Source organism: Vipera berus (assembly GCF_964194415.1).
Source record: "Vipera berus genome assembly, chromosome: 1".
In the NCBI taxonomy this organism is placed as follows: domain Eukaryota; kingdom Metazoa; phylum Chordata; class Lepidosauria; order Squamata; family Viperidae; genus Vipera; species Vipera berus.
In genome coordinates, this window is record NC_138202.1 from 155,345,758 (window position 1) to 155,489,936 (window position 144,179).

The following is a 144,179-nucleotide window of genomic DNA, read 5'->3' on the forward strand; positions in this document are numbered from 1 at the left end:
TCCCTTGTTGTGATCTATTACAGATCAGTCATTTTGGCCAGACCCATTATTTGTATTCAGAAAAGAAAACATGCATCTATGCTCTCAATTCAAATAGCAGGGTATAGCGCCTTCAGTCTTGATCAGAAACCCAGCCGAATGCAAAGTATTAAAGTCTTCCTCTCCCAAGGTCTGTAAATCCTTCTGGACTTGTCATTTACTTTTTTAAAAGCTATTTACCCATTGCTATGCAGTATGTACAAAACAGGCTGCATCCAGTTTGGTAACATACATTTGGCCAGTCCGGAGACATACCATATTATGAACTGCTTCATAATAACTTACTGGTTCAAAATCCTATTTACTTCCCATGTACCAGAAATAGAGATTTTAAAAAACCTACCAAGAAAATAGCATATATACAACAGGAAATAAACAAAGGAACATAACAGCATCATTCCTCTAGAAAACCCCAAAGTATGCTCATGTTTCTCATCCTCTGGTATTCAGAAGCATATCATTTGTCATTTTGGGAAAAATAGCATGCCTAACTATTCATGTTAGTCTTAATGATCTGCAGGAGACATTTTTAGAAGAGCCATGCAAAGTACTTCCATTAAGAAGCGCTAAAATTTACCTCCTCCCCTTAATGCTTTACAATTTTGATTTTACAGCAAACCAAAAAATATCTTTTCCAACCCCAATGAGAAAAGTGCACCATGGCATGGAGATAATAGGGACCACTCTGAGTTGAACTAGTTAAATTTTATCTCCTCTACATCTGAGTTAGACAAAGCCATCAAAGTTGTTCCCTATGGTGATAAGCTTGGGAAGTAAGCTTGACCATTTGACTGCTTGAATGTGTCCTTTCTTTAAGCTTCATTGGATGACACTAGGTTTTAATATTATGAAACAAGCAATAAGCTCTTCATAATTCCATATTTATTAGTGAACCATTGTTAGATTAATAATAAAACATATTTATTATTTAAATACCCACCCTCCACTTTTGCTTTCTTTGCTAACTCTTTTATGTCCTAAATATTCTAAATAACTGCATATGATCACCAAATACAGTCACTGTATTCCTCACAATATTAATTAACAAATGAAAAGTGAGTATCAGCTTTTTTAGAAAATAGCACAAATTAAATGCAAGATTACATTATCCATATTCTCATTTTTTCTTCAGACAGCCTTGTGACTGAGGAGAGATTGGAGAGGAGGAGAGAGCTCTCCTGTTGTTGAACAAGTAGACTTTTGCCTCTACATCAGACATGTCAAACACAAGGCCCGGGGGCCGGATGCGGCCCACGAAGTGGTTTCATGTGGCCCGTGAAGCCATCCTGGAAACAGTGAGGGAACGGCCCCCACTGCCTTGGCCCTGGCCCAGAGACCCTCTTCCTGCCAGAGACCCTCAGATCTGTCCCACTCCTGCCCAGGCCCCCATAGGCACCCTTGATGTGAATGATGTAGAGCTGGCCACGCCCACCCAGTAGGCCATATGCACTCTAGCCATGCCCACCCAGTAGGCCACGCCCACCCTGGCCATACCAACCCGGCCCCCTGAGGGCAACCGCAATGCTGATGCAGCCCTCAATGAAATTGAGTTTGACACCCCTGCTCTACATCTTGACCAATTTGGTTATTGGTCTCTCCCTCTCCCTCTCCCTCCCCCCCCTCTCTCTCTTTCTGACTGGATCCTGCATTACTACAGTTTTGAGGATGAAGGGGGTTCTGGGCCCGTGGATCCATTACTTACATTTTAATTGCCTCTGCAATAAGGAGATAAGAGTCAATACTCATCTGTTTTCTGCTTTGTTAGTCTTATGGTTCTCAGTAAAATGGTTAGGGCTGGTCCATGTTCTTTTCTTGCCTTTGGGTGCCATTTGGGGGAGGGGGACAGAAGTGGTAAAGCCTGTTGCAAGCTGGGAACTTATTTCGGTGTGTGGCCCGTCCTGGCTCCTGCTCCTACACAGTTGATATACATCGGTGTTATTTAGACTCCCCTACAATCCTGGCTGATGTAGCAAGAAGACTTTACTAAGGAACGTTTTGGGTCAGGATTGGCTCTGCCCCACATTCTCTCACTGCTCTGCACTATCAAGTCCCCAGAGAGATACAGTTGCAGTGACTGATGCTAAAGGGACATGCTAAAGAGATGCGGCACAACAGTGGCTTCCTTCCTATAGTGGAGGATAGCTCGCCCTTTGAAGAACACGCCAGCCTGATATGCCCTGAGAGCCAATAGAAGAAAAGAAGAGGGTTCTTTCCAAGTTTGTTGTAGGAAGAGTTTTGTATGTGGTGAGAGAGGGGTGATCTCAAGCCAGGTGGAAAGTTAGTTTAGTTAGAATTATGTTAGGGGTTTTTTATTATTATTTAAACTGTTATGTTTAAGTAACAGTTTGGCGGGTCAAATCCCGAGTGCTGCGTAACAGTGAGCACCTGTTACCCGTCCCAGCTTCTGCCAACCTAGCAGTTCGAAAGCACGTAAAAATGCAAGTAGAAAAATAGGGATCACTACGGTGGGAAGGTAACAGCCTTCTGTGCACCTTTGGCGTCTAGTCATGCCAGCCACATGACCATGGAGACGTCCTCGGACAAGTGCTGGCTCTTCAGCTTTGAAACGGAGATGAGCACCGGCCCCTAGAGTCAGAAACGACTAGCACGCATGTGCGGGGGAACATAAACTGTTATGTGAGTGGAAACTTTCTTTTGGTGCCTCTCATAAAGTTGATCTTTGTTTCAATTGGCCAGTTGCCGTCTATCGCCCGTCTCAGCTGGGCTGAGCTAATGACCCAACTTTTTTGTTTGGTTTCCTTTCTGTAATCAGCCAGATCTGTGCTGGGTGAAGGTTTCCCTTCTATCCTCTCTGGGTTCCCCCAGAATGCTGGTGTGGTGGGAGAAACCCATTTATAATGGGGGGAGGGAATGACATCAAGGAGAGAGTTCAGCATCCGATCATTGATCACCCGTAAGTGGGGTTACCTCAGAACTGAAGGGGCTGATTCAACCTTGAGGGTAGCTTTCCCCCTCAGTATACTTCCATTTCACACAGTGGTGGTGTGTTAGCAAGAGTTGGTAACCACACACCATGCTCAGATAAGATTGACTATTCTTTTTTATGGTAATTTTATTAAACATTACAATTAAAGAATTAAAACTATTATATACTAAAAAAAGATTAAAAAGAAAAAATAGAAAGGCCAGGAAAAAAAAATAGAAAGAAAAATAAAAAATAAAAAAATAAAAATATAGCAAAGGAAAAGAAATATATACAGAATGTCTTCCTCTTTCCTTATAGCAAGCATAAACAATTTTAGTAATTTATCCGTTTCTCTTAAAATACAAGAAATGATCTTTTCTTTCCATATCCCATCTCTTATCTAGAAACAAATCCTTAAAGTCTCATTGTTCAGTCCTGGTCAGCAAAAATCTGTTAAGGATTACTAAAGATAACAACACATAATCAAATAATCAAACAACGAATCAGCAAACACCTAGAGGCAAACAAAGTCATTACTAAAAGCCAACATGGGTTTGTCAAAAACTGATCATGCCAGACAAATCTTATTGCATTCTTTCACCAAGTGACAAAATTAGTGGACCAGAGGAATGCTGTGGATATAATTTATTTGGACTTCAGTAAGGCATTTGATAAAGTAGATCATAACCTACTACTTGATAAGATAGAAAAATGTGGGTTAGACAGCATCAACACCAGATGGATTCGTAGCTGGCTGAACGGCCATACTCAGTGTGTAGTTCTCAATGGAGAGAAGTGAGTAGTGGAGTATCACCAGCCGCCTAGCAAGGTGTCAAAGACCTGATGACCCCCCCAAAAAAGGAAAAAGTCATGAAGTACAGGTGGTCCTCAACTTACAACAGTTTGCTTAGTGACTGTTTGAAGTTACAATGGCACTGAAAAAAGTGCCCCCAAGCCAAGTGCCCCCCAAGCATGACACTTGCCTGGCTGCTCGGTGGCGCTCTTCCTCCTGTCCGAGGTTTTCATTGTTGTGAGCATTTCTGTTGAGGATTGGTAGCAGGGTGGGGTGGGGGGGAGTTTGGTTTTTATTCCCCCCCTCTGCTGGGTGATTGCAGCAAGTTTTGGTCACTTCACATGACCCTGGTACACTGTGACTGTCATAAATATGAATCAGTTGCCAAGCATCTGAATGTAAATCACAAGACTTGGAGATGCTGCAACATTCCAGCTGATCGATGCTTCTTCTGGGCTCAGAAGTGCCAGGATCAGCACCAAGCTCCAGCCTTGCGCTGATCCTGGCGCTTCCGCTGAGCCCTGACAGCCCTGCAGCTCAGCCATCTCTTGCTCAGGCTTGTGCGGTGCTGCCACCGGTTCAGTTCATTCCCCTCTCCCGCTACCACTTTTCTAGGATGGTCACATACCACCTGCTAGGTGCTAATTTACCACAGGTGGTACCCCTTACCACTGGTTGAAAAGCCCTGCTCCAGAAGATAGGCTTAATATACAGGAGGATCTGGACAGACTTGAACACTGGGCGCTATCTAACAAAATGAAATTCAATGGTGAAAAAAGTAAGGTTCTACATTTAGGCAGGAAAAACCAAATGTACAGGTATAGTATAGGTGGTACCTTGCTCAATAGATCTCGGAGTCCTAGTGTACAATCACTTAAATATGAGCCAGTAGTGTGCTGCAGCTGCCAAAAAAGCCAACACAATGTTAGGCTGCATTAACAGAGGGATAGAATCAGGATCACGTGAAGTGTTAATACAACTTTACAATGCCTTGGTAAGGCCACACTTGGAATACTGCCTCCAGTTTTGGTCACCATGATGTAAAAAAGATGTTGAGACTCCAGAAAGAGTACAGAGAAGAGCAACAAAGATGATTAGGGGACGGGAGGCTAAAACATATAAGGAACGGTTGCTGGAATTGGGTATGTCTAGTTTAATGAAGAGAAGGATGAGGTGTGACATGATAGCAGTGTTCCAATATCTCAGGGGTTGCCACAAAGAAGAGGGAGTCAAGCTATTCTCCAAAGCACATGAAGGCAGGACAAGAAGCAACGGATGGAAACTAGTCAAGGAGAGAAGCAACCTAGAACTAAGGAGAAGCTTCCTGACAGTTAGAACAATTAACCAGTGGATCAACCTGCCTCCAGAAGCGGTGAATGTTCCAAGACTGGAAGTTTTTAAGAAGAGACTGGACACCCATTTGTCTGTAATGGTATAGGGTTTCCTGCCTGAGCAGCGGGTTGGACTAGATGACCTCCAAGGTCCCTTCCAAATTTTATTTTATTTTATTTTTATTATTATTATTATTATTATTATTATTATTATTATTATTATTATTATTATTATTATTATTATTATTAAACTTTTATTCATTAAACATGAACCTCAGTCAACTGAACACTCAAATTGACTGGCACTAATGGTTGACACGTGTTGCTGCCAGCACCTAGGTATCAATCAGGTATCTGTTTAAAATGTAAGATGTTCTGAGGAGTGCAGTTTTTTGTAGCTTTGCTGGAGTTGTTGTTGTTGTTGTTGTTATCTATTTTAACCCTGGTCAAATAAGCAAACTGTCAACGCTGTAAACATTGGATGTTCCCACTCTGACAACTGATGAAAATCGCAGCCATTTTCTCTTTGCTTTTAACATGCTTTTTCTTCTATTTAGAAATCAGGTGCAGAAGCGGGGTTGGGATGAATGCTTAAGCTCAGCTAGCCCATAATAATAAACGCTGCTTTGTGGGAACCCAAGGACAAATTGATAGTGTTTTGTGGGCTAATTGGAGAACGTGATTCATGACTGCTTATTTGGGGTGGGAATTGCAATTTGTTACTATGTATCCGGGGGAAGGGAAACTAGTTTTGGCTTCAACTATGTAGTGCCGATACTTTGCTTCCTGAGTAAAATGTTCTTTGAGGAACAATTCTTTTTTTTAAACAAGTTTTATTGGTTTTTCAGTTAAAATCTACATATTTATAAAGCATCATGATGACTGGGTAATCAGAGATTCAGTAACAGAGTTTTCAGTACATAGTTCAGGTTACATTATCAAAACATCCTTCTCAATTTCCCTTAACATTTCATACAACCAGATTAAACTAGTAAATTTCTAGAAATAGCATGGTCAGTTGAAAAATTTGTCAATTCAATTTCATTGAAATATATCTATGTCCTGTTATTAAAGTTTACCTAATTTTAATTTTAATTGTATTATTCAAATTTAGCCTTTAACATCCCAAATAATGTTCACAACCCAAATTTCCCTTATTTCATTACAGCAAAAAGTATAGCATCTAACATGTTCGCAGTGGCTGAGTAGCTATGTTCTACCTAATAAACATCATCTGTTTCACATCTTAATACATCACACTTTACTGACAGGACCACAGCCTATGTTTATCAATCTACAACTATTTATACACAACCAGATTCTGTTTTAAATTTTAGCTAATTCTTAATTCTTAAATAGAATAATCAAATGTCTTTTAACATCAAGTGGGATCTATAAACCAAATTTCCATTATGTCAGTGCACAAATTATAATGTCTAAAATAAGCCTAATAGATACATAAACACATTCTAGTTCTGTCTCATAAACATTTTCTATTTTAGATCCTAATAGATCACTGATTACTAAAAGAATAACCTTTAATGGTTCTCTAAGAACTCACTTTTTAAATCTAACTTTGGGTTTCCTTTTTTGCCAATCAGGTTTCCAAACCAAAGCCTTTGTATTGCCAGAAAGGTCTCCCTTCACTCCAATACATATTATTTGAATTGAAGGAGGCCATCTAGCCATCAGTGAGCCACAAAACCCAAACCATTTGTAATCATTATGTTGTTGCCCTGTTAGTTTTAGTCTCTGTATTTGCTCTAAAAACTTTATCTTCAGTTCAGTCTGGATTCCTCTTCCATCTGGGTTCATCTGCTTTAAGTAAAGAGTCTTATCCAATTTTGTAATTAATGCTTGGCTATTCAGGCTTTCAGAAAACTGTCTTTGTTGATCTTCCACGTCCTCTAAGTTAGCATCACTATCTTGTACATAGTATACTTCTAAAGTTATAGGCTCTTTTGATGGAGTCAAAAGTTGAGTATTAAGTTTTCCCATAGTTTGTTGTTGGTCCTTAAGGTTATTTGCCATAGTGATAGTTCCTTGTACTTTTAGAGTTGTCAGTTCTTTGGATAGTTGTTGCTTATATTCCTCTGTCTCAATAGTAATATCTTCCAATTTTGTTATATTCTGAAGTATAAATTCTTTAGTTGCAGTCTGGGTTTCAATTTGTGACTTAAGGTTGGCATGTAAATTATTAAATCTGGAGATAGACATCTCAGTGATTCTGTAGATTGTTTCAAGTATGAGGTTATAATCAAGCAAGGTTTGAGGCTGATCCTTCTCCATTTTGTAATAATTATAAACAGTCCTTGGTGGAGGCTATGTTTCAAACAAAAGTCAGTAAGAGTCCACCTCCACAAGTCTAAGCCAAATTCATCTCCAACTGTTTCAGGTTTTTATCTTAATGCCAAGGTCAGTCCAAAATGTAAGCAAGCTTGTTTGCCAATAGTATTTACTAGATGTCTCCAGAATACTTCAACCTTTTCAGACAGTGTTGTGCACTCCTGGCCACTTTCCTTCATGACCAGAGACAAGCTCGCCTGACCAATAACCAGCCAAGACACAGTGAAGGCCTTTTGTTTAGTTTATTGCAATAAGCGGGGAGAGAAGCTATCAAAACTTTGTTCTCTACAAAGTTTCAACCCAAAATATTCCCATTTTTATAGATCCCTGGCCCCGGCCGCACATTCCTCCTCTTTCCCCTTTGGCTGAGGTACTATGAGGTTACACTCTTTCCGACCACCTCCTACATATTTCCTGCTACATACTAAATCATACATCCCATGTACATTAAAATTAAGGGATAATTTATGTAAGGTGTGTCAGTTAATATTAATCAACTAATTGCACATGCGCAGTTGCTTGAGTTCTAGCCCCCTTTTTGTGACCTTTTAGAAAAAAATAGGTTCTTTCCTGTTTTGCTACTTATCTTCTCTTACAGATGTATTGATAGCTTGTCTTCTTCCTTTCCCACTCTTAAGACCCAGCTAATTTTTGCCTACGTGTTTCACTTAACATCCTTTCTTTGTGCTCTCCTTTCCTGGTTTTCATCTTCTCCATTCACCTAGTAAATTTGTACTGGAGCATATTTATTCAGTTTTAAATTTCTCTTTCAATATTAAAATTTGGAGACCTTTCATTTACTTCTATCAGACAGTATCTTTTTATTTATTTTTTTTGTCCCCTTTTTTAGACTAATAGGTAGAATAGTCCATTTCTGTAAATATAGGAACTTTGGGCCAAAAGTAGAAAGGCAGTAAGTCCAATAAATCAGGTTCGCATCCCACCAGGCTCAAGGTTGACTCAGCCTTCCATCCTTCCGAGGTAGGTAAAATGAGGACCCAGATTGTTGGGGGCAATTAAGCTGACTTTGTAATAATGCCGCTTGGGGGTGTGTGAAAGCCCTAATAAGCAGGCATATACATAGAATGAAGGCTACTGCTAAGCTTGTAAGCCTCCCTGAGTCTTCGGAGAAGGGTGGGATATAAATGGAATTAAAATTTTAAAAAAATAAAAAAAATTAAAAAAAATAATTTAGTAGAAGGCTGTTTCTTTTCTCTCTCAATGTAGACAAAGGCCGCTCTTAAGGAGGGTGGGTTCCTCGCAGGGGGAACCAAATTCAAGAAGCTTTTGACAGGGAAAGTAGACAATTAGGAAAACAAGAAGGCAATTCTCATCCAGTTTTCAACTGCTTTCAAGTGCTTTGTTGTGCTTTTGGCTTCGGCAGGAAACGGCTAAATGATGGGCCATGGGAGTGGCCGATCCTTTCTTCTTCAGTTTGGAGAGTAGCTCCAAGCCAACGGGAGGGCCGCCGTCCTTCTACCCCGACTGGAGAGACCTCTCCCCCGCTCATCGCCTCTCCAGGGTGACTTTTGACCCCTTTACAGGGGCTCCCTGATGAAGAAATCCAGGCGACATGAGGAGCGATTCCCTCACGCGTCTGGGAGCACCAAAAGTCCAGAACCAGAAGCCTTTGAGGAAGAATTCTTGCCTTGAAGTTCTTAAGATGGGTTTCATCTATTGGAACCATGGCACTATATTCTTCTTTTTACTTTTATCCAACTTAAACTTTAGCCTCTTCAAATAATGTCCTAGAACTTTTCATTTTTGTCTGTCCCTGCAATTGTTTCATTGCTTACAATTATTTTGCTTGTTTCAGTTTCTAATTAAAAACAACATGGCAAAAATTAAAGGATCTTTTGCATTACAGTAGATAAAAAAAAATCAGCTAGCAGGGGCATGAAGAAGCATAAAAAATATTCTCTTTTCCAAACTGGAAAAAATAAAATGCATACATTTGTAAGTAAAAAGCGTAAGTCATAAGAAAGGGTTTAGTTACCCACCCTCTGGACAATCTCCTAATTTCATAAAGGGTTTTTGAGAAAAAATGACATAGTGTTATAAAGCAGGGAATCTCAAGGATCCAGGCCAGTTTTCCAGATACTATATATTACTGCAGCTCCTTGGGGAAGAACACACAACTGCCTTTGTTAGGTGACAGTAACAGCCTCCAGCTCACTAAATTAATGAGGCTTTTCAGAGGCCTTTAAGTGACTGTAGTTGCGATGCTAAAGAAGCCCCGAGGTGCATTCCCTTAGTTTTGGACTCCAATATGTAAATGTTTCTTTTAAAACAATTAATTTTTTGATTCCACCAACTGGTGAAATAGATATGTTTATTTTTGCCTTCGAATCAGTTTTGACTCCTGGCGACTGTCTGGCCTAGTCCTTTCAGTTTTCTTAGCAAGATTTCAAAAGTGGTTTGCCCTTGCCTCCTTCTCCTCAGGCCTAAGAGAGAGTGACTGACTCAAGGTCACCCTGCTGGTCTTGAGCCTCAAGCAAGACAGTCTGCCCTCTAGTCCACTACACCAATTTACATTTGAGCTTGGTAGAACATTAGCTATGTTTTTCCAATCTCTTGGGATGGTATTCTTCCTGTGTCAGTTATACTTTTTCATGATCTGACAAGCTTTCCTTCTGACTCTTGAGTATTCAGCATATACCATTTGAGTTTATGTCAGGAAGCTTTTTAGTACTAGCTAAGATCTGGCCAGATTTCCTAAGTAATAACTAAGGTTAGTTGTTATTTATCAGATTAGAAAAAATTAATTAGATGTGATCTGTGGATACATTAAGTTGATGTATTTGAGCTGTAATATTATTGCCTTCAAATTATGCAACTTTGTTTTAAAGTGAGAGGGGTAAAAGTTGAATATTGGTTTATCTGCTTATGCTCAAAAATATTCTGCTTTCACCAGCCGCCCAGTAATTCAGAAAGATTACTGACAGTAGTTGTGATCTCAAAACACACACAAGTAGGTTAGAAAAGACCTAACAGCTACATTTGCTTGTTATACTAAGCATGGTTACTGTTTTCATTGGTTATGTTATGCAAATCTAGCTAATTTGATTGGGTTATTATTAATTAGGATACGGATCAGAGTAGTAACCAGTTAAGCACATTGAGTGAATGTAGAGTTCTGTATTTGAATTTTAGCAGTCTGTAACTCAGTTAAAAGGGACGCGGTGGCTCAGTGGGTTAGGACGCTGAGCTTGTCGATCAGAAGGTTGGCAGTTTGGCGGGTCGAATCCCGAGTGCTGCGTAACAGAGTGAGCGCCTGTTACTTGTCCCAGCTTCTGCCAACCTAGCAGTTCGAAAGCACATAAAAATGCAAGTAGAAAAATAGGGACCACTACGGTGGGAAGGTAACAGCGTTCCGTGCGGCTTTGGCGTCCAGTCATGCCGGCCACATGACCACGGAGACGTCCTCGGACAAGCGCTGGCTCTTCGGCTTTGAAACGGAGATGAGCACCGGCCCCTAGAGTTGGAAACGACTAGCACGTATGTGCGGGGGAACCTTTACCTTTACCTTTACCTAACTCAGTTAAACCTGAATAAATGGTATTTTTTATCAAAATACTATTTGTACAAAATGGAATAAACAGAATAGTGGATATAACTTAAACATTTGTAGAGCAGACCAGTTGGAATCAGTGGATCCAACAGATGTTTTCTATTTATGGCATCATCCAGATACAGTGTATCTCAAATTAATAATATGTTTTATTACACTTTACTTTTCTATTACATTTTGTCTTTCACTGATTGAATTTAAGTAAGTTTTTCAGGGTGGTGGCCTGTCATTAGCTGAGATCTAGATAAAGGCACACAGAGTAAATTCTTATGCAAGATTGATTTCGTGATTTGATACCAAAATTATTGAGCAATGTTGATATATTCCTGTGATAGTGGTATTCTATCTGAGAGAAAATGACATATTCATTGCATCATCCAGATACAGTGTATCTCAAATTAATAATATGTTTTATTACACTTTACTTTTCTATTACATTTTGTCTTTCACTGATTGAATTTAAGTAAGTTTTTCAGGGTGGTGGCCTGTCATTAGCTGAGATCTAGATAAAGGCACACAGAGTAAATTCTTATGCAAGATTGATTTCGTGATTTGATACCAAAATTATTGAGCAATGTTGATATATTCCTGTGATAGTGGTATTCTATCTGAGAGAAAATGACATATTCATTGCAAAATTCTATGGCATTACTGCCTTACATCTATAATGATTATTTCAGTTCTAATTGGAGAGATTTTGATCCACCCCATTTCCCATCTTTTAGGATCTAATTATAATAGTATGGTGGTATATGCAGAATTGCTGGTATGTCAGCATTGGAAATGTTGAATACAACAGAAGTTTGCCATGGAGGATGTATAAACCAAGGAATACTAGCAATTTATTTTGATAAGGGTAAAGAAAATGTGTTTCAACTTGGGCTAGAAACCATTAAGTGAGGTACTCATTTAGTGGTCTGGAATTATTGTGATCATTTACTGGCTGGCTGTTCTCTGACAGTTATAGCTATGTAACTATCCCTGTGCTTGTCATGTTCTAATCATCAAATAGATCTGCATTTTGTACTGAATTCAGACAGACAGAAATGCTGGTATTTGGAAGTCTCCTAATAAAGTACTCTGACTGGATTTACACAACACTGTAAACCAAAGTATGGCTGCTCACTTGTGCTGCGGATTGCAAACAAAGCTGCTGTACACTATTATTTTAAAAAATAGGAAAATAATGTGTTCAGCACAGAGCATTCTTTACATCATTGCCAATGCATTGCTGATCATAAGAAAGCTGATTTTCTTGAGAATGAATTTGATTTCCTTTGTCTTAGGTGTTTAAAGGATATAAGAAAGAGGAGGAGAACTGGTTGCTAAGAAAATCAATGAATAAATTGACAAAAAAAGCCCTACTATCCCTTTTGTAACCTAGCCAATTGAGTTCCCTGAAGAAAAATAATAAACAAGCATTTCTGTGTTGATCCAGAGAGAATGATACCAATCTTTTTATATGTTTTTTCTGTATCCTAGCATTTTTTTATGCATGGGGCACAACTGTAATTAAGAGCTGCAGGATGAAAAGATGGCACAGTCAGTGCTGGTACCACCAGGACCTGACAGCTTCCACTTTTTTACGAAAGAGTCACTGGCAGCTATTGAACAACGCATTGCCGAGGAAAAGGCTAAGAAGTCCAAGCAAGAGCGCAAAGACGTGGATGATGATGAAAATGGACCAAAACCGAACAGCGATTTGGAAGCTGGCAGATCACTGCCCTTTATATATGGAGACATACCTCCGGGGATGGTGTCTGAGCCGCTGGAGGACCTGGACCCCTATTACCTTAACAAAAAAGTGAGTCCTCTGCTGGGAGTTTAACAAAGAATTTGGGAGGAGGGAAATTCTGCAGAGTCCTCTTTAGCCAGTAGGTTGGAGGGTAATTTCTATATCTCAAATTATTATCACATAAGTAAGGATTACTACTTTTGTTCATTTATGCTCACAAATAAAGCATTACGTAGGGGGAATATTACAGTATTCTAAATATGCTGTTCCCCACCTCCGCCCCATTGTATGTGAAGCGGTTTTATTATATCTTTAGTATTCACACATCTGGAGGAAAAGGATTGAAAAAAAATATTTAACAAAAATGATTTGATTTCTATGCTATCCTACAGCTATCTGGGTTGCTGTCAGATCTTTAGCATTTGAACAACCTGACTCTGACTTGCTATTTTAAAAAATGGGAAGGTATTCTTGTAGGCAATAAATCTTATGAAATAATCCCCTCTTCCTGCTTTCAATTTAACTAGTCTACAATTAAAATAATTCTTTGGCCTGGTCCTCTCCAGCCCGCTATCCTTCACGTGCCTATCTCCCAGAATTCATAGCTAGAAAGGTAATGTCAACCTTTCTGGGAATTCCATATGTTAATGCAGCATTTGGAGAAGGCCACTGTAAGCTTTAAGAGCAGAACATTATTTTTCCTTATAATTTCTTCTATGAGGAAATGTGTAAGAGCAGCAAGATACATGTTTTTATATTCTCAGAGGATACATACCAAATCCTGCTCAATGAGTACTTTCCAAAACTTCATTCCACTTATTTATTCTGAGTAGAGCTCTTTTGATAAAAAGGGCTAAACAAAAAGTAAAAGGTAAAGTTCCTTTTCATACAACCCACTTAGCAGGATGTTTGTAGTATTGTTTGAATGCCTATAACTCTTGCCTAAACCAATTCCTGGTTCCTGGGTTCTTGAGATTTGAGCAACTCTTTCAAAATAAAAATGATATAATGGCTTTTTAACTTCACTGCATAGAACAACTAGAGGTTTTTTTTTAGCATAAGATCATGGACATAATCACCCCAGCAGATGCATGTTTGACCCCATCTTTAGCGCAGAATAATTGGTATGTGATCTGGATATGGTGACATTAGACGGAGTCCTTTAACACATCAGATCATTTCCTGGTCCAGATGGCATTTTCACAGCTCCTACCCTCTACAAGGAAAATGGGCCCATGAGGAAGGTCTTCCTCAAGATCTAATGGACTTTGATGGATTCCAGAAGGTTCTTGGAGAGTTTCATATGATCTGTTAGGCTGTTTCACTGAGTGCCTGATGGACTTCTGGCATGAAGGGAAGCTTAGTATGATTCTTCCCAAGCAGCCTCTTCCTATGCTGGTTGACACTGGGATTGGAGGTGGGGGTGTTCCTTGTTTTACCAGGACTTATGGGACAAGATATGTTACAAGCTAGAGTTGAAGGGCCAGTGAAAGGAAAGTAGATTGAAATATAATCTGACTGCGCTGGGGTACAAACTACAGGAGGTTCTCACTATAACTGGATCCAGAACTTCTTTCTCTAAGCAATGGGGTTGATAAGTGAGTCATGCCCAATTTTATTACCTTTTTGCCATGATTGTTAAATGAATCACCACAGTTAAGCAAATCTGGCTTCCCCCATTGAATTTACTTGTTGGAAGCCTAAATACATGTCAGTTGCCAATTCTGATCACATGACCAGAGGGATGCTGTGGCAGTCATGAATGCAAGGGTCAGTCTTTGCATTTTTAAAAGAACTTTCATAACTTTGAATGGTTATTAAATCAATGGTCGTAAATCAGGGACTACCTGTATGGTCAAGCCTAGCACCTGTGACTTTAAGTGTGGGGAGGCACTTGTTTAAATTTGACTGCTTCCTGATAGAGAAATAGGAGCAGGAAAATCTCTTGTGACTTTTTGTCACAAGATTTTGCAATTAACGCTGCTCACATTCTCTGTAATCTTGATTATTCACGGGCAGAATCAGAAGTGATGCCTGAAGCACAGCCAGCAACATTATTGAGGACCCCTTTTGATCTGTGAATTCTGATGAAGTGAATAGGGCGCTCATATCCTCAGTTTGGATTCAGTTGTGGAATAAAAATGCATTTTACCCTGGTAGATGACCTTCAACACTTTGAGGGAATGCATCCATTCTGGTATTATTATATCTCTCAGGGGTATTTGATACTATTAAGCAGGTCACCCTGCTAGGCTGCTTAGAGGACTGGGAGTTGGATGTGCTGTCTTTTATTTTATGAGGGAGCAGGTCCAATCTGTGATGGATGGGGAATTGAAATCAGCTCATCAGGTAATCACTTGTGGATATCCTTCCTCTGCTGCGGTTCATTATAGACAGGAGACTGTGAAGAGAGGTCATTGATTCACTGGGAGTGAGATACTATCAATATGCAAATGATACCGAACTTACCATCTGTCAGCTTCTTAGTAGGATAATTGTAACTTTAAATTCATACCAATGGGTTCTAGTTCATGAATGAGAGCTACCAGGAGACTTTCTGAAGATTAAGCAACCGCTATATATCACAATTACCATTCCCCTATCATATGCTAACAAAATACAGAGTATGTCCTGAAATTGCTGGAATTTGAGGGGAACCCGAAATAGAAAGCAGAATATATTCACTACAAATTTTCCCAAACTCTAGTAAAATTAGAGTTCCTATCTGCATTTATTGGGTTTGCAAGACCCTCCACATATTACATAATTTTTACAGAGATTTTGGAAGGCATAACATTTTTTTAAAGTATAGTCACAGTTACAAAGTGAAGTACGTGAAGCATGGTGCACCATATATCATCATTTCTTTATGCAGCTTTCCCAGGCATACAAAAGTCACCAACTGCAGCTTATAATACTGTTTAGTTTAGTTTAGTTTAGTTTATTAATACTTCTATACCGCCCTTCTCCCGAAGGACTCAGGGCGGTGCACAGGGCAAGAATAAAATACAAAGTTACAAATATTAAAAGAAGATTAAATAGTTGCCCATTAAAACAATTAATACACTACATTTATAAAAACCCCAAAAATACAACAATAGAAATACAAAAATAAAAACCCCACCAATCCCCCATCAGGCCAGGCCGGCTTGTTCGAACAAAAACGTCTTCAGATCGCGGCGAAAGGAGCGAAGATCGGGCGCCATCCGGAGCTCTACCGGTAGCTGATTCCATAGTTCCGGAGCGCCCACAGAGAAGGATCTCTCCCTGGGGGCCACCAATCGACATTCTCTGATCGGTGGCACCCTGAGGAGACCCTCTCTGTGGGAACGCACAGGGCGCAGGGAGGTTGATGCCGGCAGCAGGTGTTCCCTGAGGTACTCCGGACCCCTGCCATGTAGGGCTTTAAACACCATTACTAGTACCTTGAATCTCACCCGGAAGACAACTGGTAACCAATGCAGCTCACGGAGCAGAGGTGTAACATGGGAGTATCGGGAGACTCCCAGCACAACTCTCGCGGCTGCATTCCGTACCAGTTGGAGCCTCCGGGTGGTCCTCAAGGGCAGCCCCATGTAGAGAGCGTTGCAGTAATCTAGACGAGAGGTCACGAGCGCATGAGTGACCGTGCATAAATCATCCCGGCTTAGATAGGGCCGCAACTGGCGCACCAGGCGAACCTGGGCGAAAGCCCCCCTAGTCACAGCCACTATGTGGTCTTCCAAGGTGAGCCGTGAATCTAGGAGGACTCCCAAGTTGCGAGCCCTATCTACAGGGGGTAATAATTCACCCCCCATAGAAAGAGATGGAATATCCGAATAGACCCGGGATGAAGGTATGCAAAGCCACTCAGTCTTGTCGGGGTTGAGTTGAAGTCTGTTCCTCCCCATCCAGACCCGAACCGCCTCCAGGCAACGGGCCATCACGTTGAGGGCACCACTGGGGTGGTTTGGGGTAGAAAGAAAAAGCTGGGTATCATCAACATACTGATGATACCCAACTCCAAAACCACGAATGATCTCACCCAGCGGTTTCATATAGATGTTGAACAGGAGAGGCGAGAGGACCGACCCCTGAGGAACTCCACAAACGAGAGACCTCGCGGTCGACCTCTGCCCTCCTGTCAACACCGACTGCGAACGTCCCTGGAGATAGGAGGAGAACCACTGTAAAACCGTGCCTCCCACTCCCAATCCCCTGAGACGCCGCAGCAAGATACCATGGTCGATGGTATCGAAAGCCGCTGAGAGGTCTAATAGGACTAGAACATAGGAATGTCCCCTGTCCCGAGCCCTCCAGAGATCATTCACCAGCGCGACCAATGCCGTCTCCGTGCTGTACCCGGGCCTGAAACCCGATTGGTACAGGTCTAGATAATCCGCTTCATCCAGGACCAGAGGGAGCTGATGCGCCACCACACTCTCAACAACCTTCGCAAGGAAGCGAAGGTTGGAGACCGGACGAAGGTTGTTCAATACAGCTGGGTCCAAGGCAGGCTTCTTGAGGAGAGGCCTCACCACCGCCTCTTTCAAGACGGCAGGGAAGATACCCTCACTCAAAGAAGCCGATATAACTGCCTGGAACCAGCTGCGCGTCCTTTCCCGGGCTGCATAAACCAGCCAGGAAGGGCACGGGTCCAATAAACATGTAGTGGAGCTCAGCTTCCCCATAATCCTGTCCACTTCCTCCGGAGTCACAGAATCAAACTCCTCCCAGGTAATATCGACAAGACCGCCCGTGTCCTGATCGTCAGACTCTGCCCAGTCAGAGTCCAAACCGGTCCGAATCCGAGCGATTTTGTCCGACAGATGTTGGTTAAACTCCTCGGCACGACCCTGCAAGGGTTCTTCCCTCACCTCTTGATTCAGGAGGGAGCGAGTCACCCTAAACAGGGCGGCCGGGCGATTATCTGCGGACGCGATAAGGGTAGCGAAGTGGTTAGACCTCACCTCCCTTATCGCAGCGAGATAAGACCTAATATAGGCTCTTAGTCGCAATCGGTCGGATTCGGATCGGCTGGATCTCCAACCGCTCTCTAGGCCCCGTCTCCGACGCTTCATCTCCCGGAGCGCCGCGGAAAACCATGGAGCTCGACGGGATCTGCACCGGGTCAGGGGCCGCAAGGGTACAACTCGGTCAAGAGCCTCAGTGGCTGCCCTTTCCCAGGCTTCCACTAAGGCATCTGCCGAGCTGTGAGCAAAGGAGGCAGGTGGGGACCCCAGTGCCGCCTGGAACCTCTCAGGATCCATTAAGCGTCTGGGGCGGTACCATTTAATTGGTTCCACGCACCCACGGCGGGGGGTGGCAAAACGGAAGACCAGCCGCAGGAGATGATGATCGGTCCATGACAGGGGCATAACAATTGGGGAGCCCCCACCAAGATCATCTAACCACTGTCCAGATAAGAAAACTAGGTCAAGGGTGTGGCCTCCCTCATGAGTCGGTCCCGAAATTACTTGTGTCAGGTCCATGGCCGTCATGGAAGCCATGAACTCCCGAGCCAACTCAGATGATCCTCCCAGCGATGGTAAATTGAAGTCCCCCAAAACTATAAGTTTCGGCAACTCAATCACCAACCCAGAGAGGACATCGAGAAGCTCAGGCAGGGCTGCTGCTGCGTGACTAGGCGAAAGGTACACCAGCAGCAAGCCCAACTGCGCACCAGGGCCGCATCTCAAAAAGAGAGACTCACACCTGACTATCTGGGGGACGGTGGCCTCCCGCGGACACAAGGTCTCCCTCATAACAACAGCCACACCCCCACCCCTACCCTGAGCCCGAGGCCGGTGTAGCACCCGGAAACCTGGTGGGCAAAGATCAACCAGAGGAATCCCGCCCTCTGGGCCCAACCAAGTCTCCGTGATGCAAGCCAGGTCCGCCTGCTCACCCTCGACCAAGTCGTGGACGAGAGGAGCTTTATTAGCGACCGACCTGGCATTCAAGTACACCAGCCGGAGCTCAGGAGGCTGCACATCCTCACTCCCGGGACCTCGGGGCGGAGCTAGAGGGTCAGAGTGCCTCACCGCTTGTAAGCAGCGGAGAGGCCTTCCCTGAGATCGATACGGCCCTCTGCTCCTACACCTGCTGCCATTCCCTGACATCGTGGGAATAGGTAATCCCACGACCAGCCCTGGGGCCCCAGAGGCAACCGACCCCCGCTCCTCCCCCCCGCGATCTACCTCGGCACTGGCCTGAACAGAGGTTTAGTTGTTGAGACTCATGTCCTGATAAAAAGAAGTTTTTAATGAGCTTTCCTTATTTGGTAGCGAAGAACTCTGCAGTGTTACTAGACTTGTCTAAGCCATTGATCTCAATAGATTAAAATGTTGGGGGTGGGGGGAGGAAACAGCTGAGTTACTGACCGATGCTGAAGCTGTTGAGAAACTAGTCTATAATTAAAACCACAGAAAGAAAAAGTTTTTCTCATGCTGTCAAAATCTAGCTTTTGCTCCTTAATGTAGTGTACAATATTTAGATTTTTAACTGGTTGTATAAGTCTGGCTCCATGTTAGAGAAAGTATTTGCTTAGTTGATGAACCCACTACGAATCATGTTGGTTGAATAAGATTAGATAGTGGGACAGAAAGATTACCTTCTATATTTGTAACTGCTGCTTTAATAGATGCTTTTGTATATATGACAGACCAATGCAGAACCCATTTTACAGGTTCTGAGTCCAATTTTCTCCATTATTGTTACATTTTTTCTAGACATTTATAGTATTGAATAGAGGAAAGGCAATATTCCGATTCAGTGCCACATCTGCTGTGTACCTGTTAACTCCTTTCAACCCTCTTAGAAAAATAGCTATCAAGATTTTGGTACATTCATATCCTTTTCAAGTTCTTAGTTCATAATGATTGAAATAATGCTATTTCTGTTTTCAGTATTTTGATTATTTAAACTATAGGGGGTTGTTTGTTTATTTCCTGTTTTGCCCGTGTATTTTCTCTTTTTGCCTCTTACTCATTTCTTCATTTTTTATTTTATTTATTTACCCATTTCTGCTGATGTTGCCCTCCACCCATTCATGAAGTGCAGAGCTTTAAAAAAAGATGTTAAAAAGCCTTCCTTTTTAAATTTCTGTTTCTCTCCATGATTTCTTGTCTGCAGCCTTTATTTCTCTGAACCTGCTTTTGAATTTTGCTTTATTATACTAAACACCAGTGATTTGAACTCTTGACCCTGTGATTTTTAGATGGTTATCAGGAGGTCCTCAGTAAAATCAATAAGGATATGTGCTTTTTCTTAAAATGAATTCATCTGCCAATTGTTCTTTCCCTGCAGTGAGATAAATGGGAGATTTGGCTTATATTGGAAGAGCCATTTCCAATTCCTGGGGCTGTAATTATGCATATCAAGACAAATCAAATTTCCATGTGAACTGAGTGTGCCTCTTGAAAAATATCCCCGAATCTTCTGCTAAATTCTCAGGATCCATGCTATATATAAATTGATTTATTAGATCTTTCACAGTTATTTTCAGACAGTTAAACAGATGTTCAAAATATAAACTTGGAGCAGTCTAGAAGTTATGTCTGCTGAAACTCATCCATAACTTGTAAGATGCTGCATTTTGTATTCATCCAATAAATCATGAGGATGTCTCCTTGTTATCCACTGCATAAATGATGAACATTCAATAGACATTCTTACTAAGGTGCTCCCAGTGTTTTGTTCTGTATGTCTACGGAGATTCTCAGTCATCCAGGTCATAGTTGTCCCAAAGATGCTTTTCACAAGGCAACTGGACTTTCTTTTCTTCTGTATATTCTAATAGCCCTCAAAGCTTTGCATTGTGACTCAAACCTGTCAACTACACTTTGACTTTCTCTAAAAAAAAATAGTTGAGGTTTGCTTTATATATACGCACAAAAGTTGTATATGCATTTAATGCAACCTTAGGTGCACATAGTAAGGCTTTGTTTTCCTTTTTATACAGAATTAAATATTCCTTTTCAGGTAGAAATCACTTGTGTGTTTTCATGTAATTTTAGTATGGTATAATTACTCTGAATCTATATTACAATTGATCTTGAAAATTGTGAGAGAAGTTTGATTACCGGTTCTTAGATAAACTAGAGCAAATGTAATGTGGAGAAGAAAATTATACTACTCCATTCATCTGTGAAGTTTGCAAGATTTTGTGCAAGGCAGTTTCTCTCTAATTTCAAGGCACACAAAATATTAATGAACAGCCAGTGCTCATGTCAATCAAGCAGCATGACCTTCATTTTTTGCAGTTTTTATACTCCTAACCTCAGTACCTTACAGTGGAATCCTATGTACATCAGATCCATATAGTCAAGTTAATAAATTTTATTGGTTTGTTGTTTTAATAAATTTATGTATGTCATTTTTTTTTACTATTTGAACATGTAGTACATTGGACCAGCTGTAGAGACTGAGTAGATTCCATTGTTTCAGCACCATCAACACATACCTATTTTAAAATGTCTCATGTATTTCATGTTACTTATTCTCAATGTAATATGAATTCAATATGAATATGAATATGAATTCATATTTTTATGATTTTGAGAGCTATCTTTCACAAATATTCTTTTGAGCCTTACAACCACATTCTTGTCCTCAATGGCTATGTTCTATAAATTTCTTAATGAACAGCCTGGTTGTACCTGTGTGGGGAATGAAACAGACTTAGAAGGGAAACATCCTATAAAAAACTAAATGTTAAGATTCTCTTATTAGAAGAAGGAGGCCCCCAGTTCCATTCTTTACATCCCCATGAATTTTCAGAAAAGGCCTCTGGTCGTTGAACCAATACTGCTTGGCAGAAGCCTCTTTCTTCTTAAGAATCATCACATTGAAAATCTTTAGTAAAATGTGAATAAAAATTGTGCATGCTAATTTAGCAGTTCATCCCAATAATCCCTTATATACTGTTCTGAGCACCCACTAGGTAGGTGAAATGCATATGTAATACCCAGCCCTTCAAATAAAGCAGCTCTCAACATGTTTTATTTTATGCTGCCATCATGTGGCCATTTAATGCCTCATAGACAAGAAAACATTTCTAGTAAGATGGTGACAGGGAAGAATTCTATGCTGTTGATGGTAACACAAATCTTGAATTATTCTTTGCATGACTCAGCCTTTACCTCATGAAGGAAAGCAAAAAAGTCAAGATGATGGCCATACTACCAGTGTACTAATATTTTTTTTTACCTGTGTAAAAAAAAGGGTAGGGTAGGGCTTTAATCACCTGACTGTGGCCACCATTTTGACTTTTTTGATCCCTTGCAGACACTCCTGGAATTGCTGTTCTTCTTACCACCACTTTCTTAAGTCCTTCTATTAATAAGCATACAACTGTTGTGAAACCAGTCAAATGCTTGTTGATTTCTCCCTAAAAGAACAAAAAAATGATCTAATTATTCCACCAGGACTACCTTAGAAGGGTGAGGCTCATACGAGGTTGCCTTTGGAAAGTATAAAATCTAACTTTAAATCAGTTTCCAGAAGATAAAATGTTAGAGTATATTTGAGCCGTGAAACATTAATGGTTCAGAATTATTAGTGTTTACTAGTAATCAGTGTCTTACAGAGCATAGTTTTGCCCTATAAAAATTCAGCAGATGTTGAGCTGAATACTATTTTTCCTCCATGACAAAATGTTCTTCCCTGATTGCTTGTCCTTTCTGTTTTGTGGCCTTGTCAACTTATTTGTATTCTGGTGTTATACTGGCCCCCAACATGTTGTTGCAATTACCTGGTTTGACTTTTAATAAAGAGGTAACTTTTTTCCCCATCTTTCATTTCTATAAAAATCTATTTATTTATTTTAATTTCAGCTTATTTAAATGTTTACTGTTAAAAAAACCCAGAACAATGTAGAAAAGTTTGGAAATTCTCTTTGAGCATTATCTAAATATAGAAAAGTTACTGATTCTGAAAATAAGCCAAACTACATTGTTGATGTGATAATTTTTAGAATGTGTTTTCAACTATGTTTTCCTTAATTATTAATACATTATTCAGCATGCTTATTATGTGCACTATTTTGACCAACTGTGTATTTATGACCATGAGCAATCCTCCAGAATGGACAAAGAATGTAGAGTAAGTCAAATTTTATTTCCATTCAACATGTTAACAAATCCAGAAACTGTGTTTTTACATGCAGTAATCAACTGACTTATTCTAATGGCAAGCAAACTTCAATAATGAGTTTCATAACATTGTTTCTTACAAATTATGCAAATTGTCCTGGATTACAGTATTTAGTGCCCATTAAGTTTATGCATAAGAAAATGTGATGTAAACTGGACCTGAAAGCAAGGCCTGTGCTCTATTCAGTGAGTTACAATGCTACCTTCATTTCAAGTACTTCCATTGGCATGATTCTCACTAGCGGAAATACGTATTTTCTATAATTTGCAAGCTTATATTTACTTGCCTATAGCTTTTATGTACATCCTTGCATATTGGATAATAATTCCTTGCAGTTTCCTTCCTTCAAATACCTCACCTGTTAAATGTAACATTAAGTGGAACTGTTGCTCCCATCTGCTTTTTGTCCTTTTGAATTATCACCGTGTCATTTCTTTATTCCCCAGAACAGAATCGTTCGCTATTTTAAATTTCTGGCATTTTCTCCGTTTTAATTTTTAATTGGTACCTTTGAAAGTGTTGTGTATATATAATTAGTACGATTAACAATTGTTTTCCTTTAATTTTTGTGCTGAAATTTTCCTCAGATACACGTTCACTGGAATTTATACCTTTGAATCACTAATAAAAATTCTTGCAAGGGGCTTCTGTTTAGAAGGTTTCACCTTCCTCCGGGATCCCTGGAATTGGTTGGATTTCACAGTTATAACATTCGCGTAAGTGTTTCATTGTGTTCTGATTATTTTTCTTTTGAAGAATTTAATAGAGAGCGATCTCAGGAGAAAAGTTTATTCAAGAAGGAAAAGTATTTTCAACGTTTTCTATAACAATAAATCTAATCTCCCTTATTCATGTTATTTATTTTTTTAGCATATCAGAAGCAGTCTGGGCTACAGAGCAAACTAGTGTGTTTGGCCACTTGCTTATGATAAATTAATACACCACTTCTCAAATTCCCAAATTAATTTTCACTAATAACAATATGATTTGTGCATTGACTTATTTAATTTGAAGGTCAGGAAAGCATATTAGTAAACACAAGGTAATTGCAGCAAAGAGAGAGATAAGGTGTTAATTAAAGATCCCCCAGCAAGTAGCCTACGCTCTGCCTCAATTCTGAATAACTGTGGTTTAATTCTACAGGTATATAACAGAATTTGTAAACCTAGGCAATGTTTCAGCTCTTCGAACTTTCAGAGTATTGAGAGCTTTGAAAACTATTTCTGTAATCCCAGGTAAGGAGTGGCTTGACGAAGTGCCAGGCCCCTGGTATTTCCAGCTGTTTTTCGTGTGTTGTCATTGTGTTTGTGTGTGAACTCCCCTATTACAGATATGTGACAGAATTTGTGGACCTGGGCAATGTCTCAGCGTTGAGAACATTCAGAGTTCTCCGGGCATTGAAAACAATATCAGTCATTCCAGGTGAGAGCTAGGTTAAACTCAGAGGCTGACTTTTTAGAACTCCATGGAAGATGAAATCACCTTTTTAAGCATAAGCCATGTTGCTCACTGCGCAGTAGAAGCAAAAATAAAAAGCAAGAATCGAAAACATTACTTTCAGTCTAATGTGATTCTTTGCTTTTTAAATATTACAGCTTAAGTTTTGTTTCCAGTCCAGCCTTTGTGTTTAACACATTCTTGCATGAGACATTTGCAGTAAGTGGCTATACAGTTTGCATCTTATGACATCAAGCTTTCCACTTTTAAAGTAAAAGCCAACATAGTGAGGCTTTCATATTGATGCAAATTTTATCATTTTTTGCAGGCACTTCAAATAAACTTGCAATCTGTTGTTTATATGCTTTTTAAAAAATATAATGTGCTAAATATGCAGAACATGAAATATAGCATGGGCCATGCATGGGGATTTCCTAGAAGTTGTCTGTCTTCTCCAAACCATCACCTGTTTTACACCATAAGATTTAATCCAGTATCATTAAAATAGTTTATATCATATACACTTATTAATAAACATAAACTGAGGCACATTGTTGAATACTTTACAAAGCGGTCTCACAATAAAGGTTTGGGCAAGAAACACAGCAAATAAAAATAATGTGCTTTTCCACAGAGATACAGCATGGATAGCAAAATCATATGTTTTGCTTAGGCCAAGTGTTTCTCTGATTACATACAATGTATATTTACCTATAAATATAAATCTATTTTATTTATATATTAAATTTGAGATCAGCGTATACTTAACAGCTACTCATTCATGTTCATAGGCAATCAGGCTTTTCATGAAACTCACAAAGACAATTCATTTCATTGCCATACCGCATGAAAAAGTACTTGAATCAACACATTCTTATGAAGTCTTGAACACTATATCAAAATTGTTTTTCTTCTTCTTGGCTTGCAGGCCTGAAGACAATTGTAGGGGCCCTCATTCAGTCTGTGAAGAAGCTCTCAGATGTCATGATCTTGACCGTGTTTTGTCTGAGTGTATTTGCACTAATAGGGCTCCAACTTTTCATGGGGAACTTGAGGCACAAATGCCTGATTTGGCCACCGGACAATTCTACTTTTGAAATAAACATCACTTCCTACTTCAATAGCACAATGGGAGAAAATGGTACCTTTGTAAATACGACAGTGACCACTTTTAACTGGGAAGATTATGTCAGGGATGACAGTAAGAACTGATTATTTATTTTGTTTGTTTATAAAATGTATTGGCCGCCCATCTTACCATAGGGTAACTCTGGGCAGCGTACAGTTGCATCTTAGTTAAAACATAAAATGTTAAAATCAAACCTTAAAACTTACATTCTTTACGTTTTAAGCTTTCCTCCAAAGGTTTTCCTTAGCAGATATGGTGCATTCCAAGCAAATGATATAGTAGTTGGTTTGCTAGTTCATTCTGTTGTTTTTTACTACAAGTAGTCCTTGACCTATGTCCACAACTGAGACCAAAATTTCTGTTGTTAAGTGAGACATTTGCTAAATGAACTTTGTCCCATTTTACGACCTTTCTTGCCAAACTTGTTAAGTGAATCACAGCAATTGTTAAGGTAGTAACGTGGTTGTTAAGTGAATCTGGCTTCTCCATTCATTTTGCTTGTCAGAGGATTGCAAAAGCTGATCACATGACCCTGGAACACTGCAATCGTCATAAATATGAGTCAGTTGCCAAGTGTCTGAATTTTGATCACATCACCATAGGGATGCCGCAACGGTCATACATGTGAAAACGGTCATAAATCACTTTTTCAGTGCCGTTGTAACTTCGAATGGTCACTAAATGAACCGTTGTAAGTTGAGGACTACCTGTAATGATGCAAACGTTAAGAAAATATGTTAAATTGTGGTTTAAATGGTGGCAAATAGCATTTTGTACCATCTTAGATTGTGGATGACTTTTTAAAAAAAAATAGTGATACATTCCAGAGAGACCGCCATACCAGTCTAGTAGAACACAAGCCCAAAAAAAAGTGATTAGGGGGCATTTAAAAGGCCTTTCCTTTTTGCTGAATTGAAATACTATTCAGCCATTCTTCAATCAACAAAAATTGATGCCAACATGATATTCCTGTCACCATGGCTATTGTGCTTCCGTTGCTTCTGCTCCCAGTCACTTGGATCTTCCTCCCAAAATGGGAAGAAAGCCCGTGGATTAGAAAACCCCGGCCCCCATGGGGGGGGGGGAATCCCTAATAGCTAGAAAAGTTCTAGACCAGGGGTCTGCAACCTGGACAACTTTAAGACTTGTGGACTTCAGCTCCCAGAATTCTGAGAGCTGAAGTCCACAAGTCTTAAAGTTGTCCAGGTTGCAGACCCCTGGTCTAGACACTCTGACATCCAGACAAAAGAGGAATGGCTGGGGAGGCCTATGTTGAGATTAGAGATTGGGGGAGGGGGAGGGGAACCTTCAATGAGCCATTTGAAAGTCACCAGCCTCCCTTTAGGACCCAGAAGGTTTTCCCCTGCAGATGAGGGCTTGTTCCATTTTTCCAATGATGAAAACAAATTTGATCTGGCTTTAGCTGGCTTCTGGGACAGTCTGGCACTGAACTGGAGGCTTGCTTTCTCCTCAACCAATAATGAGTAAGCCACTTTGATATCAGGATGAGGAGGGCATGTGGAAGAGACCAGTAACAGTCTGCTCATTTCCCTGAAAAGTAATGGTGGCAAAGACTAATAGTTTCTGTACACTTTAAGGCTATCCTTAGATGATGTCAGAATACAGGAAAACATTTATACTGCTAAAGATGATATATTGCAAGCACTCATCAGCTAGCAATGACTTGAAGGCAACTTCATACACAGGGGAAAAAAAGTTGGGGATATTTTTTTTTGCCATAATTAGATGCAATTGAAAAATATCTAAAGATTTACAGATTTGTTCTGACATGTAGATGGACCACATGTCCAGCAGATGCAAAAATCCAGAGGGCTCCAGTGTGACCTTTTTAGACATTGCTGGCAGTTGTAGCATCTACAGCATTAGTGGGAGAGCAATGCCCCGCTGAGTGCTACATTGAACAAACAGATCAGACTTTGTACAAAAAAATTAATGGAGACAGGCTTGGCAACAAGACTTAAAACAAGAAGAAAGTAATATCAGAGTATTTTAAACTCCCAGAATATTGATTACAGATCTCAAGGTTGCTATTTTGGAGCAAAGAAATGATTCCAACATCACAGAATGAGAGACTGCTGAATTCCCATATGTCAGGCTGTTTCACAAAGTCTTTACAAACAAATGAGTGTTTAACACATTACAGTTTCTAACTATAATCTGTTTCACATACAATCAGCATCTGTATAACCACTCTTTTCCTCTCCCTTGCTGCATGCTTATTCCAATCTTACGTCGGTTTAATCCTCCTAAGCAACTTATGAAGTGACCTGTAGCTCAGAAAAACTTGTGCCTTTTAATAAAATGTGTTAGTTTGAAACAGTCCTGCCAGACTCTGATTTTTAACGACCATAGACTTACACAGTATTCCTCCTATAACAGGGGTAGGCAACCTCGGCTCTTTTATGACTCATGGACTTCAACTCCCAGAATTCCTGAGTCAGCATTCTGGGAGTTGAAGTCCATGAGTCATAAAAGAGCCGAGGTTGCCTACCCCTGTCCTATAACATTGTTGTAATATATTGGCTAGTCTTTAGGATTCCACAAGTCTATTTAGCTTATTTTTGCTAACAGTAACTTTTAGTGTAAGTAAATGTACCCAATTCTCTTTCCAAATAGGTCACTTTTACTTCTTGGAAGGACAAAATGATGCTTTGTTGTGTGGCAACGGTTCAGATGCAGGGTAAGAGGATAATCTATTTTATACATACATTATTTATATAATAAATTACTTATTTGGAAATTGCTGCTGAAGGGATGGTTAAGGGCAAACAATGTAACTTTTAAAAAAAACTATCTGAAGTGTTTCAAATTTGATAATATGGGGGTGGGGCAAAAATTTGCTGCTTAAATATTTGCAGCTAAATTTAAGCTGTAAATATTGGAGATGGAAGGAGGTATGAACATTGCTCCACTTCTCTTTATCAGCCTAACTGTATTTATTTATCTTGAACCTTGGAAACATTTCTAAACTCAAAATAAACCTCTTTCTTTGTTTCTGGTCATGAACTGTTATTTAAAGAGATACTGATCTGGTAGGACTGCATTTTATGAGACTGCCTTAAGGATTTAGCTTAGCCAATCTATAATTTTCCCTAGTTAGTATTGAAAAAGATCAGCCTTTCTCAACTTGATGCCCTCCAACATTTTGCATTTTAACTGGTTTAATTCTTCATCCCACATTGCCAAATTAAAAGTGATGGAGGGCATCAAATTGTGGTCAGTCTTTGTGTGTAATTGGTATTCTTGGATGATTTCATATTACATTTACAACTGAGTATAATTTTCATTCTATTGAAAATCGACAGGCTGCTTGCTCAAGCCTCAATCTGTAGTAAAGCATACATTGATTAGGATAATCTTTAAAAATGGCAATTTTTTCCTTTTTCTAGTCAATGTCCAGAAGGATATATGTGTGTAAAAGCGGGTAGAAACCCCAACTATGGCTATACAAGTTTTGATACCTTCAGCTGGGCCTTCTTGTCACTCTTTCGGCTGATGACTCAGGACTACTGGGAAAATCTTTACCAACTGGTGAGGGTCTTTGTAAGCAGGAAGTACCAGTAGTAGCACCAAGGCTGACTGTGTAAAGCAGCATTTTAATATAAGCACCTGAATGAATTGAAAACAAAAGCTCACAACTGTTATGTCATGGTGAACTGCTTCTGAAGCATAACAGTTGTATAGTCAAATGCTCAAATAAAAAACTTCAAAGTCTACTTATTTCATTGAGAGTTAATTGTATATATAGCAAGGTCTTAAATTTTCATTGCATGAGGGCTACTCTAGGCTTCACTTGACATGCTGAGTGAGGCCTGTGTTCCAAAATAGGTGGGACTTCAAATTGGTGATCATTTTGAGAGAGAGAGGTGGCAGAGTGTGGGAGACAAATAGGGGTCTGCAATCTTGAGGCATTTTTCCCCCTTCTGACCTCCAAATTCTCCACAATGTAAATGAGTACCCAATACTTGTCCCTATCCTCTGTGAGTGAGTTGCTGGCCAGAAAAGGAACAGTGATAGGCTACATGCAGCCAGCGCTTTTTGCATCACTGGAATCCAACTTCGGTAATCATTTTGGCATGAACATTGGAGCCCTTGGGCAACAGAGAACCATTCCAACTTCGTTTTCTAAAAGGAATATATGGAACTGTATTAGACTGCCTCGTGTTATTAACCCCCACAGCCATAAAGTTTGCTGAGATAGGGACTCTCTTACCAGGAGATACCAAGGAAATGAAGCCATAATGTCATGGACCCAAAACATGGGCTGCATTCCCTTCCCTGATACCAGGAGCTATTACTGGTTTGTGGGAACCTTCCCTATAGTCCTGTAGATTATGGATAAAACACCCAGGCACAGTGTTTTGCATATGCTCAGTGGATCATGTTATAATGCATTGTTATAATTACTGTTGATTTTTTTTTCACCCAAAAGACAAATATTACTTTCAGGGTCAGCAACTTGAAAACTTCAAATGTTCTCATAAGCTCTAACAGCTCTCATAATTCCTATCGCTCTTATAAGAGCAAAGTAAACTTGACTACGGTATCTGTAGGGCACCATTTCATCTATTCCTGCATTGAGAATTTATTTCACAAATCAGATAAAACTGAAGGGGTAAGATAGTATTCTCTGCCCAGTTAAACATCCTCCAGATGAACTGGATTTCAACCTCCATAATTTTCATAATCTTCATCTTAGGGATAGCTTTTCGAAAGGAAATGGGAAGAAAAGTGAGTAAGAGAAAGTGAAATAGAGAACACTGACCAGCATCCCACTGCTCTGTACAAAACAAAGTTTGCTGGTAGTGTATTTATTGCCTGTGCTCCAACTCACCATACTGCTCAATGTAATCATTAAAATTTGCCAAATGGGTACATTAGAAGCAACGATAATATTGCACAAGTACAGAAATAACAGATGGGCTATATTTATGCAACATCCGTGGCAGGATGAAATAGCAAATGCATTTGCTTGAGTAACATGCTAAGTTTGGTTAGTGTTAATATTCATTAACTACTGTGGCTTAGCATTTTGGTTATAAGGTTAAGCGTGTTATTCTTAACACACTCTTCCTAATTTGGTCCCTAGCCAGTGATTTTTGATGTTATCTTGAAATACAGCTGAGTGAAGCAAAGATTGGTAATCTATACTTGCATTCCAGATATTACTGAACTTCATTTTTTATTGTTCCCATCATTGGTCATCCTGGCTACTGATGGTAAGAGAGTTCCAATTAAGCAATGCCTGTAGGACCATGCATTCTTCCCTGCTGTCTTATTGTGCATGTGGACAGAATTGGAAAAGTCTCAAGTGGAATGTCCCAGTTATCCTTAATCTCTTCTTTATGTTTAAGATAGGGGAAGTACCTCAGTCTCAGTGATGAAGGGAGGTGAGTTCCATCTGTATTAGCTCAGTAGCCCAGATGAGTCTTGTCTATGATAATTACAGCAGTTGTAGGTTTATTTGTAGATTAATTTTGTACATAAACTCACACATGTACCTAATACAGTCAGACCATCTCACCTAATAAGATTATGAACAGCATTTGTCTCATGTTCATTCCCTAGACCAGGGGTAGGCAACCTTAGCTCTTTTATGACTCATGGACTTCAACTCCCAGAATTCCTGAGTCAGCTGACTTAGGAATTCTGGGAGTTGAAGTCCATGAGTCATAAAAGAGCCAAGGTTGCCTACCCCTGCCCTAGACTATAAGATAAAAGGAGGCTAATATATTTTGGGGGACTGTTTTAAAATTCTTTATTCTTTATTTTCTTTTATAGACTCTACGTGCTGCTGGCAAAACATACATGATCTTTTTTGTCCTGGTGATTTTCTTGGGTTCTTTCTACCTGATCAACTTGATCCTGGCTGTTGTTGCCATGGCCTATGAAGAGCAGAATCAAGCCACCATGGAAGAAGCTGAGCAGAAAGAGGCAGAGTTCCAGCAGATGCTGGAACAGCTGAAAAAACAGCAAGAAGAGGCTCAGGTTACTTAATGAGTGGAACACAGCTTTTATGTTTTGTCCTATAATTACAAAAGATAACATATAAAGTCATGGTTTACTATATCAAATTTTGTGGCTTCCAGCTGGTTGACTCCAGGGTCATGGGTGACTGAAGACATTTCAAGATGGCAACATCTAGTGGCCATGAGTATACATATACTCAAACATATGTACTGATGACCATTGGAGTAGGAAGAAAATTGCCATATGTCTTCCCTCAATATCAAACCATTTGAGGACAGGAAACTAAAAAACGTGATGCATTAAACCTCCAGTAGATTTAATGCACCTATAAAAACTAAATCTCTTTGTCCTCAAAAACTGTTCTCCCAAAAAAAGAAAAAAAGGAAGCGTTGGACCCCAAATATCACTGCTGCCTACTCCTTTTGTCACTATGCCACAGTTCAATCCATCTTTAAAAAGAAAGGCACTCCTATCTTGAGGCAAAATTTCATCTAATAGTGCTAAATGAAGCTCCGTTTTTACTACAGTTTCAGAATGAATTAAAGTCCCTCCCTCAGAAATAAAGTATAATTAAGGTATTGAGATATTAAATATATCTTCTACACACCATTAAAAAAACCTTATAAGATTTTTGTTTCATTTTGACCTGTCTGTTAAAAAAGAATCAGTGAGTCCTATCTCCTAAAAAGAAGCATCAAGGTACTTTCCTTTTGATGCTACCTAATGAAAGACGTGGTGGTTCAGTGGGTTAGGACGCTGAGCTTGTCGATCAGATGGTCGGCAGTTTAGCGGGTCAAATCCCGAGTGCCGCGTAACAGAGTGAGCGCCTGTTCCTCGTCCCAGCTTCTGCCAACCTAGCAGTTCGAAAGCATGTAAAAATGCAAGTAGAAAAATAGGGACCACTACGGTGGGAAGGTAACAGCGTTCCGTGCGCCTTTGGCGTCTAGTCATGCCGGCCACATGACCACGGACACGTCCTTGGACAAGTGCTGGCTCTTCGGCTTTGAAACGGAGATGAGCTCCAGCCCCTAGAGTTGGAAACGACTAGCACGCATGTGCGGGGGAACCTTTACCTTTAATGAAAGAGGCAAGGGGATTTCAGTCTTCCTCCCTCCCAGTATTCCCCTCTGCCCTCTTTTGGCTGAAATGTCTGGTTTTAATAAGGCTGCCCTGATCCACCAAGAAAAGAAAAATGTCCAGTCTGTGCGTTATTTTTTTTAAAAAATTGAGGATAACATATTAGTGGGGCAAGAAGGGTAACAATAAGCCAAAAAATTAATAGTCGTATCCAGAGTAAAAACCACATCCTATCCCCCTCTCCATCCTTACATACAGGCCTTTATCCTCTGCCTCTTTAGCTAGTCTTAAAACCATGTTTAATTTTAACATACTTAATGAAATTTGGCTACAACTAAGGAGGAAGCTGGAGTACACAGAAAACGTGGGGGTAAGAATTGCATGCAGCCCCTCAGCCGGACTGTATTCACCCATGCTTTTTATTGACCCGTTTGCCTAGGAAGGCTGCATTTTTAGGGATTCCCCAATTCCTTAACCCTTTTTGTTCCTTGGTCTTTGTGCTCAATACGGTACTTCTCACTATAGCAAAAGACTGTGTAAACTGAACACCTACCTCTCTTCTTAACACAACTGAGAGGTGGTGGATGAAAGCAAAGGCTGGCATTTATTTATTTATTTATTTTAATCCCATTTATATTCCGCCCTTCTCCGAAGACTCAGGGCGGCTTACAATCTAAGCACAAATCAAATGTGCTTATTGCTGTAGAGACGTTCTAAATCGTAGATCTACGGGGGTGCAGAAGAGTGTCCTTGGTGGAGAAAGATTGAACCTGGCATACTCAGATAAATTGAGTGAGATCTAGTATGTTGCATATTCATTTAAACATGCCATGTTATTTGGTAAGTTCCTTTTTCCTTGAAATGTAGGCTTACTATAATGAGCATCTGTTTTACAAAACAAACAAACCCTCTGAATGAGTATATTGGTGTGATGTATCTTAAATGTCCTTCACTTTCAGGCAGCAGCTTTAGCCATGGCGGCGGGTGAATCAAGGGAATTTAGTGAAGTTGGTGGGATAGGTGGATTCTCAGAAAGTTCTTCAGCAACCTCAAAACTGAGCTCCAAGAGTGCTAAGGAGAGGAAGAACAGGCGGAAGAAGAGAAAACAGAGAGAACAGTCTGAAGGAGATGAAAAAGATGAGGATGAATTTCACAAATCAGAATCAGAGGACAGCATTCGCAGAAAAGGCTTTCGATTCTCTATTGAAGGGAACAGATTAACCTATGAAAAAAGGTTTTCTTCCCCACACCAGGTAGGGAGAATATATGTGGGCCAAGTAGATCCTGAAGCACATTTCACTGCTGTAGGACTTTATGAATGGCTTTGTGGGTTATGCCTCAATAAAATCCCGGGTTTCTCATTTCCCTTTTTCTTCTCAGGTGCCGTCTTAGTTGGTTACATCTTGGCATGTAATTGTGCAGAATTAGAATTCATTTCTGTGTTCTATATCCATTTCTGCGCAAGCCTCAAGGGAAAAATGACTGAGCAAATTGTAAAGCAGTTCTTCGGGGGTACGCCTTAAATGAGAAGAATAGGCCTCAATCTCCTGGCACTGTTTGCTTCTGTCTCTTCTTCTAATATTGGCCTAGTCCAGGGGTAGGCAACCTCGGCTCTTTTATGACTCATGGACTTCAACTCCCAGAATTCCTGAGTCAGCTGTATCAAGGCATAATTCTGCCTGTCAGAGGGCTCCAGACCGTGCTCCAGACGATGCATGATGTGTGTGGGTGAAGCAAAACAAAACCCGACGCATATTCTATTCAAAACCTTTAATTAAAAAAGAAAAATATATATAAACAAAGAAACTAACCGACCACATCCTATCCCATCAGACAGTAAAAGAAAAGTGAAGACAAAAACTAGAAAAACATTTTACGCTTGCGCATACAGCAAAGCTAAATCATAACATAGCTAGACCATGTGACATTCACTATGGTTACCAGATAAGTTATCAACACAGGTGCAGAGCAGAAAGAGATGTACAATTAGAAATGAACTTTTCGCACGAACTGAAAAAAAACGTGCAGTGACAAGCTGACTCAGGAATTCTGGGAGTTGAAGTCCATGAGTCATAAAAGAGCCGAGGTTGCCTACCCCTGGACTAGTCCACTCATATATGGAGGCTGCCATTCTTGTTTGTGTTCCTCTACCCTTATTTCTTGCTTGCTTAGAAGAATGGTAGAATAGCAAGGGCAGCAGCTGCAAAGAGAAGGAACAGGGAACGCTAGAGAGCTCCAGGAATGGCTAGTGGCTTCTTAAAAGGTGGTGGGGGGGGGGAAACTTGTTTGGTCCCACAAAACACCAACCTTTAGTTTGCACCATAAAGCAAATGCCAAGATGATGCAAGCGGAGATAAGTCGGGATTTTGCCAATTTATTTTTCACATTTCTAAACCACCCAACTCCCTCAAGGAGGGACCCTTTAATTTATGATTCATTATATATAGAATGTAAAACCAAGAGAAATGGCGGCACTAATTTAGAAATTATTTAATAAATATTTAATATTTTTTTTAAAAAATAATAATGGAGATTGTTCCTGTGCTCTTGAGAGAGCCCAAAATATCTGTATTCATTCATTTCCTTATCTTATCGTGACTACACAATAGCTAAGAAGGATCTTTGATTTTCCCATTGCCTTTCCATCGGTTCATGGATGTTTCTGATCTTGCGTTCCCTTACAGTCTTTGCTGAGCATCCGCGGATCGCTGTTTTCCCCCAGGCGCAGCAGCAAAACGAGCCTCTTCAGCTTCAGAGGCCGAGCAAAGGATCTTGGGTCAGAGAATGACTTTGCTGATGACGAGCACAGCACGTTTGAAGACAACGAGAGTAGGAGAGATTCCCTCTTTGTTCCTCACCGGCACAGTGAGCGCCGCAACAGTAACATCAGTCAGGCCAGCCGATCCTCCAGGGTGATGCCCATCCTTCCAGCAAATGGGAAGATGCACAGCACCGTGGACTGCAATGGGGTGGTTTCCTTAGTTGGCGGGCCTCCTCCTCTTATGTCACCCACTGGGCAGCTTCTTCCTGAGGTAATAAGAGATCAGAAGTGCAACTATCATCGGCTCAAGGATTGTACCAAACTTTGCCTAGCGTGTGAAGAAAGTTGGGGGTCCAATTTTGACAGGGAGATGCTTTCAAGAATTTTAAGGGCTGGAATGAGTGCTTTATACACCCGCAATGCTTAAGGCATTCATTTGGTCTGTTAAATTCCCCCAAGCTCTCAGAACAACAAAAAAAGTGGGGGGGGGGTGTGTGTCAGAAATTCCAAAAGGGTTGGTGGTAGCTTTCTGCAGTGGACAAAACAGCATTGATTTGAAACTTAAATTCAGATCTGCGTGCACTTTGGCATCGGAGCAGGTTAAACGAGAAATTCTCTTGGCTACTATATTAGCTTGTAAATTAAAATAAAACTTTAAAAAAGCACCTCAAAGTAGGCTTTCAGAAGAATGTGGGAGAGCATATCCTGTTAAGCTAAAGTTCAGAGCTTTCCTATAATAAGGAATCTTGCAAAAAGAAAAATTCTTGACCATAGGGTGACCTAAAGGGAATTTCCTTTCAGTTTTTTGAAAAAAAGTCATATCATCCCAGGTTATTCCAGCTGCGTGCTGCTGGTTCTGTCAACATTGGGTGGTTATAGATTTTCTGCTTCTGCCAGTGAGGTTTTGTGTGGCCATACTTCTACTGTCATTATTTTGGAAAAAAGGAATACTGTTTGCCTATTTCATTCCACCTTGTCTTTTATTCTACAGGTGAAACTCGAAAAATTAGAATATCGTGCAAAAGTTCATTTATTTCAGTAATGCAACTTAAAAGGGGAAACTAATATATGACATAGACTCATTACATGCAAAGCAAGATAGTTGAAGCCGTGATTTGTCATAATTGTGATGATTATGGCGTACAGCTCATGAAAACCCCAAATCCACAATCTCAAAAAATTAGAATATTACATGCAATCAATAAAACAAGGAGTGTACATAGAACAATATCGGACCTCTGAAAAGTATAAGCATGCATATGTATTCAGTTCTTGGTTTGGGCCCCTTTTGCAGCAATTACTGCCTCAATACGGCGTGGCATGGAAGCTACCAGCCTGTGGCACTGCTGAGGTGTTATGGAAGACCAAGATGCTTCAATAGCGGCCTTCAGCTCTTCTGCATTGTTCGGTCTCATGTCTCTCATCTTTCTCTTGGCAATGCCCCATAGATTCTCTATGGGATTCAGGTCAGGCGAGTTTGCTGGCCAATCAAGCACAGTAATCCCACGGTCATTGAACCAGGTTTTGGTGCTTTTGGCAGTGTGGGCAGGTGCCAAGTCCTGCTGGAAAATGAAGTCAGCATCCCCATAAAGCTCGTCTGCAGAAGGAAGCATGAAGTGCTCCAAAGTCTCCTGGTAGACGGCTGCGTTGACCCTGGACTTACACAGTGGACCAACACCAGCAGATGACATGGCTCCCCAAATCAACACAGACTGTGGAAACTTCACACTGGACTTCAAGCATTCTTGCAGTGTGTGCCTCTCCATTCTTCCTCCAGACTCTGGGTCCTTGGTTTCCAAATGAGATGCAAAAGTTGCTCTCATCAGAAAAGAGGACTTTGGACCACTGAGCAACAGACCAGGTCTGTTTTTCTTTAGCCCAGGTAAGACGCTTCTGACGTTGTTTGTTGTTCAGGAGCGGCTTGACAAGAGGAATACGACATTTGAAGCCCATGTCCAGGATCCGTCTGTGTGTGGTGGCTCTTGATGCACTGACTCCAGCCTCAGTCCACTCCTTGTGAAAGTCCCCAACACTTTTGAATGGCCTTTTCCTGACAATCCTCTCCAGGCTGCGGTCATCCCTGCTGCTTGTGCACCTTTTTCTTCCACACTTTTCCCTTCCACATAACTTTCTATTAATCTGCTTTGATACAGCATTTTGGGAACATCCAACTTCTTTTGCAATTACCTTTGGAGGCTTTACCTCCTTATGGAGGGTGTTAATGATGGTTTTCTGCACAACTGTCAGGTCAGCAGTCTTCCCCATGATTGTGATTCCTACTGAACCAGACTGAGAGACCATTTAAAGGCTCAGGAACCCTTGGCAGGTGTTATGGCTTAATTAGCTGATTAGAGTGGGACACTTTGAGCCTAGAATATTGCACCTTTTCACAATATTCTAATTTTCTGAGATTGTGGATTTGGGGTTTTCATGAGCTGTACGCCATAATCATCACAATTATGACAAATCACGGCTTGAACTATCTTGCTTTGCGTGTAATGAGTCTATCTCATATATTAGTTTCCCCTTTTAAGTTGCATTACTGAAATAAATGAACTTTTGCACGATATTCTAATTTTTTGAGTTTCACCTGTAGGTGCTGCCATCTCTAAGGACAGGACTTAACTTGTCAATACTGTCATTTCCTTGCAGCCCTAGTTGACCTGGAGGTTGTTATCAATCTCTGCTTCCAACTTCACCCCATACTCAGGATTTAATGCTCTTTTAGAAGAGTGCTAGATTCACATTCAGAAATAGCCTAACTGACAAAGCCAAGGCCTGAGTAGCTGCAAACTATTAGGCATTTTGGTTGGTGGCTCAGTGTCCTGCTTAATCCTGCCCTACCCCACTTTAGGGAGTATGATTGCTGATAGCTTCCCTACTTGAAAGCAGTGTTTGTTAGGATGGGAAGCTAGGGAAATTGACCATTTGCTTTCTTAAATCTACCTTTCATCAAAACAGTAAGAGCAACATTTATCGCCAGCCATATTACTGTGGCAAAATAGAGCTTGACAAATGAGTCAGCGAATTTTATTCATACATACTTTTCAGGCAACTCAGATGCTGCTGGTTAGTTCCTTAATGTGGCCATCTGACTGTGCATATGGACTGAGGAGATTGAAAAAAATGTAGTTTATATAAAAGAATTTTGTTTTATAGTGTTCCTGTTTGATTTTTTCAAAGGTGGTAAGCACAACTTGGAACACTGTGTTAACATGAACAGTGTTTCAGCAGTTTGTTATGTAACTAAACCAAAGAAACATTAACATTAAAGGACAAAGGAGAACTAGGATTCTCTTGAAGTGAGATTAAGACATTCAATAATTCTTCCTAAAGGATACCAGTCAGTAGCCATCTTTCTTTTTAATCCAGAAGAACAATACTGTTGACGATGATGCATTGCTCTGATGGGAATGTTCTCATAAACAAAATGTTCCCTAAGACATAAAATTAGGTTGATAATATTTAACTCAAGGGCAGTGTCAGAGCAATATTGCTTCTTCATATAATATCATTCCAACTGCTTCTGATTTAAAAAAAATGAAAATCCAGGCTGCACAAATTCAAATGGCCACTAAACGGCATCAAAAGCACAGAAAAGGAACTCTTTGCTGCCATGTCCTGATTGTGCAGATTTATACAAAGTAGATCTAGCAGCTTTAGTCATTAGCGACAGTTGCTAGAAGGAATAATGATGCTAACCAATGAGCTTCATTCATACCAGACTTTTGTTTCTCTGTTCTTAAAAAGCCTCTCCTCATTTTCGTACTATACAAATAGGATGGAGAAATGAAAAAGGGGTAATTCTAAGGCTAGTCCACAATAAATCTGAGCGTTATAAGTCAAAGTTGATGTAACTTTTTATTTGTATGTAAATATAATTAACTAAACCCTTAAAGTCCTTAGATAAATCCTTACGGCAGACATGTCAAACACAAGGCCCGGGGGCCGGATCCGGCCTGTGAAGTGGTTTCATGTGGCCCACGAAGCCATCCTGGAAACAGTGAGGGAACGGCCCCCACTGCCTTGGCCCTGGCCCAGAGACCTTCCTTCTGCCAGAGACCCTCAGATCTGTCCCACTCCTGCCCAGGCCCCCATAGGCACCCTTGATGCGAACAATGTAGAGCTGGCCACGCCCACCCAGCAGGCCATACGCAGTCTAGCCACGCCCACCCAGTAGGCCACGCCCACCCTGGCCATACCCACCCGGCCCCCTGAGGGCAACCGCCATACTGATGCGGCCCTCAATGAAATTGAGTTTGACACCCCTGGTTTACGGCATCTTTAAATGGATTGCTTCCTTAATTAGGACTATTTGAGATGCAGAAATCCAGATGACAGACGGCTACAGAGAGTTAATATTTTCTGTAACTACTCCTGGGGAAACTTTTGCAAGCAAGCATTGAGCCAAGATGCACTAAGCTTGATAACAGAAATGATTGTTCAAGCCAAATTATCTCTCTGACTTACTTTTTGTATGCAGAAGACATATCAAATAATTGAATGTTGCTCTCTTCAGTACTCTGTTCATGCATAGTCTGTTTTTACAAGTCAAAAAAATAACCATATTCTTCCAACTGATAAATCCTATATTTTCAGGGCACCACGACAGAAACAGAACTAAGAAAAAGGCGCTCCAGTTCCTACCACATGTCAATGGATTTCCTCTCCGATCCTACTGCAAGGCAAAGAGCAATGAGTATAGCTAGCATACTTACCAACACAATGGAAGGTAAGCATCCCATCTAAACAATGCTTCTAAAATTCAGAGGGCAAAAGCTGAATTTCCATTTCAAAAATAAACATCTTCCCAATATAAACTTTTTCCTTATTACCAGTACTGAGGCTGTACTATTAAAACCTGAAAAAGAAATATGGCAAAGGCACCAGATTCGTCGTTCTAGGAGAGAATTCTTAATGTTCTAATCTTCGCTCCAGTCAAATGGAGCGAGCGGTGCTTCTTTTTTTTTCAGTTTCCTCTCTTTCGTCTGATTTTCATGCTGCAATCATTTCTTCAGCTAAAACAAGGTTCTAATTAGATCTTACCCTGCTCCAGTTTTTCATAATTTTCAAATGCAAGTGTAACAACAAAGCATGGTTAGCATGAATATGATTTGCAAAGCAAGCATTTCTGTAAACTGGTACAGATTCAGACATAAAACCAACCATGGGTTGGCTGTGTGGCATGTCAGATCAGAGTGTAGCCCTATTTCCTTAATGCCAAGTGAAACTTAACTACAGTAGGTCTCTTGACAGAGACGATGTGTCTTGTCTCAACAAAGATGCACGCAATTTACTTTGATAAGGGGGTTCCTATTGCCTCATCACTTCAGTGTAATCTTTTACCTCTTCCTCCACTTTGCCTCGTCCTCAGTGGGTTAGGACGCTGAGCTTGTCGATCAGAAGGTCGGCAGTTTGGCGGATCGAATCCCGAGTGCCGCGTAACAGAGTGAGCGCCTGTTACTCATCCCAGCTTCTGCCAACCTAGCAGTTCGAAAGCACATAAAAATGCAAGTAGAAAAATAGGGACCACTCCAGTGGGAAGGTAACAGCGTTCCGTGCGCCTTTGGCGTCTAGTCAAGCCGGCCACATGACCACGGAGACGTCCTCGGACAAGCGCTGGCTCTTCGGCTTTGAAACGGAGATGAGCACCGGCCCCTAGAGTCGGAAACGACTAGCACACGTGTGCAGGGGAACCTTTACCTTTACCTTTACACTTGCAAAAACTAGAAGAGGGGTCAGGATAGTTAGCAGAGGTATACAGAAGCTTCTCTGGTACTTCTGTGTACAGAATCTTCTTTCACGTTCTGAAAGTGCCAGAGAAGATTGCAGGAGTCCTGGAGGAAGCTGTATATATATAAAAAAATCATCTTGTGGACTTTGTAGAAGTAATGCAACCATTTTGCTGCACTGATAAAAATCAGCTGGAGCTGTGTCATGCAGCCACTTTCGATGGATTCTCTTCTCAGAACTTTGTCAAAAGGGGGCATCTCTATGGAGACTTGCCCAGCCCTAAATTATAGTCGAGCAAATCATTGCTGTGTGTCTACCGGAGAGGGAGTCAGAGGAAGATCCCTTGTCCCCACTCCACAGAAAAGACAAATACTGCTAATATGCCTCTTTCTTCCAATTCATCTTTAGTAAAGAATAGCTGTTTACATTTTTCTGGCCATTTGTACAAAATAAGATGAGGGCAGTTATTCCTAGGATCCCCGTCGTGCTGTTTCCTTAACGTATGCGTTGAAATGGATAAATTGGGTAGCTTTGTGAACTTTCTCTTTACATAGGCTTTCTTTTCACTCTTTCTAGAACTTGAGGAATCCAGGCAGAAGTGCCCTCCCTGCTGGTACAAATTTGCTAACATGTGCTTAATCTGGGACTGCTGGGCTCCTTGGCTGAAAATAAAGCACATTGTTAATTTGATTGTGATGGATCCATTTGTTGACCTCGCTATTACCATCTGCATTGTTTTAAATACTTTGTTTATGGCAATGGAACATTACCCAATGACCCAACAGTTTAATAATGTACTATCCGTTGGAAACTTGGTAAGTCTTCGGCAGTCCCATAAGAGAGCAATATTTATTGGACATATTGCTGAATTTTTTTTGGACTCTCTTACTTAGATCAAGTTTATAAGTTGTTCTTCTTTAGGTCCCATTCAAATCAATATGCCACGATTTAATGCTAGTGATATTTTGAATTCTAAATGGGAAGCTGAAGTGCAGGCAGGACATGATGTCTGCTGCTTACAAAATCTGAGAGTTTCTAGAGGGATTGGTATCAAATGCTTTCTTTCTTCACTGCTGTTCCCAGCAGCAGCAGCTGCAGGGGAGTCAGGAGGGCAAATGATGAAAGGAACACGACAGAATAAGAGGAACCAGATCCAGTGAATACTTAGCTGCCCATGAGAAATCCTGCATTGAGGCAAAATGCTGAAAGGAACCCTACTAATGAATCAACATGTGTTGTTGTTTTTTAATTGCAAACCACCCAGACAGAAACAGACAGACAGACATTGTTTTTCTATTCCCTGTTTTACAGTTGGTAAAATGTAAAGGAGGTGAACTCATCATTTGATTTTAACTCTTTTACTACTGAATACCTTGTGGTGACTTGGATATGTAAAACTGTATTTTCTTTGGAAATATAAATGCTCCCAATCACCTCTTCAGAAGGAGCTTATATATATTCAGTCTGGGAATTTGTGGTGAATATCAGAACTAAGTTGAAAAGTTCTCTTTGCACAAATATTTGTTCCCAATTTTTTTCTACTTTTCAATAGACCTTTCTAATAATTGCTATTGCTAGTGATGGGAAAGTCAATCAGAAATGTAAGCTAATTTATCATAGATGCCCAGAGATTTACCTGTAGATCCTGAATGGTCTTCTACAAGATGAAAAATACTGGGGGGAAAAAACTTGTGGGATAGCTTCCTTATGAATGGGGAGTGTGTGAGATTGAATCTTATGCCTAGTGGTAAGGACATATAAAAATAATGGTATGCACGTATCAAAATACACGTTTCCATTTCTCAAAATATCAAACTGTTGAATCGGAGGTATTTTTTTAAAGTTTGCCTTTATCTTTCTCAGTAACATTTTTATGAATAGACTGGTCACTGTTATTTAGGACTGATGACAAATGATATTTTTTGTATGTAGGTGTTTACTGGCATCTTCACAGCAGAAATGTTTCTCAAAATAATTGCCATGGATCCTTATTATTATTTCCAAGAAGGCTGGAATATTTTTGATGGCATCATAGTCAGCCTGAGTTTGATGGAGTTGGGTCTTGCAAATGTGGAAGGTTTATCAGTTCTAAGATCCTTCAGATTGGTAAATATCCACAGGAGGTTTCAAGAAACATTTTGGTCATATTATGTATTCAGAGTAATCAAATTGTGACTATAAATACTGCATTCTGATACCCGAATGTTATTCAAAAATAAAATAAGTCAGCAGCTAATTGCATGAAGAATATAACAGCAGGTTTGATCAATATTTACTTAAATTCATCAAGACAAATAAGATCTTTTCCAAAATAGGTTTGTACGCATCTTGAGTCTCAAACACAATTACTTAAGCCACCAATATATATTGACGTTACATACTCAGGAGAACCTTCACATGGATTTCTAAATCCAGTGTCAAGAGCAGAATTTCTGCACAAAATAACTCTTTTTATTATGAATGAAAAGTAATTAAAATCAGAAATAATTAACACTGATACTGATGCCTGTATGCTTTTATTTTTTTCAGCTTCGAGTTTTCAAACTGGCAAAATCTTGGCCAACATTAAACATGTTGATAAAGATTATTGGCAATTCAGTAGGTGCCTTGGGAAATTTGACTTTGGTTCTGGCTATCATTGTCTTCATTTTTGCCGTGGTTGGAATGCAGTTGTTTGGCAAAAACTACAAGGAATGTGTCTGCAAGATTTCCAATGACTGTGAACTCCCACGCTGGCACATGAATGATTTTTTTCATTCTTTCTTGATTGTCTTTCGAGTTCTTTGTGGAGAATGGATAGAGACTATGTGGGATTGTATGGAGGTTGCTGGACAACCCCTGTGCCTTACTGTCTTCATGATGGTCATGGTGATTGGCAATTTAGTGGTAGGTATCAAGCAAATGTCCACTTAAGGCAAGTAGTCCATTGCAACTGGATTCTTTAAATATTGACATTGAACAATTGGCATAAATTTAAAATTTAAACCAGTTTTGGTATTATTATTTTTACTTTTCTATTCTAGTCAGCAGGTCATGCAAATACAAAACATGTATTCCTGCCCTACGGTATATGTAGAAAAATCTTCCCATTTCCACATTCAAAAAGTAGGGTGGGGTTTTTCAGCGTAAAAGGTAAAGATTTCCTGTCCAGTCATGTCCTACTTGAGGGCGTGGTACTCATCTCCGTTTCTTGGCCAAGGGTGCCAGCATTGTCCAAAGACATTTTCCATGGTCATGTGTCCAGCATGACTATATGCCAAAGGTGCAGAAACACTGTTACCTTCCCACCAGAGTGGTACCTATTAATCTACTTGCCTTTGCATGCTTTCAAACTGCTAGGTGGGCAGGAGAGTATTTTTAAGGATATTTCTATTATAACTGTCGTGGGCTTATTATCCCTTTTTAATAGGGAAACACAGGGACCTTGCTTTATATGAAGTCAGATCAGTGATCCAATTAACTATGATGTCTATGCTACAGGTGGAAAACATCTTTTTGGCTCCTGAAGGATGCTAATATTAGATGAAAAATGTAAATCATGATTAGGAAAACTGAATTATTATGTTTAGTCAGTAACAGTGTTAGAGAATTTTAAACAGTTAAATTAATACATCTTCTGCTAGAGACTATCACCTAACACAGAAGTGGGTTAATAAGAATGCTGATCTATTTCAGTGTTGGTTCCTTATGTTCAAAAAAGATACCAGATTAGGAAGCAGAACATAGGCATTAAAATAGTCTGATATAAGACTAATCAAGAAGAAGCAACACTTACACCAAAATATTCAGACATTGTTGTTAATAACATGATAATAATAATAATAATAATAATAATAATAATAATAATAATAATAATAATAATAATAATAATAATAATAAGAAGAAGAAGAAGAAGAAGAAGAAGAAGAAGAAGAAGAAGAAGAAGAAGAAGAAGAAGAAGAAGAAGAAAAAGTTGAAGTTGGAAGGGACCTTGGAGGTCATCTAGTCCAACCCCCTGCTCAGGCAGGAAACCCTATACCAATTCAGACAAATGGCTGTCCAGTCTCTTCTTAAAAAACTTCCAGTGTTGGAGCATTCACAGCTTCTGGAGACAGGTTGTTCCACTGGTTAATTGTTCTAACTGTCAGGAAGTTTCTCCTTAGTTCTAGGTTGCTTCTCTCCTTGATTAGTTTCCATCCATTGATTCTTGTCCTGCCTTCAGGTGCTTTGGAGAATAGCTTGACTCCCTCTTCTTTGTGGCAGCCCCTGAGATATTGGAACACTGCTATCATGTCACCCCCTCACCCTTCTCTTCATTAAACTAGACATACCCAATTCCAGCAACCGCTCCCTGTATGTTTTAGCCTCCTGAGTGACCCTGTTTTTCTTTTAATAGGTTTTGAATCTTTTTCTGGCCTTGCTCCTGAGCTCCTTCAGTTCAGACAATCTTGCTGCTACAGATGATGATAATGAAATGAACAACCTCCAGATTGCAGTGGCGAGGATTCAGAAAGGAATAGATTTTGTAAAAAGAAAAGTTCATGAATGTGTACAAAAGGCGTTTGTGAGAAAACAAAAGGCTTTGGATGAAATCAAGCCCCTTGAAGATCTAAACAATAAGAAAGACAATTGCATTTCTAATCATGTGATAGTAGATATTGGCAAAGATTTTAACTATCTGAAAGATGGCAATGGGACTACCAGCGGCATAGGGAGCAGCGTGGAAAAATACATCATTGATGAAAGTGATTATATGTCATTCATAAATAACCCAAGTGTAACTGTGACGGTACCCATTGCTGTTGGAGAATCAGATTTTGAAAATTTAAATACAGAGGAGTTTAGCAGTGAGTCAGATCTGGAAGAAAGCAAAGAGGTAAGTCATATGTAATATGCAACACATATATTGTGGTGGTCTTTTCAAAACATGAGTTGCACTTATTAAAAAGTTTAACTGACAGATCACTGTTTTCATATCTTAAATAAATATTTTAATATAGCTCACATTGGATTGTACATTAAAATCACTCTAGATATGGTGGTCTCTCTCTGAAGTTTAACATTAACGTCATTAATGTTTTTATTTTTCTAACTTACAGAAAAAACACAGGTTTGCAATTAAATGTTAGTTATTGATATCAGAATTTCTAGAAGATGCTCCACAGCTCTTTAGCTTATATTATAGCTGTGTCCATTCAGAGGCCTTTGTAACTCAAAAGCCATTCTGTTCTTCGGCATTTAGAAATTGACTCAAATGGGATGGAAACTAACTTGCAGAATTAAATGTAAATCAATCATGTTAATTTTATACTTTCTAAATGAGCTATTGATGACTTAGGTTTGATGAAAATTGCAGTATTCTGCACACACTCACACTAGCATTCACATAAAAAGTGGGTGCACTTATTTTACTTGGTTTGTTTTCTGTGTATTATTTTGTAAATCATTAGAGGTTGAAGTTTTTTTTTAATGAAGGATCGAAGCATTGCACAGTCTTAAATCCTGCCAAACCAGCTGTAAAGCCATTTTTCTTTTCCCAATTTTTCTTGCCATTGTGGTTTCAATTGCCTTTACAGTATTAGTTTGAGGAGAAATCTCAGTCTGCTTCATTAAAGCCAGATTCAGAACCTGGTTAATATTAGAACCTGGTTATTTATGAAACATTTTTCAATTGTCTAAGTAACGGATAGAAATCTCTTTTATTCCAGAGCAGTAAGGGATGTAACTGAAATAAAATATTTCTTGGGCTAGGAAAAAAACAGCCATTTTGTACTCATAGAAGCCACTTATAATTTAATGATTGGTTTATAAAGGGCTAGTTTAGCAACCTCAGTTTTTAGAAATACCAATGATATGGTATATAATTTGATAATTAATTAGCTATTTTATATAACTTGTAGTCTACCCTTCATGGCAAAGATTTTCCAGAGCAACTTGCAAAATTATGGAACACTGTAATTGAAATAAAATAATCAAGATGGAAAAAATCAACAAAATTGTGGTTCAAACTGTTTTAGAAACGTTAGTAATTACAGATGAAAAGCTAAGTTCTTGAAGCCAAAGAGACTTATATTCCTTTCCTTTAATCTAGTATTATATTTCAGGCAATATAAAAATTGTGGTAATTTTTCTATCAAACAACTTCTAACATTTTCAAATTTTAATATTTTAGTCTGTAATCCAGAGAAATGTAAATTTCCAATCTGATTTATCTCCATGGAAGAGTTGAATAATTGCTTAAATCTCTCTTTTAGATTTAAATTTTTATTTTTAGTCTTGATGTTTATATTTATTATACATTATACTTTTTAACAACCGTACTTTTATACTTTTTCAATGACCATATCCAGTTTCCTTATTCTGGTCTAAAACCATAATAAAGATTTGATCAGATTTGTTTTCATACATTTGTGCAATGAAGAATTTTAATTGATTCTAAACATGTCTTATTTGATTTAGTCAGGGCTTTTTATACACGGTTTATCAGAATCCATAAATATTTCAATAACTATATTACAATATTAAAAAAACCATTTACTATTTCTTAAGTTTGAACTTCTTAAGTTCTTTATCACCACAGTCATCTTCCATTACGATATGTTATATCGTATAACATATAGTTATACGATATAATTGCATTCCTTTAAGATTTTGATGTTGTTTAAAGCTACTTTGGAAATAAATTGTCCATCATTTCGTAAATGCAATACTTCAAAGATTGAATTTTAATATTGCTAAATATTGAACATTTAAATACTGGACATCTGTGAGATAAACTTTTGAAATTGCTGCCATCTCCAGAGCTGAGAAAAAAGGCAATATTTATTTATTCATTCTTTCATCCATTCCAATACAGTAATTCTATACCACCCAACTTCTCACAACTCAGCATTCTTTTATACTGTGTCCCTAGCCTCTCTTTTCACTTAACTTTCTGGAACAATTTTTTTTCTTTGTACTTGGGAGGCTAAAAGAGACAGAGAAAGAAAGAAAATAATGTTTCCCCACAAATATTATTCAATCAATACTTTCTGAAAATTTGGAAACTTTCCATTCATCATTTTAATCCTCTCATCTTTTCTCACTATTTCTCCCATTATTATTTTTTAAGAGAACCTCTGTAAATGAGGAAAATGAGAATAACTGCATTCTTTTCTAATTACTACCACTGGGTCTCTCCATCAGAGTCTCTCAAAAACAAAATCTACTCTGGTTTCTCTTCAGATAAATAGTATAAATCTTTCGCCCTTTAACAAAATCTAATAACATTAATGATCCATTCTTAACTGATTGTAAATCTCTCCTTGATTTCCAAAGGAGAGATTTAAGCTACAGTCCTCCTTTTTTTGTGGGAATTCTGTATGTGAACAAGGAAACCTTGTCTAACTACCACTCAACTCACGATATTACTCCTCTTGCTGAGATGTTGTAGAGTTTCATCAAAGATTGTGCTTCTTTTTACTCCTGACTGGCGTTGCACCCCATGCGGTGACAGGCTTCTTATCAAAAGAAAAGCCTAGTGGGATCTTAATATCCTACGAGAAAGCACAATAGGACCTTTCATATTTCTCATCCACAGAAAATACAATGAGCCCTTAAGTTCATGCTTAAATTTTGCAGAGACATCAGTAAGAAAACCTGTAACTATCCCTTCATACATATAATAATTAGATTTTGTTCTGAAGCTTTTTTTTCATGCAAGTAAAGAAATGATCAAAATGGACTTTTCGGACTCATGCCTGACTCTTTGTGCTTCTGTAAGCTGTTCATCTACGGCTAATTTGCGTAGCCCATGTTAATAATACAAATACTTGGAACTGCCTTGGCATGTAGCCCTGGCAATAAAATGTGTGGCTTGCTGTTAGAAAGCCCAGTTATGCAAAATTTCCATAATTAATTTGTCATTACATAAGTCAACCCTTGTCTTGATTTCTTGACCTTAATTTTTTTTAAAAAAAATATTGTTTATTTAAATGATTTATAAAGTCTCTTCCCCGCCCCCATCTCACAGGATACGTTATCTTGGTGAAAAAGGAGAAAGTGAAGTTCATTTGCATCAACTCCAGTGCACACATCTAAATCTGGATGCAGTCCAGATTTTGGCTGATATAAGACTGAGAGAAAACATTTGTTTATTGAGTTTGATTGTGAAACTCTAGGTCATGTTTTCTGTTGAATATAGTACTAAGAATAAGGCTAGATCTTTAAAGTATATGTGAATATTCCTGCTTTGTGCATGACTTTCAAACAAATGGCAAGTCTTCCAAGTAAACATTCCAATTCAACACGTCAATACTGTATAGTTTCTGCCTTAAAAATTCACTTCCATTTAGTCTTGCCTTATGATGAATTCTAAGAAGACTGAGCAGCACCTGCTTCAGAGCCAACCTGACCATTCTTATTATAAAAATATGCAGTTATTTTCTTCTTTTATATATATTTTTAAGAAAAATAATCATATGGGTAAGTCAAATCATACCTACCTATCCGGAGTTTTAACGCCAAGATACTGTATGCAAATTTATTTCCTACCATTCTTACTTCTCGCAGGATTAAAATCAAGCTGGATCATTCAAGAATGCAGCTCTGGTGCTTTTTTGTCAGAGAGCAACGAACAGCACCAGTATTACACAGGTTACTTAAGCAAGTTCTACCTCTATAAGATATTTTTTAAAATGGATACTGACTGGCCTGCATGCTACTCTGTCATCTCCTTTCCCCATTCATTGCAGTATTATAGAAACTTCACCGCTACTGCCCTCTTGAGTCATATGACTCACACCCCAGCATGGTCAGGCAATACTTGCAACTGAAACATTTGTAGGATTTCGAACTCTAATTCACCTGTGTTTCTTTACCATACAATTTTAGCAATGCCTACAAGCTGCATGTAATGTATTCAACTTTGAAAGCATCGGTTTAGCTTAATTCTGGACAGACTAATGTATTCACTATTTAATCAAACTGGGGTGAACTTTATTCTACTTACAATTATACTTTGTTGGATTATCTTCATGCTTTTTGAGGTTGGCATTTTTTTTAATGAGGATCATCATTTTAATAAATTTGAACACACATATTACCAATTTGCTGAGATTTAATAACGTGATTTATAAAAAAACAGAAACCACCTCACCAATGTTGAATTTTTTCCAATGAAAGTATGTTGACAAGGTGATAACACTGCCAACCAAGCCCACAATCATGACAGTTCCTTTCACTGACTTTGGAAGTGATAAAATGACAATTTGGGGGGCGGGGGAGCAAAGAAATTTTAATGAACTGTAGCATAAATGATACTGTCTCATGATGGCCCTCATTAGGTCCCCTCTGGTTTTTTTTTAAAGCTTTAAAGTTATTCGCAAATGTAAACATTCAACTTCTTCTTCACAAGAATGATTCTCTGGACATGAGCCCAAGACTCCCTATGTCCCCCATTTCACTTTCTTTTTCTGCACATTTCTGAAAAAAGTTGCATTTAAGAAAATACAGTTTGTCCCTGAGACTTATATACCAATCCCAAAACTGTCAGTTCTAAACAAAATTAATGGGCTATTGTGAACACATTTAGAGAGATTCACTGAAAATCTGGTTCCTTACAGTCCATATGAAGTAATGCATACTCTTCCAGAGACATTATCGTTAGTAATGGATGCCGTTTTCTTTCTCATGTCTGGAAATACAACAAGCGTATACTGCAACTAATTTGATATATTGGGTAAAATAATTTTTATTGTATTGAAAGAAAAGTCTGCCTCTAGCAAAGGTAATGAAATAATATCACTTCAAAGTTTATAATCACCATAATTGAAAAAAGAAAAAAGGGGGCTATTATGTTATTTTATAAATAGAACCACTTTAAAACCATTGACTTTATTGCTTGTCCCTGTGTTAACCATTCATAATTCAAATGTTGACAAACATGATATACTGTACAAACAATCCATTGCTCCAAATCAAATGAAGATTTCTTCTTCCGTTGTGGTGTTATAATCGTTAGCCACCCTTCATGCTGGGGGAAAAAAGATCTCCACTAATTTATGTAATATCTAGACAGCAAGAAAAACTAGTCACTTAACATGGACAATCCTGCACTTTTCTTGGTGTGATATACAAGTAGCTGGACATTGCCTTTATGTTTTGCCAAACTTCCTAGTCTAGTTTGCGTGTTCCCAGAAGATTCCCATCTCAACTCCTATCCAGAGTTGATCCTGTTCAGATTTCTAAGTTGGCTAAGGGTTGCCACCAAGCTGGGTTAAGAAAGAATGATTTCCTGTAAGTTAAGATTCTTCTCCCCAGATATATGATAAACACCAATAGTAAAACAGTTTCTACATGCTGTCTTCTAACTCCCATCGTTCTGTTGTCATCCTCATTTAGTCTTTTCTCCCATTAATCCCTTTCTCTAATTTCTAATTTTAATTAAAGAATATAACATGAAGAATTCATTTTAACATTTTGCTTATTTTTTTAAAAAAAAAATCTTTCAAAGTGATGAATATGAATACAAATATGGGAATCATAGCAGTAGTTGATTTTTTTATATATAAAAAGGGGTGCTTTCAGAATGTTTTAATTAGGCTGGTTCGCTGCTTTCTGCAACTAATTAGGCTGGTTCACTGCTTTCTAAAAGTATTCCCTGGCAGTCATGCTTAACTCAGATATTAGCTTCGCTTTTCTAAACTGAAAAGCGGTTTCTTTGGCAGTGTCATTTTGCTGAATGAATGAAAGCATGATAACAAATTTGATGTGTATATCAACAAGAATATTTCCTAATTGTATCTGTGTATTTGTATCTTTTATTGGTGTACGACGACGCATAATTCTGAAAACTAAAGCAACAGGAAAAATATATCAGAATGTACTCATTTATTCTTTTAATCTGATGCATGTATTATGCAGAGAGAAAGGATATGTTAATATTTATATAGCCTCTGAACTTGAATAACATTTTTACTGTGGCCTATTTTCTACAGGAAATTGTTTGGGTAAGGTGCCAGTCATCGCATGTTTCATAAAGGATGAAGTTGACACTCTATTTTCACAATTAGAGGGTGGAGTGGACAGCCTTTGGAATTTTAACAATGCAATCCTATGTTTTTATTCTTAATGAAGTCTCACCAAACTGAAGTATGTTTAATGAAGCTGAATTTATTTCATCTTGGTATTTTGGGGTCTTCATATAAATGAGAGTGTTCCTCACCAAAAAAAAATATAATTAGTATACTTTTTTAGTGTATGCTTAACATCTAAATGCAATACAAGATTTATTTATTTATTTATTTATCCCTATGGAATCAACTGCCAACAGAACTCCGGACTGCCCCCGACCTTCGTTCATTTTGCCGGGACCTAAAAACCTGGCTCTTTGAGCTATCTGGTCTGGACTGAGGGGTTTAATGTTTTTAAATTGTGATTTAATTTTTGTGGCTAGACTTAATTTAATTTATTTTAATTTTATATTGGATTGTTTTTAAATTTTGCCTTGTAAACCGCCCTGAGTCCTTTGGGAATAGGGCGGTATATAAACCGAATAAACAAATAAATAAATAAATAAATTTTTCTCCCATCAATTCTGCCAGATAGGTTGGGCTGAGAGAATGTGAGTTTCCACCAGAAAGGACTAGAATTTGGGTCTCCCCATTCATAGTCCAACACCTGAATCACCACATAGTCTTTGACTGAAACCTAAATATAATCTTAAATTATTTACATCTATCATATTTTTTTTTGCAATTCTAAGTATTGGGGGTAATTAAATTTGCTGATGAATGTGGATACTGGAATAGGCAGTCTTAGTAGTGGAGAGCAGAGGGAATGGTCTTGAGGGACAGGAAGAAGAACTACGACTAAAACAGCTGTCACCTTAAAAAGAATGTAATCTGATTAAATGTCTTATATGAGACATCCCCTAGTTTTCGTAAAAATAAGGAAGAGGGGGGACCACATTCAGATTTGCAAGATTCTGTTACATAGCGTTACAATAAAAATCGTCCTACAGTTCTACATAACCTCGGATTCCTAATTTACCTGAAGGGGTGACATCAACAATTTCAATCGTGTCTGGACTTCACAATTTGTCTTTTAGAGGTTTCTGTTGTTATAGATTAAACTGCCAGGTCACACGAATATGCTCAATAGGCTTTGATAGCTTTGTGTAAGGTGCCATATCAGCCTAATATACTGTATGATGAAAATGGGCAAGTGTGAATCTATAGTAGTATTGGGTAATTAGACCATTCAATTACATAAGGTGTGGCATTTGCATGAATAGCACACATGTCACTATGTTTCGATGACTTGGTATCATAGTTTTCTAGAGTCACTGTTGGACAAACCATTATTAGGTAGTGTCGTTGGATCTTTAGTAAATGGAAATGGAAGAAATTGCCTTCAGTGGAAGTAGGAAAACTGCAGAAAGACAGCCTATGTATCAAGCAGATTACATAATATAGTATTTTCCCAACAAAATAAATAGAAACTGGAGATATAATAAGAGCAAGTGGAGGCTGCTAGGAACAGAATGAAAATGATTGTTTCTTTGTTTTGTTTTTAACAATTTTTTCCAGTTACTTCAAGATGGGTGGCATATAAATTAAATAAATAAACCAACAAACTCAAGGCAGCTTATACTGGGATCTCCTGTTTTATTTTTTTACTAGCACAAATATTAATGCTCAAGAAAAAAATGACAAAAAGGAAGTCGTAATGCCTATAAAAATGTTGAAAAAAGATAAAAATGTAGGTGGCGTTATTAGGTAAATGTTAAAGTATTATTTGATTTTCTTAAGGAATGAGTTGCAACGTATGTAATGTAAGACATAGACCTGTGTCCATGCCTGACAATTGTGAGACTGCCATTATTCATATTCTTTAAAGGGGATAGTAGCAAAAAGTACTGAGAATTAGTTTGCTCTGTTTGTCAACAAAGGTGTAGGTAGAATTTTGACTGAGAAGGTAAAGGACATTTATTGTGTCTTTTTGCTGGGCAAGGGAGCATATAGAACATATTTTTGCTGCTCATTGGATTACTGAAATGTATAAATGTGAGAAAATGTATGTTGATTTGGAGAAAGTATATAATAAAATGAATAGACCTGAGTCATAGAATGATTGTGTGAATGTGGAATTGAAAATTGGCGACTGAATGCATGCAGTTGTGAAAGCAATTTCTCACATGAATAAGAATCAATGCAATCAAAAGATGCAAATTGCCCCACCATCACAAAAGAGAGAAACCTCCTTCACTTTGCACAGGGGAAAAAATGCGAGAAAACAAGCCAGAGTTTTGCTTCTTAAGACTGACTACACAGGGTTCTTGTTTGAAAGTAGAACATTTATTAAAATTCTGACGTTGTAATTTCAACTTTCCTTCTAATAAGTATTACTAATCAGCCCTCTGAAAGACTGGTTCTTGCTTGACTGTTTCCAATCTAGAGTGCTAGGAGAAGTTTGACAGTGAGGAAAGTAAACGTGTATGAGAAAATAATGAAAGGCTTGGTGAATTGTTCAATACTTGAACAGGGAAAAAAACAAGGAAATGTAATGTCTCTTTGGTTGTTTCATACATATATGGATAAATGTATAAGGAAAGATTATAGTAAAAACAAGGATGTATTGCCTAGCAACATGTATGCGAATGTACCTTTGCATACAGGTGATAGCATGTTGTTGGCAGAGAACCCCCAATCATTTGCAGTGAAAGAGATTATATAATGCATCAAGAAATATGAATCTGCCAGTCAGTTACTAAAATACCAAGGCAGTCATATTGAAGAGGGAAAAACTAAGTGAATGGTTGCAAGTTATATATTGTAACACAAACTAAAGCAAATTGTTGAATTTATGTACTGTACATTGGTAAAATATTGACCAAAGTTAGGAAAATGAGTGGAGATGTTTTAAGATGTGCAAATGCTGGTGGCAGGCAATGGATTGTTTATGGTTTGTTATGAACAATGAATATTGGTCAGAAGAAGCAAAAAGAGTGTGTGTGTGTGTGTGAAGTAAGTTTTTGTCTGCTTTGTTGGATTAAATGAGAGTAGGAGATGTCAGGAGAAATAGCACAGTAAGATGAATGCAGTGCAAGCAAGCGTGTGTTGTAAAAAAAGAAAAGAAAAGATAGGGTCAAGAATGAACGGGTGCTGAATGAATGCAGAATGAATAGAAAGCTGATTATTAGTCTGAAAGAAGCACGATAAGGTGCTTTTGTTCATAAACAGAACAAATGAGGCTCTAATTGCAACAGTATATAAAGGAAGACTGAATGAGTCAAGACGAAAGTGAAAACAAAGTTGTGGTTGGATAGGTTCTCAAAAAGAAAGAGAGGAGAAGTTTAACAAACAAGTCTACAGTATAGTTTAAATCAGTGTATGGATGTACAAAGGTCACTTGCAAATATTAGAAAGTACGGAAAGGTAGAATGAATAGTGTATATTTCTTTTTTTCTTATTTCGTGTTTTTAATTCATTTGGCTTACTCACTCTTAATCCTTTTCTGCATTCTGCAAGGAAAAGTGTGATAAGTATGTATGAATGTAGGGCACTGTGTTCACCTGTGCTATGACTTGGTTATTTTATTTTTTTAATAGCTGTCCTGGTCCATAGCTCCAGCTGAAGTGTTTGAAGATGGGTAGTTGATCACCCTTATCCTATGTACTCTTTCTGAGATTACAGCAGGGCTATGGAGGCACCCCTCCAATGTAATCATCTCTGTCGGTCAGTAGCACGAGCAGAGCTCAAATGCTTGGGGTCTTTCATTTTCTTAATGGTTTGGCTTCCATGCAGCATCTAATTCAGATGTTGTAAAAAACACCATCTTTTCCACTGAGAATAATTTTACAAGCCTAAATTTGCAATTCATTAATTGTAAATTCGTAGGCTAAATGTAAGCGTACTTACTTGCATGATATCAGTTTCTCTAATTTTTCCCTGATCTTTTTGCTTGCACATGAAATACCCAAGATACTAATATAATGAATGACTTGCAGATGAAGGATATTTAAAAAAAAAAGAAAGAAAAGAAAGAACTGGTCAAATTTGGATTTGTGGTTTCTTTTACTTCATTGCTTATGAAACAATACACAGAAAGTATTTTACCTCTTTATTGAAATGAATATGTAAAATATACCATCTTTTTTTCTGGAAAGCAAAAAGATGCCTGTTTACTTTTATTTTGGCTTTTGTGCTCCTATTGCTGTAACAATAGTGCTATAAAACAGGGATGAAATGATGCAAGCAAACTGCTATACAGTTCTAAAAATTTAAAATACTAGATGATTTGATGTTTAAATATAAAATATACATAACTAATATTATAAAACCAGATTGGAATTTATGCTTCAGTCCAACAATGGTCATGGGCATAAGAGTTTTGATTTAAATAGAGAAATTTAGTGCATTTGAATAATCTCCCATTTATTGCAGTTTTTATATAAGAGATTGCATCTGGCATTTACTATGCAAGTAGATTGGACTTTTCTAGTAGAATGAATGAGGTAGTGAATGCTATAATTCCTGTATATACTTATTTCATAATTTGTGCACTGTTCACTGGAATGTTTTTGAGTTGCTTGAGATATGCATACGCATAATTGTAGTTAAACAGCTTTAGATGGAAGCCAGATACTGATTTCAATGTAATATAACTTTATATAATAGAAATTTCACTTGGGACCAATTTATAAGCATGGTAGAATATGTCATTTCTGATTAGCATTGACTGATTGTGCCATCATGAGTATAATATGTGGAAATGATTCTTACGCAAAACCTATTCATGGATGTAATTGGAAGGAAAAGAAAAAGAATTGTTATAACCACGTACGTAACAAATGGTGGTGTACAATAAAATATTTTAAAATCCTGGATACAAATGTATAATGAAAGTGACTCTCAGTATACTACGATTTTTCAAAATGTTATTATTTTGACTGGTTTTGATAATATGCCAGTTCTTTACAGAAGCCTGCTTGGACCATGTGATCAAGAAGTTATATTCTAGTCAGTTTTAGTTAGACTATTACTGCTAATTAAAGCATAATTGTAGATTTTCATAACTAAAAACTCAATGGAAAGTATCAAAAAAATGTACATTTTAATATAGTCAGTATAGAGTAATTATTTGTACTCTCAAAAATATATATTCATGAATGAATATGCACGGTTTGTATTTCCATTACATCACTACTACATGGCATTAATAAGATCATTTTTTAAGTTATCTATAATTCATACTGAGTACTGTATATAACATGTTCTCTGACAATAATGTCTGCTTTGTTTACTGGTGGTGAAATATTTTAGAAGTTGATTTTCTTTGTAATACAAAATTAATCTCCTAATATTGGTTTACATAACAGCTAGGAGAATTGAGCTTGAAAAGTGCCTTTAGACTAGTTCTGGTTTGTTTCCTACTGTGACATTTCGAAATTCAACTAACAATAAACCATATTAAGGAGAAAAAAATGCAGGGTGCAATTATTTCAAGCCTTCTAGAAGTAGAGTGCAATGACCAACATGAAATGCTAAATATTTTTCCAGAAACAAATAGTTAATCACAAACTGGCTGAAATAAAACAGGTATTTTCCTCCATAAGAGAATAGACATGCTTACCATTACCCTTGAGGTGGCAGAAAATTAGACGCCACATGTTCTGTCCTCATCCTGATTCTGTCCTGCGTCTATTGCCTGTCTTTAAAGTCATTTGACATCCTTAAAATGGCATAAGTGCCACAGAGGAACAGATTTTACACCCCTTGAAGTCCTCCTTGGATGGTGTCAGAATAAAGGGTGGGAATATTGCTTTACCACTGGTACAGCAAAAGGAGGCTTACGCTGTCTCTTTCAGCGGCCTGGGGTTAAGATGCAAGCAACATCCTGGGGTCACTGGAAAAAAAAGATGTTGCCAGTTGTTTGTGGTGTGGTTAGGTACAAATGGGAAGAGACTCTACAAACACCTGCTTTTATTGGCAAAAACTGCTTGGATCATCCAAAGTACTTTCAGTCAGTTTTAAGAGGTAACTAAATCTTTCTGCTGTTTATAATATTAACATCTCAAGCTGGAGCAAAGATGGTAAAGTACTTTCTTCATCAAACTAATAGTTAAGCTGGTTAGAGTTTATGAAACCAGCTTTGTACCTATGAATAAATGCCTGTAGCTTTACCTTATATTTTTTTTTAAAAAAAAGACTGATACAAGTATGTGATAATTCACCATCTGCTTACATCATTCCCACACAAAATTAGTTACTTACCAGTGCAGCCATTTTGTTAATGTTATACATGTTAATAACATTGTACAAGGCTAAAAATGACATGGTCACTACTTTTATTCACAATGGTACTCATATTATCTTCGTGGGGCACTACATTCATTTCTCTGAATAGGATCAGGAAATCAGCTGAAGGCGTAGTCAAAAGCATTTCTCATCGTTAAGGTAAAGCCTTTCTTCGAAAACAGGTCATCATTGCATTGTAAATGCTATGCCAAATAATACCCGTGTACATTTCAATATGTACTCAGAGGACCTATATGTGTACCATGCAAGAATAAAAAGTAGTTTTAAAATGCACAGTCATTTGTGCAAGTGCATTGCCAAAAGAGAATGCAAAATAATGGCTCTTGCTCTGAAATTAAGATGCTGCCTTCCTTTCTGAATTACAGAAACTTAGAAGTACTTACACACTGATAATTTGTGTTTTCATGCCAATGGGAAGTAACCGGTTAAATATAGTTTGCTGCTTATGCCTATTCTATCTGCATCAGACATGAAAATGCTGCTTTCAGTTTTTGGTTGGTTTGGTCATAATTTTGGGGAAATGCTGCAATTCATACTGCTCTCTGTTACCTCATTTGAATAATCAGCAATCGTTCGTGCTAATAAAGCATTTCTTAATTTTTAACTCTGTATTTGGCTCTCTCTCAGCGTTAACAAAATTGGTTCCAAATTATGAGTCCTAGTATGAATACAACAGTGCATCATGGAATATAATTTCTTATTCCTTCATGTTCAGAAAATAAATTGAGATTAATATAAACCTAGGCTAATTTAATTTTTATTTCAAAGTTCTTAAATAAAAAAAGAGAGCATTCTGGAATGTACTAAGCACACCCAATGCCGTGACAAATAAAACCGTCATTAACAGTTTCTTATTCATTTGCAGAAACTAAATGCATCTAGTTCGTCCGAAGGTAGTACAGTTGATGTTGGAATTCCCCAAGTTGGAGAACAACCAGAAGCTGAACCTGAAGAATCTCTCGAACCAGAAGCCTGTTTTACAGAAGGTGAATAATATAAAATATTGCAAATCTTTCAGTGCCGGTCTTAAGTGCCCCCGATCTAGCAAAGGACACAACTTGCATAAAAAAGGAGATGTGCAAAAGCCTTCTTAGTCACAGTTGACTCTCCAAGCAGGAGCTGTGAGTCTAGGAAGACACCCAGACTGTGTAGCAACCTGGAAGGGAGAGGTGGAACCCCATTCAAGATGAAATATTTCCAGATCTGTACAGTTCAAATACCCACGGCCACTTCAACTTCATAGGGTTGAGTCAGAGATAGTTCCTCCCCATCCAAACCTCCAGGCACTGGGATAGAATCTTAGAATCAGCTGAAAGACATGTATACAAAGTCTCAATTGTGATAAGTAATTTCCTTTGGGCATCATTGAAACTGTCCTTTGAAAACTGATTTTGACAATATAGTAGATTTCCAAAGCATCATTTCAAATTAAACCAATTAATTTTAGAGTGAGAAAGGGCTCCAAAGCCATCTGCTGGTTTAAGAGTATATTCTGCTGAAGACATGTAGTACTGTAATTGTTACTCTGTTTTCATTTGCCATATCATCTTGCATATTTTGCCAGGCTGCATCCGGAAATTCAAGTGCTGCCAAGTCAGTGGAGAAGATCGCAAAGGAAAAATCTGGTGGAATCTTCGGAAGACTTGTTACAAAATCGTAGAACATAATTGGTTTGAGACTTTTATTGTCTTCATGATTCTCCTTAGCAGTGGTGCTCTGGTAATTTTTAGAACTTGAAAACCGTTCATTATCATAGAGATTTAGCGTAGGAAATAACCCAGACACATAATTATCTGAAAACCTCTGAATTTTTAGTAGGGATTATCTTTTCTGTGAGTCATAGCTATCCCTAAAGTAGTACAATTTTATTGCTTAATTGTTAGAGTTATATCCCACCTTTCATTCAGGAGCTCAAGGTGCTGCCTATAGCATTCTGTCCTACCATTTTTTCCTCACAATTACACAATTACACCTGTACAATTAGTCACAGTCACAATTAGTCAATTATATAGTTCAGGGTAGAGTTGAAGCTGGGTTTACCCATTGCCAGTTAAATATCTGGCTTTCTGCACCAAAGTGGTTTTCAATACACATTTTGTTTCAATGGATGCCGATTAGTGTACATTCAAAGTGACAATAACGTTATTATTCTGTTCTATTCTATTTTCCCTTCAAATTGTTGCATATAATATTCCTACAGAAGAATCCCAAATAGCTTTACAAATAGCTTTTTAATCCCAAATAGCTTTACAAAGTGGGTGCATGCTTTTATTGTAAGGATTTTTCTTACGAAAATGAGATCCATTAATCCCAGTTAAGCAGTATGGTCACAATAAAATAAGATTTCTAAATTGTTCCAAATGGGATAGCAATTCATACTTATATATTGGATTCATACTAGTTTAAACTCCACTGTTACTTCTCTATGAGGGACTGGAGAGGGAAATGAACAGTTCAACTTTTTTAGGTTTAGGATTTTGGGTCTAAAATCAGAATTAGCATGGCATTTGGTTTTGCCCACCATTAAAAACAAACAAACAAACCTTTGTAACTTTTATCTTTCTATGGAATGGAACAGAAGAAACATAAGGAGCTACATATGATTAAACAGCTTTATTTAGTTCAATTTGTGAAATTTGGGGGTAGAATCCCAAAGAGGTAACTTATTTTAATTTAATTAGAGATGCCAATAATTGAATCTGCAATGTACTACATATAAAACATGTCATCAGCCAGTAAGATGTGGCTTCTTCCAGTAAACTCTATAAAGTAGACCTCTATAAATATTAAAACAAATGCTTTTGATATTTTTTGTCATATTCTGATTTAATAAATATATTGATTAAAGTGAAGCATTTAAGCCTTTCAGTAGAAAGAGGGGAGAACTGGTTTTTAGTTCTAGAATTTGAAAGCAAACAATAAATAATAAGCCATACTAAAACCAGGGGTGGGGTGGGGGAACTTCTGTCCCCAGGCTTTCGAAGACATATACATTGAGCAGCGCAAGACTATCAAGACTGTACTGGAATACGCAGACAAGGTCTTCACCTACATCTTTATTTTAGAAATGCTTCTAAAATGGGTGGCTTACGGCTTTCAAATCTATTTCACCAATGCCTGGTGCTGGCTGGATTTCCTCATTGTTGACGTAGGTATTTTTTTTCTTTAAGCTATTGATATATTGTAGCATGAATTTTTATAGCAATCATTAAATATACAATAAACTCACTACTTTCAGAAAAGGAAAACTTCTGCTTTCAGCTGGGTGAATGGCGTTCAGTAAAATTGCCACTGAGCGGAATTCCCTTGGTGAAGCAGAACTGGAAACGGAAATTTATTTATTTATTTATTTATTTTATTGGATTTGTATACTGCCCTATTCCCGTAGGACTCAGGGCGGTTTACAGGGCAGTTAAAACCATGAATACAAAAAATTAAAAACAATTAAAACAATTAAATTAAATTCAAGCCCCAAGAGTAAATCTAAAACCCAGTTAAATTAACAACCCCACAGTCTGGACCAAACAGATCGAAGAGCCAAGTTTTCAGGTCCCGGCGAAATGAGCGAAGGTCGGGGGCAGTCCTAAGTTCTGTGGGTAGTTGGTTCTATAGGGCAGCTGCACCCACAGAGAACACCCTTCCCCTGGGAATAACCCGCCGGCATTCATTAACCGGCGGTACACTGAGAAGGCCCTCCCTGTGGGGGCGCACAGGACAATGGGAAGATGATGCCGGCAGCAGGTGTTCCCTTAGATAGTCCGGACCCAAGCCATTTAGGGCTTTATAGGTCATTACCAGCACCTTGAATCTCACCCGGAGGGCAACCGGAAGCCAATGTAGCTCACAGAGAAGAGGTGTTACACGGGAGTATTGGGAAGCTCCCATCAAAACTCGCGCGGCTGAATTCTGCACCAGTTGAAGCCTTCGGGTGGTCCTCAAGGGCAGCCCCATGTAGAGGGCATTGCAGTAGTCTAACCGGGAGGTCACGAGCACATGAGTGACTGTACGTAGAGCATCTCGGTCCAGATAGGGACGCAACTGGCACACCAGGCGAATCTGGGCAAAAGCCCCCCTGGTCACGACTCCTATATGATCTTCCAAACTGAGTCTTGAATCCAGGAGGACGCCCAAGTTGCGAGCCCTATCAACGGGGGGTAATACAGGTTGAGGTATGGCTACCCCTATCAGCAGTAAGCTTGAAATGATAGGTGACAGGACACCTTTAGGTCCACAAAATTAAAAACTTTCTTATTTCCTTGATAATACCTCATGGAATGAAGTAAAGAATGGCCAAACATTTCTCCCCCACTTCACTAAAGGTAAAGGTAAAGGTTCCCCCACACATGCGTGCTAGTCGTTTCTGACTCTAGCGGCCAGTGCTCATCTCTGTTTCAAAGCCGAAGAGCCAGCGCTTGTCCGAGGACGTCTCCGTGGTCATGTGGCCAGCATGACTAGACGCCAGAGGCGCACGGAACGCTGTTACCTTCCCACCGTAGTGGTCCCTATTTTTCTACTTGCATTTTTACGTGCTTTCGAACTGCTAGGTTGGCAGAAGCTGGGACGAGTAACAGGCGCTCACTCTGTTATGCGGCACTCGGGATTCGACCCGCCAAACTGCCGACCTTCTGATCGACAAGCTCACTTCACTCCCTTGGCTCATTTCAGGCCTCTCAAGAGTGGTATCTGGTTCCCTTTTCATCTAAGCACTTGAGCAGTGGATAGGAACATGTGGGCAGGCAAGGGAGAAAAAAACCTGCCATGTGCAAGTAGGACCAAGGGATCCTTTACTCCATCCTCTTGTGAAAGGGAAAAATATATAAATCGCAAGAGATCTAAAGGTTCAAAACTTCTATCTTTGGAGAGAGAAAGAAAGAAGGAGAGAGACCTGACGAGAACAAGATGGTGTTGGAGGAAAGTCCAAAAGACCTTAAACATGAACTCTGAGTCGCAAAAAGTAAGATTGCATATCCTAGAACAGTTAAAGGAAAATCAAAGTAACTTTGTCTCTAGTTTCATATGTGCAGATTCTGATTTATAGAGTTATCTTTTTTTTCATGCATCTTAGAACATTATTACCCAAGATGCTTCCAAGCAACAGCAGACCATACAATCTTTTTTTTTTTCGTACTATCTTTAGGAGGAATATTTTTAATATAATGTCTGTGACTTTAGCCATGTTATAGGAATATTTTCCCTAGCAGCCTTTCATTTCACGGGAGGCTGATTAATGTGAAAAGAAAATTTTTTATATTTTTAACAATATTTATTTATCGTATTTATATAGCCTCCCATCTCACATGAAAGTGATTCCAGGCCACATACAGCACTCAATTAACAAAAACAATTAAACAATTAAAATAACAAAAAGGCACATAAAACAGGAGAGTGTGAAATTAACTACAGTAAGGGAGCTCTCACACACACAAAAAAAACCATTGCAAAATCTCCTTCATCCCTCGGGACTTTCAGGCCTAATAACGTAGCCAGGTCTTGAGAGACTTGCAAAATGTTGAGAGGGATAAACGGTTACTAGTCACCAGTGTAAACAATTATGATTGCCAGTAAGTTTAACTTATAATTAACACTTGATTTATTGTTTCTACTCCCAGATGGCTTTTCCTCTAGCACATGCCTCAAGCTCATATTAGTTATAGAAGACAGCACGATAGTTTTTAGCTCACCTTTATCATTCTCTCATTTCTGTGACTTACCAGTACTATGGGATTCCTATCTATCCCACACAAGGGATCAAGCTGCAGTGCCAAGGCAGATAGGCAGACCAGGAGGTATAAAAAACAGAGGATTTGGAAGACCCGCTGAGCGATTGAGCATTTGCCACTTCAAATGGGTACACTGGTGAGGACGTTGTAGTTCTGGTTCCTGCAATCAAGAGTCAGGAACATGTCAAAAATTGGAAGGAGTGAGCCAGAAATACTTAGGGGTTGGTGAATCCTCCCATCATTTCATAAGAGGTGGTTGATTGAGTAATAATCATTAAATCTGGTAAAAAGAAATATTGCTATGTCTTCCTATAATTGATTCAGATCTGCCAACTGACTTTATGAGAAGTATAAGTTTGGAATAAACTTTGGAGTAAAAAGAGAACCAGTCTGGCCTAGTGGCTAAGGCACCAGGCTAGAAAGCCAGAGACTGTGAGTTCTTAGCCATGAAAGCCAGCTGGGTGACCTTGGGTCAGTCATTCTCAGCCTTAGTGACCCACAGCACTGTTGTGGGGAAAATAGAAGGAAAGTGTGCTGGATATGTTTGCTGCCTTGAATTATTTGTAAAAAAATACTAAAGGCAGGTTACAAATAAATAAATAAATATAAAAATTATAAACTTCAGAGTAGAAGCACAGATTCTTTGGTTTGTTTTCTTGCCATCTCTTTCTTTGATATTGCTCATTATACTCCTCTGAACTAGTTGGACTAGATGACCTGTGGACTAGATGACCTCCAAGTTCCCTTCCAACTTTACGATTTCTGATTATGATTAGTTTGATTTTGTAAGATAATCTTCAGCTATGACAGACTGGGGAGGTGGCGTTACCAGAGATTTCTTGGGGAACACATGGTGACCATTATTTGCACAGTAAATTACTTTATTTTCTTTTATTCATTTGTAGGTCTCTATTGTTAGCTTAACAGCGAATGCCTTGGGCTACTCTGAACTTGGTGCAATTAAATCTCTTAGGACTTTAAGAGCTTTAAGACCTCTAAGAGCCTTGTCACGGTTCGAAGGAATGAGGGTAAGAAAAATATGAAATAACATATGCTTGAAGCAAATTATTTTCTTAAAGGTATGCTACAAATGTGTATCTCAAAGCCACTAATTTAAATTTCATTTAAAGTGGCCCTGGGCAACATCCTACTTCTATTCCCTTAGCCTCTAGGCAACATGAGAGAAATAATTCCAATATATCTAGGCAGCGTCTAAAGGCAGTTATTTACCTCATTATCAGATTATTTATTTTCATTTAAATCACATCTCTGAAATGGTGGATCTAATACATCATTAAAGAAGCTCCTTGATTCAAAATATCAAGAAGCTGGATAGAGACCTGCTCCATGGTTGATGGCCAACCCAAATCCTTTCGATAACACACATATTTGGAGGGCCCATATGCATACATTTCTAGGCTAACTCAGAACTGCAGCTACTTGTTTTCTTGCTGTATTTGCAGGGTAACATACTAACTGGATGGAAAATTATTTTCATAAGCCTCTGTTGCTTCATTATGGACTGTCCTTCCCACCTAAGCTACAGAGACTATATGGAGGAGATGATTGAGCAATGTAATGATGATAAAGGGGAGTCAGCTTATAGGAAGGAGGTTGAGTTGCTGACGGAGTGGTGTAGGGAAAATAATTTATTTCTCAATTTTAAAAAAACAAAAGAAATTATTGTGGACTTTAGGAAATGCAAATTGAACATTCATCCACTTATTATTGAAGGGAATTGTGTGGAACAGGTCTCGGTGTTTCGATTTCTGGGAATGGAGTTAAGAGATGATCTGACATGGGGAGCAAACACCAAAGTTGTGATGAAGAGAGCACAGCAGAGGTTATACTTCTTGAGAATTCTCAGGAAGCATAATCTCTCAAAGGACCTGTTGTTGGCATTCTACCACTGTACCATAGAGAGCGTGTTAACCTATGGTCTGTGTGTGTGGTTTGGGAGTTGTACAGTCAGGGGAAAAACAATGCTGTCCAAGGTCGTAAAGACTGCGGAGAGAATAATTGGGTGTACTCTTCCTACTTTAGATCAAATCTATGCCTCCAGGGGTTATAAGAAAGCTGTGGAGATTGTGCAGGATTGCACGCACCCTGGAAATGATCTCTTTCAGCTTCTGCCTTCTAGAAGGAGGTATAGGGTCATAAAGACCAGGACCAGCCGCTTGAGAAATAGTTTTTATCCAAAAGCGGTTTTGGCTTTGAATGCAGCAGAATGCAGTTTCTGAGAGGACTTCTGTATTTAGTTTTTAGAGTGTTAGAGTGTTTCTAGGGGTTAAATGTGTATATGTGGGGTGGGTGGTATGTTGATATGTATTTTGTTGTTTGTTGTTGGGTTTTGTGGGGTTCATGTGGATTTTTCAATTTCGTAGTTCTGTATGGGACAATGACAATAAAGATTATCGTATCGTATAACATCGCGGGTTATTTGATATTTAAATGCTAATATTTCCTTATAATTCATTTTCCTCTGACTTGCAACTTGGTTCTCCAAATGTATGAGGAAAGAGTATTTTTAGGGTTAGGGTATTGATAGGATACTGCCCTGGAGTTATAAAACCTTCAATACATGTTCTGCCACATATTATGGTCCTTCCTCTTCAATTTTGGGAAGCTAAATTCTGGAAAGTCTCTTTCCCTCAAATCTTTCCCTAAATTTGTAATTTTCTTTGTTCAAACCAATGTTTATACCCGAGTCCTGATCTCTTTTTCATCATCTATTATTACCATTAGTGCCTTCAGCTGTGATTAAATTATAGTACAACATTGCCAAGAAGCAAAACTAGGAATTAGAAATTCTCCTTTTCCTATCTCACTTTAGCAAATACGTTTTCACTTCATGTGTTTATTACTTTGTATTACAGGTAGTGGTGAACGCTCTCTTGGGAGCAATTCCATCTATCATGAACGTGCTTCTTGTATGTCTTATATTCTGGCTAATCTTTAGCATTATGGGAGTGAATCTCTTTGCTGGCAAGTTCTACCACTGTGTTAACACCACAACCGGGGAAATGTTCAGCACTGATGAAGTTGACAATCAGACTGAGTGTGAGAATCTCATTGAAAAAAATGAAACAGCCAGATGGAAAAATGTGAAAGTCAACTTCGATAATGTGGGACTTGGCTACCTCTCTCTGCTTCAAGTAGTAAGTAGCTGTTCTTCCTCTATTAAAATTTGAACAACGCGACCATTGTATTTTTCTCCCTTTAGCAGGTTTTTTTCCGTAATTAGAAAATTCCATCAATGTGAACAGTCAGTCACTTTACAAGTGATTCAGCTGCCAGGTTTTGAAATGGACTGATTTGTATCATACGTGGCATTCCTTAATCTTTCTCTTCTAAGCTCTTCTCTAAAATACATCTGTTAGCAAACTTTTTGCATGCCATATAAATTATATCTTGTCCATGAAATAAATGATCATTAGTAAAATGCAGAGGTGCCTGTGATAGGTCGTTTATTTATTTCACTATACCTGGTGCAATCAAGCAATCTGACCCATCCCTATTTAATAAATAGAAATTATCCATAACTGGAGAAGAGACCATTGCATATAGAGAATGGCTGTTTTTCAGAGCTGTACCAGGCTAGCAATATGTGGGTTGAAAGACACATTTTGAAAGAGAAAACTGACAGGGGGACATGGAGTCTTCTAAAAGACATTTACAATTTACACAACAGGAACATTTAGGAATTATGTACTGTGTGCTTTTATTCCTTTGCTTAAAATATAATTGCCTGACTGCTGTTTGCAGGCCACCTTCAAAGGCTGGATGGACATCATGTATGCAGCTGTAGATTCACGAAATGTAAGTAAGCTATTGGGAAGGGAAACCAGTCGTGGACTGCAAAAATACGATTGACTACAAGACGGCAGAAAAGACATACATGAAATTTGCAGTCTTGTTACCGTCTTGTAATTGCCTGGTAGACCAAACACAGCTGGTTTTACTACATGGACACTTGCCTCCATATCCTCCACAGCCACTCATCAGATCAGCAAGTGTTTCCCCGGAAGGGTCCAGTTCTTTTTCACATTAAAACTAAGACAGGAAGGATTAAAGCAACCTTGCCATTGATCGTAGGGTTTGTCTGCTTTCTTTTCTTTTTCAAAGAGGCAAGGCAGGTAGGATGCTGGGATGAGAAGGTTATGGCTGGAAGATACTTCTGTGTGCTTGTTTGTTTGTTTCCCAGTGTATTTTACCTCAGAGGAGAATTTAAGAGGTAAGAATGGAGTCATAACCTCACCCCAAAAAAACAGAAGTGAAAAATTTTAAGAGGTAAAATGGATGCCGTAAAGGCTTAAGGCACCCATTTTTGCTATTAAATCTTCCAACTCTTTCCCCACTACTTCAGTGTAAGTAAAGGTTTAAAAAATGGGTCTCAAATACTCCAGTATGTCTAAAGCCCAAGAGGAAATACAGGACCCTTTCCTATCAAAGGATAATGACTGGAAGTAAGGTCTATATGGACTTTCTCAGTCATCCAGGTCATAGTTGTCCCAAAGATGCTTTGTCACGAGGCAACTGACCTTTCTTGTTTTTCTTTGAAGATGTTTCACAAAATGTCTTCAAAGAAAAAACAAGAAAGTCCAGTTGCTCGTGAAAAAGCATCTTTGGGACAACTAGAATTAATAAAAAAAACTATTACCTTGTGCTAGTTATAAAAATTTCAAGTAAAAAAATAATAATCCAGTCATAATATTTCCCATTCTGATCTTTAAAAAAACACCAGACTATCTTAGCCATAGATAATTCTCAAAATTTTCATCAGAATGTAGACTTTAATTTTTTCATTGCAGTAAATGAGTAGCTGATGCAAAAAGAATAGGAATTATATGAATGCATATTTACGGTATTCATCTGTAACTATGATACAGACCAAGAATACTTCAAATACAACATGATATGGAATACAATAAAAACGAAGAAATAAAATCTAAAATAGTTGCTTTGCACATTAAGATCAGTAAAAAGAATCTCAGATGCCTTTTATCTGATAAAGTTTCCTATCATAATTCTATTTCCGAGAAGCAAAAAGAAAAGCAAAAAGAAAAGAGAATCAGTTGTCAAAAACACACAGACACACACACACACACACATCAACATATACTTTTTGTTTCATTATACTTTTGTGTATGTGTGTACATGTAGTGTCAAGAAACCAGATGAGTTATAGTTCCATAGCTACACATTGTACAAGCTTCATTGTATATAATAAAAGAAATGTGGGATATAAATGTGAGATCTCCTTTTGTTGAAATGACTGTTTTCCAAGAAAGCAGTAAAACTCTTTCCCAATGACTGGTCCCAATGAAAAACTGTGACCACATGCTTAAAGCTAACATTTTTAAAATACATTAACATATTGTATCATAATTGGCAGAATGCATAGGCTCTGTCTCATCCAGAAAGTCTGTTTCATTCATTTCCATTTGGTTTCTTCTCACTTTCTCCTAAGCTCAGGATGTGTCTTTCTTTTTAGCTACTTCTTTGAGTCTAAACACCTCAATTGTCTATTAGCAAAAGCCATGTGCTCTAGCATGACATCTACATCAGTGGATTTTAGAGAGGAGAGGAAATAGAGAAAAGTGAATAATAACTGAGAAGAAAATGCTTTAGTTGAATAATTGTACATCGATACTCTATGTAAAGTTAAAATGAAAATTGGTGAATTTCTCTATGCTGTTCTTAATAACTGTTTCATATAAAGACTAAATATGGTAAGGCTTGGCCCAGGGTTCAAGATAAATACCCATAAATTTTATAGAATTGAATAGAACATTTTTCTATTTAAAAATTTGTTTCCCTTGCAGGTGGAAGAACAGCCACATTATGAGGATAACCTTTATATGTATCTTTATTTTGTCATCTTTATTATTTTTGGATCCTTCTTCACTTTGAATTTATTTATTGGTGTCATTATAGATAACTTCAATCAGCAAAAAAAGAAGATAAGTATTCTATCGCTGTGATTTCAGAAGACTATCAGAGGTTTTATTTTACGAAAAACATCGTGCTTTGTGTATTTCTTCTTATTTTTCTTTCTTTCAAATATGCAACTATTATTCCAATGTGTACTTCCTAAAAATAAGTTGTAAACATTAATTCTAAAATTGCCGCTGTAAAAAAGGAACATATGGTGTGTTAAAACCAATACATGAAATGAAAGATTTCCACCATGAGTTAGTTTTAAAGGAGGGAGTTATATAAACAATTACATTGTAATACAATGTACTACTTCATGTAAATATGCATAAGGACCTCATAAATCTAAATAATAAATAGTTATTGGCAATGGCTTTCTGGAAACTAGCAAAAGATGAACCCTTCTGGATGTCATTTGGGATGTGATCCTTTTCCATACTTATCTTTTTTTATCATGCTTTTCATTTTTTCAATATGGGCTTTGGGTTTTTTTTATTTTATTTTTTACTTGTTGAAGGTATTTGCGTTATGAGAGCTGAAAAATATATATATTTTCCAATTGTTCGTCTATTTATTTTGTAACCTGGAGGTTTTATTATTTTTGTTTGGTTTTTCCCTAACTATGGATGTTTTTATTTTATGGGAGGGGGTTGTTCTAAGATACTGGAAATTGAGACAAAAGTTTAATACCTGATGATAACGACGGTGACAGAAGTGATGATGGCAGTGCTGAGAGACTATGGTGGCAATTATACTTTTTCAGTCTGCTGTAACTTTGCTGAAATTAAATTCCTGACCTTAGCCGAACTATGGGAGAAGGATGCCCTGTTCTCTACCCATTAGGGAGCCACCCCTAATGAAGGGAAGCGCAAAAGAGTGGGTGGGCTTACAGACCGAAACCCTGCACACTTGTACATGCCTGCATACAACATCAACCCTTCTACAAAGGAGCAGAGCTTGTGTTTGGGACTGCTCCTACCAATTTGTCCTCCTCCACGTGCTCGGCTTTTGCTTTAGTAATAATAGGCAGCCCAAGGGAAAGAGATTGTCCATCAAATAAAAGTCAGTATATAGAAAAAACAGAAAAGAAAAAAAGGGAATAGAAATGTCTGGTTGTAACTAGGTTTTGTTTCTCCCTTTTTACTTTGGAGGTCAAGACATCTTTATGACAGAAGAGCAGAAAAAATACTATAATGCAATGAAAAAACTGGGCTCCAAGAAACCACAGAAACCTATACCCAGGCCAGCAGTAAGTGTTATGGGTGGTTGTTGGTTTTTTTCATCGTTCTCACTGTTTTTGAAAACTCATGCTAGAGTTAGAAAACAATTTATACCTTATAACCCCACCACCACCACCACACACACACACACAAACACACACACACACACACACACACACACACAAAACCCATCTTTTTAAATTAGTAACTGAGGATGAGGCGGGCCCAGGTCACGGCTCAGTAGCAGGCTGCAGCTTGGGGGTTGGAGACCCCTGGATTACTCTACAGTTTTCAATGGTTTCTAGCTTAAACGCTTTTGGGGGGAAAACATGTTACAAATTGTCAATAATCATGCCACCAAAATTACGCAGTACGATCAGGAAAGGTCTGAAGACTATGCCCCTTACATTTAAATGACTTTAAAAGGTAAAGGTAAAGGTTCCCCCGCACATGCGTGCTAGTCGTTTCCGACTCTAGGGGCCGGTGCTCATCTCTGTTTCAAAGCCGAAGAGCCAGCGTTTGTCCGAGGACGTCTCTGTGGTCATGTGGCCGGCATGACTAGACACCAAAGGCTCACAAAACGCTGTTACCTTCCCACCGTAGTGGTCCCTATTTTTCTACTTGCATTTTTATGTGCTTTCGAACTGCTAGGTTGGCAGAAGCTGGGACAAGTAACAGGCGCTCACTCTGTTACACGGCACTCGGGATTCGACCCGCCAAACTGCCGACCTTCTGATCGACGAGCTCAGCGTCCTAACCCACTGAGCCACCGCGTCCCATTAAATGACTTTAGGGCTGACCAAACCAATCCAGCATTAACAAATCAAAACAGAGTTATTGCAGTAATTGTTTTTTTTTATTGAAAAGTTTTAAAATACATTTTATCTTTAACCATCCCCCCCTCCCCCCAATTGCAGTAATTGTTATGTACCCCTATCTGATTCAGGTATTCAATGAGTCTGTGAAATCCCACAGGAAAGCTATTAATGGATATGCTTCCTATTTCATAACTTCACACTTCTGACTTTCCGGGAACATAGTGGTATTCTGTCTTGCTGCACCTTCTGTCTATGCAGTTTGACTAGTATACTGTACGGTGAAGTTTATAGCAGTTTCAGATCATAATTATATAGATTATAATTGTCTATAACTGATCATGAGATATATGAATAATCTTTATTTTCTTCAACTACAGAACAAATTCCAAGGCATGGTCTTTGATTTTGTAACAAAACAAGCCTTTGACATCAGCATCATGATTCTTATCTGCCTTAACATGGTTACCATGATGGTAGAAACTGATGACCAAACTGATGCAATGGAAGCTATTTTGTATCGAATTAATTTGATCTTCATTGTCCTTTTTACCGGAGAATGTGTCTTGAAACTGATTTCGCTCCGCTATTATTATTTTACAATAGGCTGGAACATTTTTGACTTTGTGGTTGTCATCTTATCTATTGTAGGTAAGAAAATTTTCATTGTAGTAAAAGATGTAACATGTTTATAAACGAAAACTATGAGTAATTAACAGATGATTTTAATGTTTACAATATGTTTCATCCTTTATGTTTTCATATGAGATTGTAATTAACATCTAAAGTTTTAAATCTGCATTTCAGATTAATAGACATTTAATGTTTGTTTATAGGTATGTTCCTCGCGGAGATCATTGAGAAATACTTTGTGTCCCCCACTTTGTTCCGAGTAATTCGGCTTGCCAGGATAGGTCGAATCCTGCGTCTAATCAAGGGTGCAAAAGGGATCCGCACTCTGCTTTTTGCCTTGATGATGTCTCTCCCTGCCTTGTTCAACATTGGTCTCCTCCTGTTCCTGGTCATGTTCATCTACGCCATATTTGGAATGTCCAACTTTGCCTACGTGAAGAGAGAAGTTGGCATCGATGACTTGTTCAACTTTGAAACTTTTGGCAACAGCATGCTCTGCCTCTTTCAGATCACCACCTCTGCTGGCTGGGATGGCCTGCTAGCGCCCATCCTGAACAGCGGGCCTCCAGACTGCGACCCGGAGATAGACCACCCGGGTAGCTCAGTCAAGGGAGACTGTGGCAACCCTTCGGTTGGGATTTTCTTCTTCGTCAGCTACATTATCATCTCATTTTTAGTTGTAGTGAACATGTACATTGCTGTCATTTTGGAGAACTTCAGCGTGGCTACTGAAGAAAGTGCTGAGCCTTTGAGCGAGGATGATTTTGAGATGTTCTACGAGGTCTGGGAAAAGTTTGATCCGGATGCAACCCAATTCATAGAATTTGCCAAACTCTCTGATTTTGCAGCCTCGTTGGATCCTCCTCTTCTAATACCAAAACCAAACAAAGTTCAGCTTATTGCGATGGACCTGCCCATGGTGAGCGGTGACAGAATTCACTGCCTCGACATCTTGTTTGCTTTCACCAAACGTGTCTTGGGTGAAAGTGATGAAATGGACGCCCTCCGAATTCAAATGGAAGACCGGTTTATGGCTGCCAACCCGTCAAAAGCCTCCTATGAACCAATTACCACCACCCTGAAACGAAAACAAGAGGAGGTATCTGCCGTTATTATTCAGCGAGCCTTTAGGTGCTACCTCTTGAGGCAAAAAGTTAAAAAAGTTTCCTGCTTGTTTAGTAAAGATAGGATTAAAGGAGGCAATGATACAGTTATCAAAGAAGATATGATCATTGATAAGCTAAATGAGAATTCTACTCCTGAAAAAAACGATATGACTCCCTCCACCACCTCTCCACCTTCCTATGATAGCGTTACAAAGCCCGACAAAGATAAATATGAGAAAGACAAATCAGAAAAAGAAGATAGAGGTAAAGATGTCAGGGACTATAAAAAATGAGCAAAATGAACGATCCCTTTATGACAAATTGTTTACAGTTTGAGAAAGTAAAGTATTATTTCAAAAGGACTCCTATAGGAGGTTTATGCCAAACTGACTGTTTTTGCACACTTAGACAGACATACACACACATAAAAATATCTATAAATATATTATGTATGTATGTATATATATGTGTGTGTGTATGTATGTGTGTGTGTGTGTACACACATACATACATACAAATGTTAGCTATATACTTAAGGTCAGTGCCTATTAACAAGATAGTGACCCCTTGCCAATTCAAATGCTGCTCTGTAAAACAGGACGGCTCTTTTGACAGGCAGCTCCTTGTTTGCATTACCAGCTGACACTGCTGAAGAGGAAAGAAAAATGGCTATCCAGACTGTAGGGATCAGTAAAAGAGGTGCCAACCTAGAATTGACCTGTGTCGATCATAAAACACTCAGAAACAACAACAAGTGTATCCGATGTTTGCATTCCAACTGCCACACACGTTTGCCATATTTTTACAAAAACCCATGTCGGTGAAGTTGTCATTTTTTTAACCCACAGGTTGTTTACTATTATATGTGACTATTTTTGTAAATGGGTTTTATGTTGCGGGGGTGGGGAGGGGGATTCCAGGGTCAAGGGGGAACATGAGGACCGGCTGTCTGATTCTCTTGTAATGTATAGGCAGGAGTGATTTGCATGGAGGCATGCTGCACTTGTAGACCGTGCATGGAAACAAATAGGACTTCTTTGCACAAGAGTTTCAAAGACTTCTGTGTTTCAGGATGGCTCCAGATTCCAAGGTGCTTACAAAATAATATCAATCTTTTATGGCTCATCCTGGTAATTCTTATGTGCCTGTAAGTCTCATAAAATCAACAGTTGTTCAGCTCAGATGTTTTTCCTCCCACCCCACCTCACCTCCTCCTTCAAACTATTCCATTACGAAGGTGACATGAACATTGACTACAGTGTGCATCCATGCTTATGTACTCGATCATCATCCCCACTGAGTTCACGGGGCCATGTGTTAAAGGAAGAGCATATAAAACTGTACTCTTCATTGTAAAATTGGGTGGAGATAACGGGAAGTATCTTCTTAAGAATCCTGGAGCATCCCTTACGTTAATCTGGAGCACTGTACGATCCAAAAAGGGGACGGGGGGGGGGGAAGTCGGACATCCGTCAAGTTAGTTTTTACTTTCTCCTGCAGTATTGTTTAGCCATCTTCTGCTCTCAGCAAGGTTGACATTGTAGGTGTCAATGAGATAAAGCTGTCTGTGTAAATAGCTACTTTAACCCTGTGGTGCATGTTTGAGCAAAGGAATAAATGACCTGTGCACAATATTTATTGCATCAAATATGTACCACAATAAGTGTAGTTCGCAAACCTTGAACAGGAAAATTATGATGTATTCTGTACCATTGTAAGTAGTTGGGAGGCTATCACTGAATGCATGTCGTTTTATCTTGCCTTCGCTACTGTATTTTTCTTGGATTTGTTCAGAAATCTAATATGGGAAGCCATATGTTGGTGGCAAAAGTGAAACAAAATTGTTCAATCAGACGTCATCCCTCATTTCATCAAGCAATAGTTTGCAGCTAGTGGGGGGTGGGAGGGGAGGGTGGGAGGCGGGGGAAGCTTCTTGCTCTGCCCTGAGACTTCTTTGATTCTTCTCTGGAACTTTATGTGAGTATTATACAGTGCGTAGCCAGCTGTGCACTTCATATTGCAAAACAGCGTAATAATCTGTTCAGAATAACCGGTGAAACATTTTTTCTAAGGAAAAATATAAATAGTGTACAAATCTCATTCAGTTTTATTTTTCAGCATTTTGTACATAAATGACAAAACTGATTTTCGGGTTGATGTCACAGAGGGTCCTTTTATTCATAGCACTTTTTAATTGAAGAATTTCACAAAGTGGAAAAAAATACCGAAAGAAGGGAATGGGGGAAGAATGTTAGGTTTCTGGGTTGCTTTTTTTTTCTTTTCGTTTTTTTTAAAAAAATTAGTACTGTATTTTTGCGCACATCTTAATGTGATTTTTTTTCCCCAGACTGAGTCCAAAATGCACTCGCTTCCAAATAGCTATAACTCGTAATTGAAATGTGGTGGGAAAGATTTGTTTGAAATTCTAGCACTGCCTACATCAGCAGTTAGTCTTATTATTCAACATCCTTAATCTTTTCCAGTGTTTGTTTACATAGACTATTCTTCTTCTTATTGATTCATGCTGCACTAGAAGTCTTTTAAATATTATATGCGATTTCACAATTATTATATTTTTCTCACAAAATTAAGTATCGAACTTGTATATCTGATCCCATCAGGACATTTTCTTTTTGTATTCCATCCACAAAGAAAAATTAAATGTTAATTCCTCCTTTTACTGAAACTGTTGACTTTGTGTCTTGGTGAATTGCATGCAGGGAAAATGCTATTACCATAAAGAACGGTAAGCCACACTACAGTTGAGCCAAAAGAATAAAGACTTCTTTTTTTATTTTATTTTATTTCATGATTCTGTCATTTTTTGTGTGGCTTTCTGGCCTTAAATATGTGCTCATAAACTTAATAAAAATAAAAACAAATTGATGTTTCAATTGTAAATGCATTTCCGGGGGCTTGTAGCATATTTGTCACTGGATTCACCCTGAACATGAATCCATTTCTCAGTGATAAAGCATAGAATAACTTATTATATTGCCATCAACTCCAAAGCAGTAGTAATTTTGGGAACAAGTTAGTTTCATTTTTGGGACTCAAATCCTCATGTTTCTCTCCAGGTTGGATTATACACATAGGCCACTTGACTTGATGACTTTGACTTTATTTCATTGGGATGGACTGTGTCTGCAGTAGTGTGAAAGTCCTAGCCGCATAATTTGTTGATTTATCTCTAGTACTACTGTATATTGTTGACCACTTCAGCTGAAAAGCCACCTAAACCATAAGTTGAATAAAGAAGAACAAAATTCCTGCCAGCAGCTGACTAAAAGGGGGGGAAAAGGCGAGGAACGAAGAACAACATACAGAGTATCACATTGCAATTCTTAAAAGTTACAGTATTCATAAGGATCTGCAATAAGTGAAAAAATTCAGAAAGAAGATCAACCAAAATTGTTTCTGCTGGTCTTCCTCTACAATACAACCAATAGAATAGCCCTGCTGAGAACTCTAAAGTTAGCTGGGAACTTGCAGTGACAAACTGATACACATGCATGTGAAAAGGAACCCAGAAATTCAAAATGTGTGTGTGTGTGTGTACTTTTATTATTATTCTATGTGAAATAATTGGGCAAAAAAATCCTTCACATGACAGTAATTGTGTTTTTATGTATATAGACTGCATTCATATTTTCTTATTCCAGCTAGTATCTTGATTAATGTTAATTAGTTAAAACAAGTCTTGCAAGACATTTTTTGATTGGATAGCTTCCTTAATAGATTCTGAAATTGCTATAGACATGATCTATTCTGACTTCAGCAAAGCATTTCACAGCTGCCCCATAGCATACTGATTAGCAACCTAGTTAATATAGGTGGGATGACATGACAGTTGAGGATAATTCCTTGAAAGCCATACTTGAATGCTCATCAGCAGATGAAAAGGATCTCAAGACATGGTCTAACAAATATCAGTCCTGGGTCCTCTATCCATTTTTAATAGCAATAGCATTTAGATACTACCTCGTAATGCTTTACAGCACTCACTGAGCTGTTTAAATGTCAGCATATTGCCCCCAACAATCTGGGTCCTCTACCAAACTCAGAAGGATGCTGTCATGGTTCTGACAGACAGAGAGACGAATAAAGCAGAACTCCAAGGCTTGCAAATTCCTCAAAGAACATGTTTATTAGTTACAAAGTATCAGCACGGTCAAGAGTGAAACCAAGTCTGGATACACACATAACAATTCCCCAATACAAAGTTAAAAATCCCACCCACAAAGCTATGCAAGCAACTACATTCCCCAATGCAATTATTTGGCGGGCTTTTTTCACAACGCCCAGCCTGCAGTCTCAGAGCAACCGATGACCTTGGTTCCCACAGGACAAAAGATTATTATGACTAGTGAAGCACTTGGGCAACCCCCTCCTCCCTCTGTTCTTATGTGCAAGGCTAAGTCAACCTTGAGACAGTCAGGATCGAACTACTGGCTGTGGGCATCATTAATTATTGGGATAAAGAAATGGAGGGAATGTTTAGCAAATGTGTAGTTGGTACAAAAGTGGATGGGATAAACAGAAATAAATACCTTGAAAGGTTAGAAAAATAGTTATGAAATTTAATGGAGACTATTCCAAAGGGTTTTGTTAACAAAAATAAATGCACATTATAGAAGAACTGTGGCATCAAGTTTGCAACATATTTAATATGTATAGATTTCAAATACCATAATTTAAATAAAAACACTTGACATTACACATTCTGTTAACCATTCTGTCGATTAGCAGTGTTTCCTATATTATCTGAGCACCCATAAAAACCCAAAGGTGCTTTTTCAAAAGGCAATTGGACTTTCTTTGTTTTTCCTTTTTGCTTCTCATCCAAGAAGCTTCTTCAGTTCTGAAGAAGAAGACTGAAGAAGCTTCTTGGATGAGAAGCAAAATGTCTTCAAGGAAAAACAAAGAAAGTCTAGTTGCCTTTTGAAAAAGCACCTTTGGGACAATCGGGACCTGTTGATTGAGAATCTCCATAGACACCCATAAAAACACTAAGGTTCCTCAGGGTAAACTTCTCATGCAGTCCATGTCCATGTAGTTTTCCCTACAACAATATATTCTGGGATTTCCCCCTCAAATTCTAATCTTTAGCTCAGGATCCCAGCTAACTACTAATCAGGTCTGACCTTGTTTAGCTTCCCAACCCAAACATGGTTGGTCAGGTGCTGCTGTTTGAAGTAAACCATTATCTGGCTACCATTATCCACAATGTGAGAACTAAGATATCTGACTAGTGTTGTAAAAATAGTATAATCAAATATTGGTCTATCATTTTTCTGAGTTAGCTTCCAAATGATAGCTTTTTTGACAGGCCATTTCTCTGACTCTTTTAAAAATATATATGGTTTATTCCAGATTTAGCTGGAATGCATTAACTGTTTCCTAACTGTATGTCTTGTTGCAAAAATGAGCAATAAAGACTTTTTTCAGGCTTTAATCAGTGACTGAATTTGATTTTTCAGCCATACCATTAGAAGTTACAAGTTTTTTTCCTGCCACTAATAAAACCATGAAAGAAATGCTGCATTTTCACATGTAGAAATTAATCTAAACATACTAAATTCCCTCCCTGAGAAATTGCTTTGCAAAAATTAACCAAGCATTTCTGTTCTGAGAAATATAGGCAAACATTAATAGCAAACCTGCTGTATTGTAACATTGGGATGTAATCACTGACTTTTTGCAGTTCCTATGGCAACCATCATTTTTGATCAGTCAAGAATAAGGCCACATGTAATATTTTTGCAAAACAATGTTGGTTGATAGGAAAATTAGGAAGGAGACTGCAATTTTCTGTTATTATTAATTATAGCAATTTAAATATTGAGCTATATTTCTTTTTCCGAACAGGTACACTAGTACCATAGAATATTTCAGGTAATGGTGTCAGTTAGTTACTCAAACTTTCAAACAATTCAGAAGTAATATGAATGTGATATCCAAATTCAACTTCTATGCAGTTGGAAGTTTAACTATTCCCAAGTTTACCCTGTGTTTCTTTAGTGCAATTCAAAAATTTGTTTGAAATACTACTAATTTGTGTTGCAGCTAAAATGAGAGAGTCTTGTGGCACTATGAAGATGAATGAAGACCGGATGATCTTCATCTTTTAATATTAGTTTTGGCTCAAGTCATCACTTGAAGGACTAGCAAGTGATGCATCCCATACGACTGTGTCTATTAAATTATCATGCATGGGTTACTTTTCAAGTGATGATTGGCCAATTACTTTTAGACCTTCCCTGACCAGCTCTGCTTGCTGGCTTTTATTGCTCTGTTATGGTTTATGTCTCAGATTAATTCCTTGGTTGTTCAATGTCCAATGACATCAAAGCTTTGGATTACTTTATCTCCATCCAATCATGCTTATATGGGACATAACTGGCACTTACGCTGCTCCCTTCCTTTCACTTTGTTTCCTGGGACAGAGTGGTGGTGATGATAGCAGATCTGAGGAATGTCCTTCTCCCACAAAAATCCTGCAAAAATTCTATGATCTATTAAAGAGTTCTTCTCTATGACCCAGTTGTGATGGCTCAGTTGATGAAAATTGGTGATCAAATCTAAATTGTGGCTTCTTTGCTTCCAGACAATCTCTCCAGTTTTGGCAGAGAGCTTCAATTTCAGATGGAGGGGGTTGCATTGGTTTTATTTGTACTACTGCATTAATATTACTTAAAACTGTGTTAATTTTCTCTTCCCTGTTTTTTTTAATTTAAATAAAAATATTTTACTAATAGGGTTGCATATTGTCAGCCAGCCTGTAATAAATGTTGGCACACAGCAATAATTTTTATACCCACTAGTGCCATTCATAATTATTTTAGCACTCACATTACAATAATATGCTAAGGTATAAATAAAAATTTACAGACGTCTAAAATACAATTGAAGGGACGCGGTGGCTCAGTGGGTTAGGACGCTGAGCTTGTTGATCAGAAGGTCGTTAGTTTGGCGGGTCGAATCCAGAGTGCCGCATAACAGAGTGAGCGCCTGTTATTCGTCCCAGTTTCTGCCAACCTAGCAGTTCGAAAGCACGTAAAAATGGAAGTAGAAAAATAGGGACCACTACGGTGGGAAGGTAACAGCGTTCCTTTGGCGTCTAGTCATGACAGCCACATGACCACGGAGACATCCTCGGACAAGCGCTGGCTCTTCGGCTTTGAAACGGAGATGAGCACCGGCCCCTAGAGTTGGAAACGACTAGCACGCATGTGCAGGGGAACCTTTACCTTTACCTTTAAAATACAATTAGACAAGAGCCTGCCAGTGAAGCCAGTCATGGTCTAACTTATTTTAATTTAATTTCAGTCTCAATCAACGATTTCCAGAAAATTTCCAAGGTAGAAGACTACTAGGAGAGCTTTATTGGATTAGGCCAAAACTCCATTCCATCAAGACTTCTGTTCTTATACAGGCATTTCAAATGTTTCAAGATAGCTCACCATCTACACTACAAAATTAAAATAACACCTTGCATTTATTGTGGAGAAGCTTGTCAGATATGTAATGTATAACTACCATGGCTGGCAGACTTTAATAAACTTCTTTTAAAGCCTTCAATGCTGGTGGCTATCACAACTTTTGAGAATGGATATAAACAGTAGCTTGCATTTTCTACTGGTTTTATTTTGTATGACCATCTCTGAACTTACACAGGAGAGTTCTTTTAGATATAGATACTGGTAGTCCTCAACGTACAAGCACAACTGAGCCCAAAATTTCTGTCGATAAGTGAGGCAGTAGTTAAGTGAATTTTGTCCCATTTTACAACCTTTCTTGTCACAGTTGTTAAGTGAACCACTGCAGTTGTTCAGTTAATAACACAGTTGTTCAGTGAATCTGGCTTCCTCGTTGACTTTGCTTGTTATAAGGTTGTAAAAGGGAGATCACATGATTCCTGGGACACTGCGAAGGTCAAAAAATTTCAGTCATCTGACTATGAGGATGCTGCAATGGTCGTATGTGGAAAAATGGCCATAAGTGCCATTGTAACTTTGGAACTAAATGAACTGTTGTAAGTCGAGGACCACCTGTAAAGAGAGAACAACAAACTGGCTCTTGGTTTTGCACGATGTTTTGATGGGGGCAGGGAACCTGGGCGAGCACCAAAGAAGATCTCGCCATGTTTGGAGAAGATGCAGGAGGGTAGCTAATGACCGGAACTGACCTTATCAACATTTACTGTACCTCCTTAGGACAGTTTCAGGCCCAGCCTTTTTCATATGGCCAACCTATCATGAATCCAGTAAAGGGTTAGGACAAGGGTAGGCAACCTTGGCTCTTTTATGACTTGTGGACTTCAACTCCCAGAATTCCTGAGCCAGCCATGCTGAGGGAAAAGGGAGAGGTTTCCAATCTGAGCTATGCTTGCTCAGGAATTCTGGGAGTTGAAGTCCACGAGTCATAAAAGAGCCAAGGTTGCCTACCCCTGGGTTAGGAGGTAAATACATACATAGGATACATTCAAAACTATGTGCAGGTAAGCAGGCAGGCAGGCCGGAGGCAGAAAGGGATTTATTTACATTGTTTTAAAAGGCAATTCTTTTTCAGTTTAAATTCTGAAAAATCCTGTTGGACCTACAACTACAGCCAGATGTTTTGTGGCATTATTCTTCTTTCTCTCACAAACCTGTGCAACTCATGGACTCTCAGGGGAATATAAAATGCAAATCCTCTTCATGTGTGGGAAAGGGGAAAGGCTTCCCTTTTAATATGCGTGCACAAAATGTTCTCTCTCCCCACCCCCACCCCCCACTCTCCGCAACCAAGATTGGAGGGGGGAAAAAAACCCAACCCTTTGCTTCTCTAGCCTAAAAGGAGGCTCTGGTTTCCACCCAGCGACCCAATTTATTTATATATTGAATTTAGAAACCGCCCATCTCACTCCCCGAGCAACTCTGGGCGGTGGCATTCAATAACCAAAAGAGATTCCAGTAGTTGCCACGTTATCTTTCCCTTTTAAGGAACACCACCAGACTAGTGATCCCCTGACATCACTTTACCCTGAGAGCAATTGGCAACAGAACAAAACAGTCCCTGAGCCCTTCTTTGCAAAGGTAAATCTTACACACACACACACACACACACACACACACACACACTCGGCATGCACACTGCACACAGAGATGAATTTTGATATTCATACCCAAGATGGAATCAGAAAATTTTTCGAACGAAGGCAAATATACGTGTCCCAGGATAATGTTGCAAGATCCAGTCTGGGTCATTCACCCGGGCCAGGGGTTTAATCTTCCAAGCTTTTGGATTCTTCTCTCTAGCCTTCTCTCTTCTAGCTAGCTAGAGAAGTTCCCTGAGGATGTGCTCCAGCAAGAGTCCAAAAGTCAGAAGACAAAATCTCTGGGCCGGCTGAACGACCCAGATTGGATCCTGCAAAAATGTTTTGTTGATTTGTTTTGTTTTTGATATAGTTTAACTTTTGGAGAAAAAAGAAGAAGAAGCAGCTAAATAGTTTGCCTGGAGGTATACAAAAATAGTTCAGCTGAAATTGCCTTAGGGGGTCCTTGGTGCTCTCTGAGCTTGGTTGTTGTTGTTGTTGTTGTTTTGCAGACGTCTCATTACCCAAACTAGGTAACACCATCAGTGCATCAGACTAGCACTGATGATGTTACCGAGTTTGGGTATTGAGACGTCTGCAAGAAAAAAACCAAGCTCAGAGAGCACCGAGGACCCCTCATGTCAACCCTGAGCTACAAATATTCTCCTTTATTAGTGCCTGTCTTGAATCTGAAGTAGACTATTTCCAACTCAACCGTATCCTGACATCCTGCTACCTTCCCAGAAGTTCTCAGATTGAAATGGGACCTTTTGAACTCAGGACAATTCCAATACGGTCAGACCACAGCTTGTTTCAATTTCTAGACATTTAGCATATTCCTAACTTTGGTCTTCTAAAGTTTTCCAAGCTACAGGCGGTCCTCGACTTACAGCAGTTCATTTAGTTACCATTCAAAGTTACAACAGCACTGACAAAAGTGACTTATGACCATTTTTCACACTTACGACCGTTGCAGTATCCCCACGGTCACATGATCAAAGTTTGGATGCTTGGCAACTGACTCATATTTACGATAGTTGTAGTGTCTCGGGGTCAAGTGATCAACTTTTGTGACTTTCTTACAAGCAAAATCCACAGGGAAGCCAAATTAACTTAACAACCATGTTCCTAATTTAACAACTGCAGTGATTCACTTAACAACTGTGGCAAGAAAGGTCATAAAATGGGGCAAAGTTCACTTAACAAATGTTTCACTGAGCAACAAGAAATTTGGACTCGATTGTAAGTCGAGGACTATCTGCACTGTTTTCCAATGCTTTACTACTACAGTATTACTATTCTACTCAGTCCCACTTAAACTGACCACTAGATGTCCTTCTGCCACCATGTCAGATGCTACACGTATGTATAAGCCTGCAATTTGAAGATTTAAAAGAAAATATTTTCTACACATGGATCTTTTATTTAACTATTTACGGTACCCATTTCTTTCTTTTACAAAATATGTTTACTGCTTCAATCAAAGATTGTTCAGGAAGGACTCTGACAAATAGCCTAATAAAACCATTGTAAACAAGATAAAAGGTAGTAGTTGAAACTTTGGAGAATTGATGTTTATAACACAGGAAATATTTTAAGCAGTGTACTTATTTTTCATGTTGATCTTCTAGAAGTATGGAGCATTTTACAAATGACGATGTTCATCCATATAATTTGGTCAACACTGGAAATACTTTTCTGTCTGTCTGTCTGTCTGTCTTTGAATCAGTGTTGATTCCAGGCAATTGTCTGGGCAATCAGAAGTGGTTTTGCCACTGCCTCATTGGTGGGATTCAAATATGTGAACAACTGGTTCTCTGTGTGGATGCCACTTCTGGAAGGCCATTCTGGTCCTGGGCAACAAAAAATTAGCTACCGGTTCTGCCAAACTGGTGCAAACCGGCTGAATACCACCACTGCACTGCCTCCTTCCTCGGGCTAAGAGAAAGAGATTGGCTCAGGGTCGCCCAGCTGGCTTTGTGGCTACTGCAGGACTGGAACTCACAGTTGCCCAGTATCTAGCCTGGTGCCTTAACCCCTACACCAAACTGGTTCTCTGCATTTATCACAGGCTATTCACAATTATTATTTTTTAAGTTCTATGCTTTGAGGGAAAGCAACCCAGCACAAAATGCCCATCAAAATACACACTAGCCAATAGGAATGGAAGTGTTCATTCCCCTGCTTGCAACAGTGGAAGGAGGAAACAGTAATTTGGACACAGAGCAAGAAAACTCAGGAAGTGGCCACATTCTCAGCAGCTTAGGGTAAGGGAGACAATAATGAGATCTAGTCCTGCCCTTCCAAAATGGTTAGGTGGTCCACCCTCATGGCAGGAGAAAATAGGAAATGCAGAATCACAAAGCTAGATTCTCTGGTGGCTTTCATATACAAGTAGGATATGGTTGTCACCATAACCAAGAATTCTCATTGTGTCCAACGGAGACCATGATAAGTCAAGAATTGCAGTTGACGCGTAAATCACTTCAGATGCAACTTCCTGTATCTGTACCTTTGTTCCCTCAAGTTGGTCAATATTCAGGCAGGGCAAAGTAACTGAATAATAACAGTAGATCACAGGCAAACCTAATCAGTAATGACAATAAACAATCTATTTTTGAGTAACATTAAGGAAGATTAATTTATCAATTTATTCCACCTGTAATTTCTATTTTCAAACTCAGTTTAAATTACACGCCATATGGTCACAATATTTTTATTTATTTATTTATTTAGAAAATTTATGCTGCCGCTTACTCGCACATGGCATCTCAAGGCGACTTACAAGACATAAAAGCACAATATAAAAGAAATGAAAATCAAAGTAGTAAAATAAATATAATATAGTAATAATCCCCACCCCGGCGACAACACACATTCACATCATACATATTTGGTCTTACTTCAGGACTTTTAGCATTTTTTCCTCCATTTTGGATATTTGGATCATAATAAAGCTAATGAAGAGTTCTGGAGACCTTGAAAATTTGACAGTGCATTATTGAAATTATGCATTCGTTTGGTTGTTCTTTGGCATTGATGCGGACTCTGATTTTATTTCAATCTATTTAGTGGCATGCTGTGTATTTGGTGTAAAAATAAAGACAAATATATAGAAATTGAAAAGCTTCACAGCCAAAATTAAAATTGAGAGACATTTCAACACATGCTTACATCTACCAATGAACTTAATAGGAATTAACTTGAAAGTACCCTGATAGGGAATTCACAAGGAAGAATGAGACACGGAGAAATGTTTTGTCCATTCAAGGCTTTTCCTTACCTTTTCAGTAGGATAGTTAGGGCTTCCAATCTAAGTTACAAAAACCAGGATAACCACTGGATGTCAGCAAGTAGTTGATAGTTTTTAGCCAAGATTGAAGAATCATCCATTTAAAAAAACATCTGCGTGAAAATGAGAATTGGCAGTAACAGCTACTCTAACAAGTCAGATCTATCAGCCCAAATGTATCCTCTTTATTTGACTGTGATAAATCATTCATGTAAATCAAGTAAATCACAGTCATAAACAGACTTGTCAGTGAAATGAAACATAAAATATTTAAAACCTGAACAAAAATGCTTCTTTCTGAAGACATATTTGATCTAGCTCTTTGCTCTCTTTTCTGTAGAATGCAGAATTGGACAACATTTAATTGCATCTCACACTATCAGCTATTTATAAGAGTTTTCGTGTCTCCCATTTTCTTCTGCATGCCAGCACATTGTTAGATATGGTGACCTTTGTAGTTCCTTTAATTTGGAGTTCAAGAGGCTTTCCATGTGACATCCTACATTTAAATTCGTGCATAAAGGTATGCATTATTCCACAGTGGTCTGTGAAGAGTTATTACACGTCTACTTTTGCATTTATATGGAAGAAACCTTGAGTTTGATCTATGCAAAGATGAGAGTGCTAAACATCGGTGAAACCTTTGCAACCATTTTATACATGGACATTTTATGTGTGGTAAAGTGGAGAGCAATCATATTAATTTGTTCAAAAGGAAGTCTCCCTCTGCTCAGAGGTTCTTGCTCCTTAGTCCTGCCTTCTATAGGATAATTAAACATTATTTCCCATCCTATCCAACCAGGATAATCCAAGGTTTCTGCTAATTTGGTATAATGGCAGTTTAGTCCAGTACATATAAAAGGCACCACATGAGAGAGGGAAGCAGTCTTAGCATGTTTCAGATTACAGTCCAACAGGGCTACCTAGGAAGGGGTCCTCTATTTCATTTGAATAATCTTAACAATTTTTGTTATGTATGCAGGCACCTGCATAGCAACAGCCACCAGGGGGCGTTGGCCTGAACGGTTTTGGCGGGAAACCCAGTTTCGGCCGGAAACCTAGGGCCAACCCCATTGGCTGTCCGTTTACCTCGCTAGGTATTTAAGGAGGCCAGGTAACCCTCATTCCTCAGTACGCTACCCCCTTCCAATAAAGAGCTGAACACGTACTCAGGCTGGCGTCTCTTCCTTGTGTCAGACCCACTACATTACAGTGGCGACGAAGGTGGGATTGCTGCCGACAAGGAGCTGAAGTCACTTGGGGAGTGCACTGCACACTGAAGGAAGGAGGAATCTTCCCCTTCCTCCCAACGCGACCGCCAGCCAACCGGACCACGCCGGTCACCGCATCTGCGACTCAAGACCCGAAACCAACACCACGATGGCAAGGCCCGGACAACCCCGTGAATTTGACACCCGCCACCTCGAGACATGGGCCCAGTACCTGGCTCACGCCGAACTGTACATGCGCTTCAACCAGATCTCGGAGGACGGCGCGAAGGCGGCAGCCCTGCTCTGCATCAGGGGGCCTGCACTCCTAGAGATCGCCACGAACCTGTTCGCCCCAGAAGCAATCAATACCATCGCGTACCGGGACCTCGTGGCCAAGCTCAACACCAACTTCCGGCCCCGGCGCTCCAAAGTGGCCGCGAGGTCACAGTTCGAAAAAAGGGACCAACGCCCCGACGAGTCCTGTGCCGAATTCCTCGCCGCCCTACGAGAAGCCGCCCTTCGAGAAGATAGCAATATTTTTCAAAATGATTCAGCCCTACTGTTTGTTTACATGAAATGTCCTCTTGGATTGAGTTTAAATAGTTTTGATAACGGTCAGTGTGATTTTTCTCTACTACATATAAGATCAATGGCTGGTTCCCACCTTGACACCTAACTATAATGTGGCTGCGGGAAGAGAAGGTTGGTTTAGGGAGATGAACAAATCCCTCTTATGGTACAAGCTATGCTTATCCACCTAGGCTCAGCCTAAGAGCAATCATATCTTAGCATTTTGCATCAGCCAATTTTATTTTGTGTCAGCCAATTTTATTTTAAGTATTTATTTTACAAATGTTTCATACTATCTTCTCAGAACAAGTCTGTGCGTGTACGGTTGAATGAATGTGAACATAAGATATAAAACATCCATCTCTTAAAGATCAAAAGCCCTTCTTACAAAACCAACCCATCATCACATCTAGCATAAAAACAACATTGGCACAGAACCAAAAAAAGATCACTAGTCATTATCGGAATCAAGGATCAAAAGCTGTCTTAAAAAGACGCATCTTCCGTGCCTTCCAGAATCCAAAACCGAAGGGACCATGTTTGTTTTAAATGCTGGAGCAGTCGTAGAAAAGTTCTGCTTGCTGGTCCACAACCTTCCCACCCCTCACTGTGTAAAATCTTACACACAGCTTCACAGGATATGAAGAGTCATTTTGGATAAGATGACCCCCAACCATTGAAGAGCTTTCTAAATTTTGTGGTTCTTAAGTAAGTCTAGAGAATGCCAAATAACCTCAAAATTTACAGCAAAAAAGCCCAGCTGTAGACAGGAATTTGAGTAAGGTCAATACAAGATGATATGGTCTTCATTTTACCATTCCTGATTTTTTTTCACAAATATTTATTATGTGAAGAACAGAATTAAGAGTCACCAGTTCTGGGCTGCAAAAAATTGATACCATTCAACAGTCTGCTGTGAGTCTAGGCTGTAAATAATTTTAATGTCCTCCTCTAGTGCAGGCTCTTTTATGACTCATGGACTTCAACTCCCAGAATTCCTGAGCCAGCATGGCTCAGCTTGGAAACCTCTCCCTTTCCCCTCAGCGTGGCTGGCTCAGGATTTTTGGGAGTTGAAGTCCACGAGTCATAAAAAAAGAGCCAAGATTGCTAGCCCTACAATAGGCTTAGGAAAACCAATAAGGGAGCTGGGTTGTTTGTTTGTTTGTTTGTATTTGCAAAAAAAAAAGGTTCCAGAACGCCATTCTGAGCGTTCTATGAGAAAAAAAGCCCTGGTCTTTCCTCTAATAGCCGCATCCTTAGGTTCTGCGGTCGCTTTTTCACGCTTTTATTTAAGAAGAGAAAACCAACTTCTTCCCAACCGCCTGAAATATTGAAGATAAAAGTCCCATTCTGGCTGGTGATTCAGGTTATTGTAATCACAACACATCTGAGTAGGTGGCACTGGGCAGGAATTTTGTTAAGTTGCCATTTAGTGGCACCAACTTTTCCTATTTCTCAGGGATGTCATTACTATAGTTTAAATTGTGGTGCATCTGATGTAGTTTATAATAATAATAAATTAAATATATTGCCGAACAGCAGGTGTCTTCAAACTTGGCCCTTTTATGACTTGTGGACTTCAGGTCACAGAATTCCTCAGCCAGGCATGCTGGTTGAGGAATTCTGGGAGTTGAAGTCCACAAGTCATAAAAGGGCCACATTTGAAGACACCTGCCTTACAGTATTGTACTCTTTATGCTGTAAATCTCTCAATGTATATGGATTAATGAATGCCTTCTGAATGATAACAAGTCTCAATTTCAGAAATCCATATTTTCATTCAGCCAAGTACCTTTTCTAAGCTTTTGGAATTGGCACAGATCTCCAAGCCTGAATAAATAAGCTATCAATACATCTGTGCCAAATCTGGATTTTTCCCAACTCATGTCATATTTACATTTGTTGTTGTTGTTAGTTGCGAAGTCATGTCCGACCCATCGCGACCCTATGGACAACGTTCCTCCAGGCTTTCCTGTCCTCTACCATCTTCTGGAGTCCATTTAAGCTCATGCCTACTGCTTCAGTGACTCCATCCAGCCACCTCATTCTCTGTCGTCCCCTTCTTCTATTGCCCTCAATCTTTCCCAGCATTAGGCTCTTCTCCAGTGAGTCCTTCCTCCTCATTAGGTGGCCAAAGTATTTGAGTTTTAGCTTCAGGATCTGGCCTTCTAAAGAGCAGTCAGGGTTGATCTCCTCTAGGACTGACCGGTTTGATCGCCTTGCAGTCCAAGGGATTCGCAGGAGTCTTCTCCAGCACCATAGTTCAAAGGCTTCAATTCTTTGGCGCTCAGCCTTTCTTATGGTCCAGCTTTCACTGCCATACATTGCAACTGGGAAGACCATAGCCTTGACTATACACACTTTTGTTGACAGGGTGATGTCTCTGCTTTTTAGTGTGCTGTCTAGATTTGCCATGGCTTTCCTCCCAAGGAGCAAGCGTCTTTTAATTTCTTGGCTACAGTCCCCATCTGCAGTGATCCTGGAGCCCAGGAAAATAAAATCTGTCACTACCTCCATTTCTTCCCCATCTATTTGCCAGGAATTGAGAGGGCCAGATGCCATGATCTTGGTTTCCTTAATGTTTAGTTTCAACCCACGTTTTGCACTCTCCTTCTTCACTCGCAACAAGAGGCTCTTTAGTTCCTCTTCACTTTCTGCCATTAGAGTGGTATCATCTGCATACCTTAGGTTGTTGATGTTTCTTCCGGCAATCTTAATTCCAACTTTTGATTCATCTAGCCCTGCCTTTCTCATGATGTGCTCTGCATATAAGTTAAATAGGCAAGGCGACAGTATACAGCCTTGCCGGACTCCTTTCCCAATTTTGAACCAATCAGTGGTTCCGTGTCCAGTTCTCACTGTTGCTTCTTGGCCCGCATATAGGTTTCTCAAGAGACAAATAGGATGGTCTGGTATGCCCATCTCTTTGAGGACTTGCCACAGTTTGTTATGATCCACACAATCAAAGGCTTTAGCATAGTCAATGAAGCAGAAGTAGATGTTTTTCTGGAACTCTCTAGCTTTCTCCATGATCCAGCGTATGTTAGCAATTTGATCTCTAGTTCCTCTGCCTCTTCGAAATCCTGCAACCCATATTGCATATATACATAGCTAGACAGAAAAGCAGACAGCAGATTGGACATTGGAGGTCCTTGGTACTCTTTGAACTTGGTTGTTTTCTTGAAGAAATTTTCTTTCTTTTCATTACCCAAACTAGGTAAAATCATAATTACCCATTAGTAATTATGAGAAGGGCAAGGGGTGACATGATAGCAGTGTTACAATATCTCGGGGGCTGCCACAAAGAAGAGGGAGTCAAGCTATTCTCCAAAGCACCTCAAGGCAGGACAAGAAGCAACGGATGGAAACTAGTCAAGGAGAGAAGCAACCTAGAACTAAGGAGAAACTTCCTGACAGTTAGAACAATTAACCAGTGGAACAACCTGCCTCCAGAAGTGGTGAATGCTCAAACACTGGAAGTTTTTAAGAAGAGACTGTACAGCCCTTTGTCTGAAAAGGTATAGGGCCGTGGTGGCGAACCTATGGCACGTGTGCCATAGGTGGCACGCAGAGCCCTCTTTGTGGGCATGCCTGCCGTCGCCCCAATCCTAGGCTTTCAGCTGGATTTTATAAAACCTTTTTGCTTTAGGCCTCCACCGTCCCACCCAGTCTGCCATTACCACCGCAGCCACGCCCACCCAATGGGCCACACCCAGTCAATGGGCCACGCCCACCCAGCACCCGACGATTCCTACGTGGATTTTGGGTTGCAGTTTGGGCACTCGGTCTCTAAAAGGTTTGCCATCACTGGTATAGGGTTTCCTGCCTGAGCAGGGGGTAGGGGGTTGGACTAGACGACCTCCAAGGTCTTCCCAACTTTATTATTATTATTATTATTATTATTATTATTATTATTATTATTATTATTATTATTATTATTATTATTATTATTACAGTGGAAAACCTTTTCAGGGGAAACCATGGCACATCATTATTATCAATAACTTTAAAAACACAACTTTGAGATAAAATCACAGGGGAGTCCATCTCCTTGTTATCTCTGGCTTTGCCATTATTTTCCTTAATCCCATCCTGATGTATCTCAATATGTGCATTGACATTGCACCCATGTACCCAAAGGGCAGGGCTTCTATTATATGCCACAGCCATCACCTGGCAGATTTTGACCCCACCCCACAGATGTTTGTGTGTGTACAGCAACAAAACTCTCCCGGCTTGGTATCGATCTTAGCTCACCCAGCAGGCTCTCGTGATTCAGGAGAGGATTTTCATATAATTCTCTCCTCTACCTCGCATGCTGAGAATGGTTCCTTACAGCTAGAATGACTTTAGAAATACAAAGTCTGGCATCTAGCTACTGAAGTATGAACATTTTTTTGCCTCTCTTCTCATCTCCAATACACTATCAAACGCCGTTCCCCGGCAAGCCCAGTCGCAATTAGTAAGCGCAGTGTGGGCGCAGTCCAAGGTAGACTGTGCCTGGCAGCTCCAGTAATCAAGAGAAATTGGTAGAAACAGATCTTAGTTCAACACATATTTCAATTATTCTGTTTCCTTGGAAACCCTGTGCTGCAGATGGATTTGCCTCTCTGTGGCTAAAAATATCTAACTGGCCACTCTTAGAATAACAAAGAATGGAGAAATGGAGAAGGCAGTTGGGAGAAGCATTGACACTCTCTCTCACTCTCTCCCTTCCTCCCTCTCCCTCTCTCTCTCTCTTTACTACTATAGTAACAAAGGTCGCCTGTGTGAATAGCAGACCTGGAGTTTCTTATCCAGCATTAACTTTCAGTGCTATTGGAGAGCTTTCATTAGTCTTGTGGAATAGAGATAAACCCACCGGCTATAACTTGGGAGGGGGAAAAAAAGTATTTATGTGAGAAGACAAGAGATAAAAGGTTCCAATAGCTCCGAGGGCTGATGATGATGGGAGAAAAAAAATCATTGCAGCATTCTCTAGAATGCTATGGTTTCCCCCTCTCCCCCCCTCAAATAAAATGGGCTCTTCCTTTCAGCCTGAGCGAAATTCTGACCTTAGATGTGGGCTCTGAAAGCAGCTCTTGCATCTTCAGTACAGATATCTCAACACACTAGCTATACATTCACACAGCCAGGTTTTCATCCTAGACTGGTGCCAGCAGGAAACCACGAGGCCTGAAATTAATTGACCCCCAAATGTGTCCTAATGGTAAAGCCTGATCTGATCTGCCGGAGCCCAAGATCTGTGATCGGCAGCTGACAAAAGCCAGGGCATGCAAGGCCACCAATCACCAACTTGCAGATCAGATTTCTTTTGAGCATTCCATTCACTGATGCATCTCTGTCTCTGGGGGGATCGATTGTGTGTTTCTTCACTCCTTCATTAAAGGAGAAAGAAAAAGTCGCTGAGGACCAGTGGGGGATCCAGTTGCCTTTGAGGACTGAGGAAAAGAAATCAAGGTCCCTTTGGGAAGAGGCAATCCCACAGGAAATCGGCTGATCCAATTGAACCTGACAGGAAAAGCACCATGTTGTACAATCTCCCTAGTGTGCATCAATATACCACATAGTGACTCTATTTTCTTGTGGGAGGGGGAAGCTGAAAAAGAGAAAAATCTGAAAGACGTTTGTAACAATTTTTAAAAATTAATTCTTTAGGTTTATAACTTTGCTTTACAAAGGAAAATTCATGAGCAAAAGCAAGAAAATAAAAAAATCTAAAGGGCAGCCGCCCAAAATAAAGGATGGTTCTTCAAAATAAAGGATGTTTGGTTGCTGAACCTATATTGGGCATTTACATAATCTTGAGGCAGGTTAATGCATACTTCTAGTGTAGAATGCCACAAGCCATGTTCAGGCTGCAGATTTGAGCACAAGGAGGTGTGCTTAGGGGCAGGTTCACAGCAGTGCAGGGAGGCCAAAATCTCACACACAGGTACTTTTCAAAGCTGTCCGATTCCACGAGAGCTATAAAAATAATTTATTCTCAGTTTAAAAGTACTCTAAGAAGTCTAGGACTCGCTTCTCACATAAGCCTATTGAATTTTCTTGAAAAATTAGAGGAAATGAAGAGCATCTGACTGTGCTTCATCCAGAAAAACAAAAATTTACATTACTTCACCACAAAGAGATGCCAGAAACCAGCCCTTGCTGTCACCTAGTGGGCATCCAAGCTTTGCAGCCCAGATCTGGTAACTGTAAAGGTACAAAATAGCAGCTACAGAAAGCTTGCTGGAGATGGGGGGGGTGTTAAGTCGTGGGCTCTTGGGAGCAGGAATGACAATACGAGGCTGAGTACAGGATAACTCATACTTTTATTCTTGCTGGAACTGTACTGGAACTTGGGCTGCAACCAGCCACAATATATAGCCTAGCCCCTAGGTGGCAGCCAATAGGTTTGAACCCAAGCTTGCCGCCTGGGGCTAACCAATTGCAGGACCAGAGACAGCTTGTCTGGATTGCTGGAGAGCTGTTAGCTGCTCCAGCAACGGAGGTAGTGTAACACCACAAGCCCAATACATAACAGGGGGAGGGAGAAAAAAAGATGCACTAATGACCTTAAAATCGTCAAGTTTCCGTGGCCAAAATCTCAAGAAGCAGTACAGGAGGAAGGAACATTGTGCCGTGTTTTAAGGGTTTCAGGTTGCCAGCTGCCACTTGGACTGTCCTAAGACTGCTAGGAAGAAGGAAAAAGACAAATGAACAGGTCAGCCCTGGGAGGGAGCATTATGTATGGATGATTCTGGGATCAGGGAATGAAGAAGGCTATTCAGACAGATCTGTGTATTCAGTCTGGATCTGGATTGCTCTAAAGCAGAGGTAGGCAACCTCGGCTCTTTTATGACTCATGGACTTCAACTCCCAGAATTCCTGAGTCAGCTGACTCAGGAATTCTGGGAGTTGAAGTCCATGAGTCATAAAAGAGCCGGGGTTGCCTACCCCTGAGCTAGTCCAATGCAGAGGTTGGAAGTCAGCTTTTGCTGCAATTTTCTACATAGGGCTCTGGTTATTCTCAGCTGGAAAGCTTCCTTAGCAAGTATTTCATCTTATCTGTTAGTGGTTTTGGTTTGCTGTTTTAAGAAATGTATACCTGAGTAGAGTCTTTGTTCTGTTTTAGAAGTACCTCTAGACTGGTGTGACTTTGCCTTGTCAGCTGTGTTTGGCAGCTGAATTCATTTGTTTCCTGCTCAGCAGCCCTGTTCTTGAAACCACAACAAGATGATCTTCCTGTTTGAAACACTGAAGATCTGTTGAGCTTGTGAGCAAGGTGTTTGTGTGTTGGCAGGAACTCCTGGCTTACTCAGTTCAAAAGGCAGTCTTTCTTCCTTTTTGTAGAAATCCAGTTTTCAGAAAATCATCTTGTAGGTAGGTCTTTTAAATGACGCAGGTAAATAGGCCTTGACAGCTGTGTAGTTCTCTCTCTGAGCAACCAATCTGGTCTTTTTGCAGATTGCCCAATAAACGCATGCAAGAAGAAGCAAAATGTCAGTGGGTGGATAGGTCACATCTTCTTTGCTGGAAGAAGCACTGCATGTTTTCAGGTCAGTGGCAGAGAGGATTATTGCTTCAATCTGCATTTGAAGGATTAATGAGTAAAAATCATAGTGGAACTCTGGAAGCCCCCTTGGTTTGACTGAGCCTTCCACCATTAAAGAAGATCTAGCAATTGTTTGGTCTTCCCTTGTGAAAAATCTGTTGAATCTTGAACCACCCCCCTCCCAAAAGACTGAAGACTGAAAATGCAATAGCAATTCAGATAAATAACAATTGCTACTAATTTCAGAATGACTGATATAACTTTCAAACATATACTAGGTGGAAGATATATTTTTTATTATTTGTGGGTGTTTTTGCATAGAAGGAATTAAGTTATTTCTTTGGTATGATGGACTGTGTCTTAATGGTCAATATGCACAAATTTTCCAATTTTTATATCAGTTGATTTGCTGTTGGGAAGTTGTTTACATATCTGTATATCCCTCAATTTAATTTTTTATAATGACTTTAATGAAAATGGAAATTTTAAATTGGAAATTATTGTGATTTCCAATTTAATTTGCACCAAGCGCACTCCCATCAGCCCCCATGAGCATGCATGCCATTCAGGTCAGCTATCAAAATTATATATACTAGAGAGAAAGAGACAAATGAATAATAGGTAAGAATTCATGCTATCTATAAATCTAATGCACACAATATTTTCCAATAAACAATATTATTATTTATGGTTGTTGCTGTTGTTGTTAGCTGCGAAGTCGTGTCCAACCCATCGCAACCCCATGGACAATGTTCCTCCAGATCTTCCTGTCCTCTACCATCTTCTGAAGCCTACTGCTTCAGTGACTCCGTCCAGCCACCTCAGTCTCTGCTGTCCCCTTCTTCTCTTGCCCTCAACCTTTCCCAGCATTAGGCTCTTCTCCAGTGAGTCCTTCCTTCTCATTAGGTGGCCAAAGTATTTGAGTTTCAACTTCAGGATCTGGCCTTCTAAAGAGCAGTCTGGGTTGATCTCCTCTAGGACTGACCAGTTTGAATGCCTTGCAGTCCAAGGGACTCGCAGGAGTCTTCTCCAGCACCATAGTTCAAAGGCCTCAATTCTTTGGTGCTCAGCCTTTCTTATGGTCCAGCTTTCACAGCCATACATTGCAACTGGGAAAACCATGGCCTTGACTACTGTTGGCAGGGTGATGTCTCTGCTTTTTAGTGTGCTGTCTAGATTTGCCATAGCTTTCCTCCCATGATACAATACTGTACCATAAACAATACAGTTAGCAAGGACAGTCAGTCCCTTTGGTTACTCCAGCTTTAATCCTTATGTACCTGATCAGCAGAACAGAAGACACTAAGTGATCCTTCTTCTAAGCAGCATCATGGAGGAAACGGTTTGGTAGATGTGGGCCATATCTCCAACAAAGACAATATTCTGATTTTATGGAGATCTTTTTGATTAGCAACTTTAATTATCCAAAATCCATAATTGCATTCCAAACTGTCATCTTCTCCAGAACCTTTCATTAGTAGTTATAATTTAGAATGGAGGAAGAAGGTTAAAACCTGTTAGAAATCCTATTTTTCTAAAGCACCACACAGAGCAAACAAAGAGTACAGTCACCATGTGTTTTACTGCTCTACTATTTTACTGTAACAGGAAACAGGAAACTCTACTAGGAACAAAAGAGCATAGAATATATACCATAGATCCAACTATTGGCTGAATACTACTGTAGTTGTTGCATAGAAATACATTCCAACAATGAATTCCAACAAAACCCCCAAATTAGGTCTCATGCTGCGACTGTGACATGAGCAACTTAAACCTGACTTGGCAATAGATTGAACTGGTGGTAGGTTCTGTGCCTATTGGATTATAGGGTGGCTTTAACTTTAGTCTTGAATAGAAAATGTTTTGGAAGAAGAAGAAGGAGAAAGAAAGAAGAGGTAGGTAGATAGATAGATAGATAGATAGATAGATAGATAGATAGATAGATAGATAGATAGATAGATAGATAGATAGACAGACAGACAGACAGACAGACAGACAGACAGACAGACAGACAGACAGACAGAGATTAGACCCATGGAGAAAGAAATAATGGATGAAGTCCATCATTCCCGGAACATAAAAATGGTTGTATTTGAGATCTGCCTCTTGAGCAAAGCACACATACTGTATTTCTGGATAGGGAGAGTAGAAAATGAAGAGGAAAATAACAGTCTTTACATTAGCAAGACTAGAGATTAATTACAGTTACTTGTCTCTCGCCCCCCTCCCCCCCATGATCTTTCTGGAAAGATACTGCTGCTTTCTATTCAATTTCTGTAAGTGAAACACACCCTGATTTTTTAATTGATTAAAAAGAAGAGGATGGCATAGAATTCAACGTATAAATGAAAATCACATTGCTATCCATGTATTTTTCTATAGAAGAATGGGGGCGGGTTTTTTCTAGGTTTTTGTCTTGTGTACAAAATTTTGATGAGATTTTCAACTCTGCCTCTGCAATTAATTATTGGCCACAGATGATTTGCAAGGGATCCTTTATTAATAACTATTTTATTTAATGAAAATAACATTTTGACTTCTCCATATATTTAAGGGAAGGTTTCATACTATAGGTAAATGAAATAATCTCTGTATCTTTTTTTAACAGCCATAACACCATGTATCAAAAAAGAACAATACTTTATATAACTAAAAAGAAAACTAATTATTCCCAACTAATTTACCTTTAAAATACGGAACTTACTTTGGATTTAGTGAGAATATAGTAATAGGGACAGATAAATAAGTTTTATTATTTGATATCTTGCACCTTTTAATTTTTTTAAAAAAGTAGAATTATCTTATAATTATCGTGTTTTGCAGTAAATTTGGTGCATTGTAAAAATCAATATGCTAGTTTATTTTAAAATAAAGCTTTATAAGCAAATAGAGTAGATCTCCCTTCAAAATATAAATTGCATAGCAACAAAAGTAATGTGAAGGCAATTAAAAATAAGACTTTTTTCCCAATCCAATTCACAAAGCAATACATATAAAGAGCCTGCAGTTAAACAGTAACTGTTTAAGCTCCAAAGGATTTGCATGACATTGACAGGTGCCCGTTCTTAATTATAATGAAGCCAAAATGAAGGAATGTGCATTTTCACATCACAATGCAAGTTCTGCCCTTTTGTTATTGCATCTAATGGCACATGTAAGCATGTATGGGGCCGTTTATATCCTGCCATTATTATTTGTATAAATAACTCAAGACGGCAAACACATACACTCCCGTTTTCTCCTATTTCCTCCACAACAAAACCCCCATGAGATGAGTTGAACTGAAAGAGAATGACTGGCCCAAAGTCACACAGTTGGGCTTTCATGCCTAAGGTGGGACTAGAACTCACATTCTCCTGGTTATTAGCTAGGTGCCTTCACCACCAAACTAACTCAGTTTGCATGGCAACACATACGCTCCATCCTGGTAGGCCATTGGTAATATCTTAAATAGCGCCCTGTTTTGAGTCCTTCAGTAACATGGAGGGAATAGGAGATATTGTTTTATGGACGAGACTTAATTGTGTGCTTGCTCTGTAATTTGTGATGCTTTTTTGTAGAAACTGTCAGGAATTGTGCAGAGATCTCCTTGAGCTAACAAGAAGTTGCACACACAAAAAAGGTACTGAGAGCAGCAAGGTTCACACAGTAACCACACAGATACACTGAGGTGTGAAAAACAAAATACTTTACTTTGTGGTGTAATACAAAGCACAGTCAAAAATAAACAGTCCAGGTCAAACATGTGTAAAGAACAGATAAACAATAGTAACAGTCCAAGGAGTATTCCAAATACAAAGTCTTCTTAACTGTCCAAAGGTCAAAAACACAGTTGTTCAGGTTTAACACAGTAGCAAACCAACAATAGCAGTAACAGAGTAACTAACAGTGAAAAAAAACAGGGAGAGCAGAGAGAGAGAGAAACTACGTCCCTAGCTCCCTCTTATGGCCGTTGGGAGGCAAACACACCCTTGGCCAATCACCACATTTAAAGTGATATCATACATCATGTCTTATATATTTCCAACCCAACCAGGTAGGCTTAATGATATGCCTAACAGATACTAAAACAACTGTTGATATTCAGAACTGGCAACACTATGTTTAATTGCCACAAGGCATAGGAGTGGCCACTTATTGAGATGGACTTACAAAGGGATTGGATAAATACAGAGAGGAGATTCTATCAGTCAGAATAGAGCTGAAAGGTACCTTGGAGGTCTTCTAGTCCAACCCCCTGTTCAAGTAGGAAACCCTCTAACATTCCAGACAAGTGGCTGTCCAGACTCTTCTTAAAAACCTCCAGTGATGAAGCACCCACAACTTCTGAAGGCAAGCTGCTCCACTGGTTAATTGTTCTCATTGTCAGGAAGTTTCTCCTTAATTTCAGGTTGCTCCTCTCTTTGATTAGTTTCCATCCATTGTTTCTTGTCTTCCTTCACAACAGCAGATCCCTAAATCAGAGGCAGGGGTACCTTGGCTCTTTTATGACTCGTGGACTTCAACTCCCAGAATTCCTGAGTCAGCTGACTCAGGAATTCTGGGAGTTGAAGTCCACGAGTCGTAAAAGAGCCAAGGTACCCCTGCCCTAAATGTTAGCTGCAATGGAACAATAATGGGATAGGGTTATATCCCCATCTTTTCCTAGGGAACATTTGAGATGCAGTCAATTAGCCACTGTGAGAAACAAACACTGAATTAAAATGGAGTTTGGCTTTATCCATCAGGGTTGGATCTGCCTCGTTTTAGACAGCTTGTTTATATGCCACTAATTTTAGGGGAAGACCAGTACCTTACTTGTCTGCTAAAGATCTCAGGTTCAACCAGAAAAAAAAACTCCAGATGAGACTTCAAAAACTTTGAGATCCCGTGGAGAGCCCCTGAAGCCCCACAGAGTAATCATGGACCATCATTCACGTCAAAGCGGCAGAGGATCCAGGTGTGTGAGAGACAGTCTGCCATAGCTACCAATGCTCTAGAGATGGTACAGAGGCTGAACAGAGAAGGTTTGAAGCATAGCAACACAGCATTCAATGCTCTTGTTTGACGCTATGGGTGAGGAGGTCATCAATTTGCACATTCAGAACCTCCGCTTCTCTATTCAGCCATAGTATTAGGGCATGGCACAGCTCGCCACAACTGCAGCAAAGACAATACGAGCTTTAAGAGCCTTGGTGGAGCAGTGGGCTAATGCCTCCTTAAGTAACACCAGCTGCCTGCAATTAGTGCAGGTTCGAGTCCCACCAGGCTCAAGGTTGATTCAGCCTTCCATCCTTCCGAGGTAGGTAAAATGAGGACCCAGATTGTTGGGGGCAATTAAGCTGACTTTGTAATAATGCCGCTTGGGGTGTGTGTGTGAAAGCCCTAATAAGCAGGCATATACATAGAATGAAGGCTACTGCTGCGCTTGTAAGCTGCCCTGAGTCTTCGGAGAAGGGCGGGATATAAATGGAATTAAAATAAATAAAATAAAAAAATAGATGAGCGGGTGGCCTGATTGGCATCCCAGGGGATTGGTTCCCCTTGAGGAGGTTAAATACATTCTGCTTTCCAAGCAGGGTTGGGGAAAAGTTGAGGAAAGAGATTAGGAACTTAATCAGAACTGCTGGAGTTGGGACAGCTGGTGTTTCATGCAAAAAGAAGAGGAGGTTTAGCATTTGTTTCAAACAAGGGAAAAGACAGCAAAAAGAGTTGTTCTAAGTATGGTTTGCATTTAGTCAGACATTAAGGTTTGGGTGGATTTGTTGTTGTTTTTGGTGCTGCTAGTGGTGTGGTTCAATCAATTCATTTGATCTCCAGCTGCATATTTACTTATATAAATCATTTCACCCAGTTTTAGGTAAAAGTCATTATTTTGTGCACATTAAAATAGCATGTTGGGACTCTGAATTGCTCAGGGAGGCCTAATGTTTGACTGCCATGCGTTGGCAAGGTCCATCATCAAAATCTGAAGGTAAAAATGGGAAGGTGGCTTATTTCCAGAGGAAGGAAAACTCCAAGATAGCGTATCTTGTAAACATAAAGAAATGGTTATCATCAGGAGGCACCTGCCAGGATTTATAGCAGAAAGAGAAAGAGAGATCTCAGTTCTCCAGTCATTTAACGTCATATTCAAGAATTGGTTTACCTAGCTGAAGACTCACCAATATGACTTGGCACGTTTAGTCTCTTTGATATAGACAAGATTGGACACATACACAAGATTCACTAAGATAGCTTCCTTGTTCTAGGACTGGCATGTCAAACTCATGATGTCACGACACTGCGCGACGTATCGTAACTTTTTCCCCATTGCCGGCAATGGGGTGGGTGCGGTTTCAGCGTGACGCATCCGGCCCACGGGGCAGCAGTTTGACATGCCTGTTCTAGGACATGCCCACACAACAGAGCCTCAATCTCTTTGTTAGCTCATTGTTGAGGCAGACTGGACATACTCCAATGTGCTTTGGCTCAAAAGTAGTGTTATCCTGATACAATAGAACAAAACCTCTCCTTTGGACAGTCTAGGTCAGTGGTGGCGAACCTATGGCACGCGTGCCAGAGGCGGCACTCTGAGCCCTCTCTGTTGGCATGCGTGCCACTGCAGTCAGCAGCAGGTCCATCAGGCTGCCACCGCCACCCGGAGCAGGAGCCCCATCCAGCACAAAGTAGGTGAAGCGGCCGACTAGCAAGCTCGAGTACAGGTGGTAGAGCAGAGGTCACCAACCACTGTCAATTGGTGGACTGGAAGAAAAGGGAGGGGCTGCAAATGGGGCGGGGCTAGTGCCTGCGTGATACTAACTAGCCCTGCCCTGTTCTTGTGTGGTGCAGCGCCTTGTATCTGCACCCCATGGTGTGGCGGCAGCCATTTTTGTGCCTTGCAGCACGGTGAACCATTTTTGCACCCCTGGTTTTTGCGTGCCAAAGCGGCACTCAGAGATGCTTCCCTGCCCCCCCCCCCCAGGGCACCACAATGCTGATGCGGCCCTGGCACTTTGCGATAAATAAGTGGGTTTTGGGTTGCGGTTTTGGCACTCGCTCTCTAAAAGGTTCGCCATCACTGTTCTAGGTCAAGAAAGAGCCTTTAATAGTCGAGGATGTTCTGGACTCCAAGTAGCTCACTGAAGGACCATCCCTTGCAATTAGTGGTCTGGATTCCGTGGCTTTGTAGCCATCTGCTTTTGGATGCTGGAGAAAAGCTAGTCCTTGCTGGACATCTCATTCCTTCTACCTTAAACCCTTCCTACCTGCCTGCCTTCCAAGATACTTCAACTTCATGGAAGGCAAGAGGCAGTTGATATTCTTTCTAGTAAGTAGATGTTCTCTTTGATGGTGGCCTCAGCTGTGTTTCAATTCAGTTGGTGTCACAGGGAAAGCTATTCCGTTGCTTGATAAATTCCCCTCTTCTCTCCGTTCTGAGGCAAATGGATGAAACTGACCTGAAAACAGAGCACCTTCTAAAAAACTTCAAGCAGGAAGGAGAGGATGAAACTGGCCAGGATGGAATTGGCAAAAATTGCTGAGGTACAGTAAAGAAAAAGTGGTGGGGAAAACACTTTTTGGTCTGGCAAGAGGAAAAATCATACACAGATATTTAAAAATAAATAAAAATAAAACCCTTCGTACAGCTCTGTTGCCCAGGATTTACACGATACTATTTCTCCACGAAAGTCTAGCCTGAATATTTGCATCCGTCTTAACCTATGAGTAGATCCCCAATTGATTGACATTATATTAGAGGGATTTTTTGTTTTCTGGCTTTTAATTATTTCATCATTACATCAAAACACAGCAACTCCCCGCTTGACCTGGATTATAGTGAAGAAAAGAGAGCAGTCAGGATGGGCTGATACCCGTTTGACCAGCCATGTTTTGTATAGGTATGTTAGTGGAAGAACTATAGAAAGTGATGGGATTGAATAAAGATGAAATAGCAAAACTAACCTCTGAAGGATGAATAAGTTGAAAGGAAAAGAAAGACCAAGAAATGTTGCGATCCCCAGAAAGAGAGGTAAGGATTTTAAAGTATAGTTTATTATTTGGAGTTTCAGTCTGGTTGAAGGAAGGATAGTTTGCAAGAATAGGAAGATATAATGAACATATTTCCATAAAATAAAATAAGTCAGATTTCCTTTTAATGTAACTCCTATCTTTAATTTCTTGCATTCGTTACTTCTTACCCTTTAGCTGCACTTTACATAACATTACTTAAGCCAAAAGGAATAGAGTGGTGGCTATATATGCATATTAATGTGTTTGCATGTGTTTGCATATATGTGATTATAAATTAGGAATTATTATATTTGGAGTAAACCACTTAGATTTTTTTTGTACTTCCTTGCTGCCCCCTCCTGGTTCTCCACATTTTCGCAACCTAGATATGCCAGCCTTAATTTACAATGAGAATTACTATCTAAAAATTAGCTACAAGTTGTTTCTTACGTCTCTTTTGCTGCCTCGCTTCTATTGCCATCAGTTTATCATAAGGTTCTGTTGCATTTTGCCTGTCCTTCTTTTTAACTTTTATATGAATGCCTAGGTTCAAGGTCTGACAAATCTCACATTCCACCTCATGTATATGAAGGAATAGATCTGTCTTCATCCTTCTATATGTTGCTGAGACAGCAGTTCTCAAGTGGCCTGATACAGGATCTTTGTGCTTTTGCCCAATTTTGCAATGAGGAGCAGCTAGATATTACCTATAATAAAACCAATCTAGTTTTCTTCTCAACTCCTGGAGCATTAATAGTTCTAGCACTGACCAATTTAAGTTCATGAGATACTAGGGCATTCATTTCAAAGATCTGGCAACCTGAAACCATCAGCAACAGGAAGTCACAGCTAGGGCCCTGAAACTCACAAAAGCAATTTTGTGTCCTGCCAATTGTAATGGCAACAACTACTTCCCTGCTGCTACAAATATTTTCAGAGCCAAGATAATCAGCCACTTGGTTTATTACACACAGATTTGCTACTATGGAGACTTAACCCCAATCGAGACAGATCAATCTAAGTTGCTGAGAGCTCTGCTGTGCAGGCTCACCGTGTATCCAGTTCCTTGTGGAGGTCATAATCTGACTTAATTTCTCTGATAACCCATGATTTGATTTGCTACCTGATATATTAACTTAAATGGATATTTCTGGTACTGCAGTAGCTTCCCTGCAAATTATCTTACAGGGCAATTTTACACCCTCACAGACCTACCACAGTGGTCCCCAACCTTTTTGGCACCAGGAACCAGTTTCGCCCACTGCTCACCTCCGGCTGTGTGGCTAACAGGCCACAGACCGGGGGGGGGGGGGTTGGGGACCTCTGATCTACAGAACTATAGGCTACCAGTCCAACATTGAACTTCATTGGCCCTGAGAGTACTTGGTCTGCCCTGAAAGAAAAGATCCCCAGTAATGATGTCCAGAAGGAGTGCCATTCATGGATTAACAAACCCGCTTAACGAAGACTTTTCTGCCATGCTAAATATTTAACACATGTTTTTTATCTCTTTCGTGGAAGAGTGTTTTCCCTCATTGTTGTCAAATTCTGCTGCCCTCATTGTTACAGGAATGATTTTTAAAATATCCGTGCGCAGAAAAGACTCTGCCCCTTCTTACTGGAAGAAATTTTTACTGGAACATTTCTCTTCCATCAGGCTGACCTGGACTGACGATAGGGATTTTTAAGTAGAATATTTTTAATATTTTATCATTTTATCATTGGGGCTTGTTAGTTTAATCTTTTTTAACATTTGTATTATTGTGTTTTCTTGTTGTTAGCCGCCCTGAGTCCTTCGGGAGATAGGGCGGCATATAAGTCCCAAAAATAAATAAATAAATAAATAAACAAATAAATAAATAAATAAATAAATAAATAAATAAATAAATAAATAAATAAATAAATAAATAAATAAATAAAATAGAAACAGCTTTCACGCAATGTGGTGAATTGATCCAAGGACGCTTTTCCCACCTCATTCTCCTAACATCTCCAAGGAAGAGAAAACTTTCATACTTTTAGCTGACTGACAGGTCTCCAGATATTTCCAGAAGAATTCCTAAATGTATTGCAATTACTATCGCTATTGGATGCTCCATTGTCTGAGGAACTTCATTACTTTTATATTATCAGGTATATACCTTGGTATACATACCTTGGTATATATAACTGATTTTATAGTTCTCGGGTACATTTGTCCACGAATTCAATTAATAAATAAAATAGTACATTACAAAATAGAAAAGCCAACAGATTATTTGGTACAGTATAGTTCAGCAAACTAAAAAAAACAGTCACTGTACAGGATCCAATCTGGGTTGATCACCGAGATCGAGGTTTAGCCTTCCGAGTTTTTGGATTTGTGCTGGACCCCATCCTCAGAAAACGTCTCTCCAGCAGTGGGAGATGTTCCCTGAGGATGGGCTCCAGCACAAGTCCAAAAGCTCGGAAGGCAAAATCTCTGGTCCTGGTGACCAACCCAGATTGGATCCTGTAACATTATCCTGGGACACGTATATTCGCCTTCATTGTGAGTACACTGTACAGCTCGGAGTTTCCTGGTTTTTGATGTGGAAAATCCCTGTGATTGTTTTCTTTTCTCTCCCTGATCCTAAAAATTTCTCCAAATGTCAAGCTGTGGCACATATGTCCACTTCTTATCCAAAACACATATAGTTTGTACAATACTGTTAAGGTTTGTGATAGATAGGTGTTCCAGATTTGCATTCATTGTTGATATCAGCAGTGTGGCTAGGATTGGATGTCAAGGACAAATTCGAAGAACATGCAGTGATGGAGCCCTCAGTTGTGCCACAATATCTGAGTTGACATAGGCTTGTAAGGGCCTATTACTGTTTACTACTTTGCATTCTCATGTTCTTATTTTTGAAATCATATCCAGTAGCTAGTTTAATATTCCTCTCATCACTGAAACTCATTATGTGCTTTTTTTAAAAAAGAAAATATTAGGTTTTCCTGCCACAAAATGGTACTTATTTTCAAGTAAAATCTGTGTCTGCCCAGAAGCCTTTCCTTCAGCATCAAGTCATTGAATCCAGAATCTAAGATTATCTTGTTGCCATTAATTACAATATGTGGAATCATTTGGCAATATGCCAAATACATTACAGGGAGTTTTTTTTTAAAAAAACCCCTCATCTGTATATGACTAGAGTGGGGGTAATTAATATAATTTGCATTTGAATACAAACTTAATTAGTGTCGTATTTTGAAACTATATTTAAAATCAAACTTAGTATTAAATCATTAAAATATATTGTTCTCCAAATTTTGCAGTACAATTTAGAGGGTTTAAAAAAACACCATTATGGGCATTCCTCGACTTACAACCGTTCATTTAGTGACCATTCAAAGTTACAAGGGCACTAAACAAAGTGACTTGTGACCATTTTTTACACTTACGACCCTTGCAGCATGCCCGTGGTCACATAATCACGCTTGGCAACTGTCTCATATTTATGACGGCTGCAGTGTCCCGGGGTCGTGTGATCCTTTTTGTAATCTTCTGACAAGCAAAGTCAATGGGGGAAGCCAGATTCACTTAACAACCATATTGCTAATTTAACAACTGCAGGGATTCACTTAGCAACTGTGGCAAGAGAGGTCATAAAATGGGGCAAAACTCAGTTAACAAATGTCTCGCTTAACAACAAAAGTTTTGTGCTCCATTATGGACGTAAGTCGAGGATACTTGTATGTCCATCTACCTTTTTCAGATCAACCCACGAATTTGGCATTGGCCACAGCTGTGCATATTATGGAAAGCTCCACATATACATTCCTGAAAATAAGGAAGAAAATGCATTATGTTAGTAAAAATTTTTTTTCTTGTGACACTGTATTCATTAGTCAAGAGCTTTTCAGAAAGTATTTGCATGGCCCATGTACAACATCACACAAATTTTAGTCTGGCAAAACAGTTCTCAAGTTTAACAAAGCAAATGTGACATATTCATAAATATCAGAAAGAGCAAGAAACCAAAGTCGACAGATTCATTTATCTTGAACATAGTCACAGTTTCTGGGGAAAATGCTTCTTGGAGGCCTCTTTGTTGCAATCATTGCTTTACACCAATGCTTGTATTTGTATTTATTTGTTATTTGTAGCACCATTTCAACATGTCATTGTTTTGTTAATTGCGTGTGATTAAGAGACTTCAACTATTCAGAGTGAACTGAACCCAAACACATGAACAGAAGCAGTGTGCGCCAATAGCAGCGGTTGATGTTCATTGGAAAAATAACCACGTCTGGTTTGGCAGGGGGGGAAATCTCAAATCCTGTTTCTTAAGGCAGAAAACATAATAAATGTATTCAAAGACTCAAGCAACCGAAATCCACTTCATCCCGCGTCTTAGCAATCCATTTAACAACCAATGATTCTTAACCTGGACACACAGATCTGGGGAAATTCAGAAGCCAAGATAGTGCTTGATAGAAACACCTTGCTTGTTCCTTCAGTGTTCAAGTTAGTTTTTAGAATACAGCTTGTTGAAATGTTGTCTTTTAAAGATATTATAATAGTATGCATAAGGTGTTTATTAGGGGAGTTTATAGAAAGTTGGATTTAGAAGACAGCTCACTGAAATTTTGAATTTTGAAAATAGAGAAATTTTCTAACGCTGAGAGCAATTTATCAATGGAATAGCTTGCTTCCTGGGGTTGTGACTACTCCATCACTGGAGGTTTTCAAAAATAGACCGGACAACTGTTTGGCTGGGATAGTATAAGCCTCCTGCTCCTAGCTTGGACTAGATGACCTCCAATGACCTTTCCAGACCTACTATGATTCTATGATGTTCTGAATCAAAGACATTCTGTTTCTAAAGATTTGTTTGGATGACATAGGTGCATCCGAGGACGTGTTAAAAAATCTCACACTGTGATTCATTCTGTGTTACAGAAATCAAGAGACAGAGTTTTCTGCCCACCACAATCAGCTGTTCCCATCTGCCCTAGAAAGTCCTCTATCCTTCCACAGCACATTTTAAAGGTGCCCCAGGAGACGCATGAGATGAATTGGAAATTACCTTCTCCAGCACATCCGTTTCACAAGGGATAAAGGGATGTGGAGAAATGACATTCAAGCTCATCCTAATTTATCCTGGGGGAGTGGTGGTGGGTGGTGGTGGTGGGGAAGCATATGAATACCGGATGTTGTGCTTCAGTAGGAGACGTTGTGTGGATGTGTATCAGTGGTTATCTCCGTAGCTATACACGGCTTCGAGTTTGTTCACTTTTCCTGGGCAAGAAAGGTAAAAAAATTAGTCTATGAATAATAGAACAATGAATGACATGGGATCTCTTTGAAAAGAAAGTTCTCCAGAGTTATTTGGGGGAATAAAGGTTTCTTTGTGGGCGGTAGCAATGTTTCTGTTTAGTTATATGTTACTGGAATAGTTTTTTGGATATTGTTTTCTTCAGAAAAAACCAGCATTTAGACATGATAGGGGTATGCAAATAATTTTGTTTTTGGTTTTTTTAAAAAAAAATCCCACTCCATAATCTCTGCTTTTGTCAGCCCTTCAAGGTAATCCAAGCAAAAAACCAATACTAATGCTACCTTTACTGTAAGGTTATAGTAACAGACTCTTGCAGGTATGAAAATGCATCTCTCCCCTCTTTGTCTTGACTTTCCAGGAGATTAGAGAGAGTCCGAAGTGCCTTCAGACTTGCAAAAGTCTGTTACTATAACCTTGTAATAACAGTAGTACTCATACGTGTAACTTCGGTTTCCTAGTCTGGTCTACATTGGAGGACTGACATCAGGAAGAACAATATCATATAGTTTCCTCTTTTTACTTTTACTGCTATTATCTCTTTCTTCTGAGGTCAGATACATGTGGATGCAGCTCTTTCACTGGTTGACTAGTCTCCTCTGTATTCCATGAAAACATGTTTGCTGGTCCTTTTTAACAAGGGCACCCTCACAGAGATACAGAGGCAAGCCTATTGTTGTTTGATAATAGGCTTTCCTATTTGATAATATTTGATAATGGGCTTTCCTATTTTCCTGGTTTGACGTTGCTTCATTACTTTAGACCCTTTTATAGGGTGGGCTCGTTCCAAGGATCAAACAGAACATCTTTGGTTTTGTGAGATCACAAGTGGTTGCCATGGAAATAATGGGGATTTTTGCGAATGCGCATTCCATCCACTGGCTGTTCAGAGTAGGAACCGTGTTCCGGTGGGATATGTTTAATGATGGCATAGAAGAATATCCTGAATAGGCTTTCTCTCTGAACCTTGGGGATCCCTTACCAGACAATCATTGTCTGCCCTCCCCTCAGTCCCTTTCTCTTCTTCCGCTGCTTTTGGCTCTGCACGGTGACCATAGCAACTCCTATAGCCAATACAAGGCCAGGTTAATGCTTCATGGCTGCTTCAGTTGATCAGACAAAATCCTGCCGTTTCTCTCCTTACTAATTCCAATATAAATAGGCAGGGTTGGGCGGTCTTTTGTGGGTGTGTTTTTTTTTTTTTGCTTGCCATCTCCATTAGCATTTTTCCCTTGCATCTCTGCTGTACAATTATTTTATCTGGGGAATGTGGTGCCAAGAGACATCAGCTGGGTTATAATTAGCTTTGTGCGGGCAGTGCTCAGAAGCTACTGACAAGTGGCACTCAGAGAAGGTGTAAAATAATTTCTTCCTGTACTCTGGAAAGCAGTGAAGGAATAGTTACCGTACTTGTGCATTGACTGATGTGAATGGCTCAAAGAAGGATTCTTGTTGATCCCTTGATTTTATATGAATAAGGGGCAGGGGGGTGGGGAGAAATAACCCTTATCGTGTTGTTAGCAATCTTGGCTCCACTTCATAGTATAACTGGCCCTGAGCACAGCTGGAAATCGATAGTGTGCATTAAGAAGTATTGCTTGGTTGTTTCAAAATTAAATATCTTCTTATTGAAGAAGATATCTCATTATTTCCTTATGTGGTTCTATGGGGTATGACTTTTTTTAAAAAAAGGTATAAGTTCCATTTAGGCTTTTGTGTAAAAGGCAAACCATCACAGAAGATTCAATAACTGTGGCCGGACTTATTAATACAATCCCGATAAATATTTGGGTACTTTATTACAATAACGCATAAGATGCTTAAATCAGTGTTGAAGCAGAAAGATGGCAGCTTTATAGAACTGTGGTTGCAGTGTGTAGCCACAGTCTTATACACACTTTCCAGGTAGTACATGCCTCTGAACATAGTGAGGTTTTTTTTGAGTAAACATATCCTGTAAATGGAGCAGCTATGTCCCACTACACAACTGCCGTGATGAGATTTTTTATTTAACGGTAGAGCAATTCAAAATCTGTTCAGACTATCTTCTCTCTCTTTTGTCCCTACCAAGAACCTTAAAATGAGGCATTAAGAGCAAAATATTCTCAAGAGGCAAATATTTGCAAATGATCCATATTCAAATATATCTATATCTATATCTATATCTATATCTGTATCTATCTGTATCTGTATCTGTATCTTTATCTATCTATCTATCTATCTATCTATCTATCTATCTATCTATCTATCTATCTATCTATCTATCTATCTATCTATCTATCTACATATATACATATAAAAAGGTAAAAGGTAAAGGTTCCCCCGCACATGCGTGCTAGTCGTTTCCGACTCTAGGGGCCGGTGCTCATCTCCGTTTCAAAGCCGAAGAGCCAGCGCTTGTCCGAGGACGTCTCCGTGGTCATGTGGCCGGCATGACTAGACGCCAAAGGCGCACGGAACGCTGTTACCTTCCCACCGCAGTGGTCCCTATTTTTCTACTTGCATTTTTACGTGCTTTCGAACTGCTAGGTTGGCAGAAGCTGGGACAAGTAACAGGCGCTCACTCTGCTACGCGGCACTCGGGATTCGACCCGCCAAACTGCCGACCTTCTGATCGACAAGCTCAGCGTCCTAACCCACTGAGCCACCGCGTCCCCTATATATACATATATATATATATGTAAATTTTAGATTGCTAACAAAGAATTAAAGGGAGACTGATATGCATTTCAAACGTATTTGTTTTCATCAGTCAGCCATACCCTTCTGTTAAATGCTTGTTAACTATTTAGATTACCTTGCTAGGCCCCAAACATGGGACAAATCTTTATTTCCTGTTTCAGCCTAACCGAAGGCCATCGACATATACATACACACACACACACACACACACACACACACACACACACACACACACACACACACACACATATAGGCAACAATTAGATGTTGCAGGATCTCCTTCAACTGTCAGATCAGTAATTAAAGCAATTACCTAATTTAGAGTGCTAGAATTTCAGTAGTTGATTGATTGATTTTTTTGGCTCTAATTCAGCCCAAGCATTCTCAAACTTCTGCTTTACCAAAAAGAAAAGAAGAGAGAGAGAGACACATACGTGCTTGCATGTACTTTCACCCACCTACATTATAATCTGCTGCAGGAACTGATGGTGCATGAATTCCCTGACTAGCCTTCTGTGCTTTTGCTGTTGCCAAGGGCCAGGCTTAAAGCAGTTGAAGAGAACGTAGGTGCCAAGTTGCCTAAGGCCTGCTTTAGAAATTGGCAACTCAGTGGTTGCTATAAAGCTGTGCAAGGCAGGAAACATTAAAGTTGTAAAATTAAATAGCTAATTATAGCCCTAGGGCAGCGGTCCCCAACCTTCACGGCTTGATGGCCCAGCTAGGGGGGCAGAGGGGAACCTGGCCATGCAAGCAGTGGGCTGGTGCCCGTGTGCACGCAGCTCTACTCATGCAAGAGAGAAGAGAAGCCTTTGGGTGTGGTGTCATGCCTCTTCAGGCTTCTCCACACCAAGTTTTTTTGCAAAGGGACGGAAGGCCTGAGGCAGCGCGAGATCTCTTCCCCGAAGCCTCTCATCTGTTTGCAAAAGCTTTTGGTGTGGAGAAGAGGCAAGCCATTAGGGGCTCAGTCTCATGCTCCTTTAGATTCAGCAAGTCTGCCTGCGCAGGACACCAAATCCGCTTTTGGAGCGTTGGGAGCAGGCGGCTTGGTGGCCCGGCTAGGCAGAGGAGAAGGGAACTGGACCGCATGAATGGTGGGCTGGCGCATGCGTGCAGCTTCACTCACACAAGAGAGAAGCCTTTGGGGTGCCGCTCATGTGAGTGGAGCTGCGAGCATGCACCGGCCCGCCAAATAGGCCACAGCCCAGTAATGTGCTGCATCCCGGGGGTTGTGGACCCCTGCCCTAGGGCAAAAGAAAATTAAGAGTTAGGTGACCTCTCCTGAAACACCCGCTGTTACAGGTTATAGTTTAAACAATCCCACTGTCTAAATAATGGAGGGGGAAGTGGGAGAAACAATTTTGGGTCTAGCTAAGGAAAGGATAGGTGGGTACTTGGAACTAGTAGAGAATGGGTACCTCCTTCCGCTGACAGATTACTCATGAGTAAGCCAAAGGCAGGCTGCACGAGATGGAAAAAAAATTCTGGTGTATCAGTGGGCAGCTTGACACAAATGGTAGATGAAAAGCTGGAAGCTAATGAGAGACTTGCTCTGTGGCTTTGGCTAGGAGTGATTGGAGGCTTTGGCTAGCCAGGGAAGGAGATGCAGACCAGAGTGGGAGGTTCCTGTAGAAGGAATCAAAAGAGTGATGCCTGAGATACCTGAGTTTATATGCTGTAATGGGGGAGCAGGGATAAGTGGCTTGGGTTAGTTAGTATCTCCTAAGTTTCAGAAATGTGCTGCAGATCCCCACTGCTAACACTGAGCATCTAGATGACCGTCAACCTTGAGGTCAGTAGCATCGTTTAAAAGCCCTAGTGCATTTGTCTTATACCGTTCATGTGTCTTTACCCTGTCTCCTTATGGCAGAAGTGAACCCTGTTCACAACTAGAAATCCACAACCAGAAGTGGGAAGCTGGTGGGAAGTTGAGCAACAGACTTAGTTAAAATAAATATGATGGGAGCTGGAAATGATTCCGCTTTCAAAATCCCAGAGTGGGAGGGAATCGGCTCTAAAATGTAAGACTGGTTTCTGTATTATAGCAGAGACTAAAAATAGAGCATGTGGGAAACTAAATTAGATGATCCATAATTCTGTGCATGTATGAAATGTGTGTGCTGTATATGTTGAGGACATATGTTGTTGGTAGGCATGTTGGAGATCAGTTTTGGATGTTCTGCGTGTATCCATTCCACTCTCTGATAAGAAGCATAAGATTGGCCGGTGCAAAGGGTGAGGTCCTTCTAGAGGTGCCTATCCTTCAAATGTAGAATTCAGTCCCAACTTAACTTTGTATGGTTTGGATCAGTTTGGGTCTTTCAACCCATTCTTTACATCCGTACGTTTCTGCTCTTGTTTGTAGAAAGTACCTAGATGTTTCTGAACTGATTTTGCCACTGGTTGAAAATGGTTCTTAATGTTTTAAATACCACAGGTAGTCCTCGGCTTACTGCAATTTGTTTAGTGACCGTTACAAAGTCACAATGGCACTGAAAGAAGTAGCTTATTACTGTTTTTCACACTTACAGTACGACTGCTATAAGGTCCCAAAGGGTCACATGATCAAAATTCAGATGCTTAGCAACCAGCATGTATTTATGATGGGTGGCCGCGTCCCTGGGGTCATGTGATCAGCTTTTGCAACCTTCCGACAAGCAAAGTCAATGGGGAAGCCGGATTCACTTAACAACTGTGTTACTGACACAACCACAATGTTTCACTTAATAATTGTGGCAAGAAAGATTGTAAAATGGGGCAAAACTTACTTAACAAACATCTCACTTAGCAATATCTATTTTGGGGTCAGTTGTGGATGTAAGTTGAGGACTACCTGTATTGCATTTATTTATTGACCAGTCAAAAGTCTGTCTTGTACTTTTTTGGCGTCCTTTAAAATATCTACAGACATGTTGTATGGAGCACCACATTTTTCCTATAATTGGTTAAAAAAATAATGCATAATGAGGGGCAAGCTGTAAATTCTGCTATTTTGTTTTTCATTGATACTCTTCCTTTCCTGGTTCCCTCAGGATGTCATACGGGGTTGAAGTTGCCCTCCCCCCAAATACTCATTACAAACTTGCAACAGGCCTGATAAATCTAGACAGTAATTGGTCCAGGATTGCCCAATAAATGTTGGGTGTTGGATCGGGGGTGTTATTCAATATTTTTTCAGCCAAGAGCCAACAAATTAATCACCCTGCCTTTGTATGTATGTCATATAGCAGCCTATATTTATACATTCATTCAAGGTACTAAAGACATGCATTTTTTTAAAAAAGCCATTTTTAATTGTAGTTTGATTGCTGAGCTGGGACAATACCATTAACTATTTTTTTTAAAAAAAAGCAAGCTGTATTTAAAAGCAAGCAAAAAGTGAAAGCTCTTTAACCCTGCAGCAGTGACTTTGGCAACTTTGACAGACAAATGTTTTAGCTTCATTTCTCCTGTTCCTCTCTGACAAGTACATGTGATAATACTGAAGCTGTGAGAAGAATCTTAATGAAGCAGTCTCGGCATCTCCGCCCTCTTCTCTGTGTGGGAATCAGATGATGATGAAGCGTCTAGTGGCACAAGTGCCAACGGGGTAGGGTGGGTGGGTGGGTGAGAATATTAATCTGTCCACTTCCAAACATTTGATTCATAAGTACAGGCACGAGTCATAGGAAAGGTGGACTTACTGTATACTCTTAGCAAAGGAATATTTGTAGTACTGTAATGCTTTCATTTTGGTTATAGGTGAGGTTTTGAAAACCCAGGGTAGGACAAACAACCTCTAGCCTTTGTTTTAAAAAATAATGAGGATCTTTCAATAATTAAAGGTAAAGGTAAAGGTTCCCCCGCACATGCATACTTGCATTTTTACGTGTTTTCGAACTGCTAGGTTGGCAGAAGCTGGGACGAGTAACAGGCGCTCACTCTGTTACACGGCACTCAGGATTCAACCCGCGAAACTGCTGACCTTCTGATCGACAAGCTCAACATCCTAACCCACTGAGCCACGGTGTCCCTTTTTCAATAATTACAACAACTCAAAAAAAAGGGGTCCAAGCAAACCCTATACAAACGAATATTGTTTTCCTTTCGTCCAGTTTTTGCATGCAGATGGCATGCACATCCAACTGCATCCAATTTCGGTTACCACGTTACAACAAAAATGTTAAGACTTTGGAAAAAGTGCAGAGAAGAGCAATTAGGATGATTAAAGGCCTGGAGACTAAAACATATGAAGAACAGCTACAGGATTTGGGTTTGGCTAGTCTAGAGAAAAGAAGGACTAGGGGGTGACGTGATAACAACATTCCAAGATTTGAGGGACTGCCACAAAGTGGGGAGGGTCAACTTATTCTCCAAAGCACCAGAAGGCAGGACAATATTGGCCAGACGGTTGCATGACTGATGATGATACCCTTGTTTCCCTATTTGGGATAGGAAGATTTTGAAATAATAATAATAATAATAATAATAATAATAATAATAATAATAATAATAATAATAATAATAATAATAAGAAGAAGAAGAAGAAGAAGAAGAAGAAGAAGAAGAAGAAGAAGAAGAAGAAGAAGAAGTAGTAGTAGTAGTTGGAAGGGACCTTGGAGGTCATCTAGTCCAACCCCCTGCTAAGGCAGGAAACCCTATACCAATTCAGACAAATGGCTGTCCAGTCTCTTCTTAAAAACTTCCAGTGTTGGAGCATTCACCACTTCTGGAGGCAGGAGTCAGTATAATTATTATTTTATTTGCAGAATTTCAAAAAAAGACTATAATACTTCTTTTTTTATTATTATTGGAAATAGGGGGATGGAAATCAGGACTTCAATGTTATATACAATTAAGCATGTTCTTTATAATAGTGACGGATATTGTGCCTTTAGTACCACAGTGCTTTTAGATCTCAGAGTGACTTGGCTTTCTATTCAAATTTACCCAAGCAATTTTGACACAAAACCCCCAGCTAGTGAGTGATTTCCCAGCAGATCCTCCCCATTATGCCACTGCTATGTCATGACTGGCTTTCCACTTTTTGCTGTTTCCATGACAACCGTGATCTTTGATCTGCAAAAGAATAATAATGCATCACTAAGAGGTAGAAAACATTTTTGGGAACAGAAAGTGTAGTTCCCTCAAAGGAATAGATTTCAGACAGCAGGGCACTTACCATTAATCAGTATCATAATTGCAAGAACACAGGATAAATATGAATTCCTGTTGACGGCAGACCGCAAGCAACGTCTTCTAATTTTCTAGGCTCCACATAAAAACTTGAAAATACGGGAAGCCTGTTTACAATAGCAACATCATTAGCCAGTATTCAAATCCTGCTGTGATTAGGAGTAGTAACAAAATTATAGCACAAAAGAGGCCTTGCTGTAAATATAAGGACTAGGACGGCTTGAGAAAGATTTAGGGGCAGTTGAGAAAACGGATATTGGTATCAGTAATCAGAGGACAGCAGGAAGTGTTTACTACCAGGAGTTTGTTTCAAGAAACAAATTTAAGAGAATTTGTAGTCGTGAAGTCTTTGGGATTCTCCTGTCCAGTGTCAGGAGCGACTTACAGTATATTTCCATAATGTCTGCAACCAAATCTGTTTCCAAGTTTGCCTGTGGGTCAGGTGGGGGGGACTTGGAGTAGGCCCTGCAAAAGGCAATAGAAATTACTAATAGGCAACAGCCTTCTATGAAATGGCTTTGGATAAAAATATAGCTAAACTTCAGCAAGGCTCATCCTATACTTGACAAACAAGCATGTATAGTATTAAAAACGCACAAAGTATGATTCCAGTCTGTTTGTAATAAATCAATATTCATACACAGATTATGTGCTAGGGCAGAGATAACTTACTAAATGAATCAATAAGGGTTTGTGTTTATTTGCAGATGGCCTTTTATTGTGGCAAAAAGCCTACCAGCCAGGTATTAGATGCCTATTTCTAAATACAGTACTGCAGTATCTTGGTTTGATTTACTACCTTTTTGCATACACATAGATAACTAAAGATACCATATCAAACATAAATTCTACTTGTCATTTCATGACAAATCCATATATCATATCCCTAAGAAAGAAAAGCTGAAAGTACAGTTCTAGAAGACTAAAAAAAACAGATGGGAAATACAACAGATATTTTATCCAATATTATTTTTGTTAAAGTAACATGCAGAAATATATCTTTAATTCAAGCCACATGCAGGTGGTTAGTTAGAACAGAGGTCCCCAACCTTTTGGGCACCAGAGACCAATTCTGTGGAGAAAGGTTTTTCACATTTTCCCATTTTATATATATATGTGTCTGTCTGTCTGTCTATCTATCTATCTATCTATCTATCTATCTATCTATCTATCTATCTATCTATCTATCTATCTATCTCCAGATAAATCAGATGGTTTATAAGATTTATTTCCAAACAAGTATATTTACTTACTTGAAAATAACCCTGTAATCCTAACATTGCAAATCTTACGGTCATTAAGACAGTATGTCTTCCAGGTTGAAGACAGAGATTCTAGGTGAATGGGAAACTTTGCTCACAGACATTCCTTTCCACTTCTGTGAGGAAACTTTGAGGTCTCTAGAAAGGTTAAATCATGGCAACCGGACCAAAGTTTGTTAATCTGAGGTGTTTCGTTACTCATCGTTACTTCATCAGTCAAAATAAAAAAAAATTAGCTAGTCAGAGAGTCGTTGGAATGTACTAATTCTTGCCACACCAACTGCAGAGGTTTCTCCCCAAAATGTATTGCAATATATACTGTACATGAAGACTCTTTGAGACCCTTGTGCTTCTAATAGCAAAATTTCAGTGACGATAGAGGTGAAAAGAGGACAATTATGAGATGTGTTCTGAGTAGATAAGGAGAAACTTAGTTACTATAGAATCCAATCCCTGCCTCCCCTAAGTCATTTCTCTATGGTGAGAGTAGATAATTAGAGAAGGGGTCCAGCCTTGGTAGGGTAATTTGTCCTCCACTCTAGAATGGAAGTCAGGGTCCAACCATTATTAATAATAGCCAGTTGGATGGCACATTATTAGTCAGTCAATCATACTGAAATTTCACATTTGGGCAATATACACTTTGAGTAATTCTTTTTAAAATATTGATAGATAAGGACCAATAGCAGGTAATGTATTTTGGGAGGCACTGATAATGGATCCTTCTTGATGGTGGCATCTGTAGCATTTAGTTTTCACAGGAAGCCCGACCTACACAGGAAGCCCGCCCTACGGGGTCTCACTTTTGGTGCACCCTGTATTTTGTTTTCCATGACACTATAGATATTTAGGCAATCATAGTTTTTGTGGCATAATTAACTGGTCTGTGTGATCAATACATACTTTAGGCATAAAATCAAGGAAGAAAATGGGGTGCAGCAACTCTGAAGGATGAGTGATACCCATATCCATATTCTTACCCCAACTCATCTATTTGCTGCTGTTTCCTGCTAGCTGTCATCAGCCAACCTTACACAACTTCTAACGTTCTCTAAGGATTAGGTAGCCAGATGACCAGTACACAACTTGCCCGGGTTTGGTGTCATGTTGACTTGTACTTTGGTGTCATGTACACAAACCAAGAGTCACACTACTGCTTGCATTTGTAAGCAAGCTGCAGTGCCAAGATCTGAGCATCTGGTTGTATGTATCGATGAATTATAGGCAAATCCCATTTTGTTCTCCTCAGAAACTGGCTCAGGATCTCATGCAAGAGAGTTGTTCCAGCCAATGCCAAACTAGGCAAACCTTTTAATCTGCAAACCAAGCAATGGGGAGAAGGAAAAGGATGCCTGCATGAAGTGACCTCTTAGTTGCCTGTCTGCCCACCCAAAGAGTTCTGAAATTGCTTGAAAATATAGGTGTGCTTGGAAAGTGCTTTTACGCCTTTGATTATTGAATTTCAAATGTTATTTTAGTGTGTACCAAATATATTTTAATTTTATCCAGTGCCTGGGGATGGCATTCATAATATAAATAAGCAATTGTATTTTAAAAAAAGCTTAGTTATCTCTGAATGGAATGATTCGTACGTGCCATGATCTCAGAGACCATTCTTTTAATATTATGAAGCAGGACTGGGGAAGTTTAAAAATCTGTCTCGTTACTGTTTTATTTTTGAATTCCTGCCACCCAGAAAAAAGAAATACATTTTGTGAGAGGGCAGAGGTTGGTGTTTTTTTTTAAACTCTCACTAAGAGCAGAGGGCAATGAAGGGCCTAATATAAACCAATGAGTTGCATACTTAATGTAATGTGCACATTGTCCTCAAGTTGGTAGACTTCACTCCCAGGTCCATACCATGTTTCATGCAGCTATACCATTTTGAAAAGAGAGGCAGCTGCTTTAATGAGTCAAACAGACAAATATGACCTTCTTATTCCTTTACATTCCAAAGCATCTTATCATTCTCTCTTAATTCACCTTTCCCTTTGCTAACATTCCTTAATATAGAGTCCTCCCCCATAATGTGATTGGTCCAATCTCTTTACAATGTTGGACATCCTTTTCTGCATTTTCCTCCTGTAATATTCCATGACTCCATCTGATCAATGCCAACGACGTGGATCTGCTGATATATGGAGGTAAAGTGGGAAAGGGCCTGTGATATAACTCAAGTGCACTTGATGTACCTGATAACTGCAGCTAAAGCAGCTGCACCTTCAGCACTGTGAAGATACAATAAGTGCACTCTCACTGGATCCAAGCTATCATTCCCATATCAGACCCAACTATCTGCACATTAATAGCAATGCAAATTCATCGGAATGAACAGTCAAATACCTAGTATCAAAGCCAAATAAATACCTATGCCACGATTGATGTCAGGTTGAGTTGATCTCAAAACAAAGCTAAGTAGTGTTGGATCCATTACAAGCTGAACGAGAATCTGTCAGGAAGTATCCATTTCTATCTTCAAAGTCTTTACAGATATGATTATAATACTGGTTCTTGTCTAAGAACTCTCTGAAATTCTTTGTTTCTTTCCTGAGATTTTTGTCTTTCTTGGCTTTGGCTTTTGTTCTCTTTTTGGCAATTTCTACCATTTGTTCATATCATTTGCTTTCTTCTACTTCTTCTTCTTTAGCAGTCTTTTTCATTCATAGCAAGCTATTTCATTACATTCCATAGTTCCTCTGGTTCCCTATTAATGAGGTTCAGGTCTTCAAAACAATTCCTGATGTCTGCCTTGCAAATGGTCAGTGTATGGTCAAGTTCATATTGAGGAAACTGGTTGACTTTTTTCTTCCCATTTTACTTAACTTGGAACTTGCTCGTGAGCAGTTTGTGATCTATTCAACAAACACCATGTATTCCATCTGGAGTATTCCATCTGGCGATATCCATGTATATAAGCATAATTTGGGTTGTTTGAAGATTGTTTTAGCAACGAAGAAATAATTGGATTGGCAGAAATTAAGTTTACTACTTAACGTACGCTGTATTAAACTGCACTAGGTCCACTTTGCAAGGAGTAAGTCCCATGGAATTGAGGTGAAATGTTTACATTTGAGTAGATATTGCTAGTCTGTGGTAGTGCTGAACTTCAGTTTGTTAGCCATTTTTATTCCCTACACTATATAAATACATATATACATATATACATACATATATACACATATATACACATCCACATACACACACACACATGTATGTATATACATACATATATACACATACACACACACACACACACACACAAACACACATACACACACGCACACACACACACATATCCTAAACCTCTAAGGAGATTCTCAATCATCCAGATCATGGTTACCCCAAAGCTGCTTTTTCCAAAAAGCAACTGGACTTTCTTAGTTTTTCTCCTGAAAACGTTTTGCTTCTCATCCAAGAAACTTCTTCAGTTCTGAGGAAGCTTCACGGATGAGAAGCAAAATGTTTTTTGTGTTTTTTTTTTAAAAAAAAACACCTAAGAAGGTCTATGTAAGGATCTGCCCCAGTTGGTCCCTCAGGAAAGCAATATTCTTCACTCCATTACGATTAATCAAAAGAACTTTTACTGAGAGATAGTGGTTGCAGAAAAGTCAGGCAGAATCTAAGGATCCCGCACAAAGCAATTCTTTCCTTTTCCCCAAACCCACCCAACCTGCCCCCCCAGTCCACCAGCAGCCAATATCATGCCATAGCAATGTTTTGAGAACACTGAGGTGCTGGGTAGATAATGGGTCAGTCTCCGGGCATGACATCCTTGGAACCAGGCTAGAACTGGCAGAGAAGGAGTCTGTTTCTTCTCTGAAGACAATCCCCTCCTAATTTCCAAGTGGTGCCAGCAAAAGCGAAAGCATGCAAGAAATGCCACAAAGACTTCCTCCCCTCTCCCTCCAACAGAATGGCAGGACGCCTTTTGGAAAGCACTTTTGGGATATACATACATACATACATACATACATATCTATTCTGGCGGTCTCCAGCCTTTCCAGCTTTGTGCACCAGCCAGGGAGGCAGAGGGGATGATTCCATTATGAGTGGTGGGTGAGCATGCATGCGCACGCAGCTCCATTTGCGCAAGCAATGTGCACATGCATCCACTGCTCGCACAAATGGACCCGTGCTTGTGTGCTCAACCACTGCTTCTGCAGTTCTGATTGGGCCACAGCCCAGTAGTGGGCAGTGGCCCAGGGGTTGGGGACTCGTGTTCTATTCCACACTGATCGATCCATATTAAATTAAAGGACTTCTTATACAGTTTCAATATTCAGATAATTTATTGGTCAGTATTAAATGAGTTCAATCGATATCCATGTTGTATTTAAGCAAATAATTAGCATAAGACTTCCCATTTTCAGAAATTGTGTGTGTGTGTGCGGGGGAGGGGGGATTTGAGTTTTGTTTAGCCTAAATTAATATTGGCAAATGAAGATAAATTGATGAGCAGTTTTCTAGAACTTCCAAGAGGCAGAAATCCCAAGAAATCTTCCAGTGAGTTGAGTTTATTTCCTTTTGAATGCTAGAACTGCTCGTTCTCTTCACATGTTAAACTGAGAACTAACAGCTTTGTTTCAGGAATTGTAAAGCCTGTCAGAATGAATATCTCTAAAAGAATGTCTCTAGCTGCCTTATTCAAACAAGGATCCTGTTTTGGCAGCTCCCATATTCTCTTCTTCTAACAACCAACATACTATGGTGTAATTGTGTTTGTAAACAATTTACATATTTCTGTGGTTTGCATGTAACATTAAACCATTGTTTAAGTCAGAGGTCCCCAACCTATGGGCCATTACGAGGCCGTGGCCTGTTGGCCACTGGACCGCGTGAGTAGCTGGGCAGTGCAGGCACATGTGCATGTACTCACCCCCCCTTGTGCCACCATTGTTGCGAGTGTTGTGTGGGTGGTGGCAACGCCACTAGTATCGCACAGGTGGCGGTGTTGCCATGAACTTTGTGTGGGCGGTGGCAGTGCTATGAGAGGCAGGTGGGTGGTGGCGCACCACATGCAGGCGGTGACATTGCCACGAACCTTGCATGGGCCGCAAATGGCAGGCAGGTCATGGCACTATCCTCGTGCGGGTGCAGCAGCACAATCCTTGCACCGGTGGCAGCATTGCTGTGGTGGCAGCATGAGCCTCACGCGGGGTGGTGGCGCAATCATTGTGCTGGTGGTAGCATTGCCGTGAGCCTGGCAGTGGCAGTGCCACAAGCCTCACAGAGGCTCCGGCATCACCGAGAGCCTCATACACATACTTGTAGCCCCATTTTCATGGTGTGCATGCTTGCGGCCCGTTTGTGCGCTGTGTGCACATGTGGCCACATTCACGTTTGTGCATGCACCCATAAGGCCCCTTCCCCTCCCTCTCCCACCAGGCCACCAACCCAGAAAGGTGTAGGTGATCTGTATATATAGCTCATGATAAAGTCTTGTCTCTTTCTTTTTTTCCCCTCCCATTCAGCTGGGAGGAGTCATTAAACAGGATTTGCATTGCTATGTCTAGCTTGCCATTACATACAGGTAGTCCTCTATTTACAACCATTCATTTACTGACCATTTGAAGTTACAATGGCACTGGAAAAAAAGTGATTTATGACTGTTTTTCACACTTATGACCATTGCAGCATCCCCATGGTCACGTGATCAAAATTAAGAACGCTTGGCAACTGAGTCATATTTATGATGGTTGCAGCGTCCCGGGGTCATGTGATCCCCTTTTTCAACCTTCTGACAAGCAACAGGAAGGCAGATTCACTTAACCACTCTATTATTAATTTAACAACTGCAGTGATACATTTAACAATGGTGGCAAGAAAAGTCATAAAATGGGGGAAAGGTCACTTAAATATCTTGCATAGCAACAGAAATGTTGGGCTCAATTTTTATCATAAGTCGAGGACTGCCTGTACAAATTAAGGAACTTTGTCTTGGAACAAATTGTAATTGATTTCTAAATAAGCCCCAGAATAGATAAGACTCTTCCACTGGAGAGTTTTACAGTCTCAGTCAGAGGTCCCCAACCTATGGGCCATAACCCACTACTGGGCCGTGGCCTCTTGGCCACCAGGCTGCATGAGTAGCTGGGCAGTACATGCATATGTGGGCGTGCTCACCCTTCCTCGTGCCACCGTTGCTGTGAGTGTTGTGTAGGCGGCGGCAGTGCCGCTAGCATTGCACAGGCAGTGGTGTTGCCATGAATCTTGTGTGGGCAGCAGCAGTGCCACGAGCAGCAAGTGGGTAGTGGCGCACCACACGCAGCGGGTGGCATTGCCATGAACCTTGCATAGGCCGCAAATGGCAGGCGGGCTGTGGCGCAATCATCATGCAGGGGCAGTGGCGCAATCCTTGCACCAGTGGCAGCATCACTCTGGGCCGCAGCGTGAGCCTCATGTGGGGTGGTGGGGTGATCTTCGCACTGGTGGTAGCATTGTCATAAGCCTGGCGGCGCCAGCGCCCAACCCTCACAGAGGTTCTAGTGTTGCTGAGAGCCTCGCACACATTATTTGCAGGCTCGTTTGCATGGTGTGCACGCTCATGGCCTATTTGTGCACTGTGCGCATGTGTGGCCACATTCTTGCTTGTTCCTGTGCCCATAAGACACCTGCCCCTCCCTCTCCCACCGAGCTGCCAACCCAGAATGTTTGGGCACCCCTGATCTAGGTTCTTGATTTAAACATAGTGACAAGACTGAGTGAGAAAATTTAGACTCCTGGGCTAGCAACAGGGAAAGAGGAAAGGGCATAAAACGTATCCTAACCACCCTGCCTGTTTGCTTGGGATTCCAACTCTAGTTCCCAAAATGCTGCATTGCTTCTTGGGCACCACATAGCAGCTAGCCTATCTTTTTGCAACTTGCTTTAGCTCTTGCTTATCGATTATACCATCATGCAGGGGGTGTGTGTGTGCCTGCATGCATGAGTGTGCATGCATGCACTTGCAGCCTAGGTCTGCTATTCTGAGTGTTACAGCCACCTTTCTTTCTTGTTAGTTAAATGGTTTGCTTAATATTGAAAAAGAGCACAACTCCCATCATATTATGCTGCCTGCATTCTCTGAAGAGATGAAGGCTAAGTCATGTGCAGTTTGTAACCATGGTATTCAGACCATATCCTTGCACTATCCTGCTAAAAAGTTGAGTAGTTCAGCAGTGCAGCTTTGAAAAATGTGAATTAGCATATGACGGCCCCTCCAGATCTTCTCAGAAATGGTTTTACTCTGCTCAGTAAGCCTGATGAGTAGTAGCTTTCTCATAAATTACTAGTGCGGCTTTGCAGAGTGTTGGAATAAGGTGGGTTTTAAATCATTAAAATGAGGGAATGTGGGGGGGGGCTCTCTTCCACTATCTAACCTAATTTACAAGATTTCTTTGAGGATAATGCTGGGAAGGGAATAAAGAAATAACAGGACATTGGAGGTCTTCTAGTCTGACCCCCTGTTCAAGCAGAAGACATCATCATCATCATCATAGTTGGAAGGGACCTTGGAGGTCATCTAGTCCAACCCCCTGCTCAGGCAGGAAACCTTATAACATTTCAGACAAATTGCTGTCCAGCATTCACAGCTTCTGGAGACAGGTTGTTCCACTGATTAATTGTTCTGACTGTCGGGATATTTCTCGTTAATTCTAGGTTGCTTCTCTCTTTGATTAGTTTCCATCCATTGCTTCTTGTCCTGCTTTCAGGTGCTTTGGAGAATAGCTATATGATTCTGGACAAATGGTGTCCAATCTCTTCTTAAAAACCTCCAGTGATGGAGCAACCACAAAGCAAGCCGGAAATTTCTCTTTAGTTCTTGGTGGGATCTTTTTGCTTCCAAAGGATGGATATAAATCAAACCACTAGTGGGAATTCTGTGGGAATATCTGGACTGCAAAAATCCAGCCAATTACTGAACTAGAGCAAGCAGAAATTTTCTGAATTTATTTATCATATTTGTATAGAATTTGTATGTAATTCATCTATTAATAATAACAAGTTGGAAGGGACCTTGGAGGTCATCTAGTCCAACTCCCTGCTAAGGCAGGAAACCCTATACCATTTCATACAAATGGCTGTCCAGTCTCTTCTTAAAAACTTCCAGTGTTGGAGCATTCACCACTTCTGGAGGCAGGTTGTTCCACTGGTTAATTGTTCTAACTGTCAGGAAGTTTCTCCTTAGTTCTAGGTTGCTTCTCTCCTTGACTAGTTTCCATCCGTTGCTTCTTCTCCTGCTTTCAGGTGCTTTGGAGAATAGCTTGACTCCCTCTTCTCTGTGGCAGCCCCTGAGATATTGGAACACTGCTATAATGTCACCCCTCACCCTTCTCTTCGTTAAACTACACATACCCAATTCCAGCAACCGTTCCCTATATGTTTTAGCCTCCAGTCCCCCAATCATCTTTGTTGCTCTTCTCTGTACTCTTTCTAGAGTCTCAACATCTTTCTTACATCGTGGTGACCAAAACTGGATGCAGTATTCCAGGTGTGGCCTTACCAAGGCATTGTAAAGTGGTATTAGTACTTCACGTGATCTTGATTCTGTCCCTCTGTTAATGCAGCCTAGCACTGTGTTGGCTTTTTTGCCAGCTGCAGCACACTGCTGGCTCATATTTAAGTGATTGTCCACTAGGATTCCGAGATCCCTCTCACAGTTACTACTATTGAGCAAGGTACCACCTATACTATACCTGTGCATTTGATTTTTCCTGCCTAAGTGTAGAACCTTACTTTTTTCACCATTGAATTTCATTTTGTTAGATAGCGCCCAGTGTTTCAGTCTGTCCAGATCCTCCTGTATCTTAAGCCTATCTTCTGGAGTATTGGCTATTCCTGCCAGCTTGGTGTTGTCTGCAAATTTGATGAGTTCCCCATCTATCCCCTTGTCCAAATCATTGATGAAGATGTTGAAGAGCACTGGGCCCAGAACAGAGCCCTGGGGCACCCCACTACATACTTCCCTCCATGTAGATGCAGTTCCATTGAGGACCACACGCTGAGTACGGCCAGTCAGCCAGCTACAAATCCATCTGGTGGTGATGCTGTCTAACCCACATTTTTCTATCTTATCAAATAGTAGTTTGTGATCTACTTTATCAAATGCCTTACTGAAGTCCAAGTAAATTATATCTACATCATTCCTCTGGTCCACTAATTTTGTCACTTGGTCAAAAAATGCAATAAGATTTGTCTGGCATGATCTGTTTTTGACAGACCCATGTTGGCTTTTAGTGATGACTTTGTTTGCATCAAGGTGTTCGCTGATTTGTTGTTTGATTATCTTTTCCAGAATCTTCCCAGGTACTGAGGTCAGGCTGATAGGTCTGTAGTTTCCTGGATCTCTTTTTTTTCCTTTTTTGAAGATGGGAACCACATCAGCTCTCTTCCAATCCTCTGGTAGTTCCCCAGTGCTCCAGGATCTTTGAAAAATATAGTTCAGTGGTTCTGAGATCTAACGGGCTTCCAGATTCTCTCAGCCCAGATAGTTTGCCTAAAATTCCGCATCAACATTTGTCCTTTGGTTTCCCAACTGTGTCCTCCTCTACTGCAGAAATTACTGTTGTCCTGTCTATTTTTCAGACACAATTGCTTAAGAGCTTCTCATCATTTTTAAGCTTATTCATTGTTGCAAGCTGCGAGGAGTGTGGGGTTTTGTTTCTTCTTGTTACACATCTGTTCAACTTCCCATACTTCCCGATTCAAATAGAGACCAAGTCAAAACAACTTTTATGAGGATCACCCTTGTCATTTCTTCTTATGGAAATAAATGAAAAGGTGGGAAGGTGGCTCTGGGTTGCTGTGGAAGAAAGCCCAGGGCAAGTCAGGATGCTGATATCATCTTATAGCTGAGATACAAAAATCTCACATCTTACCCTTGAACTTTCCTTCTTCTCCTTAAAAAAAAAAGCAATTTCTTTTCCATCAGATAAAGGCGAATGGCTGGAGGGAATTGAAACACCAGGAAACCTTTGCACGGGAATCAAAAAGACGTGCTGAAGGGAGAAACAATCTCTGACGAAATAGCATTAAGTGTTACCAATAAAGGAGAATACAGTTAGTCCTCGAATTGTGACCACAATTGAGCCTAGAATTTATGTTGCTAAGTGAGAAATTTGTCAAGTGAGTTTTGCCCCATTTCTTTTGCCACATTTATTCAGTGAATCACGGCAGTTGTTAAATGAAGAACATGGTTGTTAAGTGAATCTGGCTTCCCCATTGACTCTGCTTGTCAGAAGGTCACAAAAGGGGATCACATGATCCCAGGACACGGCAACTGTCATAAATATGAACCAGTTGTTCAAGCACCCAAATGTAAATCATGTGACCACGGGGGTGCTGCAACGGTCGTAAGTGTGAAAAATGGACATCAGTCACTTTTTTCAGGGCCCTTGTAACTTCGGTCACTAAGCGAACTGTTCTAAGTCGAGGACTAATTCTGTTTGTAGCTCAGGGTTAAAACGAGGGATCCTTGGTGCTCTCTGAGCTTAGTTGTTTTCCTGCAGACGTTTCATTACCCAAACCAGATAACAGCATCAGTGCTAGTATTAAGTGTTACCTTTTCCTTGTTACGTAGCTCCACCTTCAGCATTTGCACCCTTCACCACATGGCGTGGCAAACTCTTGTCCCAGATATAATGTGTTCAATAGATTCTGTTTTCTTCTCCCGGGTGGATTGGCCTTCTGCAGAACTGTCAACACCAATCACTGATTTAATGGTATGTTAATCAGAGAGTTAAGGGCAATCAGAGCTATTCTCTGATGTACTGAGATTACTTTTGATACACACACACACACAGTCTCTCCAACTGAAACCTGCGCGCCTTGATTTCCTTCTCTCTTTTTTTAAATTTTTACTTCCTCCAACATCACATTCTGGGATTGGCAGCAAAGCTCGGGTTCTTGAAAGATATGCAGTACAGATAATTATACAGGTGCTGCTTCTGCTCCACATAAAAGGGAGTAATTGCTAGGTGATTAAAATTCTACTTCTCCTCACAGCGCACCCCACCCCCACCCCTTTCCTGGTCATGGAGTAATAGAAGCGTCTCTCCTTCAAGCTTGGCAAGCTTTCAAAAAATGAAGAAAAAGAAGGAATTTCCCAATACAGATAGAAGCTTGAAAGACAGAAGGGCAGAAGGACGAAGGTCCAGCTCTAGGCATCTGATTCTTTCAAGCATCTGGAGTGCTCCTAGCACATAACCCGGGCCTTCTTTATTTCTGCCTGGGTATCCACGGTGGACTCAAGATGAGCCTCAGCTGTTTTCTACCACCATGTCATTTAATCCCGCCTTGCTGGTGGAGAGGGCTGAATGGGAACTTTCTTAAGGTCCCTTGACCTTGCAGCTGGCAAGGCTAATAATTACTCTACCTTGACAATGCGAAAGGTTTCTAGGATGGGTCCACAACTCGAATAAGAAGCAGAGCTTTATAAATGCAGGGATGGGCTTTGCTAGACCTTTATGCTGCCCGGAGAGGCTGAAATGGCTTGTCATTTTTGCTTCAGGATCTGAGACAGGACAGGTTGCCAAAACAAAAGGAACCGACGGTATAAAACCCTCCCAATTATCCCATAGTCACCTCGCAGAGAAGTGGAGTTGGCCAGCAACGTGGCTCCTTATATTCTACTCCTTTTTGTCTTTTGAACAGAATCAAAAAGACTCACAGACAAAATATTTCACCCCGCTTTGAAGTACTGCGTTTACTCCGCCCTTAGCTAATATTGAAAGAACTTGGATTTACAAGAGGGTGTACGTTGGAGGGCCAAAGGAGTAGAGGGATGCGAATAGAATTGCACCTTCACAAGACAAGTCCTGCCCCTTTTCTACATGTGTCCAGCCACCCACAAGAATTGTGCCGGTATCCTTTTCTCTTTTGTAACAAATGTTGAAAGCAAGTTCTCTTTCATCAAAATGAATACAGGAAGAATTGTGATGTCATCCGGGCTTGTCTTATACATACCTAAGATCAGACCTTGTCTGATTTTTATTAATTTTATTGTGAATCTCAGTGATTCCATGGTAACGGGGTGGTTAGAATGCAGTATTACAGGCTAATTCTGCCGATTGCCAACAGTTCAATCCTGACCGGCTCAAGGCTGACTCAGCCTTCCATCCTTCTGAGGTCAGTAAAATGAGGACCTAGATTGTTGGAGCCAACATGCAAATAATGTTCTACAATCTACACTGTACACCACCCAGAGAGTGCTGTAAAGCACTCGAGGCGGTATATAAGTCTAAGTGCTATTGCTACCATATTTAGCCACTCGCAACTCATATATTTGGTGGGATGTCCAGTGGAACAGTTCAGGATTGAAACATTTGAGCCTTTTTGTCCTTCAGTTCTCTGTACCCTTGAACAGGAAAGAATTATAATCTCTTGAATTGCCTGATGAATAACTCAGAAACTCAATAGCCCAGCTTGGCAAATTCTTGCTCCTTTCCATCCATCCTCAAGTGCACTAGCTCTTGAGGCTTTCATAAGAAGGATTCCAGTGAGGTTGGGAAGGTCATCATCAGCTGGCAAGTCAGGTCAGAATGGATTTGGCCTTCATTCTTTTCTCGTGGGTTAGTATTCAGCATGCAGAGAAGTGCCAACAATGGCTTGATAGGCATCTGGGCAGATAAGAGAGGACTTTCACTGTGTAACAAAATAATGGCCTGATGTGATAACCATCATTATCCTTTCCCACAGAAAACAGTCCTTATAAGCAGCCTTTGCAATAATAAGTAAACATGGTGTGAATTGTTTGGAAAAGTTGCGTTGCCCCCTGGAAGTGTAAAGGTCATGCTATTCTTTCATGTAAAAATGTTTCCATGCAAATTAGCATTTTCTATTATCTGTCTTAATCCAGTGATGCTGGCAAGGCTTTCCAATTGCCTGGGGGGGGGGGAGTATTTGCTCTCAAGAATGGTCCCTGCCTGAAAAACAAACAAACATCTTCACACTGATGCTGGTTTAGTGGATGACAAGAACAAGGCTACAGGGCTACACAAGGAGCCCCAGTGGCATGGTGGTTAAAGTGCAGTATTGCAGGCACAACTCTGCTCCCATCCTGCAGTTTGATCCTGACAGGGCTCAAGGTTGACTCAGCCTTCCATCCTTCTGAAGTCAGTAAAATGAGGACCCAGATTGTTGAGGGAAATATGCAAGTACTGCTTCTATATTGCAAACCATCCAGAGAGTGCTGTAAAATGCTGTGGGGAGGTATTTAAGTCTAAATGCTATTGCCACTCCCCCTGCCAAGGATGGGCAGGGCTTGAATGAAAAGGGGCAATGGAAAGTATTTTCTCCACGTCTAAGGAAAGAGAACATTGCAAATGGTCCCAGAGTTGCAGCCCTCTTTGCTCCTTAAAAGGCATCCCCTTACCTCTTGTGTCATTGTCCATGAAACTGGAAGAGTAACTGATAAGGATGGGGTGGAGCAAATGGGTATCTGTAATCTTGTATGCTCATTTTATGTATAGAAGTAAAGTAGTATTCAAGAATTCAACGCTTTAAAACCTTTTTGCGAACATTAACGTCCACAAGGTGTATATGGACTTTTATGCAGTTTGTATGTTATCTGTGATCAGCTCCTGCTAGGATAAGATAAGATGATAGGATAGTCTTTATTGTCATTTTTTTTTACTGTGGGCACAATAGCACACATCAAAAATGAAATTTAGTTGCCCGCTCTCAAAGTGAAACACATACACGACACACACTGAAAACATACTACATACAACATATGTATCGACCCACACCCCTACATATACATAACAATAAAATATTAAATACAGTCCATCTTGAATATATAACGGAAGGAGGAAGCCTGAGAGTTCACAAGGTTAATGCTGTGTGGAATGAAACTATGGCTGAATCTGGATGTTCTGCTATGGATACCATGGAGCCTCCTCCCAGAAGGTAACAAGGAAAACAGGTTGTGAAGAGGATGAGTCGTGTCCCAGATAATTTTACAGACCCTGCTCAAACAACGCTTGTGTGCTATGGCCTGGATGGGAGGGAGGGAACTGCCAATGAATAATGTACCAGACAGACACACAGCCTCAAACCACAAGTGAAACAGGATATTTACAGATCTGGGTTTGTTTGAAAACCTTCCCTACTTCCATACAGTTGACAATTGAGGAGTATTAAAACTATTTTATTTATAATTTGGTCCGGTAGGTTGAGCATGCTGCAAGTCCATCAACTGAGAAATGTCAGCTGGCAGGGACCAGAAAATATGTCTTCTCTTCTCCAAAGCCCTAATCTTCCTTCAGAGATTAGGATGGCCCTGACCCTGCTTTTGCAAGGCTTTTTTTAAAGCTTTTGTAAGGTTTTTAAAAACCTGGCTATGTGCCCTGCCCAGGCCCCTGAATGTGTTAAGGGACCTGTTTCTTGGCTATACTGACAATTATTATGATAATTTTCTTAATTGCTGTATATATTTATTTTTGTAATGTTTTTAGAATTGCTCAGAGTCATCGGCTTGAAATGGACAGCTATAGGAATTAAATAAATAAATACATACATACATACATACAAATTAGGCAACGACCAGTTCTGGCAATAATTTCTCATATTAGCCTTGCAAAATTAGAAAGATTAATGCAATTACGGTAATATGCAAGACATGCCAATGCATGCTAAAAAGGTATATTATTTCCACAACATTTAAAAAATGCAGTGACTCAGAACATCAAGAAAACAAGCATTTTCAAACTTTGCTATGCCACGAACACTAAAATTTCAGATGCAACTGTCCTTTCTCATTACTTTGATGTTAGAAATGTGGAAATCCACTCTAAATAATACATTTCAAGCAAGATTATGTTGAAATCCTCAAGAGGTTTTGGAGTGTAAGATGGACGGGGGAAAAACCCTTGCATATAAAGAATTCCCTTTGAACTAGATAGCATTTCTTCATAATAAAAGATTAGAAAATTTAGCTTTAGTTTTGCTTTATTCAAAGAAAGGGAAAATACAGGGGGAATACCTTACTTTTCCTATGCAGTCTGGATGATAGCGAAATCCTTACAGAGAATCTATATATCTAGCTGTCTACTATCTATCTGTCTGTCTGTCTGCTAAGCTGTCTAGCTAACTAGCTATTTAGCTCGCTGTCAATCTAGCTAACTACTGTCTGTCTAGCTATCTAGTTATCTATCTATCTATCCAGGGCTTTTTTCCTCATAGAACGCTCAGAACGGAGTTCCGGCACCTTTTTTGGATGGAACCTTGTAGGGTAGGCAAGGCGGCTTGTATGACATGTGTGAGTTCCGGCACCTTTTTCTTTTACAAAAAAAGCACTGTATCTATCTATCTATCTATCTATCTATCTGTCTATCTGTCTGTCTGTCTGTCTGTCTGTCTGTCTGTCTGTCTTTCTGTCTGTCTGTCTGTCTATCTATCTATCTATTCAGACACTTGGCAACTGGTTCATCCTTATGACCGTTGCTGTGTCCCAAGGTCATGTGAACACCTTTTGCTACCTTCTGACAAGCAAAGTCAATGGGGAAGCCGGATTCACTTAACAACCAGATTACTAACTTATCAACTGCAGAGATTCACTTAACAACTGTGGCAAGAAAGGTCGTAAAACTTAACAACAAAACTTTTGGGTTCAATTGTGGTCGTAAGTTGAAGACTACTTGTACATGGAGGAGGGAGCAAAGTTGTCCAAAGAATAGTGGAAAAAGTGTGTGTGTGTGTGTGTGTGTGTGTGTGTTGGAGAGGACTAAACTTATTTTTTTTAATTCAACCATCACATGAAGTATGATGGGCATGGGAAGGAATTGACATTAACAGATTTAAATAGGCATTATTATTAAAGGAACATCTTATCTCCTTCTAGCTAGATAAATCTCATAACCAGAAGGAATTAAGCAATGTAAGAAAGCTTCCCAAGACTACTTCTGAAATTATTTCATGAGGTTTTTATACCAAACTGCGGAGGAGGCTGAGATAAAATGAACCTGACATCCTATTTAGAAGAAGACATTATAAATAAAATGCTTTTTTTTTAAAAAAGAATCCTATTTATGTTTTACAGAGGTCAATGCCACAAATTTAACAGGCACTTTTTTAATGTCCTTTGTTAAATTATGACATTCGGAATGTAATCAAAAGTGAATTATTACTTGACTTCCGGTGGCTCCGCGGCGACGGAGACAGCCTTCCCGGGCTGCCCGCGGCTCAGCTGTTGTTTTTTCGCCCGAAACAGCGCCGATCAGCTGTTCGGGCGAATTAGAAGCCCCCTCCTCGGGAGAAGAGGAGGGGGTGAGGCCCCAGGTAGGGGTAGAGTTCTCCAGGGCCGCCTGAGCTTGGAGCTTGGGCGGCTGAAGGATTGAACTCCCCCGAAGCCTGGGTTGCTCCCAGCTGGCCAGCGTCTCTGCTCCGGATTTCTTGGAGCAGAGCCAGGCGTCTGCGACCACCCCTGCCTGAAGAAAGGACTATGGATTAAAGGAGCAGGCAGAGCGGTACAAGAGGGAAAGGTGAAGAGGATTATTTTATTATACTCTCGAGCTTGATGGACTTTTTAAACTTTAAGTGAAAGTGCGTCACAATTGAAAAGTAAAAGATGGCGGCTAAACCTCCCCCTAAAACTCTTCGGAGTGGTGGATCTTCTCCGGTGCAACAATCATCATTACAGGCGTTGCACCCTCCTGATGTACTGACATCGAAGGACTTACAAGATGCTTTGGATAAACATGCCCAGGTACTTTTGGAATCAATTAATCAATCAATGGGTGATAAATTTGCACAGATGGAGGAGAAATTGGAGAAACTGGAGGAGAGAATGGAAGAGAGGATGGAACAGAAGTTCAGCGTGATGAAGGTAGACATTTTGTCTTCAGTGCATAAAGTGGCGGAATGTGTGGAAGATTTAGATGAAAAAGTGGATGATCTGACTCAAAAGAATGCAATATTAGAAGTTAAAGTACGGGAGAATGAAAATTTAAGAGACAAAATGGAAAGGGAGTTAAACCTTGCTCAATATTACCAGATGCAGTTTGCTGTTAGAATCAGAGGTTTAAAAGAGAACATTAAGGAAGATTTAAAGCAGCTGGTTTCTGAGGCTTTTGAAGTGGTGTTGAACCAGCCAGCATCTGAAATAAGAGCAGCTATGGATAAAGTGTTCCGTGTTAACTCATGGATTGCCAGACAGAGAAAGTTGCCTAGAGATGTGGTGGTTTACTTTGCAAAAAGAGAAATTAGAGATGAAGTTATACAAGCTGCCTATGATGCTAAAGTTGTGATTGCTGATCAAGAAGTCTTGGTTTTAAAAGAAATCCCTCCAAAGATTTTAAGGAGAAGGAAAGACTTCACATTTCTTGTTCAAGAGCTCAAGCAACGAGATATAAGGTTCAGATGGGAGATTCCAGATGGGCTGATGGTGATGTATGAAGGCAAAAGGTATCGGTTGATTACTGTGAAGCAAGCGCGTGATTTCTACAATACTGTTTTAAAAGCAACCCCATTAACACTTCTGGAAGCTGCAAAGGGATCTGGAGAAGGTGAAGGAGAACATCAAGAGGAGGAAACAGAGGAAAATGGTGCTGGAGGAGATCAAGCTATAACTTCTTTGGATGATCCTAGAGAGCAAAGGGTAACGCGTGCTGCTTTAAAAAGAGCAAAGAAAATAAAAGAACAAGATCAGCAAAAGTCTTCGGAATCTTCACAACGTACTCATAGCCAAGCAGTGGGAGGAGCACGGCCTAAAGAAGATAGTCCTATCAAAGCAGTGCTTCAAGAGCTTTGGGAGGATATGCATGGCAACTAAATTTTTGACTTGGAATGTTAATGGACTAAACTCACCACAGAAGAGAAAGAAAGTTTTTCAATATTTAAAACAATTCAAGATAGATGTTATATGTTTGCAAGAAACGCATATTAGGGCTATGGACCAAAAGTTTTTATTGAACTCAAGACTGGGCACGCACTTTGTTGCCTCTGCAATGAATAAGAAAAATGGAGTGGTTGTTTATGTTAAAAGTGCCATAACAGCGGACTTAATTGAAGCAGACAAGCATGGAAGATACGTATTGATAGATTTGTTGCTAGAAGGCAAAAAGACGCTTTTAGTTGGACTGTATGCCCCTAATCAACAACAACAACAGGCTGACTTTTTTAGTTTACTTCATACAAAACTTACCCAGCTGGATTATAAATCTTTTATTTTTATGGGGGACTGGAATGGTGTTTTGGATGTACAGATGGATAAGGCTGGAGCTTTTAAGCGCATTCCAAGTCATGCTAGACTGCCTAAATCTTTTTTTGAAATGAAGGATGACTTGGAATTGCGAGATATTTGGCGTGAGAGACACTTGCGGGAAAAGGATTATACTTTTTATTCTGATAGACATCAATCTTTTTCGAGGATTGATTTTATTTTGGTGACTAATGACTTTTTTTTTGAGGACTAAAAAGGTGAAGATTTGTGCAAGAACTATCTCTGATCATAGTCCAGTTTGGTTAGAGATTGATAAGGAGAAAAGAGATAGGCGCTCGTGGCGCGTAAATGAGAATTTGTTTAGAAATCAGAGAAATGTGGAAGAATGCAAACAGCGGATGAAGGATTTTTTTGAAACTAATATGAACAAAGGTACCTCTATGGATATGGTGTGGGATGCTAGCAAGGCATACATGAGAGGGGTGTTGATATATATGAATAACAGACATAGACGTGTTGTGGAAGCTAGGAGGAAAGAACTGGAGAACGAAATAAAGGAAAAAGAAAAGGCTTTGATTTTGAACTCAGAGGATGTGAAGACTAAGGAGGCTATTAAATTGTTAAGAGGACAATTTGATAAATTAATGGCTGACCAAGTGGCAACCAATCTGCGGTTTGCCAGGCATAATACTTTTTGCAACGCTAATAAACCAGGTAGATGGTTAGCTTATAGATTGAGGAAAAAACAAAGGGCTTCTAATATAGACAAGATTGAGCATAAAGGAAGGGTTGTGTTTCAACAGGACCTTATCAAGGACGCTTTTGTGGATTTTTATTCTAAATTATATGCTAAGGAGAAAATTAATGAAAAAGACATTGATATATATCTGGAAAATGCTAGCATCCCGGTTCTTACGCAAGTACAAAAAGAAGGGATTAATCAACTGATCACAGAAGAAGAAATTTTTACAGCTATTAAGGAACTGAAGGTGGATAAAGCACCAGGTACTGATGGCTTGACTGCGGCCTATTACAAAAATTTACAATTAGAAATGATAAAGCCGTTAAAGGAACTGTTCCAGACAATTCAGAGGGGGGGAAAGGTGCCACCGTCTTGGAGAACTGCTTTTATTTCTTTGATTCCGAAGGAAGACCAAGATGCTACTCAAGTTAAAAATTATAGACCGATATCGCTTTTAAACACAGATTACAAGATATTTGCTAAGGTTTTGGCTAATAGACTGATGAGGGTTCTGCAACAGGTGATTCATGGGGATCAAACGGGGTTTATTAGTGGTAGGCAAATGAAAAATAATGTGAGGCATATAGTTGATGTGTTAGAGTTTTTGGAAAGGAACAACCAGATTGCTGCGGTGCTAATTTTTTTAGATGCTGAAAAAGCTTTTGATCAATTGAATTGGAAATTTTTGTTGAAAGTTTTAGAAAAAATGGATTTTGGGGAAAATTTTTTACAACCGATTAGGGCATTATATCAAAAACAAACTGCCGGAATTATAGTTAATAATAGCTTGACAGAAGCATGTAATATTGAGAAGGGCACAAGGCAAGGGTGTCCGTTATTGCCCTTGTTATTTGTGTTGACATTAGAGATATTATTGGTTAAAATTCGGAATTCGGAAAAAATTAAGGGGATTCAAATTGGAGATCAGGACTACAGATTGAGAGCATTCGCAGACGATCTGGTTGTTACAGTGACCCAGCCAGAGAACTCTGTTGTGGACCTGATGGAGATAATAACACAATATGGGAAGGTTTCTGGATTTAAGGTTAATGTACAAAAAACAAAAATTTTGGCCAAAAATATGACATCACCGCAAAAGGCCCTCTTAGAAGGATTAACTGGATTTGAGATTGTTAAAAGGGTTAAATATCTGGGGGTGATTTTGTCGCCCTCTAATACAAAGCTATATAAAAATAATTATGAAAAGCTATGGGGGAAAATTCAAAAAGAATTGGAGAGTTGGCAAAAATTGCAATTGTCTTTGTTGGGACGGATTGCAGCAGTAAAAATGAATGTCCTGCCTAAATTTTTATTTCTGTTTCAAATGATACCGATTCTTAAGAAAGATTCTAATCTGGAGGAATGGCAGTGAGGTATCAATAAATTTGTGTGGGCAGGGAAAAAATCACGAGTTAAACTTAAGATTATGCAGGATACTCGTGAGAGAGGTGGCCTTAAATTGCCTAATTTTAAATTATATTATGAAGCTGCTGCATTAGTAGGAATAAGTGACTGGATTAATTTGACGCAAGGGAGGTTATTAAATCTTGAGGGCCATGATTTGTTGTTTGGCTGGCATGCATATTTGTTGTATGATAAGAAGGTAGACAACGTGTTTAGGGTGCATATTTTAAGGCAGGCATTGCTGAGAGTTTGGAAGAAGTATAGACATAAGTTAAGTTGCAAGATACCATTGTGGGCAATTCCAAAACACACAATAGAAAATATACATGCTGGCTTTAAACATGATGTGACTACGTACAAGGAGATCCTCAGTTTGGAAAGAAATGTTTGGTGTTTGAAATCATATAGCCTCTTGCGAGAAGAGAAGGTTGTTCAAAATTGGTTTCAATATACTCAGTTACGGGCCAGGTGGAAAGAAGACCAGAAAAATGGATTTACAATGACTGATGAAAATTTGATAAAGCAAATTAGAAATCAGGGACCAGCACATATCAAACGGATATATCTTTCATTGATAGAGATTGACTCAGAAACAGAGCTTGTTAAGGATTGTATGATAAAATGGGCCCAAAACATCCAGGAAGTTATCACAATGGACACGTGGGAAAAGATTTGGGTGAGGAACGTGAAATTTACTCAAGCTCAAAATCTAAGAGAGAACTTTTACAAAATGTTTTATAGATGGCATTTAGATCCTAAAAAGCTTGCAAGTATGTATCCGAATTATCAGCCTAAATGTTGGAGGTGTGGTGATGAAGATGCAACATATTTTCACATATGGTGGACATGTAAGAAGGTTAAGGCTTTTTGGATAAAAGTCTGGTGGAATATGCAGAAGATTTTTAAACAGAGGATAAAGTTTTGTCCGCAACTTTTTTTGTTGGGAATAATTGCAGACGCTACAGTTGTGGACACCAAGTTGATGTTGAACTTAATCACGGCGGCAAGACTTTTGATAGGCCAATATTGGAAGAAAGAGGAACTGCCGACCATAGAAGAGTGGACTTTAAAGGTTTCAGACCTGGCAGAGATGGCGAAGATTTCGGCCTATTTGAAAGATCATTCGCAAGAACGCTATATTATGGAATGGACAAAATGGATTGAGTTTATCCAGAACAAGTATAGGGTTAAGAAGTTTTATGTAGCATTTGAATAAGTCTTCTTTCGTTTTTTTTTTCTTTTCTTATCTTAGTTTCTTTTTATACATATTCAATATTATTAAGGCTTGTTTTATCCTTTATAAGCTAGAGAGTGATGGATTTTAGAGTTTATAGTTGTTAGTATATGATTGTTTATGATTGCTTTTTATATATATACCTTGTATTTAGCTCTGGGAAGTCGGGGGGGGGGGAGGGGGGGAGGGGGGGAGGTAGGGGGGGGAGGAGGGAGGGGGAAGGGGGGATTCTTAAAGGAAAATTGTATTTTAAAACTTTTCAATAAAAAAAAAGTGAATTATTACTTCATTCACCCTATATGCATTGTCAAAACTTCTCAGAAACAAAAGAAACTCCAATAAGTTTGCTAATATTTCTGAAAACACATTTAAGCAATTGTTGGAAAGATCCAGGAATTGCCTGAGGAGTATTGCTCATGATCTTGAAACTTCTGTTGTAATTCCTTGGGGGCTTCATTGCAGGAGGGAGTCTTACAATTACATTAAGAAAATCTAATCTCAGTTCTAATATTGAGGGGAAAGCAGTTTTATAGTGGGGAGAAGGGGCCTATAAACCTGGACAAAGCTTACGAAGGTGTTATTTCTCTTGTTCTATTGCCTGGGGCCCAAAACTAGAAATGGGATTGTGAAATGTTGACAGGAAATACAATGTAGTTCCTGATTCAAGACATAAAGGGCCTGATGAGGTATTCTATCTGATCAGGATTTAATCTAAACTACTTTATTAAATCATAATGCTACTTGTAATGTCTTTTATTGCTGTTACAAAAATATATGTATTAACTGCCCTTTTAGGTCCTAAACTGTATTTAATTGGTTTACAACCATGTTTTCTTCCAATCTGTTTTTCTCTTCTTATCGTCAGGTAAGTAAAAAAACTCACTCCCTCCCTCCCTCCCTTCCTTCCTTCCTTCCTTCCTTCCTTCCTTCCTTCCTTCCTTCCTTCCTTCCTTCCTTCCTTTCCTGGGACAAATATATAAATTTATTCAATTGGACAATTGATTAAAAATGCAACCTCATTCCTATAACCGTCAGAGCTCAGAGGAGAAATCTGGTATCTCTGAGCAGATCACTTCCCACTGTTTGTAGGATTTTACCTCACTGTAGTCCAGCTAATGTTTTTAGTTTGGCATGGAGTAAACAGCAGTGGATATTCTTGGGCGATCAGACAGGCTTTATATCTGGAAGAACCTTCCAGTCTTTGGATACTCCCTTTCACGTGGCTCAGAAACTCTGATACCACATCAGGACTAGAACTCCCTTCTTCTGACCAGAGATGGGTTCTGTGCTCACTCTCTGGGCAGGCAGAAGCAAATGGGAACCACGTCCCTGGATTCTGGATTCTAAAGATAACATCAAAGTGCACACAGTTAAAAAAGGATGAAATTACAGCATAACGGCGCCAAGATAAACAGTGCTTGAACATCATAGCCAAAACAAGGATGGCTTTAGTATGCAAAAGGAATCCTTAATGTTGGGGGGGGGGGAAGAGGTGGAAACATTCAGCTGTCCTTGTGAGGAGGCCCCTGAGAAGCAAGACACACACAAACAAAGGAGGTGTTTTGTTGCCAAGTCCAGTTGCTTAATGGAATAAAGGGAAATAGCATTCTGCTTTCTGCATTGTACCAGTGGCGAGAGGCTGGCACACTGCCTTCTTTTTCAATCAAGGCACAAAAAGCAGGGCTAGCATAAAGATGGTAAGAAGCTAATTTCTTCCTTAGCAACTTAACTGCATTCCCTGCTTAGGACAACCCCTCTTGAAAACATAGCCTGAAAGAGAAGGGAGAAACCCCCCCCAACCCCCCCAAAAACACCAATGTGAAATATGTAAAGGGTAACACTGCAAAGATATACACAGCTCTGTCACTGAGTGTGACAAATGAGAATGTTCTCTGCTTAAATCCTGTAAATTGATGGATGCTGAGAGTTACAGCCTTTTGCTATTGCCTTCTTATCAAAGAAACAGCTACTCCTGAAGTTACTTATCATTTGTGCATCATGACAAGGAGAATCCAATTCCTTAAGTGATATCCTTTGCAGCAATTTGATGCAAGAGAAGAAGAATATAAGTGCCAATGTGCCAGGATGAAATATGGTATGCAGCAGATGGGGGCATTATGCCCTAATTATTTTGCACAGTAGTGACACAGCTAAAACAATGAATCAGCTGTGACTTCATAAACAGTTATCTGCAACTATTCTTGCTTCCCCGTGGCATTTATTATTACCACTATGCAGTGTCCGGGTACACGTCTTCAGCTGTTGCACATTGTTTTCTATCTAAAATTATCTATCTAAAATTAAATGATAAGGCACAGGCCAAGTTAGAAAGATTTGCATAGCAATATAGAGAAGTCTTTCTAGATTTTGTCACGCTGGATTTATTGGGCTTTCATGTGTGCTGTGCACAAAGCTGAGTATTTATGACAATCTAATTGAATTTTACCTGCATTTCAGGACAATGCTTTGTAGCATACTTAGCACAATTTTTGTTATTGCGATACTTCTCCCAAATAGTGCATTCCCATTGACTGTGATTATTAGTGGCAGATGTCTGTAGGAATATCATCATAGTACTATAAAGATAAAGGTCCCCCCGCACATGCGTGCTAGTCGTTTCCAACTCTAGGGGCCGGTGCTCATCTCCGTTTCAAAGCCGAAGAACCAGCGCTTGTCCGAGGACGTCTCCGTGGTCATGTGGCCGGCATGACTAGATGCCAAAAGCACACGGAACACTGTTAACTTCCCACTGTAGTGGTCCCTATTTTTCTACTTGCATTTTTACGTGCTTTCGAACTGCTAGGTTGGCAGAAGCTGGGACGAGTAACAGGCGCTCACTCTGTTACGCGGCACTCAGGATTCGACCCACCAAACTGCCGACCATCTGATCGACAAGCTCAGCGTCCCAACCCACTGAGCCACCGCGTCCCTTCATAGTACTATAAGACCATTCAAACCTAGGCAGCTGCCTTACACTAAGTCTGATCATTTATCCTGCTATCCCAACAGCAATTCTGTTATCAGACCAGAGTGTTCCCAATCTTACTAGAGTTGCCGGGGATTAAACCCAGACAACATGATGTTTACCAAATATTATTTTTTATGTAAAAAAAAATAATAAAACATAAAAAAGAGATGCCAGGGATTAAAGCTGGGGTTTCCTCCTTGCAAGAATGAGGATCCTGTTTAGCCCTTGAGTTGTGATTCTCCAGCTACTAAATGACAACTTCTAGCAGCCCCAGTTAGAATAATTAGGGCAAATGGTAGTGGATTCTGGGAGTTTTACTCCAGGATTATTTGGAGAATTACAAGGGGCTCCCCACTTCTGTTTCAGCACTGGTCTCTGTGGACTGCTTTTTGAAGAAAACAGGACAAACGTGCTTTTGTTTAATGGCCGGCTATTGTAGGTAGTCCTTAATTTATGACCACAATTGAGCCCACATTTTATGTTGCTAAGAGAGACATTTGTTAAGTGAATTTTGTCCCATTTTATGACCTTTCTTAAGGGAATCATTGGAGTTGTTAAATTAGCAATGTGAATGTTAAGTGAATCTGGCTTCCCCATTGACTTTGCTTGTCAGAAGGTCGCAAAAGGTGATCACATAATCCTGCAATCACTGAAACTGTCATAAATATGAGTCAGTTGCCAAGCATCTGAATTTTGATCACATGACCGTGGGGATGCTGCCACAGTCGTAAGTGTGAAAAACAGACATAAGTTACTTTTTCAGTGTGGTTGTAACTGAATGGTCACTAAATGAGTTGTTGTAAGTCAAGGACTATCTATATTGGGTGATGCTATGGCTTCCAGATTTGTCCACCCCTTTCCAGTTTTTGTGCTACAATTGCTGGTTGGAGGGAATGAAACTATTCTTGGCTATCACAACTATGGGAGACTGAAGGCTTTCCCTCACTTAATAAGATTTGCTGGGCAGCTGAGTGAATTGACAATCCAGGTGAGCTGACTGGGCCTTTCAATCAACTAACTCACAATTTTTCATTAACTGGCTCCCTTGCCAGATTGACACTTCAGAAAACCTGAGCATCCCACACCATTGTTTTTTTGACAGATACGAGAAGGCCAAATGAGCCTCATAAGACATTCATTTCAGGACAGGTCTAAGCAATGACCACTCATATACTGAATTTCTTTTGCAGATGGATTGAGGGGGTAAGGACATGTGGAGTGCGGGGTAGAAGAATATTTCAACACATTGGATTACATGTTTTGCATAGATCTGTAATTCGTTACTGGAGGAGAAATGCATTCATGAAACACCTTCAAAACAAGGAATTGAACTAGTGAACTGGCTATTTAATAACTGCTTGAAAGAACTGCTTGAAAGAAATTTATTCACATTTTCTTTCATTTAATCTTTCAGCTGATGTCTCCCAACCTTTTTAGCTTGCATCCACTCCCATTTTTGAAGTGGCAAATTTAATACATTTAAGAAATGCTGATTTCATTTTTTATGGACCTTCACTAGGGTACCTTCAAATAATGCTTTTACGGTGCAGTTGTTTTGTGCCTAATCCACAGAACTGTACATGAAGCCCAGTCCTCTTTCCCTTTTGCATTAAAACATGGCACAAACATCACAGGAAACCAATTTCCTGCCATATACTCATGATGTTTCCTGCAACTCATTCACAGTCCATATCTGAGGAAGCTTAAAATCATACTTAGCTGTTCCATTGTTAAAGAACAAATACAAGGTTCTACTTTTGGCTAGCCAAAATGCATGGGAGTTTTATGGATGAAATCTGATATGTTTCACAGACCATTTGATTAATATCACAGTCAGGTGACTCTTACGGAGTGATATCAGCCTAGCAATTATTGACTATGTTATACTGGGATGCACATGACC

General features: G+C 39.7%; 1 protein-coding gene across 1 annotated transcript; it reads left to right on the forward strand.

Moving 5' to 3' along the window:
* Nucleotides 1-12,540: 12,540 nt before the first annotated feature.
* Nucleotides 12,541-74,006, forward strand: LOC308664431 (sodium channel protein type 2 subunit alpha-like; the record flags this gene model as incomplete). The annotated part of the gene is given in 27 exon segments (XM_081321667.1): nucleotides 12,541-12,810; nucleotides 19,452-19,562; nucleotides 22,727-22,824; nucleotides 23,463-23,591; nucleotides 24,019-24,120; nucleotides 24,122-24,297; nucleotides 25,241-25,513; nucleotides 28,079-28,142; nucleotides 28,852-28,993; nucleotides 31,244-31,450; nucleotides 33,469-33,762; nucleotides 35,194-35,541; nucleotides 39,870-40,002; nucleotides 41,580-41,818; nucleotides 42,936-43,109; nucleotides 43,533-43,889; nucleotides 45,379-45,858; nucleotides 59,148-59,268; nucleotides 59,847-60,001; nucleotides 61,257-61,430; nucleotides 64,908-65,030; nucleotides 66,879-67,160; nucleotides 67,768-67,821; nucleotides 69,828-69,969; nucleotides 71,091-71,188; nucleotides 72,355-72,625; nucleotides 72,811-74,006. Coding segments are annotated over 27 exon segments (6,213 nt in total).
* Nucleotides 74,007-144,179: the final 70,173 nt, after the last annotated feature.